The 144179-nt window shown below is 42.1% G+C and overlaps 1 protein-coding gene across 1 annotated transcript; it reads right to left on the reverse strand.

The window, feature by feature from the left end:
* Positions 1-124038: 124038 nt before the first annotated feature.
* Positions 124039-125811, reverse strand: LOC142427558 (lysine-specific demethylase 4D-like). The gene has a single exon (XM_075532777.1). It carries the CDS (start codon positions 125809-125811, stop codon positions 124039-124041), a length of 1773 nt encoding a protein of 590 aa, XP_075388892.1.
* Between the last annotated feature and the right edge of the window lie 18368 nt (positions 125812-144179).

Genomic DNA, 144179 nt, shown 5'->3' on the forward strand with positions numbered 1-144179 from the left:
AATGTTATGCACATTGATATTAACAATCTCACATTTCAGAGGAAATATTTTCTCCCAGAGATACCTTGAAATTCTTGAAATTTATCTCAATTTGCCAAACTTAGGGAAGTTCTGCTGGCACTAGTAGATAGAATCCAGGGATTCCTTTTTTAAAATCACAATAAATATATAACCCCAAATATCAATTATGCTAAGATTGAAAAACTGTACTATATAGCCTTAAAACTTACCATGTAAATACAAATATTCATCTGCAGAGTAAATGACAGTTTATGAGAATTACACTTATGACCATCTTCACCAAATCAAATTAGAACGCTTAACCCTTTATAAATATGTGGTTATGTTATCAATAAATTCACAGTTGCAGTTATCCACACATTCATACATATTTTTGCCTAGCCAAGAAGAGCTATAGTTTATGTAAGAATTAGTAAAATAAATTCTGCATTCATGTGTTTATTCCAAGTAAAACATGTTTAAACATGCCTCTGCTATCAGGGGATGACTGTGGCCATATTTTCTCAGTAACACACTCAACTTGGTTTCATTAGGGTGATTTAAAATACATGTTTGTGTGGAAGTCGTGAAAGAAAGAAAGAAAGAAAGAAAGAAAGAAAGAAAGAAAGAAAGAAACTAGGTCGACAGAAAGTCTGTCTTCTGCACACATGATAGTTAAAAAATGGATCAAGTGTTATAAGAAATATAGTGGAAACTTCACAGATGAGCCAAAGAGGGGAAAAAGTCAACTGCTACAAATGATGAAACTGGCAGACATGAAGTGCTTGTGGAAGAAGACCGTCGAGTTACCATTGAGGAGGTAACTTATGAAGTGAGAATATCACATGGTTCTGTATTTTAAATTTTAAGTGATAATTTTGGTTTCTTGATTGGTGCCAGAAACCAGTACACATACATCAATGAGCTCAAAATATTGATATTACACAATTGTTTTAAAAGAAAACTGAAATTAATGAAGCCAGCTTTTGGTAATGAAACTTAATTATTGATAAATCTTGGATGCATCACTATGATCCAAAGAGAAAGACACAATGAAAACAGTTACTTCTGAGGGAATCATCTAGGTCGATATTCAAGGGATAAAGTTCAATTCAGAATATGACAGCGATTTTATGGATTCTAACAGGTAGGTCTGGAGTGAAATTCTCATAAGACATAGAAAACCTAAGAATATTACTATGAATAAGTTTAAAGAAAATGAAACATGACATTAGTGAGAAAACATCCTAGGATGTTGCACAAAAGATCTTTTCTATCTATCATGACAATACACCAGCTCATTCTTCAAGAGTTGGAAAGGTTGTCCATAGAGGATTTTACACCAAGGACAAACCTTACACCATGGACACTGAAGAGCTGACTTTCCCCTGCATATTTCTGGGTGTCCCCAAAAGTAAGAGAACTTCCTTGAGGCTTGTGGAACTTTCATTCTGATGTGCTGTCAATCAAGGGGGATAGAATTCTTTGGGGGAAAGTTTAGAAGAATAGCTTTACATTTTAATTTTTTTGTTTAGTAAAAATGTTTAAAATTGTAGAGAAACATTTTGTATATATATATATATATATATATATATATATATATATATATATATATATATATATATATATATCCTATATCTCAGAGACGGAGCAATATGGCGACTGAGTAGCACACATGGGAGGGACTCCACAAAGACCAGTGGAAAATAACTGCAAGAGGGATATCCTATACTTCCAGAATGAAGGATTATCAGCATAAAGTAGACACAAATTTAGTAAAAGATCAGTAACCTTTGCTGATAGACTCCACGTTGATATCGACTCTCAACACTAGCCGGCTGTGTGAAGACCCCCAAATCTCTAGACCTAATTTTCCCAGTCAAGGAGCTAGCTTGGATGATGAAGGTGCTGAGATTCAGGGACATAAGTCTACAAGACCAGCATGAGGCTGATATATGCACAAAAAGACTTGGCTTGCAGAACAAGGCAGGAGAGCTCTAGTAGGATGCCCTGGAAGCCTTAGCTCCCGAATAACAGAGATAGTACAACCTATCTGTGGTAGTCAAAAAATCTGGTGTCAACTTGACACTGTTAAGGGTGAAGGGGTAGAGTTTAACCTGTCACCCAGGCTGCAGCTTGATGACCTCATTTAGAGGTCCAATTGAGATTAATATCTCACTGGAGGCCAGACACATACTCTCTGCTTCGTCTTCCTACTGACAAGACACATAGAGCTAGGCTGATGGAGCCAGAGACCTGAAACTGGAGGAGCCACATGGAGACCCATGCCAGCACTGAGAGGCTTCCACCACCACTGGATCCAGAAGACTTTTCACCCATTGGCTTGCGATCTTCCTGTATTCAACATCATTGCATGGCTTCGTGCGTCTAAAGAAGAATTTATGTACTAGTATTCACATGTGGGGTAATACCAGACTTATGGAATGATCTAGACTGGAATAGGATGTTTTCATAATGTAAAATTGCTCATTAGCATCAAGTTCTCTCATACACACATATGAGTATTTCAGGATTGTTTCTCTAGTCAACCCAGACTAACACACTACCCAAGAAGTGTGGCAATCACTCTACAGTACAGCCTGCAGTGATCACAAATAGTGATTAGAGTAACTCTCCACAGAAACTGGGGGAGGTGAGTTCCAGGTTAGAGATATGCAGGCAATTAGTTAGGGAATGGACCACATCAAAGCAGAATGTGCCTCCCATAGGACTCTTATCTTCAGTAGGAAGTGTGCAGGCCAGATTCAGAACTGTCCAAAATCTCTTTGTGTCTTTATTTATCTATTTTCAGTCTCTCTTTTTCAGTTAGATGATATGATTCAGGAATGGTCATGCTTCCCAATGCAAATCTGTTCACATTCTCAATATGCCATATTCATGGATAAGGATACTGAATATAAAGGAAATGTCAATACTACCTAATGAGATATTTAAATAAAATTCAATTCCAATCCAAATACCAACTTAATCATTTAAAGAAATGAAAACGGCAACAACGACAACAAAAACCTATGACTGACTTCATACGGAGAGTCCCAGGATAAGCAAGAGACCCCAAAAGAATAAGAACAAGGTAGGGGCCTCACAGAAACCAACCTTACAATTATTACAGCCACAGCCATCAAAACAATCTGGCATTCATACAATGACAGGCATTTTGACCAATGGAACAGAATAGAAAACAAATAAATAATCCATCCACAAGCAGGCAACTGATCTTCAATAAAGGTCCAAGGGGAATTTATAAGGGACAGCAACATTCTTTTCAACAATGGTGCCGGCACAATTGAATCACAACCCTCAGAAGATGAAAGAGACCTGAAACTACAGCTCATGTACAAAACCGAACACAAGATGATCAAGGACCTAACGTCAATCCCAGAGCTATAGGGTCCATCTATAAGGAAGCAGGGACACATGTAAGTGCCCCATTGCAGGGCACTCGTACACTGTCAAACAGAGCAAAAGAAGTACACACAAAGAAACAATATAGATGAGAGTGACCTTCTAAAAATCAGACATTTTTGCATCAAAAGAATAAAAGGGGAAAACAAGCAACAAATAAAACAACAACAACAAAATTCTTGTAATTTTAGGCTGCAGTGTTGTATGTCTATTTCGTGTACAACTATAGACAACTGAAGCAAATATGATTGAATTTTCCTTGGAGCCAAATTTTTCATCATTTCCACCTTTCAGAATTTTGAGAGATTCAGTGCACCTTGATTAAGTGACCGACCAAGCCTAACTCCAGGAGATGGGGGACTGCAAAGGAAACCCATCTGCGTCTAGAGTTGGATGTGTTGCTCCTTCAGAGTAAAGGGAGCACTCAGGAGCTCATTGAGAACATGTGTACCAACCCTGTTAGGAAAATGATGTGCAGATGGGTAATGTCATGTGGGTGACATTTAAGGAGACCCCTATGAACCACTGCTATGAAATTATCTGAGATGATTGTGGCAGTCAAACTCAGACATGGAAGTGAGCTGAACTCATGTGCAGCTACATCACGGTCTCAAGCTTAAATCAGTCAGACAAGCACCAAGGGTAGACGGTGAGATGGGGGCTTGGTAAAATGAACAGGATCAGGTGATGCTCTGCGAGTGCACATATGAAAAGGGAACTGACTCAATTATCTCCAAATGAAAAATGCTAGTGTCCTGTGCTTATACCCCTGGATTGTACTGATATCTATGTGTCTTCGTTTCAAAGCAATTGCTTATTCCCTTCAGCAAATTCTGGCCCAAGGAAGTCCAGGTAACCAAAACCTTGTGCTTGGATTTCCCCATTGTAATATGTATATATATATTATATAATATATATATATATATATATATATATATATATATATATATATATATATATATATATATATATATTCAGTAAATGAATGGTGTCAAAGCTTAGTCTGGGGAAAATATTTTAAACTGTGTTATTGAGGCTAACAAAAGAAACTCCATTTTTGTGAGCTGCTAAGTGACTTACCTATTCCTCCCTCCCATCTCAAAACGTAGACTGCTAGTTGACCTGTCCTTTCTCCCTCCCCTTATGGGAAAGTATCTGCTTGTGATTAATTTTAGCATGTACTCCCATGTTCCCAGGTTCTGGACACAATTAGTTTTGACTATTCTTCAATATATCATTTGTTCTGATTCAATATTGCTTCCTTTGATGTTGTAATCTGAACGGTGTAGTTAATCTTATGGTTATGGTAACCAGGTTGTTATAGTCAATTTTGGCATTGTTTCTTTTATGATAAGGAATGTACCTGGTAATGCATGCTTGGTTTTTTTAGTTGCAGAATGTTATAATCAATGCTGTGCCCTGTAATGCTCCCTAAGCCTAAAGAATAGTAGCATTAATTTTTCTTTCTTTTTCTGTCCATGCTTGAGTACATCTTAGACAAAGGATAAATAAGCTTTTTGCCTTTAAAAGATTGACTGAAATGTGGACTTGGGACTGCAAACAACAAATCACTTTTAGATTCTAGCCATCCAGTTATAACCAAATAAAGACTCTTCTAAATTATCAAGACATTATACTGACTGTCATTTATTTGAAAATGATACATTATGAAGAAAGTATTTGAAGAAAGTAGCATGGCTAGAGATAGTGGCGCAGCTTCTAGAGTCAATAATATGAACAGTTTTACAAAAGTAGACTCTCCTTGAGTTTAGGGAATAAATGTAAGGTGAGACCCATGAGCAGTTGCAATGGGGCTGTGTCCAGAGCACAAATGGAGAGGTTGTCGCTGGTTGGAGATGCTCCCATTTCAATTGAACCAGAGCCCCCTGGGTAAGGGACATTTAAGAGTGTCTGCGCACATTCTCTAAATGTTGAGGATCAACTGCATGGATGGACCTAATGTTAATGGAGAGTGCCTGTTGGGTCTCAAGAAAGTGTCTTTTGGTTCAAGATCTAAAACACTGTTCTTGGTTCTTCTTACTCTGATTATTTTCTCAAATGATGGTTTTCCACCTACTGCTCTTCTGAATTTTTATACTTGAAACCAGGATTCGACTGATTTGACATCATTTTCGATATTCCAGAAAACAAAGGTGCGTGTGTGCGTGTCTATTGAGAATCTTGCATTTTTTAGCGGCTACAGAGTGAAAACATTATCTTGTCTTAAGCCCAACTTTTATAGGCCACGTGTTCTTCCCTGAGACCCTTTGGCACTCGAATCTCTTTACTTACACTGAGAGTGACCTCGATCATTAGGCTCTGGGATGTGGTGTGTCTATTGCTTGTAAGAGAAGTGGAGTTGGTGATGACCATGACCCAAGGTTGGGAAAATCCTGGCGGAATAAGCTTAGTAGCAGGACAATGCCAACTGGAAACATTCTGTCAGAGGCTTCAGGTCAGATGTGCATAAATAAAATGCAAAGCTAGGAGTGAGACATATCTTTCTACCCAGTGTCTGGTTTAACCTCTCCTGATCTTCAGAATTTGGACTGACCAGACCCCACCACCACGTGATTGATTCCTTCAAGCTTTCATGAATTTCTGGTGGATGTTGCAGTGATTCTCAGAAACCAGATACATGAGGGGATCTCCTCAAGGGAGGAGTGGGTGGGAATTGGAACTGAATGGCTTCATACAAGAGTTGGACCTTTGAGACATTATCAAGCCCAACTCCTTGGGACTGATTTGGTGTTAATGCTTCTAATAGATATTACTCTCACACATGTAAAACTTCTCAGTAATATGAGGATGTTAATTAGGAGGTGTCAGGGTGGACAGGAAAAAAATGGGTCTTGGAGAGTGTGATCTGAAGATGCCTTGGTGTCCAATGGATGTTTTCAACAAACCCTGTCCTGCCCACTCTCTGGGACACAGGACTTATAGAAGTCCAAGGTAGGGCAAGGGCAATGAGAGGCTGGAAGAAGAGAACACTGGACTCAGAAATTCTGGACATTCTTTGTCCTTTACCACACACCTCTTCAGAAAAACCTTCTTTCATTATAGACTAAGATGCATATGAGCTAAAGGAAGCAGTTACCCTAGAATGGGCTCAGAAGGAAGAGGGGAGTCTGGTCTCTAACACTTTCTGCTTATAAGGACAGGGCTCCCTCACATACAAATTATTCTTCAGGCACCAAGGTAAAATTTACCATTGGGCTAAGAAGGCTATCAGTCCTCTTCAGACAGGGCTATAGGTCTCTTGGGAAAGCAAAGCTGTGGTCTAAAGATGCTATTGCTGTGTGTTCTCCTGTGCCTGGTGACAGTTCCCCAAGGTGGGGGTCTCAGATATCTGACTTGAGTCTATGGGGATGGTTGTGACTTCAAGTCACTGACTGGGACCATCTGTTTTTGTTTGCAGGGATCCTGTCCCAGGTGCAGCTTCGAGTCAGGCCCAGGATTGGTGAAGTCCTCCCAGGAGCTTTCCCTCACCTGCACTATCTCTGGTATCTCCATCACCAGTGTTTACACCTGGAGCTGGTTCCGCCAGCCCTTGGGGAAGGGACTGCAGTGGATGGGAGATATAAGGTATGATGGTAATACATATTATAATCCGTTCTTCCAAACTGGACTCTCCATCAGCAGAGACACACCGAAGAATCAGTTCTCCCTGCAGCTGAGCTGCGTGACTGCTGAGGACACGGCCGTGTTTACTGTGCAATGAACACAGCGAGGGGAAGTCAATGTGAGCCCAGACACAAACATCCCCTGCAGGGAAGACACTGGGCAGCAGGGGCCACGCAGGACCCACAGAGCACAGACACCCAGGCCTACACAGGCACAGATGGATGACAGGGAGAATTTCCTGTTGGAATCGGGGTTCCCTCACTTAGCTCTCAGCATCCCCAAGGATGGTGTTTTTTACTCTCTACATTTTCTCCTCACTGAAAGCTTGAGAAGGAACTAGCCTTCTCAATTCACAGTACAAATAGTCAACAGATTAACATGGTCATTCTCATTATATCTCTTAATCAAAGTTTGTTGAAGGGTCAGGTCTCTGGAGATGTCTCTCTGCATTGCTCCCTGTGGGCTGTGGGTAGTGACTGACAAAAGATCTCTAGGTCTGAGAAAATAATTGTGGTGACTTCTGGGGCCAAACTTGTGTCATGTCTTCAGGGATGCTTGCTACCCATTGTCTCCCTTGATGCAGAAACAAAGCATATGGAGACCCTCAACACTGGGAACAGGTGCACTGGAGTGACCTATCTTCTTGGCGGAGTCCTATGTGAGATTCCTCTTTGGAGTCATAAAGAGTCCACATTCTTTGGAAGGACAGTTTTGATTTTAAAAATAGCAAATGTAGAATTGGGGTCATGATAATTGGGAGGGGAGGAAGCATTCAGGAAATACAGGAAGGTTTTGAGTTTCATGGTTGCTACACTGAACCCTGAGTGACTCATCTCCACCGCACAACCCCTCAGGAAGGGATGTCCAACTGTCTACAGATGGGCATTGGGTCCCCCATCACGCACTCCCCCTCATTCATGATGATGTGATTCCCACCACCACCACCCCCGGCCTTTGTTGTTTGAGACCTGGTCTCCTCTGTCCTTCAGGATCACCTATGTTGGTGTGCTGCTTCCGTGTGAGCTTTGTTGCTTGTGGGTTAGATGGCCGCTTGTTTGCTTTCAAGCCTTTAAGTCCCCAGACACTATATCTCTCAGTAGCCGGACACCATCAGCCTTCTTCACCACACTTGCTTATGCACACTTCGTCTTCAGCGATTATGTGAGGAAGGTGATCACACAATGATTGATTTTGTTCCTTGGTGTCTACTACATGGTCCATTCAGCACCTTGTATTTACTTAGGCCATGTGTTTTGTTGCTTCTGAGCTAGATGGCTGCTTGTTTGCCTTCAAGCCTTTAAGACCCCAGACGCTATATCTTTCGATAGCCGGGCACCATCAGCTTGCTTTACCACGTTTGCTTACACACAGGTCTGTCTTCAGTGATCATGTCGGGAAGGTGGGTGCGATAGTTTATTGTGCCAGCCTGGCCGATAAACACAAGTAGGATTAACAGAAGGGCAGAGGGATAAATGGCTCGGTGAGCTTCGCCTTGCTTGTTCTGTGCCTCAATTCAAAGTGGTACACTACCTGTGGGATGCCTAGCCTGTGGACTTTGTCGCTGTAAGTTAAGGTCTCTTTAAGCCCACATGATTGGAATGTTCATCTCTGGAGCTGGGGACCGACAGTTGATGACAGTTGAGGACCTGCCTTCCTGTTTGTTGCCTGGAGATATATATCCCAGCTCTCTCTACAGAAGGGGACTGGCAACTGGCAGCTCTCAAGCCTTAAAGGACTGCTAGTGTCTCACTGCTTTATAATTTAACTGTTAATTTCTTGTATTATCTATCTGTATATAATTTAACGGTTCATTTCTTGTATTATATATCTATCTTTATAAGTATATTTATATATAATTACTAGCAACCTGGTTTGTCTCTCTAGAGAACCCTGTCCAACACAGTGGGTATCATGCAATGACCGTTTAGCAGGTCGAGGTGCTATTGTATTGGGGGAGTATGCATGAGGAGGCCCAATGTCCATCTGCTACCCTACTATTGAACCTATAAATATATGCACATAGGCCTATTGGCCCCATAATCATAAATATATGTACATATGTACATGTCTGTATTTAGGCTTCTCTGTATGCACTTTGCCTCCTACTCCTTTCCTCTATTTCCTTTCTCCTTCCTCCCGTCCCACTACCATGTTCAGCCTTCATTCTGGTTTCAGTAATTCCTCTCAGTTACCTTGCCCTTGGCACTCCCTACCAGTCCTCCCCTCCCCTCCCTCCTCTGGTTTTGAACCACTCGCTGTTCCCTTGTCCCTGTGTTGTGCGACACCCCAATTCTACCTTGTGGACCTGGTTATACCAGAGGATGTACAGCGGTGCAGTAGGGATGTGGAAACACAGGGAATCTAGGACGGACGAACCCCTCAACACCCACGGAAGGAGTGGCGACACCAGGAGGGAAGGGGGTGTAGAAAGGGAGAAACGATCTTGCAGATCTATGTGTAACCTCTTCTCTGGGAGATGGGCAATGGGGAGGTGGGTGAGGGGAGATGCCGGGCAGTATAAGATAAGATATAATAATTATTTATAAACTGTTAAGGGACCAGGGGAAAGGGGGGAGCGGGGAGGGAAGGGGAAGGGGAAAAAAAGGAAAACCGAGCTGATTCCAGGAACCCAAGTGGAAGGTGAATTTTGAGAATGACGAGTGCAACGAATGTATAAGGGTGCTTTGCTCAATTGATGTATGTACGCATTGTGATAAGAGTTGTATGAGCCCCAATAAAAAGATTTATTAATAAAAAATAGCAAATGTGTCACGAGAGGAGGAAATTTCAGACTAATATCTAAGAATGCTCTTTAAAATTGAGAATAGTGAGCCTTCTCACATATTTTGAACATGTTATTGGGGAACCAGTCCCGAGAGAAGAACATCCTGTTTAGTAAAGTGTCAGCAAAACAGGAAAATGCTCAGTTAGATGCGCAGACAGAGTGGCTGCAAACATGGTCTCAAAGTTAGGAGCATGTGAGGATAATTCAAGACTTGGCAGTTTATGTGTTTGTTCTCTTGTACACACAGTTATTGTGAGTAAAACTGACTCAAAAACACCGAACAACATCCCTGATGAAGTGCGGTACAGAACATTTAGATTAATTCTGGTTAGCCAAGTAATTACCTAAAATAACAATATATTACAGCTTTTTATATTCAGAAAGTGATAAATTATTTAATATTTAAAATTCAATACATATACCATTCCTTATTAAATTTAACTATATGGCTATCATAATCAGGAAAATAAAATTTAATAAATAAGTAATAAACATGATATACAAATATACTCTCCCTGATACAACATTGGATTTCACATTGGAATGCCAAGTACAAGATCAGCAGTTCAAAATCACCAGCCAATCCAAGAGAGAGTGATAAGGCTCTGAAAAGATGTGCCAGGATTATAAATTGTATCATTAAAATCCAAAAGGGGGGATAGTATCAGGGCGTAAATTGTGTGATTATGGTGTGCAGAAAGCTGTGGGTGACACTGAAAACTCAATACACACTTACAGGAAAAACTCAAAACATACTTACAGGATTTACACCGGTTATAAGCCTCCGGAAATTTCCCTTGAACCTTAATTGAGGAATGGAAATAACCTGGTGCTCAGATTGAGAGCATTGGAGAAAGGACTAAAGTAAATTAAAATGGCAAATCTGACTTGAATGATTAAAACTTTATCATTTGATCTCCCTTTTGATACCCTTTGTGCTTGATTTGGTTTTTAATATTTTCTGTGGGTTTTTTTTCCAGGTACAGGTTTATTGCTATGGTGTTTTGTCATTGTTGGTAATTTTTTTGACTCCTGGTTAGGTCTTTTTCTATATTTTGAAATTTTTAAACCCCAGGATGGGTGAATCTACAGAGACAATAATTAGAATTAGGGTTCTGGGGGCTATGGCAGGGGATGTGGCAGGTAAAGGGAAGTTAACATAAAGGATTTCAAGAAGGAAGACAATGTTTTGAAACGGATTGTGGTAGTGACTGTACAACACTGCTTAATAGGACTGAATTATAGAATAGTATGATGTCTGAAATAGATCATCATAAAGTGTTTTTAAGTCAATATTAAAGAATCTTAGTTGATAAACAAATGTTTCAGAACACTTTTATTTTGAACATATTTAAAAATTACTTTTATATAGCACAGTTGCACATTCAAAAGGGAGTCTAAAATTGATTATCTAATACATATGTGTCAATTTCTCAATGAAGGAAAAAGATTTCTGGCGGCTGAAACAACACTAAGGAGCAATCTCTTCGGTCCTAGAGGGTCACTGTGAGTGTGGGTTCACTTGGTGCCAGTGGGTTATGGAAATTGTGTCTCCAATTTGTATCTTATTTTGATTGCATTTCTCCAGTAGTTTGTTTTCTGTGTGTTCTGTATTTTGTTTAACAGTATTTAATATTATTATCAGGAATTGTTCTATTTTTCCATTATCTTGGTCTCCACATAATTTTCTTCATGGTATTCTTATTTTAATTATGCCCTTTCATCTGTGACATCACTTATGATATCATTTATAATATTTTTATTAAGATGTTAATGGTTTATATTGTTTATTTTGTAGTTTATTTACTCAATCCTGTCATGGAGAATTTTACAATCGCCCCACATCAATTTTAGAGCATCGTCCCCTGCCCCGCCATAGGTAAATTGCCTCTAAGATGATTTATGCAATCACAATCTGTCCTAGTGCTCCCACCCCCTCCCATCTTCATTAGTTACTCCCCAAATCCTGTTTCCCTCCCGATCTCCCCCTACCTATTCCTATAGACCCTTATAGACATTATTATCAACATGCATCCGCTCTACCTGTACTTCACTGCTGGATGACCCAACAAAAACAAACAAAAATGCGCTAAGGTGGTAAGGGTAAAAACATAATAGTATAAAGACAAACATACAAACAATGTGCAAGAAGGAAAAGACCACCAAAAATATTCAAAAAGCCAGGGAAGAGGTTTCTGTCATAGAACCAGTAAGAAATGCTTGCGCCCAGAACAAATTGAAGTCTCGTCTGGTGGTCCCCTGGCCAAGTGTTGAATTCAACCTTGCATAATCAGGATGACCATGGTCTCTGACAGTAAGGTTGACGGAGACTCTTGCCTGTGACTAGAGCCATCTGCCAGTGGCTCCGTCTGACCAGATGCTCTGCAGATGGGTTTGGGGCTCTCACCATCCCCATAGGCCTCCACAAATTGGGTGTTCACAATGTGTGCTCTGATGCTTTTCTCCTCACTGTACTGCTGTTTTGTAATTGCCATCTTTGGGTCACACGAGCTGCTGTGCTTTCTCAGTGTGGAGTTAGCAGACTCCTTGCTTAGATGGCTGCTTGTTTGAATACAAGCTTTTAAGACCGCAGACACTGTTCTGATTGATAGTCAGGCACCTTCTGGTTTCTTCACCACTTTGCTGTAGCACCCTTATATCAAGTGATCATTTCATTAAGCTGAGGATCAAGCAGGGCCATGATGTAAGAACTGATTGTTCTTAAATTGGGGATAGGATTTAGTGCAAGCTCCAAACCCATTCCTTGATCTATTCCTTTATTTCCTTTTATTTGATAAAATTAAAATGATTTAACTTGGGAACCACTGTATAGGTCTCATTGTCCCATAGTTCAATTCTGTCAAAACTAATTGTGGAATTGCTTGCATACTTATAACATGTTTTCCAAATGATAGGGTTCCTTCCTAGACTTCTGGAAATCATCTCCCTTTTGTCTCCTCCACCCTTCAAGCACCCTAAACCCTTGTTATACTTTCTTTCCCTGTGGGCTCAACATCCCTAGGTTTCATTTTCTGAAAAATAATAAAACAAATTACACTGCTTCAAGACGGTGAGCCCCAATGGCGGCACACCTCTGAGAGACAGGCTAATGTAGATGAGTATAAGCAGACTACAATAGGACAGCCACACAGGGTTGCCAGGATAATACAGGTCTTAACACAGCACACTCGCTGTACCAAGACTTGTTTGTTTGACAACCAATAGTACACAGCTCTTGGTACAGGTCTTTTCTTCAACCCGACACCATGTGTTTTCCTGCTTAAATCCTCAGGTTACAGTGAGTCTGGGGTAGAATCAAATTCCCCCAGTGGAGTTCCCATTTGGGGATCTCACAGATGCAGCTCTGCAGCATGACTTGTACTCTGAGAGTCAGGATTCAGTTTCCCACTGTTCTGTGACATCTGGCCTAGCTTCCCAGGTAACCCCAGAGTCCTAGGTCAGCTCTGCTCTCCCAGTGCAAGACATGAAATACCCTCCCTACCTGTTGATCCCAAGAGCACCTGCAGTCCCTCCTTCCCCCAGTTGGCTGTCAGCTCTCCTTTCCCACACCCCAACAGACATGCACTTATGTTCACCCAAAATTGACTGTTCCATCCCCACTCTCCAGAGCTGCCCACCCCTACCATCACTAAGCCTCAACCCTTTGAGAGGGCCACCACACTCTCCAGGGGACCTCACCCCAGATCCATATTGCTACCACTCAGCATCCTACCCCCTTTCCTGCCACCAATGGATCCCAGCTATAAGGTCAGGAAGTGCCCTCTGGCCAAATGACCTCCACTGTACTTACCTTGAACAGGATTTGTGGTTCATGGCACCGGTCCAGCTCTTTCCCAGGTGATCTAGTTCCCAGCCAGAAGACCTGATGGCCAGTAAACTTGAGCTTGTGCCCATTCTGCTACCTTTTCCAAGTGCAGTGGACTTAGGTAGCATTTGTCCTTTTGTGCTTGACTAACTTCACTCAGCATGTCTTCCAGATTCCACCACGACTTGAGGTGTTTCATTGCTGCTTTTTAGGGATTCTATTTATTTGTGTGTATGTATCAGTGTGTTTTAAAAAATGTATCTACTCTTCTCTTGATGGGAATTTATTTGTTTCCAGCTTCGTGCTATTGTGAACTGTGCTGCAATGATCATGGGGGAACACATGTCTGTTCGTCATCTCTTTCTTATTTCTTTGGGGTATATGCCCAGTGATGGTATTGGTGGGTCATATGGTAGTTCAATTTCCATCTGTTTTATGTATCGCCATATCTCCTTCCACAGTGGCTGTACATATTTACATGCCTACTAGCAGTGTACAAGAGTCCCTATCCCACCAGGCCCTCTCCACCCTTTATTGTTCTCAGTTATGTTTTGTTTTGAAATTGGGATACAGTACTGGGCTTTAGTTGGTATCACATTGTTGTTTTGATTTCCAGTTCCTGGATGACTAAAGACCTGGAACATTTCCACATGTGTTTATTAGCCATTTAACTGTCATCTTGTGTGAATTGTCTGTTCAGGTCTTTTGCCCATCTTATCAAAAGTTTGTTTTTTCCTTGCTATAAGCTTGTAACATTCTGTGGATCTTAGTAATTAGTCTTTTATCTGATGTGTCATTAGATGGAAAATATCATTTTCCAGTCTGTGGGCTCTCTTTTTACTCTTTTATTAAATAAACTTTTGATTTACACAAGTGTCTTCTTTTTCATAGGTCCCATTGATCTATTTTACCTTCTATGGAGTATGTTTCTTTTGTTAATTCTGCCAGCCCATGTATTCCCTGAACTAGGCCTCCTAGCAATGTCCCAATTTTCTCACTAATGATCCTGCTAGCTCAGGATTTTACATATAGGTCTTTAATCCACCTCGAGTTTATTTTCGTGCATGGAATAAGATATCCAGGTGGATATCCAAATTCTTCTGCAGGTGGATATCCAGATTTTCCAGCACCATTTATTGAGGAGGGCACCTGCTTCCTATTTAATGTCTTTTGGGTTATTGTAAAAATCAATTGTATGTGGATATTTTTATTGTTGATTTTCTGTCCTGATTCATTGGCCTGAGAATATTGGTCTTTAAAAAAAAGTTTATATGCTGTTGGATTCCATTGGCCAGGACTTTGTTGAGGATTTTAGCATCTATATTCATGAGAGATACCGGTCTGCATTTACAGAGGTTATTGTGGTTTGGGGCAAGGGAGGAGTATAATCAATCTACTAGAGTCCCTTATGGACTCTGTGAATTATTCTTAGAAGAGTGCACTTTTATTGTGCTTATAACAGTGGTTTCCTATACAGCTCAGAATTATCCGCTGTTTATGCGTGGTCCTGGGGTGTAAGTTTTCTAGTACAGTGGATGGCCCAAGGAAGAGGAGTGTACATTCAGAAGTGGATCAGGCTAGAGTCTGGGCACCAGTTCTGAAAAGTACCAGGCCTGTGCAGGAAAACTGCCGGGAAACCTGGAAATGCCAGGTCCCATTTCTACTAGCAGGGTGAGGAGCTTTGTGATTCCTTTCTCAAATCAAAATAGAAACACCTCCACCAACACCTAGCCCCGCTCCTGGAAGATTCCAAGCACTCCTGTTTCCCGAGTGCTGAGACTCTCCATGTGGCCTGGTCAAATCATCTGCAGGAGGGAGCTGGGCATAGCTAGGGATTATCACCAGTGGGAGCTCTCCTCCCTCTGCGGACCTTGTGGTTCAGCATCAAGCCTCCAGTTGTCTCTGCAGGCTTCTGTGGGATGCTCCTGAAGTATCAACTGCTCGGTCGGGAGTTGCCACAGCACCTGTAAGGGAAGCAAAGCACAGGAAGGTGCTGTGAACTGGGACGGCATGATTGAAAGCACAGCTGTGCTCTCTGTGGGTAAACCAATTTAAAGGACACCCGGTATTATATCCCGGTCTCCCAACCCAGCTACCACCCACAAATTTGGCGATCCCACAGCAGTAAGTTGTTCACAGGGGCGATCAAACACTTGGTTTTCCTTTTAAGCATATTTTTTCACTTGCTGTGCTTTAATTTAAAGGTAGATTTATAAAAATAGCCTTATTCTTCCTCCCAACAGTATTCCCCTCTATTGTAGTGTAAGGTCAACTTAACAGCATAATTCTGTTAAACCATTGTCTGTGGTCGCCAACAAAAGCAGTTTACCCACAGACATTGCATGCAACAGAACTTTGCACACACAGAGATGGAGCCGGCTCATCATCAGGAGTGGGTCCCACTCCCCACAGCCAGCGGTCTCACTCTGCGGCCAGTGCAGGGATGGTGGTTTGTAAGCATCCCTCGCTTGTGCTGCTAAAAGAACAGTGTTCCCTCCTCACCGGCAAAGATGACAAAATAGGGCTGTGCTATGAGGCAGAATCTACTGGAAGGCAGGGAGTTCATTTTCTCGGTGTCTTGTGTATTTCTTGTAATATGTTTAACAATCAGTTTGGGGATGTTAGCATGTGATAAGCCAAAGGTAGAAAGGGCAGGCTGTAGGACCTAAAGAGTATTTTTGAACACAGAAGCCCTGGAAAGGCAGTTATCCAGCAAGGTCACCACACCCCAGTAGCCAGACTGTCATAATTGATCCGAAACACATCTGGCTCAGTCCTGGACTCCAGGGAAGGACAGAAGACTAAATTCGGACTGCCTTCTTCCTCAACTCCCAATTCCTATTCGGGTTCATCTCAGATGTATTTTGCAACTGGGGGTAATACTCTTGAGTTTTGTTATGTGTTTTTCTGTTTAACAGTACAAACCCAGAATTGATAAATGTATAGAGGCAGCAAGACAAACAAGGGTTTCTTGGAGGTACAGTGGGGCAGTGGGTGGGGTAAACGGGAGCCGATATTAAAGAGTTCAAGAAAGAAGAGGATGTTTTCATACTGATTGTGGTAGCAATAATAAAATACTGCTTGATGTGATTGAACTGTGGAATGATATGGTATCTGTGTTACTCTGGGTAGACTAGAGAAACAAATTCATAGACACTTGTGTCATTGAGAAATAGCTTTATATACAAGAGCAATCAAATATTGAGAAAACATCCCAGACCAGTCCAGATCAAGTCCTTAAGTCCAATCTTAGACCATATGCCCGATAGCTATTTTTAAAGTCTTCTTCAGACTCACAAAACATATGCAATGATGCCAAACGTAAGAAGAGCACAGGCCAGTGGGTGGGAAGTCTTCCGGATCCGGTTGCATTGTAAGCATCTCAGCGCTGGCATGGGTCCAGCATGGCGTGGTTTCTCCAGCTCAGGGCACTAGCATAGTTGCATGTGTCTTGTCAGCTGCAATGTCTCCCAGGGAGTGAACAGAGAGAGACAGAGACAGAGAGACTCCTACATCCAAGGAGGAATAAAGGAGTTCCCAGAATCCTCAGGAGAAGGCCATGCCAACAGAGGCCACACTGGCTATGATCTGAGTGACTGGCTAGACTCTACCCTTTCACTCTTAATCCTGTCAAATTGACAAATGATTATATGACTACCACAGCTAACTATAAACTGGTTTGGGCAAAAATGAACAATAAAATAAAATGATAAAAATAGACTATTTCATTATGAATTTTTTTGGTAAATTCAGTTACTGGCTTATATCATAATCCCTTTTCCTGTTCAATATTTTAAACAGTATTTGATATGTTGTACTGGCAAGGATTTCCATCAGTTTCCAGCTATGTGTGCAAAATTTTCTGTCATACATTGGAACATATTTTTCTCATGAAACATGCAACAAAATACTATTTGTAACATTCTTCTCAGGTGTAGTTCAGTGGCATTAGATTATTGTTTTCAACAATTACCAACATCTGCAAAATTTCCCATCAAACGTAACAGAAAACCACCCCCAAAATAATTCTGGCTAGAAACTTTCCTCTTAATATCGAATAATTAATTAAAAGTTCCTGTTTCAATTATTTTGAATAGAAGCCTGATTTAAATACTTACCCATTCCTCTGTAAGGAATGCAGCGTAAACCCTGTCGAATAACTTTGTCTTTGAGCCAGATTTTTTATACCAGTACTTTATTGTGGCACATATCTCAATATCAAAATCTTTATAGCTATGTCTGTATATCATATTTCCTTTCACTGTATCCAACTCAGTGTTTGCAACTTGTAGCACTCTCTACCTCTAAAGCTTTTCACACTGAGGGACCAGAGATAAAAAATAACCTCAGGGAGAAAGTTGACTTGCAGGGGTGCTAAGAACCCACAGGAGCCTGGATAAAGACTGCAGTTAGAACTGCTGTGCTGACTTCTGTGGTAGCTCCACTGCCATGTTTGGAAATCTGCAGAGACAACTCCAGGTCACACTCCTGACCAACAGTCTGAATGCTTATGACCAGAGAAAATGTTACTGTGTGGCCCACAGAAGTTGGAAGGCAGTGTAAGCCCAGGAAACACCTCTCCTGTATGTGCTGGGTTGCTGTCAGCAGGGGGCTCAGAATACCCATCACCCACATAGGGTACTAAGCCATGGGAAGAAAAATGACCTTCTTATGATTTCTGTGGGTTCCTGTAACCCCACAAATAACCTTGTTGTTAGGAAACCTTTTTATTCCAATATTAAAAACATAATATGACAAAGTATCTTTTACCCCTTCCCAAATATTCTGAAATGTTATGGGGACAAAGAGTTTTAGGGATGACATATACTTGATTCCCTACATGGTCAGAGGTATGAAACGATTCAGGTAGGCCTAGTCTTGATTCCATTGCATGGTAAGGATAGAGATCGTATTTAATTTCACCAGATCATCTGTGTACTTCTGATGGTAATGGATGTAAAGCTACATTAAACTTAACATCTGCACAGCTGTCCGCATGATTGGTAGAGTGAAGACCTCAGAGAGAGGGCTGTGTTCTCCCAAGGACTCCACCAGCATTGCTTTTCTAGTGTGAGTCCCAGAGGCAGGGGCCCCCTTCAGCCCTTTCCACCTTTACATACCATGCACCTCCCACACGCAAATGCCTGACACGAACCCAAAGGAAACCACAGCACGCATGGACTTAAAATTTATATTCCTTCTCACCCGGAGAGCATTTTCTGGGTGTCACGAATCTTATCCACATGAACATGAAGCATGTGTGGGTTTTCCTCTTCCTGGCAACTCCGGGAGGTGAGTGGTTCAGGGAGTCAGACATGAAGTCTGGGAGTGCAGCATTCGAGCACATGACTCACTGTGTTTCTCTCTATCCCCAGCTGTACAGGCCCAGGTGCAGCTACAAGAGTCAGGCCCTGGACTAGCAAGGCCCTCACAGACCCTATCTCTCACTTGTGCTGTCTCTAGATTCTCTTTAACCAGGTATCATGTGACCTGGGTCCACCAGGTTCCAGGAAAGGGTCTGGAGTGGATTGGGATAATATGGGAGAATGGGGGCACAAAGTATAATCCAGATCTCCAGTACTGAGTCACCATCACCAGGGACACCACCCAGAACCATGTTTATTTAAAACTGAGCTCTGTGAATCCTGAGGGCACAGCCATGTATTACTGTGCAAGATACCCAGTGATGGGAAGTCAGTGTGAGCACAAACACAGTTTCAGCAGAGACAAGGGAATGAAGGCAGTGAGGCTTTCCTCTCAAAAGCTGTGGTTTCCCCACCTTGTCAGCACTTCTTCAGGGACCACCGTGCATGGACTCTAGGGAACCTTCATGCATCTGACCATGCCTTCTTTTCATTGGAATGGGGTTTGTCTATCGTTCACCAGGCAGATTTCAGAGCACTATGTATTGCTCAGACCTCAGTTTACAATTTAGATACAATCTACTGCCATTTGTTGTCAAACTTAGAAATATTTAATACAGTTAAAAAATGATCATGTTGTCTCAAATTTTGTCTACATCCTCAGATATATCTTGATTTTTTTCATTCTAATGAATACTCACTAGTGCACATTGTGCGATAATTTCCTCTTAGAACACCCTAGAAAATATTGTCTATGCCAATACTGTTGTTAGGAAACAAATAATTATTAACAAATTCTCAAAAAATGAATTCAAAAGAAAAAGAAGTACAAAGTGAGGTAAGGGTCTTGCTTCATTTTTCTGCAGGTAGATATCCATTTTTTTTGGTACCATTTATTAAAGATGGCATCTGCTTCCCATTTAATATTTTTTGGGACCTTATCAAAGATCAGTTGCTTGTATGCTGATGTTTTTACTTCTGGGTTTTTGGCTCTTTTCCATTGTTCTGAATATCTGTCATTATGCCAGTACCTCTCTGTTTTGACTACAGTGGCTGTAAAGTACGTGTAAAGTTAAGGTAGAGCAAGCCCTCCGAATAGCCTGATTTAAATACTTCCCCTTTCCTCTGTAAAGAATGCAGCCTAAACCCTGTGGAACATCTTTACTGTCTTTGAGCCAGATTTTTTTTACCAGTATTTTACTGTGGCATATATCTTAATATCAAAATCTATATAAATGCCTATATCTGTAGATTATACTTCCTTGAGCTTGTGCCCTTTCTGAAACTTTTTCCAAGTGCAGTGGACTTAGTGGTTAAAATCCTAATGTAGTTGACTGACACACTGAGGGAAACCAAGGAGGGTATTTGCAAAGTCACTATATAGCCAGAGCTTTCCTTCTGCGTGAGATCACTGGTATGTGATGTCACATGACTACCTGTGGAGAGTTTCCCATCTTGACTGAATTGAAGGCTTTTAAATTTTGTAGATTTATGTCAAGAAAACTTAGAAACACAGGTAAAAGTTTGTTACCCACACTCATTACAGCTACATGATAACTATCCTACAAGAAAGCATTAATGAGACATGGGCTCTTCATTTAAAAAAAAACTTTTTTATGATTTCAAACTTTAGAGTAAATTATATTCCATTGAATTCATACATTGATTGCAATTCTCAAGACATACCAGCATTCTTCCCACTTCAGCCCTCCTTGTGTTTTTATATTAGTCCTCCTTCTTTCCTATTCCTTCTTGCTTTCAAAAGTTCTGATCCATAAGCAAAAGGAAGGAGTGCATACCTCTCAGATGTAATTTTTCCCCTCTGAGCCTGTATATTGTTGGGCTGAAACCTGAGTCAGAGGAGTGAGTACAGTTCCAAGAGTGAAGAGTCACTAGAGGCCATAATCTGGGGATTCCAAGTCTACATCAGACCAGTAAGCCTGATCTATTTTATGATTTTGGTTTGTTCCACTTTCTTCTCCCACTCGAATCAGGACCCTCTTTTGTGATCCCTTTAGAGTAATTAGCAGTAGAAGCTGGGCACCATCTAGTTCTTCTTGTCTCAGGGTTGTGGTGGTTGATGGTCCATTCATCCTCAGGATGAATTGTCCCACACACCTTCTATTTTCTTTATTTTTAATTTATTGTACTTCTGTGCTGTCACCTGGGGGAGGGGGAGGTAACAAAGAGAATGCAAGTGTGGCAGGCACAACTGGCAAGTAGGTGGGCACTCTACTGGTTGGAACATCTGTGATCCAGAAACAGGTTCAGCTCTCTTTCAGGCACTGAAAGCTGGAAGAGCATACACTCTGCGGAAGTCTGGAAGGTCATTTGCCCCCAAAATGGTGGGCCATGTCAGTAGAGGGACAGCAACACAGAACATGGGTACCCATATGGTAAGTCCCAACTGTCCTTTCCCACACTTGGCCCAGGCCAAACTCCAGCACCTCTTCATTTGTTTTGAAAGCGTTGTTAAACTAACTCCAATGAAAGGTTTCTTGTTGAAAATTTCTCATGTTTAACAAGATCTGACATCCAATATAAGATGTTCCACATTTAATTCATGCAAAGGGCTTCTTTCCTGTGTGAAATCTCTGATGTGCTGTAAAGCATTGCGTCTGGCTGAAAGCTTTACCACACTCACCACATACATAGGGTTTTTCTCCTGTGAATTTGTAGATGAATTTGAGATTTCCTTTAAGAATGAAGCTTTTGCCACATTCACTACATATATGGGGTTTCCCTCCAGTATGAGTTCGCTGATGAACAGTGAGAGAAGTCTTCTGGATAAAGCCTTTGCCACACTCACCACATACATAGGGGTTTTCTTCTGTGAATTTGTAGATGAGTTTTGAGATTTCCCTTACAAATGAAGCTTTTGCCACATTCACTACATTTATGTGGCTTCTCTCCAGTATGAGTTCGCTGATGAACAGTGAGAGAAGTCTTCTGGATAAAGGCTTTTCCACAGTCACCACATACATGGGGTTTCTCTCCAGTATGAGTTCGCTGATGAACAGTGAGAGCAGTCTTCGTGATAAAGGCTTTTCCACATTCATCACACACATGGGGTTTCTCTCCAGTATGAGTTCGCTGATGAACAGTGAGATCGTTCTTCATTAAAAAGGCTTTGCCACATTCACCACATACATGGGGTTTCTCTCCAGTATGAGTTCGCTGATGAACAGTGAGAGCATGCTTCCTGATAAAGGCTTTTCCACATTCACCACATACATGGGGTTTCTCCCCAGTATGAGTTCGCTGATGAACAGTGAGAGAAGACTTCTGGATAAAGCCTTTGCCACATTCACCACATACATGGGGTTTCTCTCCAGTATGAGTTCGCTGATGAACAGTGAGACCATCCTTCCTGAGAAAGGTTTTTCCACATTGACCACATACAAAGGATTTCTCTCCAGTATGAGTTCGCTGATGAACAGTAAGTTTACTCTTCCGGATAAAAGCTTTTCCACATTCAACACATACATGGGGTTTCTCTCCAGTATGAGTTTGCTGATGAACAATGAGAGCAGTCTTCGTGATAAAGGCTTTCCCACATTCACCACATACATAGGGTTTCTCTCCAGTATGAGTTCGCTGATGAACAGTGAGAGAAGTCTTCTGGATAAAGCCTTTTCCACATTCACCACATACATGGAGTTTCTCTCCAGTATGAGTTCGCTGATGACCAGTGAGAACATCCTTCCTGAGAAAGGCTTTTCCACATTCACCACATACATGGGATTTCTCACCAGTGTGAGTTCGCTGATGAACGGCAAGCTTATTCTTCCTGATAAAAGCTTTTCCACATTCACCACATATGTGGGGTTTTTCTCCAGTATGAGTTCGCTGGTGATCAGTAAGAGCAGTCTTCCTGATAGAGACTTTTCCACATTCACCACATATGTGGGGTTTCTCTCCAGTATGAGTTTGCTGATGAGCATTGAGATCACTCTTCCTGGTGAAGCCTTTCCCACATTCACTGCATATATAAGACATTCCTGCCACATGAGATTCCTGATGTTCCTTGAGGTATGACTCACTTTTGAAAGTTTTCCCACATTGCAAACATTTATATAGCTTTTGTCTTTCATGACTTTTTTGATAATGTTCATTGAGTTTGAACAGTTTCTTGAATTTTTGCCCACACTGACTGCATTCATAGGTCTTACCTAGTATATCAATAATCTGGTGCTCATAGAGCACAGAGTCCTCGATGAAGGTTGTTCCACATTTATTACCTGTGTGTGGTTTATCAATTTCATCAGACTCCTGATGTTGAATGCATTGTGACTTCATGAGCCTGGGTGGTTCACACTCAGGGAATTTCATCTCAGTAGAAAATCGCTCTTGTTCAATGTGGAGAAAAGTTTTCTCATCTTTACTGAGCACAACTGACTTCTGTATTTTGTTGCTTCTGTTCTGATTTAATTCTAGAATGATTAAATCTGATTTTACAATTTTTTCATCTAATCCAAACATCTCATAAGTTTTCTTTGGAGGAAAATTATTTTTATGCTGAGGATATGTATTAAATATAGAGCATTGTTCTATTCTGTCCATGCGTCTTTCACATTGCAAGTGCTCAAGCAAATGATCATCATCTTTCTGGATTTCTATAAAAGAACAGAACATTAACTCTTTTCAACATCTTGGTTTACAATGGACCCCTTAAAATACGCATTGATACAAAGTAGATCTTTAGTGACAATCCTCTTTTATGAATATAAATAAAACACTATCCTTAATGTTTATTGCCCATTGAATGAAATACAATCATGTAAACAATTCAAATGATAAAAAATAGTTTTTATAGAAATCAAGTTGGATATGAAAGTGATGAATAGACACAGATTTGATATTTGCTTAAAGAAGTACATGAAAACATAAAACAAACATAACAGAAGGAAGACATTGAGACCAATAGACCACAGGAGTGATAAGACTTGCTAATTCCAGTGATTAGAGGTTAGATGTATTCATTTCATCCATCTTTACTGAAAGACAACTAAGTACTAGACAAAGTTGGAAATGTAAAACATGCCAAATGTTCTACTTGGGAGAAAACCATTTTTTACAGGTATATATGAAAGGGACTAGGGTACAGAAACACATTCTTTATGTTAATGGAGCCTGTATTCTAGCTCACAGCTCTCATCTTACAGTGTTGTCCTTGGTGGCGTGTAGGTGGCTATGATGCCAGAAGCACTGCCACCCAGTGTTTAAAATACAAACAGGATCACCCATGGTGTACAGGTCTTAGTGGAATCTCCAGAAACAAGGACTGGGAGGAAGACCTGGTGATCAACTTCTGGAACATGAACTCCTCAGGTTTAATGGCAATGAAGTAACACTGAGGAAGTACTAAATCCTTAAAGTACAGTCAACAGTAATGATGTGGATGGAGGAAGAGCTTTGGGGACCTTCAATGCTTGACATGGCATGATTAAAAATGAGAAAAAATAGCTGCTAACATCCTCTAATCATTGGAAAATGGCACACATGCAATATTATCATGAAAAATTTGCAAGTTGTCAAAACAAAACGGAACGGTAAAAAATTGATAGTGTATGCATTATTCAACTGTAATAGACTGATACTGGCTATTTTTAATTAGGTAATCAAGTGGTTTATAAGGCTGAGATTGACAAATTCAAGAAGATTGGCATCATATTCATTATCCAAAAGCACACTTCAGTGTCTTCCCTGATGTATAATCTTGTCAGTGGTAGGCTAATATTCATATGCCTGCAAGCAAGACCAGTTAGTACAAGTGTTATTTAGTTTTGTGCGCCAATTAAAGCAAATATAGAAGCATTCACTAAGTTGGAGAAGAGTCCCAATCACATTCTCTTAATTAAAAATCATGGCCACAATATCCTCTCATTATAGTGCTACCTTAATGATACCTCATACAAGCACAGGGCTAATTACTATCTGCCAGCAGCTTTAACTACAAAAGCAGACATGTTGTTATTGTTCTCCCCGCTCAGGAGACAGTTACTCCACTCCACCTACCCTCAGCACTGGTCTTAAGTTGGTCATCCAATTATTTCAGGGAACCCCAAGGTAAAGATCCTGCCTACCTTGTTAGGTAGGTAGGTGTCTGCCTGTGCATGTGGGGGGGGTGGTGGTGTAGCAGGGGGAGCTGCATGCCATGAGATTATATAAATTGGAGAAAGAATGCAAAGCCTTTTTATTTTTGCTCTTCAATTACACAACTCTCCTTTAGGAACCATCCAGAGGGCATTTAAGAGACAAAGTGATAGTTGATTCCTTTAGTGACAGCAACAAAGAGAACCTAATTGCTTTTAAAGCTAGGCATCTTTCAGCTGAGTAGCAAGAAGTCAGGCGCCTGAAGCAGCTGTACACTAACATCTTCCTGGAGGGCAGTTGTGGGGAAAACTCTATCTGGAGATTGCGCATTAGCAATTCTACCTTTGGAGCTTGTGGAGGTTTTCTTCCAACACTAGTACTGGTCTTCCAAGCCCTGTGGTCAGAAGTATAGAGATAAGGCTGCTCACACTTTCATCTAGGTTCTGTTTTCCACAATAAAGAAATTGATGGGAGAGGGGATAAAGGAGAGCTGATATCAAGGAATTCAAGAAGAAAATGTTTTCAAACTGTGGTAGCAATTGTACAGTACTGCTCCATGTAATTGAACTATGGGATGTAATGATATCTGTAAGAGCACCCCCAAAAATATATTTTTAAAATATGTATTGAAAATTTCACATGAATTTTTCAGCCTGACATTGATCAATCATACAATGATGTACACTGATGAATGTAAAATTTGGGGAAAGTATCAGTAGTTGGAAAATGTGACCTTAGTAATAGAAATGACATGCAAGTTTACTGATAAAATTTTGGTACTAATGATGAATTCATAGCAAATTCCTTATTAAACACCAGAAATGGAAACTACATATATGGATCTTTCGGAATGGAACAAATGGAAATCATATCAACCACATCTATAGAAAGAAATGGTGGAGAAGCTCATTAGTCAAAACACGCCTAGGGGTTAACTGTGGAACAGATCATAAATCGCTAAAATCCAAGTAGAAGCTAGCCAAAGTAGCTAGAGCACAAGCTTAGAGACTATGTAAAGAATAAACTTGAGGAATAAAAAATTGACTGAGGACTAATGACAGAGACCAGATGGGATGTGGGATGACATGAAAGCCAACTTACACATGGAAATCAAAAGGCTACTCAAAATACAGAAAAGAAAAGAGAGCAATATTGAATATACTATGCATTGTTTGAGTAACAGCAATAAAATCTATTGGAATATACTGCAAAAATATTCTTTAGAAGCAGCAACGGACATCGTTCGTGTATTGGAACCTGTTAAGAAATAGTGGGTCTAAGGAAGGCACACTGTAAACTAAGGAATACACAGCAGACATGTGCGTAATGAAGAAAGCAAGAATATAAGATGCTAAAAATGCCCTTTCCACCTAGAAAATGATTGGAGGAACAGAAAACTTCAAATAAAAATCTTCCAGGTAAAAAAATATTGAAGGTACAGTGCTAAAGTATGTTCTAAGCTGATAACAATTTTCTTGCTAGGAAGATGATTTTAGATACCTAAAAATAACAGAAGTCATAAATGTGTTTCACCAAAAGGAGTAAAATATGGAGAAACATGTCTGTTAAAGAATTCCAACAGAGAAAGCAATTTGGCCATCTCTCTAAGAAAACAGAATAACTTATGTCACCTGCATGAAGAAAACTTTAAAGGAACAGGACAACAAACAAGAAAATGGACACCAAAACCTTTAGAGAAACTCCGAGGGGGGAAGCTAAGGAAGCCCAAAGGAGACCTGCTTATGGTGGGGGCTCAAGATCCAAGATGGTGCTGCACAATACAAATGGCAATCCACTCTTACTCAGTAGGGGATGAATGTGCTGAATTCAGAGGACAGTTATAAATTAAGAGTTCTCTGTTTGGAGAGAGGCTTGCAAGATAGATTTTCATAGTAAAGTGGAAACATAAAAGAAGGGAATATTTCAGAATGTTAAAGAAAATTATGGCAGCAAACATATAATAGTGTAAAACAAGAAAATAGAAATCTAATCTCATAAGAGCTACAGGTGCACTTCCCTCAACATCTAAGACAAGTGAACTCTCACATTCAAAGTAGCACACACTTTTATGCAATTTTGGACACGTATCATAGATATGAGGCCTTCTCCTTGTTGAATCAACTACCCCAGCCAACTCCCCTTAAGGTATTTTGACCATGCATCTGAAAAAATTCCACTATAGCTTGCTTCTACTACCAAACACAGTTCTCTTGTTCCAACTGAGAGAAAGCTTCTGGGGTGACAACTAGATAACCTGTTTATGAGAAATTACAGACTCTTAGACACCAACATTAACGTAACGTTTGTAAAGCCTGTAGAATTTTGTATTTCTAGGAAAATAATGTTCAAAGGAACAAAGTAAATAGTGTTCTCTCAAGGGTAAAAGACCTAACCCACTAACCTAGGATGAGACAATGCAATGAGAATCGACCTCTTTGAGAATACCACAAACACCGCAAAGTTTTTAACACATAAGACAGGAAAAGCCAGTGACGAGGTCAATGACTTGAGAATTCTCCTCACCAATGGAAACCAGGTTGCGATAGTTCTCCAACATCACATCCTGATATAGGGTCTTCTGAGCAGGGTTCAGGAGCTGCCATTCCTCCCGGGTGAACTTTACAGCCACATCGTTGAATGTCAGTGGTTCCTGTAGTAAGAGGAGTCTACTAAATGAAGTATTTTCCATTTGAAAATTTAAAAAAACTCTTACAGTAAAGAAAACAAAACAGTAATAAAAACTACAGTGGTAGTTCATTCCATAATGTGCCATTAACCAAGGACAGGGTAGAAAATATCTGACCTTATTTCTTCATTCGCGACCATCGGCCCAGAAAACTAGCCCTATTTTCAGAAAGAGCTCCAGTGTTCTGAGAAATAAATGTTTTCAAATACGCATTCTCCAGGTCAAATAATGTGACCCCCACAATAGCTAGCTCTCCATTAAGGAGCAGACTTAAAGGAGCTCCCATAGTAGATGAATCATTTCTGTGCCTGGCTACTTCACTGTGCTTGAAAGTTATCTGGAGGTCAGAGCAATCAGGTTCTAGAGCCAGCCCAACATAAATGTAGCAAATGCCTGGGGAGGGCACAGGGCCGGTTTGAAGTCAACTAACACTAGGTCAAGATGGTAACTCAGCATCTTGCTTGTTTATAATTTTACCCGCTTATGATATGACCCATTAACTATGTACATGCTACCTGCATGACATGAACGCCTTATGGAAAGATGTGTAAGCTCCATTATATATCCCCATTGGAAAATATATTCACTCTCTCAGTCCTGACATGGGAAGAGAGCCCCTGTGTCCGGCTGTCTGCTCTCTGTCTTTTAATATTTGCCACAATTGCAATGTCACTCCTGAGGATCACTTTTGGAGTGTTGGGGACCCTAGTGCCCGAAAATAATGCACCCACTCATAAAATTAGAATTTTGAGGTCCAGTAACATTATCTGAATGTTCTAGAAATAGCTCAGCTTTACACTCACACAAAGTAGATAAACACCTATTTGTTATAAAATGGAATTAGGGTTTCTACCGGCATCACCATTATAAGAGGCTCGGTACCTACAGTGACAATAAGTATTAGGAACAGTGCAGATGGGGGAGGTCAAACATACCTCAACTCTCCAACATTTCTTGTCAACTCTAAAACAAGTCAGTCCTTCCACACCACTCTAACTTCTGGGTTTGATAATCTGTTGCTGTGGTCACACAACACTCAATAGATCAAACTGGTCTATTAATGAACAAGGTACAACTCGGGATCAGGAACAAGAAGCTATAACTCAGAACCAAGATCAGAATGTTCACAGACATTATCTCCCTTCCTGAGTGCAGAACAACTTTCTAAGCTCTTAATGGCCACCTTAGGACAAGGTCCTCTTGACAACCTTAAGACAAATTCTCCTCAGCCACCTTTGGACAGAATTACCTTTACGTTAATTGCTAGGTCCTCTTGAACCTGCCATCTTTCACCACATGCTCTCCAAGGGGCCCTCGTAGTTCTGTTGGGTGGACCTCTGGAGCCCTCCTAACCTTGCCTAGGCAGGGAAGGTGCTAGGTTGACCCAAGAAGCCATCATATCAAGAGGGAGAGAGAGAACTGCCTGCAGGCATGGTTTGAGAAGAGACAGTAAGAAATTAGCCTGTCATCTGAACTGTTGATTTGGTTTTGTTAGCCCCTGCAGCCACACAGTCCAGAATGAACCCACGGATTAGGGATTTGCAGCTTCCAGAAATTCATGAGCCATTTCTTTGAATGACAACTCTGAGCCACCTGTGTGAACTTACTTGAGAGCTTGCTCCACTCCATGAGCCAACAGCGTGCTGTCTGACCTTCCCAATTGGGTTCCTCAGCCCCTGCAACCTATTATGTGACCAGATTCAACAACTTCACCTTGTGGACTACTGTCCTGGTGATCTGGTTCATCAGCCTTTGCAAACACATCAATGAGGAGAACCCTTCAGACCAGCGGTTCTCAATCTATGGGTCTCAACCCCTTTGGGGGTCGAATGACACTTTCACAGGGCTTGCCTAAGATCATCAGAAAAGACATATTTCCAATGGTCTTAGGAACCAAGATACCGCTCCTCTATCTGTATCCAGGAAGTCCACCCACATGCAGATACGCCCATATTCTAGTACCGGGCGTGAAGACTATTACCCATGCTATACATGCTTCAAAACAAAATTTCATTTTTTTGTCATTAGAAAGAAATATTTCACAATATATAATTACATATTGTTTTCTGATTACTCACTATGTTTTAATTATGGTCAATTTGTAACAATGAAAACACATCCTGCTTACATTATGATTCCTAACAGTAGCAAAATTACTACAAATTAGGAACGAGAATAATTTTATGATTGGGGGTCACAACGTTAGGAACTGTATTAAAAGGTGCGGCATTAGAAAGGTTGAGAACCACTGCTCCAGAGTGATACCTGACCTATGGACTTGGGACTCACCAGCTTCCACATCTTGAAGAGTTATTGACTTGATGGCTGTTTACTTTTGTGAGATACAGCAGGGCAGATCATGGACATCCTGAAGCTCTACCTCATAGTGAAGGTCTACTGCTGGTCCTGCAAAATGAACTGTAAGATTCTTGCATCAAGAGCTGTCCAATGAAGATGACGACCAGGGCAAAGGGGACACAGTGACAGGTCCACACAGAGCTTTCCAGCCAAGATCGCAGAACAGGCCGGCAAGATCAAGAGGACAGTATCACTAAGGAGCTGATATAGATGAATTGAAAAAGATGGAACCAAGAAATGAGCTTATATTCAGAAGGCACAATGTCTGAGAGGGACAGAGAGAACAAGCCTGCTCTGAAGAAGAGCAAATCTGCCTACATGTTTCCTTAATATGAATCCCAATGTGTACCCTATTGATTCTGTTAGCAAGTTATATTTTGTTACTTAATAAAACTTGTACCTGTGATTCTGGACTATAATTTCTATGTGGCCACTGAAAAAAAATGAATGATCTGAGAAGGAGAGAACTGTAAAAATAACTGCTGTCAGAACTGGAAAACCATTGGAGGGTAGATTTATGTTTAAGTTCTGCCTCATATGAATCAGGGCTAATGCTGATGGTTGGTTCTCTCTCCTACATCTATAATTAGAGGAAGTGAGAAGCCATCAACCATTTTTAAATTAGTATTGCTACAAGGCCCATTTCAGATGCATTAATGAGAATGCTGCAGTTTGGGAGATTATTCAACACCACCTTCAGAAAGAAACATTACGGAAACTTACTCAGACAAAAAACCCATGGAATAATGGACTCTCCTAAAGAAGTGATCTTATTTCTCCTTAAAAACTGAGCATAGTGTTAAATTTGAATGATTCTCATGGGTTGGCCATAGAATAATGAATTATTAGTTGAAAGCTAATATCATCCAAAGAATCCTTAGTGATGTATTATGTTCAATGTCAGTAGTTTAGTGTTATTCCTGTGATCAACATATTCTTAATCTTCTCCATCTCAATGTTGAAGTCAGAGTCAAAGTTTATCTCTAACTTCTGCTATTTCAAATTTCCACTTTCCAAGGAACCAAATCAGTATTATACAGGCTTCTGCACTTCCAGTAGGAAATACAAAAAAGAAGAAAATGCAGCAGAATTACCTGAGCCTTGGTCATTTTCTTTGGTCCTTATAACACGGCCAGCAACTGGGATGCTCTATGCTTGTCTTAACTCTATCAGCTCCAATGATGCTCACAAATTTCAGTCTCTCATGAGGACATCCCAGAAATAATAATACCCAAACCAGGCACTTCTTCCTTCTTCCTCTAAGCTGCTGGTTGGTGAAAATCTGCAAGCTGCTACAATGCGAGAAATTTAGTTCCAGATGCTGTAAGGGTTCCTGTCCATCTTCTTAACACAGTCCCCAATACTGTTAACGGTCTCCTTATTGAGTGACAGAAAGCATGTTAATACCATGAGCAATAAAAGTGAAAACTCAATTTTCAGATCTGAGTAAAAGATGACTTTACAATAAATAGGGATTGGATAATCAAATATACATGTCAAAAAGAAGAAACAATAAATCTGGACCACTACCTCAAAGCACACAGAGTATTAATTCCTTACTGTGTGACTCTCAAGGAGAATGACAAATCAATGAACCTTTATGATGATTATGTTAATTAAAGCATCTGGAAAATTTGAAATGAGCTATATAATGAACTATTATAAACTGAAGATTATTTTGCTGGAGGAACTGTAAATTGTACAATCACTTTAGAAACACTTTAAAAATCACCATCAAGTAGAGTTACACATATAAGCACCCGATAGGACAAAGGAGAACGGTTCTACAGTGTTTCCAAGACTACAGAGCCACGACAGGCAGCTAATGGGTTAGCAGTCCAACACTTACCACTTGTCAAAACCACAGCTCCATATTAAACACATATATCACCTATTAGTTTGAAATTTAAATATGTATATATGAAGTAAGAAGTATACATCCCCCATAGTGAGTGCACTTTTGAACTCCAAGACAAATAACATTTTTAATGTAGCATTATTTACAATAACCCAATGCACTTAGTTTGCCTGTACGCCTTTCTAGCGATGGCCGCATAACTCCTTCCAAATGTTTAGGTGGGTGTGTCGTTCGACAATGTGAATGAGGAAAAGGAGATCTGGTGGCATAGTGGTTACTGTTGGGCTTCTAACAGCAAGGTCAGCAGTTGGAAACCACCAATTTCTCCTAGAAAGAAAGATGGGGCTTTCCCCTTTCTCGAGTGACATGGCTTTCTAGTCCACTAAAGAGTGACACTCTTGGAAACCCACATGGGGCAGTTGTACCCTGTCATATAGGTTTGCTATGAGTCAGTGTTAACTTGATGGCAGTGAGTTTGGTTTTTTGGTTTAAGAGAATTGTGAAAATTGCCAAACAATAGATTGGTACCCTTGAGACTTGGAGTTATGCAAATAAGCTGCCTGACAACCTAACCTGGAGCTGAGTCACACTGGACATCCTGTTAGGTTTAACTGAGACATTTCTGAGACACAAATTGGGATCTCACTACCATCCAAAAAAAAAAGAGAGAGAGAGAGCCAGGAGTAGGGGCCTTTGGATCCCAGATTCTTGCATTGAAACTCTTCAATGTAGAAGACAGAGAGCTGTGCCACAAGAGAAGAAGTGATGGGGAGAAGCAGCAACACAGACATGGTGGCAGCAGAACCAAGAGACTGAGACAGAGCAGTGCAATTCCCAGGCCACAGAACAAGAGAGCTGAGTGCCTCTGGGCAGGAGGTTAATACATGAAGTGGTATACATCTGAGTATTTATCTGGGGAACCAGATCTGCCAACCTACACAGAGTTCCATGAGGCTAAGGGACAGAGTGGGCACTTATCTGCAGAACTAAAAGACCTTTGAAACACTTGCCCATTCAGGACAGAAGCCAAAGGGCTGCAGGGCCTGACTTTAGCTGCAGGTATGGCTGTCAAGATGCTGTCCCAAAGTAGAACTGTATCTTGAGTCATTTAGGATCCAAATTGTGTGTTAGGGTACAAAAGTTACCCCTATGCCAAATATAACTTAAGGAGAACATTTATTGAACTTTAAGAGAAAACAAAAGACAAACACACACCGTATGGATAAGTGAGACCATTAGCACGAGGTCAAAATAACAACTGAGTATTCACAGCCTGGGCCCTGGGTAACAGGGCAGAGAAGAAAAGGCATGTCCCAGATCATGACTGGTGGCAGATCAATACATCACAGGTACAGGTGGGACTTCAGCAGCAGGAAAGGGACCATAATTAGGACGTGCACCTTATTCAATAGAAGAGCTTACAAGACTGGTCCAGGACCTTCATACACAAGCAATCAAGGCAAGACTCATGACAATGTCCCTTGTTCCGTCCTCAGTAAGGTGACCTCCATCAAGCATACACCTAGGCAGGCCCATGGAGAGGGCTGGCTGCAAAAGAGTGCAGGCAATCTACTTTCTCATGCATTCTCCCGGAGGGGGAGATGCTCTGTATCATTGGTTAATGATCAGAGAGAATTTAATGGCGGCTTAATCAAAGTGGGGACGCAGCAAATGGACACTGAGGTATCACTGTAACCCAAACCTAAAACCCCACTCACTGCCATCGAGTGGATTCCGATTACAGCGCCCCTTTAGGAGAAGTTGGAACTGCCCCAGGTGGGTTCCCGAAAGTGTAACTCTTTACAAGGGTAGAAACCCTGCTTTTCTGTCCAGGTGTGACTTGTAATTCCGAACTGCTGACCTTGCAGTTAGCAGCCCACTCTGTAACCACTTAGGCCACCACTTTTTGCAAATTGGAGGGCTCAGAACTTAAGAAGCTCTAATACAATTATAAACGGTTGTCCATCCAGTGAATTCTGTCATTCAGGGAGAGGCGCAAAGCCCTCTGGCCCTGACGGGCAGGGCACCCCGGGTGATTGTGTGTGGGCGCTCTCCCCGTCGGACCCCAGAAAGCATGGCTCCCGCCTGCTGCCCTCCGCCCCCCCCCCCCCCCGCCAGCTCCTCTGCCCCGCCTCGCCCTCAGGAGCCCGGGTCCTGACGCCGCACGTCCGCGCGTCGCTCGCCCTGTTTCAGAGGCAGACACGCACTTGTTCTCCTCACTTACCGTCGTTCCGACAACTTACACTACTTCCCAAAGGCTCCACCGCGCCGCCGGTGCGCAGGATCCTCCTCAAACTCCCGCCGCAGCTCCCGGCGCGACGGGGACGCTGTGCGTGACTATGGCGGCCGCCAAAGGCCAAAATACACGCCAGATGCTGGCGACACGCACTTCCGGCCCCGCCCTTCACAGAGTTGGTGGAGGGCGCCATGCTTAGATACTTGCTGTACAAGAGGAAAGAGTGAGTGAGTGAGTGAGTGAGTGAGTGAGTGAGTGAGTGAGTGAGTGAGTGAGTGAGTGTGTGTGTCCCACTTGTTCTAATTTCATACACCTTATTTGCAGGGCCTTACCCATTCTTTGGTTGGGAAGGACAAAGCAGTGGACAGAAAGGCCATATAAAAGCAATCCATCACTCCACTCTGGTTCATGAGGTTAGTCACTCACTTTCAAATACATATATATTTTTTCTGCTGTGAAATATCAACTAGTTTTGGAATTTTATTGTTTGGGATCATTTAAATGATGTTTTCACTGACTTTCATATATTTTTTCAATATATATATGTACATATATATACACACTATACTTTACATTTCTCATTATACAGTCATAGCTATAAAACAGGAAGTCTTGGTCATTATCTCTGATGTTCAATTTGGTAGGGTGGTAACACATGTCTAGCTAACACATGAAATGTGATCAATATAAATAAAAAACTGGATTGTAAATTTTAAGGTTTGTTTTTTGAATCGTCACAAAGTAGTGCCATCAAGTTATTGCTAATTTATTTATGAATTAAAAACTCATAAAAATGTAAGGAATGTTTAATAACCTGTGGGGAGATATGCGTTTATGGTGTAGTTTAATTATTTGAGTAATTCACAGTGGAATAGATTTGCAATCAGCATAAAGGTGAGTACTATAAGCTGGAGGTCAGATATACCACTACCGTTCTCCAACTCCTTCACCATTTCTAAACCCATCAGTTCTCTGTGCTTCACTCCCTGCTCAGCTGGGTTTGACAAATCCATACACTAGCTGCACAGACTCACACCACACTCACAGGTATGTAGTTAATTGGAGGTTGGAAACAGGTTATACATTGGGATGAAAATTAATTTGAAATCAGGGGCTCGAGTGGGAAAAGAATACTTTGAAAATGATGATGGTGGCATATGTGTAAATGTGCTTGACACATGTGAGGAACATATGGATTGTGATAAGAGATGTAAGAGCCCCCCAAAAAGGTATTTTTTAAAGAAAAATAATCATTTGAAAGTAACAAGATACAAATTGTATGTAGTTGGCTAACCAGGGGAGCTTTCAAAGCAGATAAACCTTGGAACAAAAATATTCCCTGTTGATACAATTCTTGATCAGAGCATTGGACAGTTCTCTACCAGTGGGGTCTCTGCTGCTCACTGGTCTAACTCCAGGTCAGTACAGAAGTTCTGCATTCGGTCTCTGCACTAGCAACCTCTCTACTGCTATGTGACCTAGCTCACAGGCAGTGGATAGCAGGTTTCTCAGCCCTTTCCTGATATCTACATTGGGTAGCTCAGGTGCCAGAATCCCTGCCATCAGATTCTCTGCTACTAACTGACCTGGAAGATCTTCTAGTCAGACCTCTCCACTGTACTGCCACTTGACTCACTACCTTCCTGCAATCACGGGATCACATCTTAAACAATTAAGTTTACAGACACGGTATCACATTTGTGACCATTCTACTTACACATGGCTCTGCATTATGGTCAACGTACTTCCCAGCCAGTATGCTTTCTGTCATCCAAATGACTCAACCACAACCATCACCCATTTGTTGTTGTTACCTGCCATCCAGTTGGTTACAACCCCATAGGGAACTGTACACAACAGAACAAAACACAGCACGGTCCTGCGCTTTCTTTACAAGTGTTCCCATGCTTCAGCCCATTGTTGTAGACACTGTCAGTCCAGTTCCTTGAAGGCCTTCTTCTTTCCATGCCCCTTCACTTCACTCCAAGTTAGTTTGTCCTTTGAGCAATCCCAGGTTCTTTCAACTGTCTTCTTCAGGACCACAGTTCAAATGGATAGATTTTTTTGGTCTTACTTTTTCAACGCCAAACTTTTAAAACTCACATGCAAATCATTTTTCAGGCACTAAGTTAAAATTTCACTTTTGGGCACTGAAGGTTGTCAGTTCTCAGCAGAACTCTAGGTCTCTTGGCAAAGCAGAGCTGTGGTCTAAAGATGTTATTGCTCTGTGTGCTCCTGTGCCAAGTGACAGTTCCCTAAGGTGGGAGATTCAGATATCTGACCTGGGTCTACAGGGATGGTTGTAACTGCAAGTGATTGACAGAGACCAATTATCTTTATTTACAGGAGTGCAGCCTCAGCAGTCGAGAACAGGACTGGTGAAGCCCTCCCAGAAGCAGTCCCTCACCTGCACTGTCTCAGTTTTCTCCATCACCAGAATTTCCTGCTGGAACTGGATCTGCCAGACCTCAAAAAAGGGACTGCAGTGGATGTGAGTGATATGCTATGGTGTAGTACAAGTTATAACCCATCCTTCCAAAGCCAGAGACACACAAGGAATCAGTTCTTCCTGCAGTTGAACTCCATAAACACTCAGGACACGGCCATGGGTTACTGTGCAAGGAGCACAGTGAGGGGATGTCAGTGTGAGCTCAGACACAAACCTCCCCTGCAGGGGAGACATGGGCAGCAGGGGGCACACAGGACCCACTGAGCACAGACGTGTTAGAATGAGCACTTCCTCTTTTAGCTCTCAGCATCCCCCGGATAGTTTTTCTCTAAATTTCTCCTCACTGCAGGCTTAATAGGAGAAACTAGCATTCTCTGTTTGTAGTCCAAATATTAAAAGTGACCCCGACCCTTCACTGGCATCCCATATGATCAATTTTCCTTCTTGGCATACAGATTATCATGGTTATTATCATTTATCTGTTCGTCAAAACTTGTTGAAGGGTCAGGTGTCTGACTGCTTTGCTCCCTCTGCAATGTGAGTAGTGACTGGCTGATTTTCTATGTCTGAGATAATTACTGTGGGGACACCTGGGGCTGAACTTGTGACATGTCATTAGTGATGCTTGCTACTCATTGTCTCGGTTTATGCAGACACAAGTGTTCCAGGCAGAGAGAGATCTCTAACATAGGAAACAGGGGAACTGGAATGACCCGTCTGGTTGGAGGTGTCATTTTTGAGATTACTCTTTGGAGCATAATGAAGCAAACATTCAATGGAAGGAAACTTTAATTTTAAAAATAGCAAATTTGCCACAAGAGGAAGAAATTGCAGACTAACATCTCAGAATGCTCTTTAGAATTGAGAATAGTGGGACTTCTCACATATTTTGAACCTGCGATCAGAGAATCCAGTTCCTAGAGAAGGACATCCTGCTTGACAGAGTGTCAGCAAAATAGGGGAAAATGCTTAATTAGATATACAGAGAGTGGCTACAAAATTGTTCTCTAGGAATAAGTGGGGACAGTCCAAGATGTGGCAGTTTATGTTTTTTTTCTGATGTACATAGAACCATGATGATCAAAGCTGACACCAAAGCACCCAACAACATCTCTGATGAAGTGTGGTGCAGAATGTTTAGATTAATGCTGTTTAGTCAAGTAATTACCTAAATTAAGAATATATTATAGTTTTTTACATTCACAAAGTGTTAAATTATTTAATGTTTAACATTCAGTACACATACCACTCCTTATTCAGTTTACCTGTATGGCTATTAATCAGGAAAACAATGTGCAATACATACATAATAAATGTGATATACAAATGAATACAATTGGGGACTCCACTATCATCCACAGTTTCCTGCAAAACAGAATCTCACCATTTAGACAAATGCAGTCCCTCCTCCTCTTACTTTCCAGGCATCTTTGGGAAATGATTCACTAGACCTTACTCTCAGGTATCTCTGGGTGAGTGTGAATCACCTGTTATATGGTGAGCAGAATAGAGTGTAATCCTTCACAGAGGGACTCCACATAGACCAATGGAGTAAATCTGTCCGCCAACACCTGAATCTCAAATCATCACAACTGACTCCTAATTCTATTGCTGGATTCTTGTTCTTGAGCCAGGAACACTGATTAATCTCAGGACTTGGCTTCTGATCTTAAGTACCGACTCTGCCTCTAGCACACTACAACCCTAAGCTAAGCACTGAACTTAACACACTGAAAAACTCATGCTGCTAATTACGTGTGTGGATCTGTTTCCTCTCGCAGATTTTACCTAAATGTAAGGGACTGCGAGAGGTAGACACGCAAAATTAGGAAACACCAACACATCCTCTGTTTTCAGTTAACTTTTACAAATGGTTCATGAAATTTGGCAAAATGAAGGGATATATAAATGTTTAAATATGACATAAAGCATTATGACCAAGGTCTATCACAGGACTCTTGTGGTCCTCAGCTCTACCGTGTCCTACACTCAAGGAGCCTTCTCTGCTGTTAAACAAATGCAGGGATGTGTTGCCAAATAACCAAGGTGACCAAGAGCTCAATTGTACTTACTCACTAAGTTGTAGGTCACAATTTCACCTGGTTTCTCCCTCAAAGATGTAGTGAAACCGTGTTTAATGAAACAAATAAATAACTGGTTATTCTACCTTTGATCCCCTCCATTCCCTCTTTCCCAGGGACCCTTATGTCACTAGAGATCAAGGTGGTATCAAATTAAAAGTTCCTTTATTGGAACCATGATCTCCATTTTTCATAACATTGGACTTTTTCCTCAGACTTAAGGGCTGTGAGGAAGATGTAGTACACCCTTCTGACCCTAAATTATTTGGTTCTGTGACTACTTGAGTTTCCAGTAAACCAACCACTTAACCTTACAAGACATACTTCAAGTAGGAGCTGTAGCTTCACCCCTTAAGTGTAAAGATGTTCATCCCAGGGACATCCTGTGGGTCCAGTGCCAGGAGCTCCCTCTCAGCGCACACTGGGCTCTCCACTCATGGAGAAGTAAGTCCTCAAAGAATCACTTGTGATAACAATAGGCCAACCCAGTGCTGACTTAATCGGTTAAATCCTGACCAGGCCCCCTGGGTACACGGATATCTAAATATACCCTGGAATGAAAGTGAGACCCGGATGTGGACAAATCAGCAACCAAGAAGCCATTAGTGGAGGTTTCAGAGTCAGCGTGTTAGCACAGGCTGAATATCTTTGAGCTCAACTCTGGGGCTTCTGGAGGCAAGAGGCTATGTTCCTCCCTGAGCCTGTGTTACATACCTACTAGCTGAGGGTACCTGGCCTGGAATAGGTCCCCATGCCCAGGTTCCAGGTACTTTTACCTTCCAGGAAGCACAAAACAAACATCCAAGCAAGGATGATCCACTGTCTTTCCACACACAGCCTGATCTGAAATCCAAATCTGCCCCAATTTCAGCACCTTGAATTATCTGCGTCCAGGTTCACCTGGATCCTGAGCAGGAGCTGGAAATAAAGGAGGGAATGTGAGAGGCGGATTAAAGGGTAATCACCTGTAATTACTTCAGCATCATTATTAAATTGACGTAATTTATACTCTAGGAGTCTTCCTCATTGGAATATCCATCCTTTGGTGAGTCCAGAAAATCAGGGGTTCTGAACCTTCCTAAGGCCATGATCCTTTAATACGGTGCCTCATGTTGTGGTGATGCCCAAACATAAAATTATTTTAATTACTACTTCATAGGTATCATTTTGCTACTGTTATGCATGAGGAGAACCATGTGAAAGGGTCGTTTGACCCCTAAAGGGGTCGCGGCCCACAGGTTGAGAACCGCTGGTCCAGATGAAAACAGAATAAACCCGGGGTGGATTGGGTGAAGTTGCTGTGGGAGGTGTTTTTAGGAAACACATGGCAGTTCTGGGAACACCTTGCACACACAGACACACATGCACACAGGTGAACACATGAAAATATTAGCAAACAAGACACTGGGTAGGGCAAGATATGACAAAATAATAATTTATAAATTATCGAGGGCTCACGAGGGAGGGGGAGCAGGGAGAGAGGGGAAAAAAAAGGACTTGATGCAAAGGGCTTAAGTGGAGAGCAAATGCTTTGAAAATGACAAGCAAGCACAACGGTTTGTTTGAAGATCTCCAAGCAACTTTGGCTACAGACCTAGGAAGAGACAAGGATCTTTTCCTGGAATTATATGGTATGTGAAATGTATTTCAATAAATATTTTAAAGTTAAAAAAAGATATGAAAATTATAATTTATCAAGGTTCATGAGGGAAGAAGAGTGGGAGAGGGAGGGGAAAATGAGGAGCTGATATCAAGGGCTCAAGTAGAAAGAATACACTTTGAAAATGATGATGGCAGCATATGTACAAATGTGCTTGACAATGGGTGAATGTACAGATTATGATAAGAGCCATAAGAGCCCCTAATAAAAGTATTTAATAAAAAATAAAACATTAGTATCGTAAAGCATAATACCTAGATTTGGAGAGCAAAATCAACTCCTCAAACATGGGAGACTTCCTCTAGTTTTGGAAGATGCCCTGGAACCATCCCGATGTGTTATGCAAATTCACAAACAGCATTGACTTCTCTGGAGGATGCAGAGAGCTTCAGCATCTATAGAACTTCTAAGGCTAACTCCGTACCTTCAAATGCTTGGAGTGCAGAGGCCTTGTGAAAGTACAACATACCTGCAGGGAAGGAGCGAGGCTCAGGAGCCACTGTCATATCCAGCTGAAGGGAACAATTAAAGGCAGGTTCTGAGGGGGCTGGGTGGGTTTTCCTTTTTGGTATGTGGCATTCCCTTTTCCAAAATGTAATTTAAAACAGAATTTGACAAGGGATGCTTATGTCAATTTAAATATCGAATTCTACAGGGAATATTTAACTGGTTTAATAAAAGAATGAGGACCACACTAAAAGCGGTGAAGATGGGGCCCGCATTTTTAGGGAGTGTCTCTAACTGTGGTTGACATTTACATTAAGCCATTTCTTTCTCATCACAACCCTATAGGACAGAGTAGGACTGCTCTTGGAGGATTCTGATTCTGTAAACCTTCATGGGAGTGGAGAGCATTCTCTTTCACCTGCAGAGCCATTGTTGATTTAGAATGACTGACCTAGCATTTAGCAGTCCACTGCATAATATACCCCACATGCAGGGCTCTCCAAGATATCTAGAACATCCTTATCTAATCTTGGAGTAACTGTCTTAGAAGTCATTCAACACCACTTATGGCTATATAAGTAAAAGGTATGCAAATAGACCCCTCTCCTGCGGATGAAAACCATCCCAGTCCCAACTCTGAAGCTCTTGGAGAGGTGCTCCAGCTCTGGAATTCCCAAGTGCCCCCATTCAGGACTGAACACATCTAGTCACCATGGAATCTGCATTGAGCTCAATTTTCATTTTTAGAATTTCAAATGGTACTTTGATGGAGAGCAAGTGTGTATGAGGGGGCGTGAGTGAGAGCCAGTGAATATATTATGATTTTCATGATCAGGATGTTTGTGTGTTTGCAGGTGTCCATTGTGAGGTGTACCTATGTAATCTGAGGGAGACGAGGCAGCCTGAGGCTTCTCTGAGACTCTACCCTGCAGTCTCTGCATTCCCTTTCTGTATGTATAATATTTACTGGGTCTGCCAAGCTCCAGCGAAGGGACGGAAGTGGGTTTCATACATTAATACTGTTGGTAGGACATGCCACACAGACTCTCTGAAGGGCCAATTCACCATCTCCAGAGACAATGGTAAGAACATACTATATCTTCAAATGGACAACCTGAAATTCAAGGACACAGCTGGGTATTTCTGTGCACAAGACGCACAGTGTTGTAGTTACATAATCTGGTATAAATGTGGGACTTGAGAGGATAAAGACTGAAGGGGTGGAGTCTAGTCTGTCAATCGGAGCATGGCCAATGAGGCTTCTGTGTGGGCATGGTCTTCTGTGAATTCTGGGGAATCCAATATTCCTTTCTTGGAGGTAGAAGACACTCTCTATACTCCCTAGGAGACTCCCTTCTGACAAGGCTGACTCCCTGTGAGACATCCCTGAGAAGAAGCCACATGGACCTACCCCGATGCAGCCCTGGGTGCTGGAGAATCCATGTAGAGACCCCTGCCAGCACTTAGAAGTTTACAGTGCTACTGGATCCAAAGACTTTCTACCCACTGGCCTGTGATCATCTTGCATTTGGGATCATGGCATGTATTTCATGAGTCTGAAGAGGACTATATAGATTGGATAACTGGACTAATACTGGAGTTACAGTCTTGGACCTGACTGGGGTGAGATGCTCTCTTAATGTACAATTGCCCTTTATATAAAAATCTCTCTTATACACAATATGCGTATGTCTATGGATTTGTTTCTCTAGTTTACCCAGACCAACACACACAGTGAGGGGAAATCAGAGTTAACCCAGACATGAACGTACCCTAGTAGAAGAGGTTAGGTTGCAGGGTCCCTCAGGACCCACAGAGCACAGGACCCAGACCCAAGAGCAGGTGCAGGTGGAGCTGACCACTGGCTTCCTGTTGTGTCTGGGGATTCTTCTCCTTCTCAGCACCCCTCAGGGAATCGGTGCATCTCCTCACTTCTTTCTGAAACACTCACCCAATCTCCCTGTGATGGTAGGATGATTTTGAACTTAGCTTCTGTTCTGTTCCCCCCTCTAATTCCCCCCAAATGTCCCGTATTAATTGGAAATTCCTACATCTAGGATGAATTCTCTTCACATCATCTGCTTCCTCAAACACTTTACACGATGCTTTCAATACCCTTCCTGTGTTCCCTCCTACCTCGGGATAACAGGCCTTGCTGTGCACAGGATCTCACTTTATTATATTTATATATATTTAAGACAAAATAATATAAGAACTTAACAACAGTAGCCAAATCCTAGATCAAGTCACCTGTCTCCATTCATCCAGATATTTTCTTCTCTGAGTTCATTCGTTTTATTAATTCACAGCTCCTGTCTGCCCTTTTCCCCACAGACTAATTTGAAAGTCAGTTTTTTCTACAAATGCAGTCTGTTGTTTGTTTAATTTAGTAGTTTTGAATATTGATACAAGCGTGCGAAAAGAGAGACAAAACACCTTTTATGCTTAGGGTCAATGTGCCTCCACATAACTCACCTTCCTTCCTTCCCTATGTCCCCTTGTCCATGGGCTGTACAAGTCCTATTCTGTACAGGGCACCCACAGCTTCCCTATGAGTTCTGTGGGTGGCTATGCCTCCACGTATTATTGAGATCAGAGTATCCTTCTCTAGAGATGTGCACAGGGATGGATTTTCCCTCAACTGGCACTGTGGCTGCTGTAGTTATGATTGCATATTTCTGAGTCAGACACACACAGAGGGAAAGGCTGTGGAACCAAGACACAAACACCCATGCAGGGAGAGGGTGGGGCTCAGGGATCACTCAAAGCCCACAGATAACAGGGGTCTTTGCGGGTAAAATGCAGAGGAGCCTAAGCAGGATTAAATTCTCAACCTATTTACTCTACCTGCACAGAAAACGTCTCTGCCACAGACCTACACATTCTTGTAGCTCAGTGTCTGTATGTTCTTGTATGTACTTTATATGTTTGTTTATGTGTGTGCTAATATACATGAACTACTATGTGATATACTATGTGATAGAATTTGTAGTCTGTTCTGCATTTATTTTATTATTATAATTCTAGTATATTTTAGTGTGTCTTTGTGTTTTTTTAAGTAAATGCATGTGTATTTATTAATCTGAGGATATTGTATGAAGAATTGTTAGTTCTACTATATGTGCTCATTTGTTCATAGTATGCATATGTATGTTAATATGGCTATTAGAATACAAATGTCATTATGTGAGTTTCCTGTTAGCGTGTGTTCACATTTCGCCTGTATGTGAGTATGTGATTGATAATATATATGCATTAATATGTGTGTATTTGCTGCAGATATTTTATCCACTCAAACAGGAAGATTCTGGAAAAGACAGATAGGTGCAGGGGCTACAACTTAAGGCTAAAATATAAGAACAATTGTGAGATTGCCTCAGGAATGGGTGGTGTTTCATTTTGTTGTATTTAGGATCACTATAAGTCATAATTGACTCATCAGCTAACAATATTTTATCCTATGTTTTCTCTGGGGACCTTAATAAAGAAATATCCTTAGTGTTTTCCAATTTATTTTACAATTCACAATGTAAATTCTCAGGTGTTCCCTTTGAGAACACCACAGACACTGCAAAGATTTTAACACATAAGACAGGAAGAGCCAATGACGAGGCCAATGACTTCAGAATTCTCCTCACCAATGGAAACCCGGTTGTGATAGTTCTCCAACATCACATTCTGATATAGAGCCTTCTGAGCAGGGTTCAGGAGCTGCCATTCCTCCCAGGTGAACTTTACAGTCACATCATTGAATGTCAGTGATTCCTGTAGTAAGAGGAGTCAATTTAATGGCGTATTTTACACTTGAAGATTTAAAAAATATATTTTATAGTAAAGAAAACAAAACAGTAATAAAAACTATTGTGATAGTGCATTCCATGTGTGGTAAACTTAACTAGGTGGTGACTCCAATTGCAGCTGCTGTCCCAGATGTGATTACATTGCTTGAGCAAATTAATACTTCTCCTGGTACATGGTATGCAGCTATTGATCTGGCTAATGCCTTCTTCTCAATACCAGTCTCAAAGGACCACCAGAAGCAGCTTGCGTTCACCTGGCAGGGGCAACAATATACTTTCACAACTCTCCCCCACAGGTACATCAACTCTTCTGCCCTGTGCCATAATTTAGTCTGAAGGGACCTTGACCATCTGTCTATTCCACAAAATGTCACACTGGTCCATTACATTGATGACATTATGGTGATTGGACCCACTAAGCAGGATGGATCAAAGACTCTAGATTCATTGGTACAATATATGCGTACAAGGGGTTGGGAAATTAACCCAACAAAGATTCACATCAGTAAAATTTCTAGGGGTCCAGTGGTGTGGGGCATGTCAAGATATTCCTACTAAAGTGAAGGATAAGCTATTACATTTAGCTCCCCCAACGACTAAAAAGGAGGCACAATGCCTAGTGGGCCTCTTTGGACTTTGGAGGCAACATATTCCTCACTTGGGTGTTCTACTTTGACCTATTTATCAAGTGACATGAAAAGCCTCCATGTTTGAGTGGGGCCCAGAACAAGAGAAGGCTCTTCAACAAGTTCAGGCTGCTGTGCAAGCTGCTTTGCCACTGGGACCATATGATTTAGCTGATCCAATGGTGCTAGAGGTGTCAGTTGTAGATAAAGATGCAGTGTGGAGTCTTTGGCAGACCCCTATGGTGAATTACAGCGTAGACCATTGGGATTTTGGAGTAAAGTCTTGCCATCCTCTGCAAACAACTACTCCCCCCCCCCTTTGAAAAAGAGCTGTTGGCCTGTTACTGAGCCTTGGTGGAGACTGAACGCCTCACCATGGGCCACCAAGTCACCATGAGGCCTGAATTACCTATCATGAACAGGGTATTGTCTGACCCACATAATCATAAAGTTGGACGTGCGCAGCAACACTCCCTTGTCAAATGGAAGTGGTATATATGAGATTGGGCCAAAGCAGGACAGGAAGGAACAAGTTGCATGAAGAAGTGCCCCAAATGCCCACAGTCTCTACTCCTGTCACATTGCCTCCTTTCTCTCAGTCTGCACCTATGGCCTCCTGGGGAGTTCCTTACCATACTTTAAGTGAAGACCAAAAATGTCATGCTTGGTTTACAGATGGCTCTGCACGATATGCAGGTGCCACTCATAAGTGGACAGCAGCAGTACTACAGCCCCTTTCTGGGATCTCCCTAAAGGACAGTGGTGAAGGGAAATCTTCCCAATGGGCAGAACTTTGAACAGTGCACCTGGCCGTTCAGTTTGCATATAAGGAAAAATGGCAAGATGTGAGACTGTATACAGATTCATGGGCTGTGGCTAATGGCTTGGCTGGATGGTCAGGGAATTGGAAGGACCATGATTGGAAAATTGGTGACAAGGAGGTGTGGGAAAGAGGTATGTGGATAGACCTCTCTGAATGGGCCAAGAAAGTAAAGTTAATTGTATCTCACGTGAACGCTCACCAAAGGATTACCTCTGAAGAGTAGGACTTCAATAATCAAGTGGATAAGATGACATGCGCTGTAGAGATTGGTCCTCCTCTTTCCTCTACTACTCCTGTTATCGCCCAATGGGCACATGAACAAAGTGGACATGGTGGCAGAGATGGAGGTTATGCATGGGCACAGCACCATGGACTTCCACTCACCAAGGCTGACTTGGCCACTGCCACTGCTGAGTGTCCCATTTGCCAGCAACAGAAACCAACATTAAGTCCAAGATATGGGACAATTCCTGGGGGAGATCAACCAGCAACTTGGTGGCAGGTTGATTACATAGAACCACTTCCATCATGGAGGGGACAGCATTTTGTTCTTACTGGAATAGACACCTACTCTGGATATGGATTTGCCTTCCCTGCACGTGATGCTTCTGCCAAAACTACTATTCGTGGACTTACACAATGCCTCATCCACCGGCATGGCATCCCACATAGCATTGCTTCAGGTCAAGGAACTCACTTTACAGCAAATACATTGCGGCAATGGGCCCACTCACACGGAATCCACGGGTCGTATCATGTTTCTCATCATCCTGAAGCTACCGGCTTGATAGAATGATGGAATGGGCTCCTAAAGACACAATTACGGTGCCAACTAGTTGGCAACAACTTGCGGGGCTGGAGCAATGTTCTCCAGGAAGCTGTACATGCTCTAAACCAATGGCCAATCTATGGTGCTGTGCCTCCAAGAGCCAGAATTCATGGGTCCAGGAACCAAGGGTTGGAAACTGGAGTGGCACCACTCACTATTACTCCTAGTGATCCTCTTGCAGCATTTTTGCTTCCTGTCCCGGCAACTCTGTGTTCCTCAGGCCTGGAGGTCCTGGTCCTGAAGAAAGGAACTCTCCCACCTGGAAACACAGCATGGATTCCACTGAACTGGCAGCTGAGAATGCCCCCTGGGCACTTTCGACTTCTCATGCTTTTGGATCAACAGGGCAGGAAGAGTGTCACCGTACTTAGTGGTGTGATTGATCCTGACTACCAAGGAGAAATTGGACTGGTACTACATAATGGAGGTAAAGAAGAATATGTCTGGAATCCAGGAGATCCCATAGGCCGACTCTGAGTGTTACCATGCTCTGTTATTAAAGTAAATGGTAAGTTACAGCAAACCAATCCTAACAGGACTTATAATGACCCAGACTCCTCAGGAATGAAGGTCTGGGTCACCCAACCAGGCCAAAATCCACAGCCAGCTGAGGTGCTTGCTGAGGGCAATGGTAATGCAGAATGGGTAGCAGTAAAAGGTACTTCTACCTATCAATTACGACCACATGATCAATTGCAAAAGCGAGGCTTGTAATTGTCAATGTATTTTCTTTGTATGTGATTATTGCATATATTTCCTTTGTTCAAGTATGATATATCAGATATAATTTGACTCAGTGTGTTTTATTTACATGTATGATAGATGATTGATGATAAGTATAAGTGTGATTTCATTAATATCTGGAAATTATATACGTATGAATGGGTAAAGAGTTGTATACAGGTGCCAGGTTGGCAAGGGGTGGATTGCGATAGTTTATCGTGCCAGCCTGGCTGATAAACACAAGTAGGATTAATTGAAGGTCAGAGGGATAAGTGGCTCTGTGAGCCTCACCTTGCTTGTTCTGTGCCTCAGTTTAAAGGGTACACTACCTGTGGGATGCCTAGCCTGTGGGCTGTGTTGCTGTAAGTTGAGGTCCCTTTAAGCCCACACGATTGGAATGTTCGTCTCTGGAGCTGGGGACCGACAGTTGATGACAGTTGGGGACCTGCCCTGCTGTTTGCTGCCTGGGTATATATAGCCCAGCTCTCTCTACAGAAAGGGACTGGCAACTGGCGGCTCTCAATCCTTAAGGGACTGCTAGTGTCTTACTGCTTTATAATTTAACTGTTAATTTCTTGTATTATCTATCTGTATATAACTTAATGGTTCATTTCTTGTATTACATATCTATCTTTATAAATATATTTATATATAATTACTAGCAATCTGGTTTGTCTCTCTAGAGAACCCTGTCTAACACATGCTCTCCAAGGGGCCCCTCCTAGTTCTGTTGGGTGGATTCCTGGATCCCTTCTAACCTTGCCTAGGCAGGGAAGGTGCTAGGTTGGCCCAAGAAGCCATCATAAGAAGAGGGAGAGAGAGAATGCCTGCAGGCATGGTTTGAGAAGGGACAGTGAGACATTGGCCTGTCATCTGACCTGTTGATTTGGTTTTGTTAGCCTCTGCAGCCACATGGTTCAGGATGACCCAATGGATTAGGGATTTTCCAGCTTCCAGAAATTTATGAGCCATTTCCTTGAACAACTGCAAGCCACTGTGTGACCTGCCTTGAGAGATACTTCCACTCTATGAGTCAACAGCTTGCTCTCTGACCTTCCCATTTGGATTCCTCAGCTCCTGCAACTTATTATCTGACCATATTAAGCAATTTCACTTTGTGAGTCAGTGGACTGTTGTCTGATCTGATGATCTGGTTCATCAGCCTTTGCAAACACATTAATGAGGTGAACCCTTCAGACTGACCCCTGACCTCTATACGGATTTGGGACTCACCAGCTTCCACATCTTGAGGAGGTATTTATTTACTTGATAGCTATTTAGTTTTATGAGATGCTGCAGAGCAAATCATGGAACATCTTGAACCTCTACCTCCTAGGTACTTGTCTACTACTGGTCCTGCAAAATGAACTTTAACATTTATGATTCAAGAACTAAACCAATGGAGATAATGACCAGGGCAGAAGGGACAGAGTGACAGAGCTAGTGGTTATAAGTCCAGAAAAGACTTTTCAGCCAAGATAGTGGGACAGGAAAGCAAGATAAAGAGGAGGATATCCCCCAAGGAGATGAGAGGAGGCTATGCAGATGGAACTATGAATAAGCCTAACTTCAGGGGGCAAAATGTTTGAGAGGGACTGAGAGAAGAGGCCTTCCCTGAAGAAGATCAAATTAGCCTACGCGGATTTTAAACATGAATCCCAATGTACAGCCTATTGATTCTGATACAAAATTATATGCTGGTACTTAATAAAACTTATACCTGTGACTCTGGACTGTAAGTTGTACATGACCACGGCAAAGAAATTAATGAGCTGAATAGGAGAGGCCTGTGGGAATAATAACTGGTGCCATGACTGAAAAGTATTGGAGAGTACAGGTATGCTTAAGCTCTACCTCATATGAATCAGACCTGATGTTGACGGTTGAATCTGTTTCCTGCATCTATAGTTAGAGGAGGTGAGAAGCTGTCAACCATTTTTAAACCACTATTGGCTGAGGTTAAAAATTTGCGTTTTAAATTTTATATGCACTAATGAAAATGCTGCTGTTTGGGAGATTATGTAACACATCACCTTCAGAAAGAAGCATTAAAGAAATTTAATCAAACAAAAATCCCATGGAATACTGAACTCTTCTTATGAAATGATCTTATTTCCCCGTAAAAACTAGGCATAACATATAATTTGAATGATTGTCATGGGTTGGCCACAAAATAATGAATTAAGAATTGGATGATAATGTCATCCAAAGAATCCTCAAGGACGCAATGTAAAAAGTTTAGTTTTAATCCTATGATCAGTATATTACGAATCTTCTCCAGCCCAATGTGGAAATTAGTGTCAAAGTGTATCTCTAACTTCTACTATTTCAAATTTCCACATTTCCAATGCACTGCATCAGTATTATGCAGGCTTATACAATTCCAGTAGGAAATACAGAAGAGGATAAAACACATCAGAATCACCTGAGCATTGGTCATTTTTTTGGTCCTTAGGACATTGCCAACAACTGGGGTACTCTATGTTTGTCTTATCTGGATCAGCTCTAATGATGTTCACAAATTTCAATCTCTTATGAGGATATCCCAGAAATAATAATACCCAAACCAGGCACTTCTTCTTTCTTCCTGTATGCCGCTGCTGGTGATGCACAATCTGTAGGCTGATGGGAGAATACATTGTGAGTAACACACAACCTGTAGGTCTAGATGCGGTTACAGTTCTGTTCCTCTTCTTACACAAAGTCCCCAATACTGTTAATGGTGCCCTTATTGAGTGATGGAAAACATGCTTTTAACACGAGCAATAAAATCTAAAACTCTTAATTTTCAGACACGTGAGTAAAAGATGGCTTTCAAATAAATAGATTAGACACTCAAATATACATTGCACAACGTCAAATAAGCTATCAAAAAGAAGAAACAAAAAAGCCAGATCCCTACCTCACCGCATACAGAACTATCAATTCCATACGGTGTGATTCTCAAGAATAATGATAAATCAGTGAACCTTGAAGATGGTTATGTTAATTAAGACAGCTGGAAACATTATAAATGGGCTATATGAAAAGCTATTGTAAACTGAAGATTACTTTCTAGATGGAACTATAAATCATAAAATCACTTCAGAAACACTGTAAAACTCACTATCAAGTATAGTTAGATGCGTAAGCTGCTGATAGGACACAGGAGAACTTCCCTACAGAGTTTCGAAGACTGTAAAGCCATGACAACCAGTTAATTGGTTTGTACCTCTGACCTGGAGATTAGCAGTCCAACTCTAAACACATGTCAAAACCAGGGCTCCATATAAACACATATATCATCTATCAGACTGAAATTTATATGGAGATTTTGGAAAGAAGTAAGAAGTATACATCACCCATAGTGAGTGCACTTTTGAATCCAAAGATAAATAATGTTTTAAATGTAGTATTATTTGTTGTAACCTAATGCAGTTTGATAGTTGACCTAGGCAGGCCCATGGTGAGGAATTGGCTGGAAAGGAGTGCAGGCAATCTATTTCTAAGGCATTCTCCCTGAGGGGAAAAAGATCTCCATCTTTGGTTAATTATCAGAAAGGATTCAATGGAGACCTAATCAAAGTGGGGTTGCAGCAAACAGACACTGAGTTATCACTGTAATCAGCAACCCAAACCTAAAACCCAACTCACTGCCATCGAGTGGATTCCAATTACAGCAACCTTTTAGGAGAAGGTGGAACTGCCTGCCCCTTGTGGGTTTCTGAGACTGTAACTCTTTATAAGAGTAGATACCCTGTCTTTCTCCCCAGGTGTTACTTGTAATTCTGAACTGCTTACCTTGTAGGTAGCAGCCCTATCTGTATCCACTAAGCAGCCACCAGGCCTTTTGCAAATTGATTACTTATCCAGTGAATTCTATCATTCAGGGAGATGCGAAAAGATCTAGGACCCTGATGGGCAGGACAGCCTGGGCCCTTGTACACTGGCACTCTCCTGGGGTCAGATCCCAGGAAGCATGGATCCCTCTCCAGCTCTGCCCCCCTAGAGCCCCAGGGTTGCTAACCTTGTTTGGAGTCAGGTGAATGGACTTGGTTCACAACCCAGTCAGAAGTTGAAATCTTTTCTTGTGATGCTTCAATGTACAAGACAATAGTAACAGATTTCTAACTCCCTAGACTGGACTGTATTTCTCTGTGGCAAATCTTTTTTGAAAAGCAGACAATGTTGAGAAAGGCATGACAGGTTCTTGGCCTGTACTTCTCGTGCTAAATAGTGACCACCCCCAACCCCTAGGATCAAAATCATGTTCTAAACTGAGGGAGTCTGGATTAAAAACAAAACCCACTCTACATTTACAGAGCAATTTTACTAATTTCTCAAATATCATGATCAACTTTAGATCCACATTTATATATTCAATATTTATTTTCAGCATAAAGTGGAAGTTTTAAAGGCCTCAAAACTCGCAAACTCTATAAAAGGTAAACATATTTTCACCAGGATTCTAACTGGAAAAAAAGGTTTATTTTACGAAGAACGTTCTTTTTCAGCCTGCATTGCACCTCAGACCATAACCCTTGACTTATTTGGCTACTGTGATCATGTTGAATAATGCTCATAAATGCCATTCAGACAATGCTGAGCTTTTCATCAAGTTTAACCTGCTCCAATCCCCTTGCCTCCTGGGTACTCTTCAGAATATCTATTGTATGTGAAGAAATGCCTATGGTTGGGTAGCCCATTTATGCACAGTAGATTGTGGTAACTAGAGAAACTTGCTGTAGAGGTGGACAATGAGACAGAGGGACACCAATTGGACAAGACAGAGATATCCTAACCAAGAAAACCAGCCAGGGGAATCCTTATCTGCTCCTCTCTTAAGTTCTTGGGTTTATGGTTGTCCAATTTTAAAGCCTTTGTGAAAACTGAAGCCTACACTAAAGGAATGGCAAGGGATAGGTAGATTGGTGATGCCATGAGCCAAAGTGATGGCAGAAGCTTAAAAATACAAGATGTATCCAGGAAAGAGATGACTTATCAACATGTTTGTGCCTAGATTCTGGACTCCAATCATTCTAGGTAATGCTGACAGATAGCAAACAACACAAACTGTAGGAGAGGGGTTATTGGTTTTGGTTTAAGGATAGCCAATCCATAGTCTTGGTCTACTAGGGAGAAGGGGAAAAACTAGTGCCAAGGCTTGATCATGTAAAACATGCTCCACCAGGAACATAGTTTGGCAAGAAAACAAAATGAATGTGCTGGGAAGAGGCTATGCTGTGATTAAATAGGGAGGCAGTAGCCTGAGTGGCTAGTTGGACATTATTGGCACTGCCCTTTTGCAACCCCCGGGGTGTCTCTGAAGGGAGAGATGTGTGAGGTTGCAGTTATAGGATAAAGGGTGTAGACTAGTGTTCCTCTGAAACTAATCAGCAAGTCAGGCCACTAGAGAAAAACACAATTTGTTTAATGCCCAGTCATCAAGCATACCTTAAATATAAGGCTCACCATACCACCAAGTCTTAAGAACAGGTTTCAACTCAGGGGTGTTATTTTGGTCGGTTACAGAGAACAGTTGACTTCCAGACCCCTCCGTGAGCAACAATCTTAATCTAAGCTTGACTAAGTTCTAACTCCTTCCAGAAAACTGTTAGTCTATGCAAAACATACAAACAACAGAATGGTGATAGTCATTCTGTCACCAGTCAAGAGATCAATAGATACATTGTATTGGATGAATAAACCTTATTTGGCTTTATAGAGTGTTGAAGAGCAGGGATCTTACTTTAAGGAGTAGGTTCACCTCACCCAAACCACTGTATTGTCAAAGGCCTCATATATGGAAGTTGATCACTGAATAAGGAAGACTGAAGAAGAATAGGTTTGACTGAATTGTAGTGATGGCCAAGAATACTGAAATAACATTGTTCTCCAAAAGCACAAACAAGTCTGTCTTCGAATAAATGAGCTCAGAATGCTAGTTAGAGGTAAAGAGAGTGAGAGCCCATATTACATACTTTGGACAGTGTTGTCAGAAGGGAGCAGTCCCTGGAGAAGGAGAGTATGTCCGGTAAAGTAGAGGGGCAGTGAAAAATAGGAACCCCTCAACTAAATGGGTTGACACAGTGACGGCAACAATGGGTTCATCCTAAATTGAGAGTCTGTTAAAGGAGAACGCAGTGTTTCCTTCTGTTGTGTACTGGGTCCCTGCTATGTGGAATCAACTCAATGACACCTAACATTGACAACCTCAGAGACCACTAATCAATACACAAGACAGGCACAAAATACTAGTGTGATAGTTATATTTACAAAAGTTATTTCCATGATAACAGATGCCACACCTTTCATGTGAAGTTTGCCGCAACATAAACTCTCTTATTAAAAAGAAAGAATGGGTTTCCTTCGCTATAAAAAAATAGAACAAGGTGATGATAAAATCATTGAGGAATTCCTGTCCCTTATTGATTTACACCATTCTCCTGGAGGTGGGCTGAAAGAAATTCTCTAAGATCCACCCAGCATGTCTTATGGCAGAGTATTTCCCATCTTGGGCCCAAGTGTGAGGGTAGCACACAGTCTCTCAGGTGTGAGTGACTATTTGTCCATCAAGAGTACTGTAAATCATTTATACCTCTACGCACGTGGTTCTCAACACGTTGGTCACAACCCCTTTGGGGGTTGAACGACCCTTTCACAGGGGACGCCTAAGACCATCGGAAAACACATATTTCTGATGGTCGTAGGAACAGAGACCTTATCCATCTCCAGGCAGGTCTGCCAACATGCAGGTACACCCACATGAATCCCTGACGTGAAGACTGTTACCCATGCTACAACAGGCTTCAAGACAAATTTTCATTTATTTATAATTAGAAATATTTCACAATATATAATTACATGTTGTTTTTGTGATTAATCACTAGGCTTTATTTATGCTCAATTTTCAACAATAGAAATACATTCTGCATATGAGATATTTACATTAGGATTCATAACAGTAGAAAAATTATTGTCATGAAGTAGCAACAAAAATAATTTTATGGTTGGGGGGGTCACCACAACATAAGGAACTGTATTAAAGGGTCACAGCATTAGGAATTTTGAGAAACACTGTTCTACACTGAGGGGTCAGCTGCAAGACGTGAGGATTCCTCCAGAACAAGTGATCTATGAGTTGAGTGGGTTTCAAGATTCTCAGAGGGTCCAGAATCAACTGAATCACAATTAAATTCCATGAGAAACTTCAAGGCTAAATCTAAAATAGATTAAAGACCAGAGGATTCACACAGTATGGATAAACTCTTTTTTTCCTTAAGTTCAAGTTATTGGGTGAAAACATAACAATAGTTGTAAGAGTACACTTACTAACATTTTCTATGAGACCAGGAATAAACTGTTAACAAGGTCAGATAATGATACTTCAAGAAAACTGTAGACCAATATTTGTAATGGATCCACATGAAGAAGTGCTTGAAAATATTGGGAACTGAGTCAGAAAACACACTGAAATAATTATATACCATGATTAATTGGAATCTTCCCCAGAGTTTATTTAACATAAGAAAATAAGCTCTGTAATATAGCAATTAATGCAAAAAAGGATTAACTATCTAAATAGACACATTAAAAGTACTAAAAAAAAATCAGAGGTTTTCATGTTAAAAAAAAACACCTCTGCAAATCTAACAAGAAAAAATATAGTTCAATATGTGAATATGATAAGACACATTCTTATTTTAAAAAAATGAAAATGTCATACTTAGAGGAAAGAGAAAAACATCACCTCATCTCAGAAAAGGACAAACATAAATGTGCACTTTCACTACTGATATTAAAAATTGACTGTATGTTCTAACTAGAGCAATCAAAATGCGATTTATTAAGGAAGAAAAGAGGCTTCCAAAATGAAATTGCCTCTAATCATAAATTAATGTTCATATCCATAAAATATTCAAAATATGCCATAAATAGCTAATAAATATAAAAACGTTGTAGGCTACATTTCAACACACCAAAATAACTTTTGAAACTTAACCCAATAACTATTAATTTTTAATCAACAACTCCCAAACCATTAACCCTTATACCTTAAGACGCTAAGCATCCTTACAGCACACCGATAATATCCTAAAACACCGAACCCCTAACCACCTGAAAAGCTCTTTACATCCACAATGTCTATTTGCATCCTGAGCATTCCCTGATACCCACAGCCAAGTGGGAAAAAAATTGGATTTCCTTAAGAAATGCTAACACCATACACCAGGGGTCCTCAAACTAGGCCCGCGGGCCACATATGGCCTGCCGAGGATATTTAACAGGCCCGCCAGTTGTTTTTGCTGCCGCTGCCTGTCCTGCTTAGCAGCTGACCCGTCCAGTGTGCATATGAATTTGTTCATAGTTAAAAAAAAAACAACAAACCTATAGTCTGGACCTCCAACGGCCTGAGGGACAGTGAACGGTCCCCCTGCATAAAAAGTTTGAAGACCCCTGCCATACACGCTCAAACTAACCTAATTCAATTATCCCAATTGCTTGAATCAGGAACACAATTTTGAATATATTCTATAACTTTAATGTTAACTTTATGACACAATGTCTCAATATCAGAAACCACCTTCCAAAACTATACTGTTTAAACCCTAACTCAATATCTTTATACCATAACACATAAGCCCCTAAGCAACTCCAAACATAAGCTGTAGACACAACACATTCTAAACATAAAGCCCTTTAATCCGTCCACCAACATCTGACTCTCCACTCATGACACTTAAATTCTAGTTCTATCCTTTGACTGTTGTTCTTGAACCGGGCACATTAATCCCATGACCTAGATTCCAATCATAAGTACAGACTCTGACTCTAGCACTCTACAACCCTACACTGAACCCAAATCTAACCCATCAAGAAACCCACATTGCTAATTATGTATGTGGAACTGTCTGCTCTCTCAGACTTTACCTAAATGTAAGGAACTAAGGTAGGTAGACAGGCAAAACCAGGAATCACAGCAAATTTTCAGTAAACTTTTAAGGCATTTGCATCTGATTCATGGAAGGTGGCAAAATAAAGTGGTTCATACATGTTTGTATATGAATATTCTATATACATGAAATGAAAAGCTCATTAGCAATAAGTACACATGGGAATCCCCACACTGGAAAAATAAATGGATCATGAAGAAACACTAGTAAAAAAGTAAAACAAAAGGGGCAATAGTTAGAAGAAATGCAAATGAGGACTTTCAGGTTTATGACCAATATGTGAAGAGCCCAACGTCACCATTCCAATCCCCAAGAAAAAAAGGTGACCAGATTGAACTCAGAATACTGAGGTCACAGGGCATGGTTTTGTTCTGTTGTGCATTAAAAAAAAAAAAAAAACTCTCATTGAGTCAATTCTGACTTATAAAGTCTCTACAGGGCAGAGTACAAAAGAACCTGTGTGTTTCTGAAACTGCAACTCTTTAAGGGACTAGAAAACGTCACCAGTTAATGGTTTTGAATTGCTGAATGTGTGGTTAGCAATCCATCACAAAACCCGCTACATCCCCATGGGTTCATTGTGTTCTTATAAACTGGAGAAAACTAGATGGCAGCTAACCACAAGGAAGGTATTCTTTTCAATGTCTCTAATTAATTGATCTAGTTAGGACCCAGACCAAACATCGGTCCTCAAAAGAGGGGGTAGGTACACATAGGTAGGTACGCTCTCAGTTGATCGCTACTGTGAAATCATTCTATGTCCCTGCCTATGGGACCATTTTGTTTAGTGGTGGCTTTCACCCTATGCCCTCAATAGTCTAATTAATTGAATTCATTGAAAACTGTGATTTGAAGGATGTGATGGGATTAACTAAGAGACAGACCAAAAGAATTTGTTCCAGGAGAAAATACCTTCGGAAGTTATCCATTAAAAATCTTACGGAGTATAGATTTACTCTGAAACCACAATGGTCACCATACAGAATCAAATGGTGGGCCAAATGATCGCTAATTATTGAATTATTATCTAATTTAAATACAAGGAGCTCATAGGTAGCGAATCTTTCATGCCATCAATGCACAAGTGGGTTTCAAAAAGATCATGGAAAAATGGAATAAATATAGTGAAATTTATCCATGATCCTTTTGAATCCTCTGCATGTCTGTCCCTAATAAATAATGCTAAAGAGTGTAGTATTATTGTTAAACAGAATAATGTAATAAATCTTTTATAATTCCTCAATTATACATCTTAAAAATCTTTAAGAAACCTGTTCATTTTCCATAAAAACTCAGAAAGAATACTAAGAAATTTACATAGAGTATCTTTCTTGAAGATCTATTAAAATTGGTATTAATTCTATTCTCTAGCTATGGTAAAGAGACCAGTTAGGTTACAGTATATCTGTACAATTCACAAAGAAACTTGTGAGAGCTGAAAATTAACAAAATGGCTTAATTTTTCTGAGTCCTGCAAATTTTGCATATTCCAAAAGGTGGTTTCTCATGTTATAGTTAAAAATCCAACCTCATTATATAGTTTTGAGTTTTCCTTCTTTGAAAGAATGCCAGGTCCCATAGGTTCTGGCATGTGTGCACGTGCACGAATGTGTGCCTGGCTTAGTTTTTGATGTCCTTGAACATTATAATGGTTACCATGGATAGGTGTTCATGGAGAGATTCAAAGTTTCTGTCTACTCAGAGTCTCCGGGAAGAAAGCCTGGCTGATGCATTTTGAGAAACCAGCCACTGAAACCCCTCTGCAACATCCCGGAGCTCTGACACACATGGAGTCTGAAGGAGTTGGTGTGGGTTTGATGGCATCTATTTGGCCGGGTTAATTTCTAGGGGTGTGGGAGAATCCTGGCTTCATTTGCTACCCTCAAGGCTGTCAGTTAAACTCCACCAGCAGATCTTTAAAGGAAAAACGAGGCTGGTGGTTCCTGTACAGATTTTGAATATCAGAAACCTACATAGGAACACTATAAGTGAGAATTGACGTTGTGGCAGTGAGTTTACTTTTTGGGGTTAAGGACAATGAAGGTTTGTAGGTGGCACAAACAGCTTGAGCTAGACTGTTCCACTGAGGGTTGATGGGTTAAATTCATCCAGCATTGCTGTGGAAGAGAGGACTGGAGATCTGTTTCCCCAAATGATACTCCAGAAACGCTATGGTATTGTTCTACTACATAACACATGAGGTTGCTCTGAGATGGAATTAACATGACATGACACCTAACCAAAGGTAAAACAAACATGATGAAAGCATATTCATATCTATGGACACACATTGGTTTTATGTTGAAAACATGACTAAATCAGAAACACAAAAACAATTTTCATTAAGAATCACCATGCCCATAGTGAAAAACATGTAAGCCTACTGAGAATTTGGCATATCTAAATTACTTAGTGAACTAGTCCTACTGCTACAGTAAATGTATGGCAGCACCACGAAATGTAAGCAGTTGTATCCCATGATGTGGCAATCTGGTCACATATTAATTGTAGCCCAGAAACCACAAGGAAGAATTTAAGGTCCTATGGCATCACAGAGTGCACCTGAGAACTATAAAGCAGTGAAGAAAGCAAGCCTTTTATCAAGAATACTTGGATAAAAGGTTAGAAAAATTAAGTATGCCCATGCAGTGGGAGATAGAAAATGGTAACTTTATTTTAAATAAGATGATATCTTACTCTATATAAGAATTATATATCTGAATGTTACCTTGTATTAGGAATAATTGTGACCCACTTTTTAAAAATGAGGAGCTAACCTTAGTAGGACACAGTTCTTACACAGTCAAATCAAACAAATTGAAGAAGAAACAGCTAACAAATGAAATCATCAAAAGGATTACATGAATTTGCATAATTAGAATTGGGTTCTATGAAACATTGTATCCACTAGGATAACTGATAAATGAGCACTTTAAATACTGTCACGGTGAAACTAACTCAAAACAACCAAAAAACTGCTTACCTTGAAGTCATGTGTCACTGAAAGATAATATTAATGCACAAAACCAAAATTCACTGCCATCGAGTCAATTCTGACTGATAGTGACGTTATAGGGCAGGATAGAACTGCTTCCTAGATTTTCAAAACTGAACCTCTTTAGTTGGAGAAACGTTATTCTTTCTCCAGCTTGATACACGAAGGAACCTGAAAACAAATAAAATATTTGCTGGATTCTGCAAATCAAAAGGATGATAAAGGAAACCAAAATTCCCTATTAATAAAATGAGTGGACATTAAATCTGGGCCAGCAATGCTCTATGAGTCACGAGGGAAGATAAGGGGGTGGTGGCATGGGTAGAAGAGCGCAGTGATAAAGAGATGAGCCATTAACACAACCAATGTCTGAGCTGAGGTGCTCTTCACACTCCAAGTGGAAAGGTACAGCATCAGCAGAGATAAAACCCAGGAGCTGTAGTAGAGATTTAAGTCAGCACCCCAAGTTAGTAAAGGGCTGTGGAAGGCAGTGCATGCCTAAAGTCCATTTGAAGGGTATCCCCAGGGATTAAATCCTCCACCAAACTATTGCTGATAATTAATAAGTGTTCTCCTTAAATTCTATTTGAGATTGGAGTACCTTTTGCAGTCCGAAACAGAGCACAAGCTAGTTTCCGATGGGCAGACATGACTAAGGAAGCACATGCAGTCAAGATCTGTTTTGGAGTAAAAAGGAGACCCCATTTTAAACATAGTTCAAAAAGAATATTAGTTAAACCATAAGAGAGAAAGACAAAGTAAAGACACAAATCATCTATCTGGATGAGGGAAGCCACCAACAGGAGGTGGAAATGGCTTCCCAGGTTCACATTTGAAATGTGAATTAAAGGGTGTGTAGGGGTGGGGCAGGGCATATGAAACTGCCACGAAAGCATGATTGGTGGTCAATGAATACATCACAATGACAGACTCTTCTATCCTTAGATAGCAGGCTTACAAGATGGGTCCAGGGCCTCCTGACCAATGCAGTAAGGGCAAGGCTGATAGGACATGGCTCCTGTCTAGGAGACCCCTATACCGTTTGGTGACCTCCATCAAGGACACACATGCAGGCAAACATCCAAGAGACACTGCCCCTCCCTGGGCTGCCTGGAGAGGTGAAGGTAATCCACTCTCCCAAGCCCTCTGCCTGAGGGCCAGATTACCTACAGCCTTGCTTCCTGGGCAGAACGAACTCAATGGAGGTTTACTCTATGCGAGGACTTAAAGTGTGCGGGGTTTGGGGCTGTGACTGCTATGGCACCCTTTTGCAAAGCAAGGTGCTGGGAAGTTAAACTCTAATACAGACCGCAGTCATCATGGGGTGGCCTGATGACTGCAAGGCTGGCCGCTCCTTTCGGTAAAGGCCACTTGCTCTCATGCCTGACACCTGACATGGAGGGAACGACACCAGACAAGAACCTACCCCCAATCGGGCCTTTCTGGCTTGAGGGGTGAGGGTGCATGAGGGGTTCTGGGCAGGATAAAGGAGACAGAGTATTCCCATGCGTGAATGCTCAGAGAACTGTACCCAGCTCAGAAAGGATTTAAATGGAAACGCCCCAGGGGATCATGGCATCCTGGAACAGGGGCGGACAGGGTGCGGGAATTGTAATGTCCTCAGGAACCAAGACACAGCTGGGGATGTCACCCTGCAGGGGTCTCCACTCATGGAATCCACATGGAAACATAGAGACTCACCTACACTTGTGGGAAGCTCACTCTGAACCTTCTCAGTCAGAGGAAGTAGGTTCAATAGGAAATTGCATCACCTAGGTAGGGGTTGGGATGGAGTCTGTCCTAAGGGGTGTGACTTGGAGGAGATAGGGAGGGAGGGGCCGAGACGTGAGCTTCAGTTCCTGGAGTGGCAACTGATTCATTCTTAGTTGCATAGTCTGGAAGCCCTGCTGAAACCTGTTCATTTTGGGTGACCCTGCCTGCATTTGAAACACAACAACACACAAGCCATGACTGAAAGGTAAGCTGACAGAAAGTGGTGGGTGGAGAGCAGGCATCTCAACTGGGAATATCCCTAGGAGACACTCTCATTGTATGGATTACAGAGACATACCTGACAGCACCTGATGCCATCTGCTCCACTTGACCGTGCCTCTCCTGGCACCATATGACTTTCTCATGAACTCCTCCAATCACGCAAGTCAAAGAGGCCTAAGCCTAGTAGACTCAAGAGCCACAACAGAAAGACCCTATACAAAACTTGATCCTCAGACACTGATTTCAGGCTCTGCTCCCTATGCTAGACCACCCAGACTCCAGCCTCCTTTTCCCAGGTGCATGCTCAGGTTAGCATCTAGATTAGAGATTCCTGAAAATGCCACAGTTGTCTTCTGCTCCTCCTTGTCCCCTCCCCCTCGGTCTCCATCTCCTCATTGCTAAAGACATATACCCCCCCCATCTGTGGGTTCTGTATTACTCTTTTGATGAAACCTTTCTGTGTGCGTAAGTGTCTTACTTCCAGCAAGTTCCAGTCATCTCATTGTCCTTCACCAACAGTGTTTCCTTTAATACATTTGTTGTGTTGAGGTCTCTCCCTTCCGTTTCCATATTATTGAGTGTTTTTATCAGGAATGGGTGTTGGATATTGTCATATATCTTTTCTGAATCTATTAACATGATCAGAGGGCTCTTATTCTTTTTCCTGTTTATGTAGTCGGTTACATTAATATTTTTCTAATGTTGAAACATCCCAGCATCCCTGGTAATAATCCTACTCATTAAAGGTGAAATATGAACTCAAGGTGCTCTCTAACTCAATCCATCCCATTTCCACAAATCTGTACATAAACTGTTAGGGTTTATGATGTAATCATTCTCCTCAAATAATTAGAGTCATGTAATCATCAAATTTGTTACTGTGTTGTTAAAACACCAATATAATATATCCCATTGTAGAGTGTGTTTTTAAATGCTTTTACCTTACATTCTCTGCAGTTGTAAAATTGTGTATTAAAATAAAAAAATAAAGTTCTCATGCAGATCTACAGTTGTTCAATATTGTCCATAACTCATGATTAATCTTGCAGTTATATATTTTAAAACCATGATTATATGGTTTCAACAACTGTTCTGAATTATTATTACATTCATGCTTATTTTTAAAAGAAATACTCAACATTTTATTACTTATTGTACTTAGAGCCAGTGTATAATGGAAATTGTTATAGTTTGGTGTCATTAAGTGAGTTCTAAATCATAGTGACCCTGTGTACCACAGGAAGAAACACTGGTCTGTCCTATGCCATCTTCTTAATTGTTCGTATATTTGAGCCCGTTGTTCCAGCCTTTGTCAATCTAAAAAGTTTTCTTCTTGTTTGCTGCCCCTCTACTTTACCAAGCACCAGTTTCAATGTGATGTTACTATTGTATTTACCTCCAGTTTTCAAATACACAAACACACTAAGGTTTTACGTATATGAATAAGAACATATACTTAAAATAACAATAAAGTCAGACCTGTCATATGAATTCTAGACTCATAGAACCATAGAGAGCAGAGTAAAAGCTCCTTAGGCTTTTGTTTTTTTCCATTTTATAGAACATACTGTTTCATCTTTACCATAGCAGGTAGTGTTCTTATAAACAAGAGTCCAAAACTAGACCGATGATGTAGTGTTTTTTTTTCTCAGTCTCAGACATGCATAAGCACCACATGGAAGTTAAAGTGTACTTCAATATCTTAAGAGATGAAAAAAATATTCAGTTTGTACAACAGAAAAGGGGGTAAAGGGAGACTTTGGACAGGGAAAGATATGACAAAATAATAATTTATAAATTATTGAAGGCTCATGAGGCAAGGGGGAGCGTAGAGGCAGGGGAAAAAAAAGAAGACCTGATGCAAAGGGCTTAAGTGGAGAGCAAATGCTTTGAAAATGATGAGGGCAAAGAATGTACAGATGTGCTTTACACAATTGATGTATGGATTGTGATAAGAGTTGTTGAGTCCCTAATAATATTTTTAAAAAGAAAAAAAGAAAATATTCAGTTTGTTTTGTGTAACATTAAAATGTGTTGCGGTGGTAGAAGTATATTGCTTATTCTTTTATGTGGCCCTGAGCACACCTTTTACCATGTGGATATTCAGTGTCCCATAGGGAAGTTGGTGCCTTTAGCTCAGTCAGTGATGTCTGTGAGGTATGTGACTTTGATCATACATCTGATAATAATCTATCCGTTTGTCAGGATAAGAATCTGAGTGTTTGCGGTTTTTTGCCCACTAAGACCTCCATATTTTATTATTTCCAATTCACCGCAATCCCTTCCTGTATGGTCAGTGTAATGAAGAACAAACTTTCAAATAATGTTGGTGGGAATGATGACATATTAATCTCTGCCATATCAAGTAAGATTCTTATTTTCCTGAATGTCTATGCAGCTTAATGAAGCCTTAACTCCTGCCTGCTTTTTCACTTATGTGTTACCGGATCACACCCATGACTACTCTCCTCCCATTCCTGGTCACGCTGAGACGGGCCGGAAGTGGCGGTGTCCTAACCGGAAGTGAGGTTCCTACCGTGGGTCCTACTTGCTGTGCCTGGGGCGTGGAGCCAGAGAAGCGCCTGCAGCCTAAGCACTGTGTAGTGGGCACGCCCAGGTGAGGGGTCGCGCGGTGACCAGTTTGGGGTGACCCTGGTGCACACAGCAGCCTGGCTGGGTGCAAGCGCCCTGCTTCCCCCTCCCCCGCTCCGTCAGCGCCCCTCGCGTGGTGAGATGTGGGAGGGTGTCCCAGGGGCTACTTCCATCCCCCAGTTTTGGGATTGGTTGGGGTTCCTGGGGAGAATTCCTGTTGGAGAAAGGAGGATCCCAGACTGGGGCTTTAGGCGTCGGGGTTCCCGATTCATTGCGGGAACTTTGCGTGTCTCCCCCCTCCATTGTTTCCTTTCACACAGCGGTGGCTCCTCCCTGAAACTCCTAGAACGTCTTCCGCTCACAGGTGAGCCCCGGGTCTGTGGCTTCTCTCACCACGAAGTGACTGCTGTTCAGGAAGCGAGTGGCTGCAGCTGGAGCACAAAACGTTATGGCTTCCTCCGGAGGTTTGCCCAGTCTGGTCCCCTGGGCGGTTCCGTCTCCGGGAACGGGGAAGGGGAGGGGGAGGGGAGCACCAGGTAGTCCGGAAACGCCCTGGCTCATTCTTGACAGCCGGGAGGGCGGCAGTGGGGAGCGTGCTCAGTCATGAGGGTGTTGAAGTGATAATCCAGCGCACCCACCGCGCATTGAGGTATGATTGGCATTCCCAGGTTGCTGGGGTTAAGTCCAGGACTGGGACCTCAAGGGAGGTGACCCAGGTTGGTGGCTACCAGTCAACGGTATGGCAGGTGGTAAGTAAAAGGAGAAAGAGACAGGCCCAGCTGTACAAAGATGGGTCCAGTGAGCAGGAACTCAGCCAAAAAGAGGGCCAGTCTTTCTTTGGGAATGCATATAAGTCTCCAAAGAAGGGCAAGACCCCTCAAGTACGGAAGATCCCCCATTCCCACATACACTCTTCAAAAATTTTGCCTGTTATTTCTTTAATTTTTACAAAACCCTGTTTGTTTTTAACAGTAGAAAGAAGCTGGAGGAAAGCTTCTTAGTGGAGGACAGACAGCTGGAGGGGAGGTTTCTTTAACAGGGACAGGAGAAACTTGCCATCAGTAATTAATTGCTTTTCATGCAGAGAAAGTAGCCAGTAGAAGACATCCAGGCAATTGAACTGGATCCATTATTTCTGCAAATGTGCTAGTGTGGGGGAGTGTGGGAGCTGCTCCTGGTTATTGCCCAAAGGGATATTTCTGTTGCCTCTGAAGAAGTAGCTTGGCCAATGTTTAGATTTATGCCGACTCCATTTTAACTGTGTATTCCCACCTGGAGTCATTTTATCCCTGTTCTAATGAAAATTCCCTGAGTGTGTTGCTTGGTTTGTAGGGTACTTTTGGTTTGGTTTTAGTTTTCAATAAGCACTTTTAGGAAAATTTCTAGCTTTACCGAAGCCATGAGCCAGATCCGGGAGTTGAAGGAGGCTATAGAGTTGCTCAAGGAGACCATCCAGGTGGGGTGTGCCTCTGCCAGTGAGGGACTGAGGGGCTGGCCTGGTGCTCCACACTACTCCTTGAACACATACATGCTGGCATGACAAGAGGCAGCGCTCCCATGAAAACTCACTGGCAGCGATTCTGACCCAGTGACCCTATGGACAGGGTAGAACTTCCCGTGGGGGTTTCCCAGACTGTAACTCTTCACAGGAGTAGGAAGCCTCATCTTTTTCCAGCCAGTGGTTTCCAGCTGATGGCTTTGTGGTTAGAAGTCCAGCATGTAACCCATCAGACACCGGGACACCTGGTCTCTACTGTAGTCTTAATTCTCCACCCAATCTAGCTGTTCTAGGAAAACTCATCCCCATGCCACATGGGACTTCCTACAGTCCCCTGGCCAGGGGGATGTTCTGTTCAAGTCCCTGCCTGAGTTTGGAGGGTGATTCATTTGCAGAGAACAGCTCTTGTTCATTCTGTGAAGGTTCACACTGTACTTTCTAGATCCCAGCTCCTGTGTAGAGACAAAAGCCCTCCAGCATGTCTGTGTAGGCTGATAGGCACCTACCTTCAGAATTGAGATCAAATTCTAGTGCTTCTATTCATTAGCTGATTTCCTTGGGAAAGTCTTTGAGCCTCTAGTGGTTCGTCTCTGAAGTGGGCCAGATATTTGTGGGTTAAGCGACTCAGTGCAGGTCTGGCATGCCGTCAGTGGCTGCTGATGTGATCTGTGCCTCAGAGAGACATGCACACACATCCTAATGATGCTGGACCAATTGGAAAGGAGGCCACGGGACACTTACAGCTGAGGATGAAAGTCCAGGAACATTGCTGGGGCCTGTCCTCCCTTTCAAATGCCTCAGGGGCACAGGCATTTGAAAGGACACGAAGAAAGAGCTGGACACAGGCCAGCCAGGTCCTGGTGCTAACCGGCCTTCCAGAACTCATCCTAGTTCTTGATCAGCACAGGGAACCTTTGGCGGGAGTTGAGCAGAGCAGTGACATGGCCATGGCAGCATGAGGTATATCACTGGGGCTTCAGTGTGGAGCCTGGTGCAGGGACTTGGAGAAAGGGTGCAGGTGTGGCTGCAGGAAGAGTGGGTCAGAGGTTGGGATATTTCAGAAAGGAGGTGTGGCTGTGACATAGGGATTGTGGTGGGGGCTGACGGGAAATATCGGAGCTATTGTGCGTTGGGGCAGATGATAGAGGGGGGTGGCTGGCAGGATTTGGTAGCATACAGGGTCAAGAAATAAAGCTGATCCTCAGCTTTGTGATGTAGGCAAAGTTTGGGGGCCTCCTGGATGAGGATCAGGAGGCAGGATGTGGCCATCTTATGCAGGCATTTGCATTCCTTACCTGAGTCAGGACCCCAGGAATAACTTGCTACGTTGACTGGCAGTTACTGAACTGGCTGGGTCTTTTCCCTCTGTTTTGCAGCAAGGTCCAACCTGATAAGCTCTCCCGAGATGTCCAAGCAGCCAGACTACAACCCGGGGAACATTGAGAACAAAGCAGAACCCACTGTAGACCTGCTTCTCAATTACCTGCAAGGTGAGGCTGGTTGCAAGGGGGTGTGGGGTGTCGGGGCTGGGGAGTGGGCGAGGGTTCTGCTGGCTCCTGAACAACTACAGGTGTTGACAGCTGTGCCTTGAGTGAGGATGGGACCTGGGGGACACCACTCACCCCAGTGGACCATGTCATTCCAGCTTTCAAGAAGGCCCTGGACCTGGTCATGCAGGTGCAAAAGCAGACCAACAAAGGAACCAGAAGCAAGAAAAAGCCCCAGTGATGACTCTAACAAATCTGCAAAGAATGGAAGTTTCCCACAAAATTTTTGAAGCCCCCTTGTACCTATCTCACAACTTTTGCCTCTTCAGTATTTACAGGTTTAAGCCTTATTGACAGCTATTATAAAAATCTGTTTGCAAGCTAACATTCCATGATCCTTGTAGTTTTTCCATCACCTCTACCCTCCACCCCCCACTTTCTGCTTACTGACCCTGTTCACTACCAGTAAACTTTGCTATCTCACTCGGGGGAAGTTCTGTTCCAGCCCCTGCCTGAGTGTGGAGGGGGATTCCTGTCCAGAGACCTGCTCTTGTTCATTCCGTGAAGATTCACACTGTACTTTCTAGATCCCAGCTCCTGTGTAGAGGCAAAAGCCCTCCAGCATGTCTGTGTAGGCTGATAGGCCCTACCGTCCGAATTGAGATCAAATTCTAGTGCTTCTATTCATTAGCTGATTTCCTTGGGAAAGTCTTTGAGCCTCATTGAGCCCCTAGTGATTCGTCTCTAAAGTGGGCCAGATGTTTGTGGATTAAGTGACTCAGTGCAGGTTTGGCAGGCAGTCAGTGGCTGCTGATGTGATCCGTGCTGCAGAGACATGCACACACATCCTAATGATGCTAGACTGAGTGGAAGTGAGGACATGGGACACTTACAGCTGAGGGTGAAGGTCAAGGAAAATTGTGGGGGCCTGTCCTCCCTTTCAAATGCCTCAGGGACACAGGCATTTGAAAGGACAAGAAGAAGGAGCTGGGCACAGGTCAGCCAGGTCCTGTTGCTAACCGGCCTCCCAGAACTCATATCCGGCTTCCTGATGAGGGCAGGGAATCTTGGGAGGGAGTTGAGTGGAGCAGTGACATGGACAGGGCAATATTAGGTATATCACTGGGGCTTCAGTGTGGAGCCTGGTGCAGGTACTTGGAGAAAGGATATAGGTGTGGATGCAGGGAGAGCAGTGGGGATGTTGTGGGGATAGTTCAAGAATGTGGCTGTGCATAGGGATTGTAGTGGAGGCTGATGGGTGATATCAGAGACATTTTGGGTTGGGGCAGATGGGGGTGGAGGTGGCTGGCAGGACTTGGTAGCATATAAGGTGAAAAAATGATGAAATTTTAATACTGTGTCTTCCTGAGGTACCCTTTGAAATTATCTGTTCAACTCTATAACTCCATCATTTCTTCCATTTGCAATGAGCAATTTCAATGTCTCTTCTGATATCCACTTTGATTTTTTTCTTGCTTTTCTGTCTTTAATGACCTTTTGCTTCCTTCACATATGATGTTCTTTATATCGCCCCTCCCCTCCCCCAGGTCATTAGTGTTCATTTCATTAAGTCTCTTCTTTAAACGTTACCTAAATTCAGATTGGATAGCCTCAAAATATTATTTTAGCTCTTGTAGACTTGTTTTAATATTTTTCAGTTTCAATTTACAGAAATTTCAGAGTAAATCTATAGTAGAGTTATGTAGTTTATGTTTAGCATACTTTTATCTTTAGAGTAGTGACAAACTTCTTGACTAATTTTTAATTTGTGGAGTTTTAGTTGCTGACATAACATTTATATAGTCTGAATATTAGATTATTAGCTATCTCATGAATAGTTACAGATGTAGGTTGCCTTTTTCAACTTCTTGATTGTGTCCAATTATAAGGGACTTTAATTTTGATGAAGTTCAACTTATGTTGAACTTGGGCTGCTTATGTTTAAGATGTCATAATTGCTTAAAATGCAAGATATCTTAAGAACCCATTCCCTTATCCAGGGTCACAGACATTTATGTATATGTTTTCTATTAAGGGTTTTAGGATTTGGCTCTTACATTTAGGTCTTAAGATCTATTTTGAGTTAGTGTTTGCATATGGTGCAAGGTGGGAGTCAAAACCCATTCTTTTTTCCTGTAATCTAGTTGTTTCGACAGCATTTGCTGAAATCACAGGAACTTCTCTGTGCACTCTTTTTGAATCATTTAGCTATGTATGTATGAGGTTGAATTTTTAGACTCTCAATTATATTACATCAGTACGTCTGCCTTTATGTCAGTACTACACAGTATAATTACTATAACTTTTGAGTAAGTTTTCATATCAGGCAATGAGCATTCTCCACCTAGATTTTATTGTTTCTCAAGATTATTTTGGCTATACTAAAACTGTCACATGTCCATAGAAATTTTAGAATCAGCTTGTCATTTTCTGGAAAAGCAAACCTTGAGAGGAATGAGGTTGAATCTGTAGATGAGTTGTAGAATATTGCCTCTGGATAACAATCAGTCTACCAAGCCATGAAAACGTCAGCTTTGTACATGGCTCATTATTTGCTCAGGTGTCAGTTGAAATGTTTAGCCTTCTCACATCTTATGCAAAGTTCACTCCTCTGCTCCACTATAGTACATTATTTATAAACTTGACATTTATTAGTCTAAATAGTTTGTCTTGCTCAGTAGAGTTTATGCTTCAAGTAAGTCTTTTATTATAAAGATTCTCTGGGGCCAAACACAATGCCTACTAAAAAGAATTGTTCTTAATTTTTGTTGGCCCCAGTCTGTGCTGAGAGTGGGTGGATGGAGTGTTGTGGAGCAGAAATACCGCAAGAAATGTGCTTGAGGGAAGGGGGTTTTCGGCACCCCCATAGAAGCATGCAATTAATGGATGATGGTTCCGGAGGGGTCCGGTCCCCCAGAGCATCTCTCTGCTGGGAGAGCAACTTTCTGGAGAGGTCTCAGATACACCAGAAAATTTTTCTGGCAGGTCCCGGACTCAGAGAATCGTTCTCTTTTGGTCCGGACACCAATTAGCACCATTCTGGCAGGGTCATGGATCCCTCAGAGCATCATTCCAGCAAGGTCCCAGAACCCCAAAACATCATTCCACCGATGCTTCCAGTGCTTCATCAATTTGTTGAAACTTTTTAAATTGAATTCAGTCAATGCTTGGCAACTGGTTTTGGCGAATTCCGTCAGTGCAGCTTGAATATCTTCCATTAGTACTATTGGTGCTTGTTTATATCCTTCCCCTTGAAATGGTGGAATGCCAACTAGTTCTTCTTGGGAGAGTAATGTGTATTCTTTCCATCTTCACTTGATGCTTCCTGGATCGTTCAATATTTTCCCCATAGAATATTTCAATATAGCTCCTTAAAGCTTGGATTTGTTTTCTTCAGTTAATTTAAGATGTAGTGCATATGTTCTTTCATTTTGGTTTTCTCACTCTAGGTATCTGCACATTTCATTGTAATACTTCTCCAGATCCTTTCTGAAAGTTTCTGTTCAGCTCTTCGGCTTCATTTCATATGAAGTGCCTTAGCTTCTCCATGATTGAAAGTACTTTTCAGAGTCTCTTCTGACATCCAGTTTGATCCTTTCTTTCCTGTCTCTTCAGTGATCTTTTGCTTTCTTCATGTTCTCGGTGATATCCCACGACTCATCAGGTGTCCTGTCCTTGGTGTTTAGTGAGTCAAATCTGCTCCTGACACCTTAATATTCAGGTGAGATAAACTCAAGGTTGTATTTGGCTCCCGGGGGCTTGTTTTAATTTTCTTCAGCTTGAATCTTAACTTAGAGCAGTTGATGGCATGTTACACAGTTGACTCCCGGACTGAGTTTAGCTGCTGACATTTAGCTTCTCCATCTTCGCTTCCCACTGTTGTAGTCAGTTTGATTCCTGTGTATGCCCACTCCAGGTATTTGCTATGAAGAAGTTGTTAGTCTTGTAAAATTCTATCGTGATCTCCAGATTTATTTTTATCACCAAGACCATATTTTCCAATTATTGTTTCTTCCTCTTTGTTTCCAACTTTTGAATTCCAATCACCAATAATTATCCATGAATTCAGATTGTGTTTGATCAATTTCAGACTGAAGATGATGATAAAATTCATCAGTTTCTTCATTAGCTGTAGTGGTTGATGCATCGATTTACATAACCGTATTGACTGGATTTTCTTTTATGCAGAGAGAAGTACAATAGCATTGTACTTCAAGTAGATCTTGAAATGTTCTTTAGGAAGATGAATGTGATTCCTCTTGAATGTGTCATTCCCAGCATAGCAAACTGTTTGACTGTCTGATTCAAAATGGCAGATATCAGTCCGTTTCAGCTCACTAATACCTAGCACATTGATCTTCATGAGTTCCATGTAATATTTTATGAGTTCTGGTTTTTCTGTATTAGTACTTCATAATTCTGAGTTTCAGTGATTAGATCATTGTCGCTGTTTCTTCTCATATTGAGACATCCTCTATCAGCAAATGAAGGTCTCAACGGACTTATTCCATCCACGTCATTATGATCAACTGTGCTTTGAGCTGGCAGCTCTTCCCTGACCATATTTTGAGTGCCTTCTATCCTGAGAAAGAGCCCTGGTGGTGTAGTAGTTATTCATTGGTCTATGAACTACTAATTAGCATTTCAAAACCATCACTGTTTTTTGGGAGAAAGACAGGGCTTTCTACTCCCTTAAAGAGTTACAGTCTGGGAAACACAGGGACATTTCTGTCCTTTCCTGTAGGGTCACTAAGTGTTGACATCGACTCACTGGCAATGAGTGGAGTTCTGAACTGAGGTCTTATTTCTGGCACTATATATGACAGAGTTCTGTTGCTATTCGTGAGGTGGCAGTGACTAATTCTCCACAAGTGGACAGCCTAGTTCTTTTTCATATGAACTGCTTTCAGGAATCACCTAGCTCGCACGTCAGAAGTCTAATTGATTTGGACTGTGGTATGGTCCACTGGGTTTTTTTTTAAAGCTCCGTTATAAGTGATTATGCTCGTTAACCAGGCTTGAGAACCACTCCAAAATGAGTCAGTTCTCCCAACCCCAATATTCACCAAAAGCAAAGAGAACATATCACATGCACCCAAATATTCAAACAGGAGATGGCATTACCTCCCTTAGAAGCCCACTGTGGTGGCTAAATGGTCTCATTTCCAGACTCCCCCCGAACCACCTACATGCAAAAAAGTATTTTATAAGCCCCTTCTTTGCCAAAATGACCTTTGTTGGGTCATTTCTCTATATTTGAATCGAGACCAAGATCATTCACCTTCTTATTTGTTAGACGTCCAGGAAACACAGGACTTCTGTTACAATTCCTGGAGATAGCTCTCACAGAGGCAAGAATGAAACATTGTGCCTGTGTTCCCATGTTTTAAAGACTGTGTATCAGGACACGATGACACACTTAGAACTGCGATTTCAGAATACAGTACATTATTCCATTAAAAATAAACAACCACAATCATATTGTGTCAGTCTTGGTACATTGGAGAAACAAGTCCACAGAAACATGTATAAGAGAGTTTTATTTAAAAGGTTAATGCACATCAAGAAAACATCCCAACCCAGTGCTGCCCAGGCCAACAAGTCCAATATTAGCCCATACATCCGACACCAATCCATAAAGTCCTCCATCTCACAAAACACACGCAATATTGCTGACTGAGGAGGAAAGCAGAATCAGTGAGCTAGTAAGCATCTCAGCACTGGCAGGGGTCTCCACATGGCTTCTCCAGCACCCAGGGCTGCAACAGGGTAGGCCTATGTGGCTTCTCCTCAGGGATGTCTTTCAGGAATGAGCCTTGCCAGTTGAAGAAGGGAACTGGCTAAGGCAACTGCATCGTGGTCCAACCATCAGAAAGCAAGAAACCTGAGAATTAGATTGGTGAGGCTCACGGAGCCATTTATCCCTCCATGCTTCAATTAAGCCCACATGTGTCAGCCAGGTTGGCACAATAAACTTTATCATACCAACTAGAAATTTTTCACCAGTAATTTTTATGTGTCGTAAAACATTGTGGACACCAGCAAGGGATTCTTTTTTATAACTTAACTATCAATAAAATAAGTAAAAACCTGTATGCTTTTCCCAAGACAGGATTTCACAAGAAGAATGAAGCATATGTGGGAACTGGCCACGTGTTAGGAAAGCTTGAAAGGGACAGAGTCCTTTAATCATAACAGTAAGGACGCTTAGGTGAACTTGCCCGGACTTCCACAGTCAATAAGTACCAAGCCTGAGATTTCATCCTCATTGTGAGTCCAGATGAACCAATCTTGCCACTAATACCTGCAGGCGTGGGAGTTAAAACCACACCATCATCAACAAGTCAATTCTAACTATTGGGACCCTCTAAGACAGACTTAGAAGTGACCCCTGGTGTTTCTGGAGCCTGCAAGTCAGTGTTCCCCAAAGTGAGTAAAAGCGCTCCCCTGAGGTGGAGGTTGGGATCACTGGAATGATGCAGGGAGGTTGCAACAGCAGATACCTACACTTTATCCCAGGTTATGGGCGATACTACAGAAGTTTTCTATTACCAGAGAAGTGCTGAGTGAGTATTATTTTTCTGTAAAGGGCTAGTTAACCAAATAAGTTTGGGAACCTATGAAATTCTTTTTGTCAAAAGATAGTCTCATTGTTCTCCCACAGAGCAGCTGGTGGCATTGAACTGGTGACCTTGTGTTTATCAGCCCAATACATAATACACTACACCATCCGGGTTCCTTAAGTAGCAGCTAGTTAGCCCAAAGTCAAACAACCAATTGCCGTCCAGGGGATTCCAAATCTCAGAGACCCACGTGTGACAGAGGAAAGATACTCTTGGGGTTTTCAGTGGTCATATTTTTGAAGTACGATGCCAGGACTTTCTTCAGGGTGTTGTTGCTTGTGAATTTAAACTGTCAATCTCTTGTTCAGTCACGGGCATGGACTGTTCCATCCAAGGACTCCCGTTAGGAGAAAAATAAGAACACAACTCAAACAAACTCTCTGCCCTGCACTCAAGGCTGACTCAAAGCAACCCTTTAGGACAGGCTAGACCTTCCCCTGTGGGTTTCTGGGACTGTCTCTATTCACTGGATTAGAAAGCCTCGTCTTTCTCCTGAGGAGCAGCTGATGATTTTGAACTGCTGACCTGTAGTTAGCAGCACAACACATAGCCACTCTGCCACCAAGGCTATTCAGGATGATTATGAGGTAGGCGAGACCCTGGCAATTTTCAGGGAATATAAGAGATCATTGTGACGAGCTTTGATTCTGAGATGGAGAGGGAAGGCTTTGACATAAAATGGTTTTCTCTTTCGAATGAATGTTCTAGTTATAACATGGGAAGTAGGTCATGGGAAGCCAGAGTATGTGTGGAGGACGCCCTGATGGCACTACATTAAGTAGTTCTCAGCCGCTAACTGAAAGCAGTGCTGTGGAAGAAAGACCTGGCCATTCATTCCTGCAGAGACGATAGCCTGGGAAACCCTGTGGGGCAGCTTTGCCCTCCCACACGGCTCTACCGTGAGTTGGAATCTGACTGATGCACTACAACAAGACTATGCATGGAGGAGAGGTAATAGCTTGAGCTTTTACTTTGTGTTTTAACTGTTTTATTGACATAATTCACACATACTCCTTTATTCTACTCATATATTTAGCTTCTTATTTCCCCCAAACCTCCCTGTCATGGTGTGAATAACCAGTATTCCAAATGTATGATGAAGTTTTGAACACAAGGATGTGTCTCATTGTACCCCCGCACAGCTAAAGACATAGAGTTGCCATAATTCTACGTCTCCATTTATTTATGTTTTCTCTGTTTCTTCTACTTATGTCTGTCTGGTGCAGACCTACTACTGCACTGTTCTCAGAGTCCTGGTGATCAGAGTTCTGTGGTAAAAATATTTTTGACCAAGGAAAAACCTGATCCCATTAAATACACCTGTCCCCCTGGGATGTTATTCCCCAAGCCTCACTGGCCTTCCTGAGGGCAGGCAAGCTAGGACACAGCCAGGAAGGTGGTTTCCTGGCTTGTTTACCATAAGCATGGAGGCAGCCACTGGAAAAGCAGAGCGAGGCTCACAGTGTGTGATGTGAGTGGCTAATAGGTCAGTCACAGAGAAAATCATTAAGAGGGATATTTCCACACTCAACGCCCCAAACATGTTACTCCTGTGTAACCCTGTAAATTCCACACCTTGCCTAATGAACCAAGCCAAAGGATATGAGACATGTTTAAATTTACATATACAGCATGCATTGCCCACAATTAAACTGTAGTTTATTTCCTGCGTTCTGTTTGTTTAGTGGTTTACATATATGTTTCTAACTACAGGGTTGAAAGTCCACATCAACCAGTCATTTCTTTGGATAAAGATGAGGCTTCCTGCTCTTTTAAGGATTTACTGGTTGGGAGCCTGGGGGAGTATGTCTGAAACAAACACACAAAAGCACTCCACAATCTGCCTTATCTATTTAAATTAGGTTATGCAGTCAAGGTGATTTGGACAGCCTGTCCCCAACTAAAACAGTAACAAAACAGAGAACAAATATTTATTTAATAGTAGAATTCAGAATGACATCTTCCATCAAAATCTCTCTCCCTGAGCAACACGGCCGGGGTGTTTATAGACAGTGCTTAAGGATGATGATGCTCTAGCAAGCCAACTTGAAATGGAGTTTTTGTATTCAGGTTTTTCTCCTTGTTCGTAATGGTCTATCCACATCCCAGCTAAAAAAGTTAGCAACTTCTGTCCTTCAAATAGAAGCGGGCTTAAGTTTTTATTTCAAAGGAGGAGTAGCACTGCTGCGTCAACACATCGTGTACTCTTTAACAAATTTTCAAATTTGAAATGAGAAAAGGGAAGTGCATGAAGCCCCAGTGAGGTCCTGTGATGTGTTGCAGCATCAGGAGTACACGCTGCAGACGGCAAATTTAGAAACCTGTACTTTGTATTCTTGCATTAACTTATAATAAACTGGTATTAAATTGAGTTTAACTTAGGGATTGAATTTTGAGGCCTACGTATGTGAAAGACTGAGGTTTACACAAATTGTTGTTAGTTGCTTGTGATAGATAAGGTTTATTGTGCTAACCTGGCTGATAAATACATGGGATTAATTTAAGGGTAGAGAGATAAATGGCTTGGTGAGCCTCGCCTTTCTTATTCTCTGGTCTCTTGTTCTCTGATGGTCTGACCAGTGTGCAGCTGCCTTAGCTAGTTCTTTGCCTCAGCTAGCAAAGCTCACTTCCTGGGAGACATCCCTGAGGAGAAGCCACATGGACCTGCCAAGATGCAGACCTGGGTCTAGAGAACAGCGTGGAGACTCCTGCCAGCGCTGAGATGCTTAAACACTCACTGATTTGACTTTCCTCCTGCATTTGGCATTATTGCATGTGTTTTGTGAGTTTGAGGAGGACTTTGTAGATCTGTGTTGGATATATGGGCTAATGTCAGATTTAGGGGCTTGGACTGGCCTGGGTTGGGATGGTTTCTTAATGTACACGTAACTCTTACATAAAACTCTCTCTTATATACATATGAATTTCTGTGGATTTGTTTCTCTAATCTACCCAGACCAACACAGTGCTCTCCTGTCAGGTCTGAATCCCTGACCTTATGCTCACAGATTGAAACACTGCCAAGTCCTGCATCATCCTGAACATTGTGGCTCAGTCTGAGCCTATTGTAGCCAATGTGTCCATTTATCTTCTTGAGAATTTTACTGTTTGAGTTGCTGTACATTTCCATCCATGTTGTCCTTTCCCAGGGACTCTCTCTCCTGATAACATGTCCAAGATACATGAGACAAAGTCTGTGCCATCCTTGAACCCAAAGAGCATCTGGTTGTACTTTTGTCAAGGCAGATTGGTTTGTTCTTCTGGCCATCCATAGTACTAGCAGCACCCTTTCCTAGTACCTTCATTCAAATGAGCATAATGAGACCACCAAATTCAGTTTGAATCTCACATACTGTCAGCCGCAATTGCTTATTTCTGACCACTTACCTGCAATGTCAAAAAAGGTAATGTAAAGGAACTCTGAAGAGTGTTGGCAAGCCTCTTCTGGATAGGAGAGGAGAGACTTACTCACTTTAGCACTTTCTCAGGAGCTTACGTATCCTGGATTTCCTTTGACAAGTATTGGAGTATTAGGCTAATATTTTGTGAATCACACCTGGAAAACAGAGGGCTGTTATCCGATCTTGTAAGGTTTTAAAATGTCATTGCTGTCCCTATCCTAATCACGGTCCTTCTCTTCCTCCTGAAGTCAGAACTGAGGCTGTGTTTACTCAATCTTTCACCAGCCATGATTTTGTGAGTCTCGCCCCCTCCCCCCACCTTATTTTTCCCCGGTGAAGAGGACAAAAGAGCTCTCTTCAAACAAGGATGGGCGTCTACAAAAGATGCAGGCCAGATTCCAAATTTTTTTAGTTGTATATGATTACTGTTTATTTTGAACTGACTTTTAAAATCAGCAAAGCTCAGGAAATCTTCAGGCATCCTTCTTCCTTCTTCCCAGTGACTCTCACAACAGCTGTGAGGGAGAGCATTCATTCTCACCCCCAATATCTAAAAACAAACAAATAAGACACTTTTAAATTACTCAGTCTTTACAAAGTGACTTCGATATCGCCTTGTCTATTTGAGACAAAAGTAATAAAGATCAAATAAGTGGAATTTTCTTGTATGTTCCAGGATCTTTTTGAATTCATATCTGAAAATGTCCTTCACTGCAGTACTCTGCATCCTTACAATTATTATTGTCCATTCCAGAACTGCTTGGTTCATCAATAAACCCTTTGATTATTAACTCAAATTTCAGTTTGGTCTTTGGAAGGAGGAGCAGAAAAAGGAAATACTATGTACATTTCTTGAGAAATGATGTCTACCAATCACTTCCAAATTCCTTAAAAATAGAGAGCGAGAAAAAACAAACAATTCTTAACAGTAGACTCACTGTCTCTGGGAAACGTTATCTTTATGCCTTCAATAACTAATATTTTGTAGCAAGATTCTATTTGTTGTAAGTATAATAAATAGATAGAGTCTGACAACAGAATAAGAACAACCAAGTGGTGTTAACAAACACAGGGACAAGGGAACAACATGGGACCCAAAATGATAGTGAGGGGGGAGTGGCAGGCCTGGTGGGGAATGAACAAGGGTAGGGTTGTGTAGAGAAGAGGTATAGCTGTACCCCAGGTGGGGCGGAGCATGGTAGGACAGGAGGAAAGTCAAGGGAGATGGAGGAAAGAGCTAGGAGTCAAGGAGCATTTATGGAGGTCTAGACAAAGACATGTACATGCAAATATATGCATGAGGATGGGGAAGTAGATCTATGTGTCTATATTTATAGGTTTAGTATTAAAGTGGCGGAAGGACCGTGGGCCTCTACTCAAGCACTCCCTCAATGCATGAATACTTTCTTTTATTAAATTGGCACTCTACGATACTCACCCTCCTGACACAACTGCTGAAGCCAAAACGGGTGAACAAGTAAATGTGGTGAAGAAAGCTGATGGTGCCTGGCTATCAAAAGAGAGAGTGTCTGGGGTCTTAAAGGCTTCAAGATAAAAAAGCGGCCATCTAGCTCAGAAGCAACAAAGCCCACATGGAAGAACACCCCAGCCTGTGTGACCACTTGGTCCCGAAGGGATCAGTTATCAGGAATCAAAGAACAAAAAAATAATATCATTGGCTGCACACCTCCACGATATGATAGTCGAAGACATGGGTGCATAGCAAATGTGGCGAAGAAAGCTGATGGTGGCCGGCTGTCGAAAGAGATAGTGTCTGGGGTCTTAAAGGCTTGAAGGTGAACAAGCGTCCATCTAGCTCAGAAGTCATAAAGCCTACATAGAAGAAGCACACCAGCCTGTGCGATCACGAGGTGCCAAAGGGACCAGGTATAAGGCATCATGCAGAAAAAAAATTTATATATGTATATATATATGATTTTACATACATACATATATATATCATAGTGAGTGAAGGAGGAAGTGCAGAGTAGAGACCCAAAGCCCATTTGTTGGCCACTGGAGATCCCCTCATAGAGGGGTTTAGGAGAGGAGATGGGTCTGTCAGGGTGCGATGTAGTACCGATGAAGAGCACAGCTTTCCCCCAGATCCTGTATGATTCCTCCCCCCAACTACTATGATCCGAATTCTACCTTGCAGGACTGGATAGGGCAGAGGTTGTATACTGGTGCATATAGGAGCTGGAACCACAGGGAATCCAGGGTGGATGATACCTTCAGGACCAGGGGTGTGAGGGGCGATACTGGGAGAGTAGAGGGTGAGTGGGTTGGAAAGGGTGAACTGATTACAAGGATCCACATGTGACCTCCTCTCTGGGAGATGGACGGCAGAAAAGGTGGGGAACGGGGACTCCGGATAGGGCAAGATATGACAAAATAACAATCTATAAATTATCAAGGGCTTATGAGGAGGGGGGACCGGGGAGGGAGGGGAAAAAAAGGAGGACCTGATGCAAAGAGCTTAAGTGGAGAGCAAATGCTTTGAAAATGATTAAGGCAAAGAATGTACGGATGTCCTTTATACAATTGATGTATGTATATGTATGGATTGTGATAAGAGTTGTATGAGCCCCTAATAAAATATTTTTTTAAAAAAAGAACAACCGTGAACATTGTGCATTCTGTTTGAGCCCATTCCCCAACCTGCTTAACTTTGGGTCTCAATGCAGATCCAACAGCTTGTCCAACTTCCCCTTGGATATAGGATATTGCCACAGGATGTCGGAATACCTCATTTAATGCCTATACTTATTCTGCATTTTCCTTCCTGAGAAGACCCTTCCTCTGTTGAGCCCTTTCCTCAGAAAAATATCCCATTACACCACATGACTATCAGTTTTGACTAACCTGGACAGGCTATCATGTCCACAAAAGACATCCCCAACCTTCCAGTCACAGATCACGTAGAACAGCATTACTTTGTTCAAAGAACCAAAAGTCACCATAGATAAGTCACCAGACCAAATAAGACAACATTTGGAGCCAAGAAGTATAATGAGCCTTATCTTGCTAAGAATTGCAACCCCACACTAATTTGTAATCATGACCATCCCTATGAAATGTGTTAAACATTCTTCATCCTATACTTTGGTATACCAATTTATTGGACTAGTTGTCTACAAGTGTTAACATGGTCCACTATTTTGTTCAGGAGCTTCCCTTGGGGAATCTCCCGGCTCAGTCCTTGTTTGCTCCAAGGAGATCGGTCCCCATTTACTGTCATGCAGCTCCTGTCTTTGTTTCTCTGCAAGAGTCGTGTTGGTAACATGTCACACATTTCTTTTTGCTGAGTGTTTTTCAACATAAAATTATACTCTGTTTTCCAGAGTCACTATGAGTCAGAAGCAGCTCAATGGCAGTGAGTTTCACTTTGGTTTTATCCCAAAGAAGATGACGGGGTCATAATTTATTTTCAGCTTCTGAGAAAACTATGAAGATCTCTATTTTATTCCGCAGGCTTCTAGTATGCAGAGCACCTCACCCATTTCCAGGTGAAATTTCAAATTAGTGAAAATGTTAAATCATGGCCAGGGTTCTATAGGATCCACAGACCTTGTCCGTAAGTCATGAAATTCCTGTGGAGAGTCTTCTGGCTAGTGGGAACTTCTCACTAGTCTTGTCAAGATTCCAAAAATAGTTTGACATAATTAGGGTTCCATTACTTGTCATCAGTGATTATTTTTCCTGTTCCCAGTTGCCCAAGGTTTGGGTCCAGGATTGATGAACCCTTCATAGATCCTCTCCCTAAGCTTCACTGTCTCTGAGGACTCCATATTGCCAGAGCTAGAACTGCCAAGATGCTATTGCTTGGTATGCTCCTGTGCCTGGTGACAGTTCCCCAATGTGGAGATTCAAATATCTGACCTGGGTCTATGGGAATGGTTGTGACTACAAGTGACTGACACAGAGATCAGTGTCTTTATTTGCACTTGTCCTATTCCAGGTGTAATTTCAGGAGTCGGGTCCAGGATTGGTGAAACCTTCCCAGAAGCTGTCTCTCACCTGCACTGTCTCTCTGTTTTCTCCATCACAAGCAGTAGTTATCTCTGGAGCTGAATCCACCAGAGCTCGAGGAAGGCGTTGCAGTGGACAGGACACATATGGCCTGATGGTGGTACAGATTATAACCCATCCTTCAAAGCCGATTCGCCATCACCAGAGACACATAGAAGAATCAGTGCTCCCTGCTGCTTAGCTCCATGACTGCTGAGGACATGGCCATGTATTACTGTGCAAGGATCACAGTGAGGGGAAGTCAGTGTGAGCCCAGACACAAACCTCCCCTGCAGGGAAGACAATGGGCAGCAGAGGATGCGCAGGACCCGCAGAGCACACACTCCCAGCCCTGGGCAGGCACAGATGGATGACAGGGAGTATTTCCTGTCAGCCATGTGTCCTCCACCAGCTCTCAACATCCCCAGGGCCATTTTTTCTTTTTTAATTTTTCACCCTTCCCTCTAATCAGTGGTTTTCAACCATCCTAATTCTGTGACACTTTAATACAGTTACTCATGTTGTGATGGCCACCCCACCATAAAATTACCGTATATACTCGAATATAAGCCGACCTGAGTTTAAGCCAAGGCACCTAATTATTACCTGGAAAACCAGAAAAACTGATTGACTCGAGTATAAACCTAGGGTGGAAAATGCAGAAGCCATCGGCGAGTTTCAATAATCAAAACAAATGAAAATAAAATTACTAAAAATGGAGACATCAGTGGAGTAATGTATTTAAATATTTATTTTATGTAAAAAACATAAATAAAAGGGCAACAAGTCACTTAACATTAGTAAACCAACACAGTAAGTGGAAAATAGGTTCAGCAAAATTAATAAGGTATGAACAATGATATACCTTAAGAGTACTATTATCTGAGCTCAATCAGCAACCAAGCTAAAATGTAAAGAGTTAAAATCCTTCAAAACTGGATTCCTCATCATCATCCATATCCCAATGCAGAGCGTCAGCTGGTGTGAGGTCATCATAGACGCTGTACTCACTGAGATTGCCATCATTGCCATCACTGCTGTCATTTTCATACAAAGTGCAGTCTTCACTACCTTCCATAGCATTGCTAATACTACATTTCTGGAAGGCACGTTGCACCATGTCTTCTGGAATGTCTTCCCATGCATCTCGAACCCACTTTTCTATTAATGCTATGTCAGGATTCATGAAATTTCCTCCTTTTGTTATTCAGGCTTGACCAGATGACATCCATTCATGCCTCTGACCTGTGTATAACCCAAACCCCAGACTCTGAGACTCAGAAGAATCCCTTCTCAGTTCCATCGATGAGCAAGGCATTGCAGAGAGAACTGTAGAATCTGCAACAACATTTTTTGGAACTTGAGGTTCCAGTTCTACAGACCCATCTTCTGCCTGGTCTGTCTCTTTGTCGGGTGAGTTGGGTGGCACTTCAGACTCCAGAAGGTACTGGACTTTCCTCTACTGCCTCCTCCATCTGCATTTCAGAATTGAGTTATTACATCGTGGGGCAGGGTCCAGGGAACTACATCAATATCAGTGATGCAACAGGAAAGCCACCTGCTCTTTGATGTGGCACCACACGACCTCACCTGCTCAGAACACCCCTTTGGGCTAAGAACTGTCTCCCTGGTCCTAATTCTCTTGATCACACCAGGGACTGGACTCAGAGGTCAAATCTGCCTCCTCTTCATCTGCAGAAGACCCTGTAGTGAGTCAGGAATGCTGTCGAAACCCTGCCAAGGCCAAAGCAAATCCTGACACCTCCCCAGATTCCACTACCACAAAATCTCTTGACCTGTCCACACCACCCTGAGAAATGTTCGTCAGAAATTTTCTTCTTGCTTGGACCCACAATCAATGCTCATGGAATCAGCAGTTGAAAGACCAAAAGATATATTACATTAGACAAATCTTCTGTACAAGATCTCTTCAGAGTATTGAAGTGCAAGGATCTCACTTTAAGGACTTAGGTGTACTTGATTACCCGCACTCCCTCAGAAATAGAAAACATAACTAACTCAGCATTATATTGAAATTCAAGTACACTTGATCGTTCTTCATATATCCCCAGTGAGTGTTATTCATGGTGAACCAAAGACATACCTTCCACAAAGACGTGATAGGTTTATAGGGAGTTCTTAGGATACTTGAAGCAAAGGAACCCACCTAGCCTCAGGTGCAGTGGATAGGATAATTACTGATTGCTTTTTGAAACTCATGATTAGCCTGTCAGATAGCAAGGGTTGACCTAGAGCAGTGATCCAATTCAATCGCTCCCCCAGGACTCTATAACTGAATCTTGACTTTTCTCAACCTATCTACCAATAACCTTGCACTACAGTTTTATTGAATAGGAAATCATGCTTCCTCAATGCAAATACTATTGTTATTGTCACTTTCATTGATTTGGTTGCAATCTTAGTGTCTCCATGTACGATAGAATGAAATCCTGTCCTGTCCTGTGTCATCCTCACAGTCCTTGCTATACTCGATCTCATTGCTGCAATCACGGTGACAAGCCATCTAACAGTTGGAATCTGTACGCTACACAGCAGCTCGTGTTTTTCTGTGTGCATTCGTCTATTGGTGTTAGAGCCTCCCTGTGGGTTTCTCAAAATAGCCTGTTATGAATGGGTGTCTACTATTTGTCCTCACTGCCTGTTTACTATTTCCCTGTCCCTAGTTGTTCTGCTCCATTCCAGCTGCAGGAAGCCCTCTGAGGAGTGGTGAAACCTCCCAGATCCTCTCCCTAACCTGTGCCGACTTCTCCACACACACCATAATCACTTAGTATTACAGGAGCTGGACCAGCCGATACCTTTGGAAGGAGTCAGAGTGACTGTTAACAATAGGCTTGGGTTGTCGGGAAAAAAACTGCACTGGAGTTCTGAAGAACTGACCTTCAATCTCCAGAAGTGAGCCCACAAACTCCTTCTATCTATAGTTCCTTTCTGTGACCACTGAAGACAAGACACTTTTACTGTATGGGACAGTGGAAGTCAGTGGGCCCAGACACAAACTACTATACAGGAATAGGGCAGGGCTGTACCAGAAAGGTGGGTGCACAGGGCACAGGACATGTGACTCCCCCATGGCAGAATTAAGAGAGGAGGCATCAGTTTGTAGTGGCTGGGTTCTAAAAGATAAAATGGGCATGCTTTATGAATGATTTTATGTAAAAAAAACCATCAATGTCAAAGCAAGGAGGAAATATCTTGGAAGACAGTGATAAGGATAATAATGTTCACCAACAAGAAACAGATACCAGAGCTATCTGTCATCGTGTTCACATGAGGAGTAACCATCTGTGCATCCACCCTGAGGAGGAAGGATACATTCTGAATTCTCATGCCACAGAGGTTCTCTTTTATGTATGATAGTGTTTATCAATTTAAAATGTCATTAAGTATTGCTAGCTTTTAACTACAGCAGCAGCAGTGCTTCTGTACCATGTGTATAAGCAGCCTTTATAAAAGCCTCCATTCTCCTGTGAGGGTGCTTCGGTTTCTTGGGTCACAAGGAGAACTCCAACACAGGTAGTCCACTCCTCTGCTTCTGAGTGGAGGGCCACATGCAAATGCAGCTCTCTCCGTGTGCCAGTGAAACCTGTATAGCTTCTTTCCTGGGAGCTCTGGGCAGGAAGCCCCACTACAAAGGACCTCTGCTCTTTCCATTTTCAGCTAACTCAGAGAACACATCATGAATTTTGGACGGGGTTGGGTTTACATTTAGGCCATTCTACATGGTAATAATTGACGACAATACTGTGTGGTTGTATGTAGAATTGTGGGGTGGGGAGAGGGAAGTGGTCTTATCACAGTGTCTCTGTGTTTACAGGTATCAAGTGTGAGGTGCCGCGGGTGGAATCTGGAGACGGCCTGAAAAAGCCGGGAGGGGGGGGGGGTTCTCTGAGACTCTCCTGTGCAACTTCTGGATTCACCTTCAGTGACTATTATATTAATTTGATCCGGCGGTTTCCAGGATAGAGACTGGAGTGGGTTGGTTTTATTAGAAATGCAGCAAAAGGTCAATCAACAGAGTATGCTTCATCCATGAAAGGCAGATTCACCATTTCAAGGGATAATGCCAAAAGCATCACCTATTTGCAAGTAAATGTACTGAAATCTGAGGACACAGACGTGTATTACTGTGCAACACACACACTGAAGTCTATTTATTGTAAACCAAGACACAAACCTCACTTACAGTGAGGGATGGAGCAACAGGGGGTGCTCATGCCCTACTAAACCATCCCCAGGAGCAGACACGTGTGTGGTGAGGTGTTTCCTGCCAGAGGCTGTGGTTTTCCTCCCACTTGAGCCGGAGAATTATTAAGCTGTACATTCAAGACTGTAAGCAGTGTAGCTTGTGACACTTCATTCTTGTTTCTTTGTGAAACAGGTTTTGATGTAGGGTAGAAAGGGGGAACTGATTACAAGAATCTGCATATAGCCTCCTCCCTGGGAGAGGGACAGCAGAGAAGAGGGCGGGGGGAGGTGTCAGACAGTGTAATATATGACAAAATAATAATAATAATAATATATGAATGATGAAGGGTTCATGAGGTAGGGGGGAGTAGGGAGGGAGTGGGGAAATGAACAGCAGATATTAAGGGTTCAAGCAGAAGGCACATGTTTTGAGAATGATGATGGCAACAAATGTACATATGTTCTTGACACAATAGATGGATGTATGGATTGAGATAAGAATTGTAAGAGCCCAAAATAAAATGATTTGAAAAATAAAAGAAAAAAAGAATTTTAAATAAATAAAATGAAAAAGCAATAAAAATCGAACAACCATACTTCAAGACCCAAACCCTGGATTTTGAGAAGGATGTCTATCTTTGAAGAACCATCCCTTGTGGATTATTCTTATGAAATAATCAAATCTCCATAAACTGGATATCTGGATAAGAATTTAATCTCCGATTTATTGTTATCCCCAAGCCCTCACAGGCTGCTGTTTTTAATGAATCTGAATTCCTTCTATGTTCCAGGCAGTGCCATGAAGCCTGGGACCAGTCGTCTGTGTCCTGTGCCTAAGTAAAGGGTCTTTTCCCCACTGTCTTCTCAATCAATATCCATAACCTGGAGCACAGCTATGAAACCCTGATTTCTTCAGTAGGAGATTCTATGGCAAATGCTAGATACTGTGAGGGGTCTCCTGTCATGATTTGAATAACTAATATCCCATTTGTAGAATCCTTGAAAAGGAAGTGCTATCTATTAAATGATGTGCCTCACTGAACCCCAGCACAGCTAAAGACACACAGACTCCAGAATTTATTTTCAACATCTCCATCTATCCACCCATCCTCTGTTTTTTTGTACTTATGTCTGTCTGGACCAGAGCTACAACTTCTCTGTTCCTATAGCACAAGTTTTCAGAGTTTTTGAGGTAAAAGTATTCTTAATAAGTTATCTGCTCAAGGAAACTCCTGATTTCACTGAATACACCTCTCCCGCAAGGACGTTATGTGGACGTGGACCTCCTGAGGGCAGGCAAGCGAGGATGCAGTCAGGAATGTGGTTTCCTGGCTTGTTCACTATCAGCTTGGAGGCAGTCACTGTAAAAGCAGGGCGAGAATCTCAATGTGTGGGGTGAGTGGCCAATGAGCCAATCACAGAGAAAATTATTTAAAGGATCACTTCCAGACTCACTTCATATAAATGTAGATAACTTCCCAAACACATTAGCCCTGTGTACACCTGTAAATTCCACAGCGTGTCCAAGGAACAAAGGCAGAGGACATAAGGGATGTGTAAATTTACACATATAGCACGCCCTGCTCATTATTAAACTGTAGTTTACTTCCTAAGTCCTGGCTGTTGAGTGATTTCCATGTATGTTTCTAACCACCAGGTTGGCAGTCCACATCAACTGATTGCTTCTTTGGAAAAAGTTGAGGCTTTCTGCTCTTTTAAGAATTTACTGTCTTGGTAACCCACAGGACTATTAAAAATAAAAATAAAAGCACAGAAAACTCTTATTTATTTAAATTTATTTATACAATCCAGGTGATTTGGGAACCCTGACCCCAGATAAACCATTAACAAAACAAAGATGGGAGGGAGAACACAAATATTTACTGAATATTAGTAGCCAAAGGGGACATAATTAATCTTGTCCATCAAAATCTGTCTCCCTGGGCAATATGTCAACAGGTGCTTTATACACAGTGTTGGAAGGTGTTGGAGGGTCTTTTGTTTCCAGGGTTTTCTCTTTGTAGGGGCATGTCCACATCGCAGATAAAATTGTTAGTACTCTGTACTCAACTAGAAGTGCACTTTATATTTTAATACATTTTTATATCAAAGAAGAAGCACAGTAATTTGTCAACACACTATGTACTCTAACAGAATTGTGAATTTGAAGCAACAAAAAGGAAAGTTCATGAAGCTCCAGTGGGTCCTGTGGTGTGTTGCAGCATCAGGAGTACACACCGTGGACAGCAAATTAAGCAACATGTAACTTATGTTGCATTAATTTGTAATAAAATGGTGAATCTCTAATAAAATGCAAAATCTGTCAGAAAATGTAAAACTGTGAAATCTGTTCCACGTCCATAATCTGATACATTTACTTATGGGTGTGCTTGCCTACAACTTTAAACCACACCCACCATCGTTTCCTCTGGAGCGCACCTTGGGGAATCTTCTGGCTCAGTCCTTGCTTGATGTAAGTAAAGTGGACCCCTTTCACTGTCATGCAGCCCTGTCTTTGTTTCTCAGATAGAGTGGTGTTGGTAACATGCCACACATTTCCTTTTGCCGAGTGTGTTTTTCAACCTAAAACTCTACCTGGTCTTACAGAGTCACTATGAGTTGAAAGAAACTCAGTGGCAGTGAGTGTGGTGTTGGTGTTATCACAAAGTAGAAGATGGGGTCAGACTATCCCATGTCACCTTCTGAGAAGTCTGGAAATGTCTCTACTTTATTTCTGGGGCTTCTAATATGCAGAGCATTTTATACATATCCATGTAAAATCTCAAACCGGGTGAAAAACATTATGTCGTGAACAGGGTTCTCTAGGATCCACAGGCCTTGTCCATAAGTCATGTGTTTCCTGTGAATATTCTTCTGACTAGCAGTTTCTTCTCTCTGGTAGGGTTGAGATTCCAAAAAAGTGGCTTGTCATAATGAGGTGTCCCTTGTCACTAGTGATTATTTTCCCTGTTCCTAGTTGTCCATGATTGGGCCCAGGAGTGATGAATCCCTCACAGGTCCTCTCCCTAAGCTTAGTTAGGTATGATGAGCCCATTTTGCCAGAGCTGGATCTTCCAAGGCCTGCAGAAGAGTTTGGAGTAGGTGTTACCAATATTTTTAATAGAAAAAACAACCACTCATATCTAAGGAGCTGATTCTCAACTCCAGAACAATGTCTACCAAACAGTTCTCCCTGCAGCTGAGCTCAATGACCCTGAGGGGACAGCTGTCCATTACTGTGTGAGAGGAACAGTGAGAGGACTCAGTTCTGTCGCAAACACAATGTCCCTGCCATAATGACATAGTTCTATAGGGATAATGGTGCAGTGGAAAGCACAGAGGCACGACTTTTGAGACCAGTGCAATGTGGAAGGCATGGGAACAAGGACCACCCTGTTAGCATCTAGGATTTCTGTTTCCTCCAAGAATTCTTTCTTCCTTAATATTTGTTACAAAACCCCATAGATAGTTCAATATTCTTATGGAAATAGATCTGGTGATATCTAAAACAGATGGAAATCGAGTTACCATACAACCCAGCAATCCCCATACTGGGCATATAGCCAGAAGAGGCAAGAAACAAACCAAGGCCAGACATCTGTGCTCCAATGCGCATTACAGCACAGTTCACAATTGCAAGGAGTTGGAAACAACCCAAATTTCCACCAAATGACGAGTGGATTAAAAATCTGTGGTACACAATTCTACCTTGCAAACCTTGTTAGACCAGAGGATGCACAGCAGTACAGATGGGATCAGGAAACACAGGGAATATAGGACAGATGGACCCCTCAGGATCAACAATGAGAGTGGTGATATCGGGAGGGAAGGGGGCAGGGGATAGAAAGGGGGAATCAATCAAGGGGATCTACATATAACCTCCTCTCTGTGGGATGGGCAAAAGAAAAGTGAGTGAAGGGAGATGCCATGCAGTGTAAGATAAGATAAAATAATAATTTATAAATTATTAAGGGTTTATGAGGGTGGGGGGTGCAGGGGATGGAAAAAAGGAAAATGAGGAGCTGATTCCAGGAACCCAAGCGGAAGGCGAATTTTGAGAATGATGAGGGCAATGAATATATGTGTGTTTTACACAATTGATGTATGTAGGATTGTGATAAGAGTTGTATGAGCCCCAATAAAATGATATTTTAATTTACATATACAGCATGCACTGCCCATAATTGAATTATCATTTATTTCCTGAAAAAAAAGCTGTGGTACATACATACAATGGAGTAGTATGCATCACTGAAAAGCAGTGATGAATGTATGAAGCATATTGCTGCATGGGAAGAACTGGAGGAAATCATGCTAAGCGAAGTAAGCCAAGCACAAAAGGACAAGTACAACATGAGTCCGCTGAGGTAAGTTTAAAAAAAATGCAAAAGGGACATAGGGAAAAAGCTACTGTATACAAACATTCCTTGAATAAGGACCAGGTAGTATGGCAGGGGCCAGAGCAAATCTTGGGATACATATGGTAGCCAATTAAAAGGATGTTGGGAAATAGAAAAAAAAAAGGGTAGCGGGAACACAGGGCACTGACCCACCCAAGGGGAGGGTATTGTGTATATCTCCACAGGGAAAGAGGGACCAGACTTCAACCCAGTGTTCCAAGATGTGTATGCAACTTGCTGGCATGGAGTTGGGAACCAGTGGAGAGGTCTAAGGGGCGAGCCCCAATCCCAACTACATGGACACCTTCTCCTCCCCTCATAATAGTTTATTTCAGAGGACAGCACTGAATCTGAAGCTCCAGGAGAGGGACATGTCTGATCAGAGCACAAGGGAGCAAATGGGTAAGAGGAAGAGAGAGTGGAGCACATCCTGGCCCACCAAGCCTTGGGGACAATATTCACGCCCAGAGCAACCAATCAAGAGAAGACCACATGGCCAGCCCCACTATGAGACGTGACATCCCTCACTGACCCATAGCGCTACAGGAGACAACACTGGAGACACAGTGTGGGAATTCTACCCGATCTGATCCCACCACACTGAGGCAAAACACTAAGGGTGTGCAACAGAACAGCAAGGAAACAGAGCAAAGAAGTCCCCAGGGAATACCAAAAATAGACTTTGGGGCTAGAGTTTGGCACCCCAACAGACTCCACTGGAAAACCCTCCTAAAGGCCAACAAACAGTCCTTGACCTAACTGCAAGATTTTCTTTCTTGTTGTATTTTTTTTTTTTTTGGTCATTGGGTTGTTGCTGTTGTTGCTTTGTTTTCTTTGGTTGCTTGGTTTTGCTCTGTCTTGTTTTTGTGCATGTTATTATCACCACAGGTCTGTCTAAATAAGATAGGCTGGATGAACAATATGGAGGAGAAAACAATGGGACCTACAATTCCAGGGGGACATGAGAGAGGAGGAGGTGGGGTGGGGGGAGGTAGTGATGTTAACAAGCTCAGGGACAAGGGAACAACAAGTGATCGAAATCGGTGGTGAGGAGGGTGTAGGAGGCCTGGTAGGGCATGATCACGGGTAATGGAACCAAGAGGAATTACTGAAACCCAAAAGAAGACTGATCATGATAGTAGGCCAAGAGGAAAGTCAAAGGAAATAGAGAAAAGAGCTACGAGGCAAAGGGCATTTATAGAGGTCTAAATAAAGGCATGTACATATGTAAACATATTTATATATGAGGATGGGGAAATAGACCTATGTGCATATATTTATAGCTTTAGTATTAAGGTAGCAGATGGACATTGGGCCTCCACTCAAGAACTCTGTCAATGCAAGAATACTTTGTTCTATTAAACTGGCATTCTATGATGTTCACCTTCCCAATGTGATAGCTGAAGACAAAGCGGGTGCATACACAAATGTGGTGAAGAAAGCTGATGGTGCCCGGCTATCAAAAGATATAGTGTCTGGGCTATTAAAGGCTTGAAGGTAAACAGGCAACCATCTAGCACTGAATCAACAAAGCCCACATGGAAGAAGCACTCGAGCCTGTTTGATCACGAGGTGTCAAAGGGATCAGGTATCATCAGAACAAAAAAATCAGATCATTGTGAATGAGGGGAAGAGTGTGGGCTGGAGACCAAAAGCCCATTTGTAGGTCACTGGATATCCGCTTACAGAAGGGCCTCGGGGAGGAGATGAGCCAGTCAGGGTGCAATGTAGCAAGGATGAAACATACCACTTTCCTCTAGTTCCTAAATGCTTCCTCCCCACCCACTATCATGATCCCAATTGTACCGTAAAAATCTGTCTAGACCAGAGGATGTATACTGGTACAGTCAGAAGCTGGAAAAACAAGGAATTAGGGTGGATAATCCCTTCAGGACCAGTGGTGAGAGTGGCAGTACTGGAAGGGTAGAGGGACGGTGGGTTGGAAAGGGGGAACCGATTTCAAGGATCTACATGTGACCTCCTCCATGGGGGACAGACAACAGAAAAGTGGGCAAAGGGAGACGTTGGACAGGGCAAGATATGACAAAACAATAACTTATCAATTATTAAGCATTCTTGAGGGAGGGGGGAGCGGGGAGGGAGAGGAGAAAATGAGGAGTTGATGCCAGAGGCTTAAGTGGAGAGCAAATGTTTTGAGAATGATGAGGGCAATGAATGTCCAAATGTGCTTTACACAATTGGTGTATGAATGGATTGTGATAAGGCTTCTATGAGCCTCTAATAAAATGATGTTTAAAAAGAAAACAAATGAAAAATACCTGGATTTAGTTTTTACCTTGAAAAAAATATTGCAATATTCATTGCTTTATAGAGTTTCTACATGTAAATGTATTGGAGTGAATGACAATGAAAGCACAAAATAACACACTATGTGGGCTTCAACAGAAGTGGGCTATTTGTAGCAACATATACCAGGATAATGCAGAAATACAACTCTGTGTTAATCTAGGTACTTTAGAGAAACAAATTCGCGGAAACTGATGTATAAGAGAGAGTTTTATATAAAGGTTAAGTGTGCACCAAGGAAACATCCCAACCCAATGCTGCCCAAGCCCATAAGTCCAACATTAACCCACATGTCCAACACCAATCTACAAAATCCTCCTCCATCTCAGAAAACAGACGCAATGATGCCGATTGCAGAAGGAAAGCTGAATCAGTGAATGTGTAAACATCTCAGCAGTGCAGGGGTCTCCACACGGGTGCTCCAGCACCGAGGGCTGCATCGGGGTAGGTTCTTGTGGCTTCTCCTTGGGATGTCTTGCAGGAAGTTAGCCTTGAAAGCTGAAGCAGGGAACTGCTAAGGCAGCTGCACCCTGGTGCGACTATCATACAGCAAGAGACCCGAGAACTAGAAAGGCGAGGCTCACCGAGCCATTTATCCCTCCACCCTTCAATTAATCCCTCATGTATTTATCAGCCAGGTTGGTACAATAAACTAACTCAAAGTCTAAAATTAATTACCTCAGTTTCTATCTAACAGAACTAGGAAATGATGAGCATGCCATCTCATAGGCTAGTAGGGGAAAGTAATAAATAAGGGAACTCAAATAAATTAAATACCAGGAAATATAAGCAACCCAATTATATGGAAACAGACTGTTGGAAGGACACAAACACAGAGGAAGCACAAATTGATAAGTGGAATATACTGAAGATAAAACACCTGTGTACAACAAAATGCTTCACCAAGAGAGTAGTAAGAGAGCCCATAGACTGGGAAAACATCTTTAACTAGGACATATCAGGCAAAAGCCTTATACCTAAAATACAATACTCAGTCCACAAAAAGAAAAAAACAACAAATAGCTCTATGCTGAGGAGGGAAAAGGACCTGAAGAGAAGTTTCACAGGGGTGGAAATCCTAGTGGCCAATAAACATATGAGGAAAATGTCCCAGATCATTAGCTATAAGGGAAAACAAATGAAAACAAGTGTGAGATATTACATAACAAATTCAAAGATGGTCCAATTAAAAAAATCAGACGTCAACAAGTGTTGCAGTGGTTGTGCTGAGATAAGAAGTCTCATCCACTGCTGGTGGACTTGTAGGTATGTGCAGTCATTATGGTAATCGATTTGGCAATACCTAAAACAAACAGAAATCATGCTACCATGTGACCCAGCAATCTCCCTACTTGGCATATACCCAGAAGAGGTAAGAGATAGACCATGGCCAGACATCTGCGCTCCAATGTTCATTGCAGCACAGTTCAAGAAGACCTTGGAGGAACCTAAATTTCCATCAACACATGATGGTATTATAAAACCGTGGTACATACATACAATGGAGTACTACACATCCTTTAAAAACCATTGATGAATGTGCATGAAGCATATCATCGCATGGGAATAGTTGGAGGAAATTCAGCTAAGCAAAGTGAACCAAGCAGAAATGGACAAGTACAACATGAGCCCACTGAGGTAAGCTTAACAAGCACAAGGGGCATAGGGGGCAAGTCACTAAAGGCATAAACTCCCGGATGAGGCCCGGGTACTCTGGCAGGGGTCAGACCCACCCAGGGATGAAGGTGCCAGCTGACTAAAAAGGAGGGGGAAAAAAGAAGAAGCAGAAGACATGGATATTGGGGGAACAGGGCACTAACCTACCTGGTGGGGAGGGTACTGTTTGTCTCCACAGGAACGGGAGAGAGGGACCAGACCTCAACCTGGTACACCACGCCTTGAGGACAACATAGCGGTATGAAGCAGCAAACTAACAGAGAAGTCTGTGGGGTCCGCCCCAAACCCATCTTCCATGACACCCTCCTCAGAAGAGTGCACGACAGAGGACATAACTGAAGATACATCTCTGGGAGAGTGGCAGGTCTGCCCAGACCACCCAGAAACAAACTAAGAGGGAGAATGAGCGAGGGAGCAAGAGAGAAATGCATCCTGGTCCAGCAAGACGTGAGGATGACACTCCTGCCCACAGCAGTCAAGGCACAGAGAAAACCGTGGTGCCGGCCCCACCACGTGAGACATGATAGCCCTTCATTGACCCACAGCGCTGCAGGGACCACACTGGAGATGCAATTTGACAATTGTGCCAGGTCTGACCAGCCAATACCTGGTCAAACATAAAGGAGCACAATAGAGCAGCAAGGGGAGCAAAGCAACAAAGTCCCCAAGGAATCCAGAAAATAGACTAAAGATTTGGAGGGCATCAGACTCCATAGGAAAACATTCATTCAGATCAGAAGGCAGACTTGTTTGCTACTTTTGGCTGCCCTCTTCCCCCCACCCAGACTTCTTTTCTTTTCATGTCTCTCTCTGTATGGTAAGCAAGATAAACAATCTGGAGGAGAAAACAATGGGACTGACAGTTCCTGGGGGACAGGGGAAATGTAGAGGAAAGGGAGAGGGAGAGTCAAACCCGAAACAAGGGAACAGCAAGAGATCTAAAAAACCGATGGTGAGGAGTGTGAAAATGCCTGGTGGGAGTTAATCAGGTGCAATATAACTGAGAGGAATTACTGAGAGCCAAATAAAGGTTGAATATGAGACTGGGAAAAGAGTAAAGTATAAGGAAATAGAGGAGAGAACTAGGAGGACAAAGACAATTATATAGGTTAAATATAGGCATGTATATATGTAAACATATTAACCTATAACGATTTCTATGCAACATATATTTATATGTTAAGTATTACGGTAGCAGACAGACATTGGGCCTTTACTCAAGTCCTTCCTCAAGAACACTTTGTTCTTATAACCTGGCATTCTGCAATGCTCACCTTCCTGAATCAATCGCTGAAGACAAAATGGGTGCATAAGCTAAAGTGGTGAACAAAGCTAATGGTATCTGGCTATTATAAATATAACACCTGGGGTCATAAAGGTCTGAAGTTAAACAAGCGGCTATTTAGCAGGGAAGCAACAAAGCCCACATGGAGGAAGCATACCAGCATGTGTGGTTATGAAGTGGTGATAGCATCAAATATCAGACACCAAAAGATCCAAAACAATCATATAGATGCAAGCAAGGGGGGTCGGAGCGAAGACCCAAAGCCCATCTGTAGACGATTAGACATCCCCTCACAGAAAAGTTACAAGGAAGGGATGAGTCAGCCAGCGGGCAGTATAGCACCAATGAAGTACACAACATTCCGCTAGTTCTTTAATGTTTCTCCTCTCCACTATCATGACCCTAGTTCTACCTTACTAACTGGCTTAGACAGGAGCATGTACACTGGTACAGATAAGAGCTCTCGACACACAGAATACAGGACAGATAAACCCCTCGGGAACAATAATTGTAATAGTGATACCATAAGGGTAGAGGGTAGAGGGTTGGTAGGGGGAGAAGGGAGAGAAAGGGAGAACCTATCACAATGATTGATGTATATATAACACACACACACAAACAGCAGAAACCTGTGTGAGGGGAGACAGCGGACATTGTAAGATATGGAAATAATAATTTATAATTTATCAAGGGTCATGAGGATGGGAGGTTGGAAGAGGGAGGGTAAAGAGAGGAGCTCATACCAAAGGCTTCAGTAAAAGAAAATGTTTTGAAAAGGATGATGGCAACACATATACAAATGTGCTTGATACAATTGATGTGTGGATTGTTATAAGAACTGTAAGAGTCTCCAATAAAATGATTAATATATATATTTAAAAAGAACTTAAAGATACACACCTGAAATTGAAACAGGTGAAGAGTAGGTTAGAAATATTTAAAATATTTTAAACAAGTATAAGTTTATCTTTAAAAAGAGTAAAGAAAACGGACGGTTTTGGAAGATTAAGTCAGGTGGTAAATATCCAGATTTCGTGATCATGACAAAAGAAGGAGGACCAGAATCCCCCAAAACAGAAACCAGGTAGGAAGCACAATTCCACATGTTTTCTGGGCAAGTTTTATGATCAACTTCATGCACACTGTTTAAAAATACCACTGAAATGTGGAAATTCCTTGGAGAACAACCATGAAATCTAATAATGTACCCACATAAGAAACAGATAAGATAGCCGTCTACTATCACCATGTGTATTTACATCTTCAGGGAAACGAGAGAGGATGCACTGTGAACTCTCATACCACAAAGTTTGTTGTGTATATAATATAAAGTTTATAAATTAAAAACTACTTTAAAATATTGATAATATGTAACAATTAAAGCAATACTTGATAATAACTTGTTTAAGAGCTATGTTTTCCTTTGCAAATGCTTGTGTTTCTCTGATTCTGAGGGAGAACTCTTGCCCATATTCTCTACTTAACTGCTTCTAAATATCAGGGAACATGCAAATGCAGCTCTCTGCCACTGATAAACCAGTCACAGCCCCTGATGTGGGAGATATCAGAGGATAATCCTGTCCCTGGGGTCTCTGCTGTTTCCACTTGTGCCCAGGAGCTGGTCCAGAGGACACATCGTGAACTTTGCACCAACGTTGGCTTTCATTTTGTCCATTTTACATGGGAATCATTGTAGATCCTTCTGTGTCTAGGTAATTGTGAGTGCATGTGTTTGTATTTGTGTCATCTAATCACAGTGCCTCTGTGTTTTCAGGTGTCCAGGGTGAGGTGCAGCTGGTGGAGTCTGGGGCAACTTAAGAAAGCCTGGGGGGTCTCTGAAACTCTCCTGTGCAGTCTCTGGATTCACTGTCAGTAGCTACTGGATGAACTGGGTTCGCCAGGCTCCGGGGAAGGGACTTCAGTGGGTCTCAGCTATTAATCCTGGTGGTGATGCATACTACACAGGCTCAGTAAAGGGCAGATTCACCCTATCTAGAGACAACTAGAAACATGATAAGACTTGAAATCGTGTATTACTGTGCAAGAGACACAGTGAGGAAAAGTCAGTGAGAGCCCAGACACAAACCTCCCCTGCAGAGAGGAGACTGGTCTCCAGGGGGCGCTCAGGATCCACAGAGCATAGGACACAGACCCAGGAGCAGGTGCAGCTGAAGCTTCAAGCCTGGTTTCCTGTGATGATCTGAGGTTGCTTCTAAATCTCAGTTTCCCTAAGGAATCTCTCCCTAATTAAAAAAAAAAAACACAATTCTGAGCCGACTCTTGATATCTGTGAATTCAAAAATTATATGGTAACAGAAGAATATAGTCTGTATTACAGCAACAAACAGACTGTGCCTTAAGGACAAGAGGTAATTCTGGTAATTCTTCCAGGGGTCCCTGCATCAGAGTTCCCATGATGCTCACATAAATACTTTCCAATCAGACTCAGGGGAAATGGGGGTAAATATGACTATGAAGTGTTTGACTCTTGGCTCAAGGTTTGAGAGTGTATTCTTCTACCACATGTTGTTAGGCTTCCTGACAATGGTTTAGTCACAGTATAGCCAGTCAACGTATTTTTTATTGAATTGTTTCTTCAAATGACAGAGATTTTGTTTTTGTTGTTGTCTGTTGTTTTTGCTTTTCTTAACCATAGTGGCCTATGATTGTATCTGTCTATGTTCCAGAAACTGTTGCCCAAGATTGTCAAGGCAGACACAAACTTATCTGTGTGAATTCAGGGTTCAGGGAGATCTCTAGGGCCAAACAGGATAATTCCGTTATTCATGTCAGATGTTGAAGCTTCACATTCATAATCCCACAGAATGTTATCCCACTGATTTCACCCAGGGGTCCACATTTGTCCTGTTTACCAGATTATTTGTTCGGAAAACAAAGCCACTACTTCTGGTGGCTTTGCTACTAATTTATCGTATGATATTGATAACATTTCCAGTATCTAGGGACACACAACCGTAGGTGAACAATTTCAGATATTTCGGTATAATTTTGGGTGTGAATGACATAATTATCGACTACTTTCTAGATAAGAAATATCTTTGTGTCAAAGGTAATTTGCTTTAGTGTGACATGTACTCTTTCCACACTAGAATGACTCTTGAGTAGACACAGCAGTGTAGTGGTTGAAGAAAAATTCTTCCTTTATATTGACTCACAGAAGCCATTCCTATTTACAACAAACATTGAATTGGAGTCACTTTTGGCTGAATTAAGTGAGATTGCTAGATGTAGCTGATCTTCAAAATTTTGAATATTTTATATTACCATAATCTAATGCAGAAGAGAAAATGCATATCTGACATTTTAAATGTCCTTGGATTTGTTGTATCTTATAAATGTGTAAATCCATGAGAGTACATGATCACTGCCTTTATTTCTGAAGTCATCCTCCATCCTAATCCATGTCTACCTCCTCAACCATCTTCCTCGTCACTTTCTGTGGCCTAGGAAAACTGGACCTTGGGCTTGATGAATGGAGAAGTCATGGTCAGGATTGTGTTCTCAGAGGAAATAGTCAACATTCTCATCCCAAATGATCCCCTTTTTAACTTTATTACAACAGTACGACTCACATCCAATCTCCACATAGTCCATCAGATAGTGTCTCATGATGTATTTGTTTAAATTTAGGTCTTACTCACTCTGGATAATACACCTGGGAATCATGGGCTTCGTTCCTAGAGCATGTCAGTTTCTTCCTCTTCTTGGGGGTAGTTCTCAGAGGTGAGCAGCTCAGGGATGAAACATGAAATTTTGGTAATGCTTTATCTGAGCACCTGCCTTACTGTCTCCACGTGCAGCTTGAAGGGGTTGGTCAAGGACTTGTAGAACTCACAGACATCGTGCCTCACCGGTTCTGTCTCTAGATTCTCTTAAACCAGTGGTGGGTCTGTATACTATGGATTGGTGAGAGCACAGCCTACACTCCTACTCTGATGTCCTGAGTACACATCCCCCATGACCCCTTTCATTAAACTCTGAGCTCCATTGCTGTGCAGGCCATTGCTATGCATCACTGTGAAAGGAGGCATGGAGAAGGCAGTGTGACTCCAGAACTCCAGGTAAAGACAGGATTCTGAGCTGCACTCTGCTCCATTATCTTCTCTTCAGTGTATTTTTTGTTTTCCTTACACCTATGTGACACGGAGACGGGTGCCATAAAGTTAAATATGAAAGTCAAACTAAATAGTGTGATATGATAAAAAAAATATAAAGGAAACTGTCAATAAATGTATTCTAAATCATATCATAAACAAGGTCACAAAGATGACATAATGAAAACAAAAACATAAAGTGGGTATTTATTTGTGGGAGACAATTATAATAGAAAAATAAAGAACACATCTAGAAAATTTACATAGTTAATTGTGTTGTGTTGTGCAATATGGACTCATGCAGTTATGTAAGGTACATAAACATACATTGTACATATAAAGAATTCTCAATGCATTTATGAATAAATGTACTAAATAAATATACATTTTGAGTTTTTGTGGTTGGTAGAGCATGTTGACTTGATCATTTTATAAGTAGCTCGCATGCTGAAAAAGTGTGAGTGCCCCTGATCTACACATTAAGGGAATGTTCTGCTATAAAACACGTATTGTCTGAAGTCTGTGTGCTCCTGGGGGATCCTAATCACTTTAACACCAGAAACTTTTGGCTATTTATTAAATGTTTCAGGCTAACCTTTATACAACTTAAATAATCATCCAAGACATCTTCTCCAGCGAAGGTAAGGAATTGCTCTTTTTCCTTCCTAATAACAACCCTCTCTCTTAAAATACAATGTTTATTGTTTTAAATGTTACTAAGTTTACAATTGTGGTTAAGAAAAGTTTACAGAATGACCATGCTTGTTATGGTGATTTGTGAGAATAAGAATGTGAATGCCTTCCACTCCCCCTCCTCTGCATTTTTGTTTTCAACTTGAAATGAGAAACAACCTAAATGACCCCAAACAGATGAATAGAATAAATAAATTGTGGCATACACGTGTTCATGCTCTAAGATATTTACCATTAAAATAAATTCATGCTGGATAGCTATAAAGTTATGGGTCTATTCCCACATAAAGTATATAAATTTAGTGACATAAGCTAAGCAATAAGAAAATGATTTATATATTAATAACTATGGTATTTGGAATAATATGAACATGACTATGTTCTGTGTATCACTATCACATAACAAATCGTTCCCAAATATTATTCTCATCAAATCCTTCTAGGACATTCATTTATGTGTATGCTCTACATGTCTAAAAACACTGGAGAAACCAGAGAGCTTGTCGTGACATAGATAGACCTAGAGAACTTTATGCTGAGTGAAAGTATTCAATCTCAAGAGGGCATATATTCTATGACACCAGTATTAGCTAAAATGCAAAGACAGAGCTTGACACCTGTTCTGAAATTATGAAATCATTTAATATGATATCCTAGGTACTGTTTATCACTTCCTCACTTGTACATCTTAAGAGAAATAACAATACTTTAGTGAAGATTCCACCCCAGATGTGGACAATTTGTCACTTAGCAGGAAATGCAAAAGACAAAATGGCTCTTGTCATTCAGTAACATCTCAGGGTGACCCCAATTTAATAATATCCTGCAAGAGTATCATTAAAGGAACTGAACTATTCCCTCGACCTTAAAGCTGAAACAACTTGGTGTGGGAAGCACAAAAGACTGTTATGCCAAAGCTTTGGGCTTCAGAGCATGGTCCAAGGATTTCAAATGGTAATGCCAAAATCAGAGGAGGGAATGATATTAGAGGTTCAGTTCCGTGGATATCAGTGTTTAAGTTTTCTCTTTGCTGCTCCTGGTTTTAGACTTTCCAGACCTCATCCCAATCCCAAAATAATTCACCTGATGTTTCAGCACTCTCAGGTGTATTCTAGGGATTATTATGTTTTACTACTTTTTGTTTGGGGGATAGGACTTTGCTAAAGGGAGAAGTGATTAATTTAATCTGACCGTACATCCTTCTTAAATGGGCATTTTGAGCCTATTTCTGGGGTGTGGCCTTAAAAGGACCCTTGGTCTCCCTGAGGGGCAAGCATGAACCCAGGTGAAATGCCTCACCCTCTTCTGGGATATAGCTTTTCTCTCTCTCTCTTGTTACAATTTTAACCCTCATCTGTTTCCCCCTTAACTGCAGTAGTTAACCATGTGTGCCCATAACTTCCCATTCGGGTGTCATTCACTTGTACACTTAGGCATTTACATGTTGTGGATGAGAGTGGTTATATTCTAGTAGAAATCTTTATGGTTTCCTCTGTTCTTCTTGGTCTCAATGGAGTTCCAACGGTTGAGTAAACTTGTATGATAAGAAATCAAGTATAGGAAGATGGCGACGGAGTGACACACACCAGAGGGACTCCGCAGAATCCAGCCCAGGAGAGTTGCTCAGAGTGAAATTCAACGCCACTGGATCGCAGGAGGTGCATCATAAAGATAAGTAGGCACAGATCCACGGGGTTTTGAGGGGCTGGGGGCTTTTGGCTTACCTCAGTGGAAGCCGGCTGGTGCTCGACCCTAGTCCAGTTGCCGGATCTGCCCAAGCCGGGACCATTTGGAGCCTGTAGCAGGGCTTGGTCTCAGCAAAGCCACAGCTTTTCCCTATCTGCCTCAGGGCAGGAACAGGACTCTTGCCGCTCCACAGGCAGGGATCGGGGTTCATCTACATTGTTGCTTCTGTTTGCGTCTCTGCTTTATATTCCCACACAGCCTTGGAGGGCTGCGCAGGGGCTTTTTCAAGGCACAGCCGCAGCCGCAGCCGCGCCGCGTGGTCTGAGCAGGGAATAAACCCAAACCCCCACAGCTTCATAGGCAGGGATCAAGCTTCAGCTACACGGCGGCGTCTGTTAACATCTCTGCTCTCTGTCCCCCCTCTCTGCTCTCTGGGGGCGGCTCAGCAGTTTTCTTGCGACCCTTCTTGGGGCTCAGCTGCGAACTACCGCTGGGGCTTGGGGCAGGGAGTAAGCCCTTGTAGATCCACAGGCAGGGAGTGGGACTCAGCTACATAGTTTCTTTTGCTTCCCTCGCTTCCCTGTACCCCTGCACAGTCTATTTTTCTCACCCCCCTTGTTCCTGCCCTGCTCTCTCACACTCCATTGCGGACTTACGGGGCACTCCCATTGCCCTAGGGCATTTGCGCCTGGGTCACACCCAGCTAGGTGAGCTCCACCCTGCATAGATAGCCCAAGGCTAGGGTAAGGCCTGCTTGCTCTCCAGGGGATACTCCTCAGACTTCTAACCAGGGAGTTCCTGCCTGTGTACCTGGGGACATAAGGCAGCTCAGCCAACACTTATCAATATTCAAACCAATAGCGGGAACTTCAGCCCAGCCTCTGCAACACTGGTGCAGGCAGTTGATCAGCCATCTGGGGCACTCCCCTAATAGGGAAGCCACAGGAAGATAAAGTGGTAGGTTAATCCCATAGCAAAATCAGCTGTAGGCAGATCGAAGAAGAATTCCTATAAGTCTTCCAGAGAGAGACTAGAAAATGGCACCTGGTCCCTCAAAAACAACTCAACGCAAACAGCCATCACCCCCAATGACCTCAACGAAAAAACAAGAGAAACAAAAGGCAAAGGAAGAAGATGTCCTGAACATAACAACATACATAGAAGAAGCAGACATTGAGATGCCATACAAAGAAGCTCTCAGAATGGTGCTTGGAGCGATGCAGAATATGAGGGAAACACTACAGAAAAAGGATGAAATGATAGAGGATATAAAAGACACATACCAAAGGAAAATACAGGAGCTTGAGGAGCAGGTAACGAAACACAATAGCAGAATCATGTTCCTTGAGAATCGATTGGAGGAATCAGAGAACCGCATCAGTGGCGTGGAGGACAGCCAAGCAGACTTTAATAAACGTGAACAAAAATCTAATAAGAGCATCAGAGAAGCCGAGGAAAACCTAAGAGCTATGTCTGATGCTATGAAGCGGAACAACATTAGAATTATTGGCCTACCAGAGGAAGACACAACAAAGAAGTCTTCTGCAACAATAGCGAGAGAATTCTTGGAGGAAAACTTCCCCAGCCTAATGAATGAAAACCAAGCAACCATCCAGGAGGCTGAAAGAACACCAGCACGACGGGACCCCAAGAAGAAATCACCAAGGCACATAATAGTTAAACTTTCAAACTTTGAGGAAAAGGAGAAAATCATGAGAGCAGCTAGGGAAAAGCAAGCAATCACATATAAAGGTTCCCAGATAAGGATATGCTCAGACCTATCAGCAGAAACTATGAAAAAAAGGAGAGAGTGGAGTAACATATTCCAAAAATTGAAAGAAAACAACGCAAATCCAAGAATACTCTACCCAGCCAAATTATCGATCAAGATCGATGGAGAAGTAAAAGTCTTCCCAGACAAGGAAAAACTCAAAAAATACGTTACAACAAACCCAGCATTACAAAAGATCCTCGCCGACTCAGTATGGGCAGAAGAACAACACTCACCAAGCACAAATAAGACACCAGCACATAGAACAACTTCACCCAGAGCACAACAAAGAGAAAACAGACCCCAAGATAGCAATGACTTAAGGATGGAAAGAAGTCAAGAATGATACACACACAAAACACACACTAATGAGAAAGGAAAGTAGGAAAACTCCCAACACAAAAAGTATAAAATGGCATCACAGAGTCCGCACATGGAGATAATAACCCTGAATATCAATGGCCTGAACTCAGGCATTAAAAGACTGAGACTTGCAGAATGGCTTAGAAAACACAACCCATCAATTTGCTGCCTACAGGAGACACACCTCAAGGCTACAGACAAAAATAGGCTGAGAATCAAAGGCTGGAGAAGGACCTACCAAGCAAACAGCAACACAAAAAAAGCAGGGGTTGCAATCCTTATCTCGGATAAAATTGACCTCAAAGTGCAAACCATAAAAAGAGATAAGGAGGGACACTATATAATGCTCAAGGGAATGATAGACAATGAACCACTAAGCATTGTAAACATATATTCCCCGAATGAGAGACCAGCTCAATACGTGAACCAAACACTCCAAAAGATTAAGAAAGAAATCACAGACTCGACAATTATAGTGGGTGACTTCAACACACCACTCACTGAGAAAGATAGATCACAGGGAAAGAAACTCAACAAGGAGACTAGAGAGCTAAACTCCACAATTAGACAATTTGACCTAATAGATATTTACAGAGCTTTTCATCCAAATACAAAAAATTTCACATTCTTTTCAAGTCCTCATGGCACATATTCGAAGATAGACCACATACTGGGGCATAAGGCAAATCTACATAAATTTAAGCACATTGAAATAATACAGACCTCTCTCTCTGACCACTGTGCCATAAGACTGGAAATCAACAAAAGGAAGACAAAGAAAATAAGAGCAAATAATTGGAGGATGAATAACTCTCTACTGCAAAAGGAGTGCATACTGGTGCAGATTACCAACAAAAAAAATCCCCTGGACCAGATGGCTACACTGGAGAATTCTACAAAGCATTCAGGGAAGAACTAATACCAATCCTACACAAACTTTTCCAGAACATAGAAAAAGATGGCAAACTCCCAAACTCCTTCTATGAAGCTAGTATAACTCTGATACCCAAACCAGGCAAGGATACCACAAGAATCGAGAACTACAGACCAATATCCCTAATGAACATCGATGCAAAAAATCCTTAACAAAATACTAGCCAACAGAATACAAAAGTATATAAAACAAATAATTCACCATGACCAAGTGGGATTCATACCAGGGATGCAGGGATGGTTCAACATACAAAAGACCATTAGTATTATTCGTCACATTGACATGAAAAAGTATAAGAATCACATGATAATATCAATAGACGCAGAAAAAGCATTCGACAACATCCAACACCAATTCCTGTTTAAGACACTAGCGAAGATAGGAATGGAAGGAAAGTTCCTCAAGACAATACAAGCTATATATGAAAAACCAACAGCCAAAGTGGTAGTCAATGGAGAAAAGACTAACACAATCCCACTGAAAAAGGGAACCAGACAAGGATGCCCCTTGTCTCCACTCCTATTTAATATCGTGCTGGAGGTTTTAGCTAACAGCATAAGGCAAAGAAGTGACATCAAAGGTATTCGTCTGGGGAAGGAAGAGGTGAAACTATCATTATTTGCAGATGATATGATTTTATATATGGAAAATCCCAAAAGTTCCACAAGGGGAGTACTGGAAGCAATAGAGGAGTTTGGCAGAGTGGCAGGATACAAGATCAACAAACAGAAGTCCATCGGACTGTTATACACATCAGATAAGACCACAGAAGAAGAGATCAAAAAGGTGGTACCCTTCACAATAGCCAAACACAAACTGAAATATCTAGGGATACACTTGACTGAAAAAACAAAAGATCTATATAGGGAAAACTATAGAACACTATTACAAGAAACCAAGAGCGACCTCAACAAATGGAAGAATATTCCGTGCTCTTGGATTGGGAGACTTAATATAGTTAAGATGTCAGTTCTGCCAAAGGCACTATATAAGTTTAATGCTATCCCGATACAATTACCATCATCTTTCTTCAAAGAAATGGAAAAACTGATTACCAACTTCATATGGAGAGGGAAGAAGCCCAGAATTAGCAGAGAACTCCTCAAGAAGAAGGACACCGTGGGAGGGCTTGCTTTACCTGACTTTGGCACATACTATACAGCCACAGTTCTCAAAACTGCATGGTATTGGTACAATGACAGATACTCAGACCAATGGAAAAGAACTGAAAACCCAGAAATAAAAGCATCAGCATACACACAGCTGATCTTTGACAAGGGCCCCAAAAAGATCAAATGGGAAGCAGATGCCCTCTTTAACAAGTGGTGCTGGAAAAAATGGATATCAACATGCAGAAAAATGAAGCAAGACCCTTATCTCACTCCATGCACAAGAATAAACTCAAGGTGGATCACAGACCTTGAAGTTAAACCCCAAACTATTAGGGCCATCAATGAGGGAATTGGGACCAACTTGAGAACTTTGGCGCAGGGAATACACAGGCTATCAGAAATAGGGAAGGACACAAACACAGAGGAGGCACAAATCGACAAATGGGATATACTGAAGATAAAACACTTGTGTACATCTAAAGAATTCACCAAGAGAGTAATAAGAGAGTCCACAGACTGGGAAAACATCTTTAGCAATGACACATCAGACAAAGGCCTTATTACTAAAATCTACAGTACTCTGCTAGCTTCCAAAAAGAAAAAAACCAATAGCCCACTTGAAAGGTGGGCAAAGGACTTAAACAGAAGTTTCACAGGGGCAGAAATGCGAATGGCCAACAAACATATGAGAAAATGTTCCCGATCTTTAGCCATAAGAGAAATGCAAATTAAAACAACAATGAGGTACCACCTGACACCCTCAAAGGTAGCCCAATTCAAAAAATCAGAAAGCAACAAGTGTTGGAGGGGCTGTGGGGAGACAGGAACTCTCATCCATTGCTGGTGGGACTGTAAGTACGTACAGCCACTATGGAAATCAAACTGGCGATACCTAAAACAGATGGAAATAGAGTTACCATATGACCCAGCAATCCCCCTACTGGGCATATACCCAGAAGAGGCAAGAAACAAACCAAGACCAGACATCTGTGCTCCAATGTTCATTGCGGCACAGTTCACAATTGCAAGGAGTTGGAAGCAACCCAAATTTCCATCAACTGACGATTGGATTAAAAAACTGTGGTATATACATACAATGGAATACTACGCATCACTAAAGAGCAGTGATGAACGTATGAGGCACATAGCGGCATGGGAAGAACTGGAGGAAATCATGCTAAGCGAGGTAAGTCAGGCACAAAAGGACAAGTACAACATGAGTCCGCTGAGGTAAGAATTAAAAAAAAAATTTTTTTTAAAAAGCAAAAGTGGCACAGGGAAAAAAGCTACTATATACAAACATTTTAGGGGTGAAGACGGGGTAGTATGAAAGAGACCAGACCAAAACCAGGGATGTACATGGTAGACAATGGTGGAGGAGGTGGGGAAAGGAAAACAAAAGGATAAATACAAGGAAGAAAAGGGTAGTGGGGTCATAGGGCATTAATCCACCCAAGGGGAGGGTATTGTTTATATCTCCACAGGGAAAGTGGGACCAGACTTCAACCCAGTGTCGCAAGGTGTGAACGCAATATCCCGGTGTGGAGGAGGGAACCGGTGGAGAGGTCTGGGAGGCTGGCCCCAGCACCATAAATTAAGTGGATTCCTGCCCCTCCCCCGAAAAAAATTTTTTCCAAAGGACGACATTGACTCTGCAGCTCTGGGAGATGGACATATTTGATCAGAGCACACAGGAGCAGATGAAGGGGCAGGAGGAGAGAGTGGAGCACAGCCTGGCCCACCAGGCCGTGATGATGATGTTCCTGAGTAGAGCAGCCAGTCCACAGAGCGAACAACATGGCTGGCCCCACTATGAGACATGATGCCCCTCAGTGACTAAGGGCGATACAGGGGACAGCACCGGAGACACAGTGTGGGAATTGCACCTGACCTGATCCCACCACACCGAGGCAAATCACTGGGGGAGTGCAGCGGAACAGCAAGGGAATGGAGTGGCAAGGTCCCCAGGCAATGCTGAAAGTGGACTTTGGGGCCAGGGCGTGGTGCCCCAACAGACTGGACTGGAAAACGCTCCTAAGGGCCAGCAAACGATCCCTGAACTAACTACAAGCTTTTCTCTTGTGAACTGTTTTATTCTGTTCTTTGTCAGTGGTTTGTTTTTGTTGTTTTGTTGTCTGGTTGTATACTGTTGCTTTGTTTTCCTCTGTCTAGTTTTCGTGCATGTTAGTGACTCCACAGGTCTGTCTGAATAGGACAGGCTGGATGAACTATCTGGAGGAAAAACAACGGGACCGACAGTTTTGGGGGGACTTGGGGTGGGGGAGTGGGGGGGTAAGGAAGTGGTGTTAACAAACCCAGGGACAAGGGAAAAACATGGGACCCCAAATGGTAGAGAAGTGGGAGTGGTAGGCCTGCTGGGAAATGATCAAGGGTAAGGTTGCTTAGAGAAGAGGTATACTCTAGCCCAGGTGGCGATGAAGCATGGTAGTAGGGCAGGAGGAAAGTCACGGGAGATGGAGGAAAGAGCTAGGAGTCAAAGGGCATTCATGGAGGTCTAGACAAAGACATGTACATGCAAATATATATAGGAGGATGGGGAAATAGATCTATGTGTCTATATTTATAGGTCAAGTATTAAGGTGGCGGAAGGACCTTGGGCCTCTACTCAAACACTCCCTCAATTCTTTTATTAAATTGGAACTCTATGATGCTCACTCTCCCGACACAACGTCTGGAGCCAAAGTGTGTGAACAAGTAAATGTGGTGAAGAAAGCTGATGGTGCCCGGCTATCAAAAGAGATAGTGACTGGGGTCTTAAAGGCTTGAAGATAAACAAGCGGCCATCTAGCTCAGAAGCAACAAAATCCACATGGAAGAACACACCAGCCTGATTGAGCGAGTGGTCCCAAAGGGATCAGTTACCAGGCATCAAAGAACAAAAAATCATATCATTGACTGCACACCTCCATGATAGGATCGCTGAAGACAAATGGGTGCATAAGCAAATGTGGTGAAGAAAGCTGATGGTGCCCGGCTATCAAAAGAGATAGTGTCTGGGGTCTTAAAGGCTTGAAGGTGAACAAGCGGCCATCTAGCTCAGAAGCAAATAAGCCCACATGGAAGAAGCACACCGGCCAGTGCGATCACGAGGTGCCCAAGGGACCAGGTATAAGGCATCATGCAAAAAAAAAAAAAGATATAAGTGTGTGTATGTATGTGTATATATGTGTATATGTATATATGTATGTATATATATGTATATATATCATATTAAATGAAGGGGGAAGTGCAGAGTGGAGACCCAAGGCCCAAGTGTCGACCAATGGAGATCCCCTCATAGAGGGGTTTAGGAGAGGAGATGGGTTAATTAGGGTGTGAGGTAGTATCGATGAAGAACACAGCTTTCCCCCGGATCCTGGATGCTTCCTCCCCCCAACTACCATGATCCGAATTCTACCTTGCAGGGCTGGATAGGACAGAGGCTGTACACTGGTGCATATGAGGGTTGGAGGTACAGGGACTCCAGGGTGGATGATACCTTCAGGACCAAGGGTGTGAGGGACGATGCTGGGAGAGTGGAGGGTGAGTGGGTTGGAAAGGGGGAACTGATTACAAGGATCCACATATGACCTCTTCCCTGGGAGAGGGACAGCAGAGAAGGGGGGAAGGGAGACTCCGGATAGGGCAAGATATGACAAAACAACGATGTATAAATTACCAAGGGCATATGAGGGAGGGGGGAAGGGGGAGAGAGGAGGGGAAAAAAAAGAGGACCTGATGCAAGGGGCTTAAGTGGAGAGCAATGCCTTGAGAATGATTGGGGCAGGGAATGTATGGATGTGCTTTATACAATTGATGTATGTATATGTATGGATTGTGGTAAGAGTTGTATGAGTCCCTAATAAAATGTAAAAGAAGAAAAGAGAAAAAAATGATTAGGGCAAAGACTGTACAGATGTGCTTTGTACAATTGATGTATGTATATATATGAACTGTGAAAAGAATTGTATGAGCCCAAATAAATTGTTAAAATTAAAAAAAAAAAGAGAAAAAAAAAAGAAATCAAGTATATTTTTCAGATATCATAATTTCCACATACTTCTCCTAAGACACTCATATATACCCCTCATATAGCTTTAAAATAGATGGACACACGAGAGGGACATTACTCTTCTGTTGATAAAACCAGCCTAGCCGAAGCCTTCCACTTGAGGATAGAAGACACAGCCATGGCATGCCCTGGTCTGCCCATTCACTGAGCAGGTATAAACAATGGCTAGATAAACAATGGATATGTGTGAGAGTTTCCTGGACAGGAAATCTTTGCATTTGCAAATGTCCACGGAAAAGTGCAGCCAGTAGAGTTTGGGGGAAACTTGAGTCAGTCTAGAACATTTCTCAGGCTCTCTTGTCCAGTCTCTCCATTCACCATGAAAGCAGCTCCAGGGGAGGGCCTGCAGTGGGTCTCAGGTACTGGTAATAAGGTTGCTGTGTGAAGAAGAAAAGGCGTTTTGGAGAGTGTGGGGTAGTGGAGATACCCTGGTGTCCACCTGATGCGTTCACTAAACTCTATCCCGTCCACCCTCTGGGGCATAGGGCATATAGGCGCCCAAGGCAGGGCAGGGGCTGAGGGGCTGAAGAGAGAGAACACTGAGCTCAGAAATCACTGGCTTTCCTTTGAACTTTCCCCACACACATCTTAGGCCAAGTGCCATCCTCATCAGACACTAATATGCATATAAGTTCAAAGAGTGACCCTACAATGTGATCAAAGTTAGAGGGGAGTCTGGTCGCTATCATTCTCTGTTAATAAAGACAGGATTCCCTCACATGCAGATTATTCTTTAGATACTAAGGTAAAAATCACCCTTGGGCCGGAAAGCTACCAGTTCTCTTCAGACAGGACTATAGGTCCCTTCGGAAAGAAAGGTGGGTGATTGCGATATCTGACCTAGGTCTACGGGGACGGCTGTGACTTCAAGTGACTGACAGGGACCATCTGTTTTTATTTGTAGACATCCTGTCTCAGGTGCAGCTTCAGGAGTCAGGTCCAGGACTGGTGAAACCCTCCCAGAAGCTGTCTCTCACCTGCACTGTCTCTGGTTTCTCCATCACCAGCAGTGGTTACTACTGGAGCTGGATCCGCCAGACCTCAGGGAAAGGGCTGCAGTGGATGGGATACATAGATTATGATGGTAATACATGTTATAACCCATCCTTCCAAAGCTGACTCTCCATCACCAGAGACACATTGAAGAATCAGTTCTTCCTGCAGCTGAGTTCTGTGACTGCTGAGGAGGACACGGCCCTGTATTACTGTGCAAGGAGCCCAGTAAGGGAAAGTTAGTGTGAGCCCATACACAAACCTCCCCTCCAGGGGATACATTGGGCCCCAAGGAGCGTGCAGGACCCCCAGAGCACAGACACCCAGCCCTAGACAGGCACAGAAGGATGACAGGGAGCATTTCCTGTTGGAATCACGGCTCCCTCTCTTAGCTCTCAGCATCTCCAGAAACAGGTTTTTTTTCTTTCTTTTTTTCTTTCTCAATATTGTCTCTTTACTGCAAGCTTGAGAAGAAGAACTGGCCTTCTCTGCAGTACAAACATCAAAGTGACTCTGACCTTTCAGCATCATCCTATATGACCCATTTTCATTCGTGGGAAAGAGTTTATCATTCTCATATCATCTGTTACTCAAAATATGTTAACAATGAAATACAAGTATGTGCAGATTCATGAGTGAAATGCATGGTTTTAAATGTCCCGAGGTCATTGATCTATTACAGCTCAGCGTCTGGTCTCTCAGGAGGTGTCTCTCTTCATTACTCCCTGTGCATTATGGGTAGTAATTGACCGATGTTCTCTAGGTCTGATAACATAATGTGGAGATTTCTGGGGTTAACTTTGTGACGTGTCCTCAGTGATGCTTGCTACTCATCATCTCCCTTGATGCAGAAACAAGGGTTCCAGGCATAGAGAGAGCCCGAACTCTGGAAGCACATGAACTAGAATGACTGATCTGGTTGGAGGACTCATTTCTGAGATCATTGATTAGGTCACAGTGAAGGACACACTCATTGGAAGGAGAACTCTGATTCTAAAATAAGCAAGTGGGCCATAAGGGGAGGACACAGCAGGCTTGTATCTCTGAATATTCTCTGGAATAGAGAACAGTAAATCTCTTCACATATTTTGAACAGGTTATCAGGGGGCCAGTTTCTGGAGAAGTACATCCTTTTTGGTAAGTGTTAGCAAGAAAAAGGAATATGCTCAATTAGATGCGCAGATAGAGTGGTGGCCTACATGGTCTCAAACAGAGGAGCAAGCGCAAGGATGGTTCAGGACTGAACCGTTTCTCTTTCTTTTCTTTTGTCTATAGTGTCATTATGAGTAAGAACTGAATCAAAGGCAACTAACAACATGTCTGGAATCAAAGGCTATTAACAACATATCTGGTGGAATGAGGTGCAGAAATTGAAATTAATTTTGTTTATCCAAATGCAATTACCTAAAATAATAATATAGTACAACGTTTTCTAAGTTAAGAAAGTGTTAAAATTATTTAGCAATTTTAATTCAATAAATATATCAGCCCAAATTGAGGTACAATTATATGGCTATCAAAAACCAGGAAAATAAAGTGTAAGAAATAAATAATAAAGACTATGTACAAATAAACACTATATGCAAATTCACTATCCCTGGTGGCATGATGGATTTTACATTGGGCTTCTAAATGGAAGCTCAGGAGTTTGAAACCACCATTCACTCCAAGGGAGAAAGATGAGGCTGTTTGCTCCCCCCAAATTTTCAGCGTCTGAAACCCGAAGGAGCCGTTCTCCTCTGTCCTATGAGATGCAATTCCCTTGGTACCATTGGGTAATGGTAACTGAGTTTCTCAATGTGTATCTTAATTTGCTTCCTTATCTTCATTACTTTGTTTTACTCTGTATTTTGTTTAATCATATTTAATATTATTGTCAGTATTTGTGCTATTTTCCCCTCATTATTCTGGTCCCTATATAATTTCCTACATCGTGTTTTAATTATGTAACCTTTTTCTGTGCAAGATTTATGATACAATTTATAGTATATTTGTTAACACACTAATACTAATATATCAATTATTTTTTAACTTGGGTTTCTCCCTACATTTGTAGTCCATGACATAGCAATCCCGGGTGCCACATGTTCAAGACCGTGCATGCTATTTGAAGAATGAGCAGTTATCACCCACCAGCTTGTCCCTGGGCAAACACAAAATCTAACAATCTGGGTCCACAAAGGTCACAGTCTAGGGAACCCTATCGGGGCAGTTCCAGTATGTATTATTACCTGAATATAAGTCACTCACAATTATGTCTAGATGTTTCCAGAAGAGTCGGGCCTTGTAGCAAGGACGATTCTCAGTCACTCTCAAGTACGATGCAGTCTGGATTCTCCGTAAAATAAATCACCCTCGTGTCTCCTTCCTGGTGTTCTGGATTCTGAACTCTAGTCCTAGTCAACCTTTTTGGATAACAATAAGTTTGCTCTCTCTGATACTATTTATGTATCATAAATAATTGTCATTTTGTCTTTAAAACTTGACAGATTTTACTGGGCCATTTGGCTTCAGGCATTACTTTCATAATGCGCTTGAAATTCATGAATTACTATTTATATTTGTTCACTACTGCATTTGGCTTAGTCTTCATACTCTGTTTGCAGATTTCAATGTGCTCTGCAGAGCATTTTGTCCCACGGTCTCCTCTTCTATGAAGAACGATTCTGTTTCATACAGCACTCCATTCCCAGCACCATGTGTCCATACTGCTGTCGGAAAATGTACAGAAATTTTTACAGAATATTGATTGTTTTTGAGACTGAAAAGAATAGTCTATTTTTCAATATAAAATAAAATTTGGAAACCTTCAATAAGGCTAATGTGCAGTATAGCACTGACAAAACAAACAACCTTCCTCTGGTTTTCATTAATTCTTCCTCCACATCCCACCTTCCCCCACTTTCATGACCCCAATTTTATCTTAAAAATCTGGCTAGACCAGAACTTGTATACTGGTACAGATAAGAACTCACAACATAGGGAATCAGAGCAGAGAAATCCTTCAGGACCGAAAAAGGGAGCAGTGATACTAGGAGGGTAAGGGTAGGGGGTGGGGATTAATGGGGATGCAAAGGTCGATGCATGGCCCCTCTCCCAGGGTGACGGACAGCAGAAAACTGGGTGAATTGAGAGAGCGTTCAGTGTAAGACATGAATAAAACAATAATTTCTAAATTCTTAAGGGTTCAAGGGGGTAGGAGGGAATGAGGAGCTGATGCCAGGGGCTCCAGTAGAAAGAAAATGTTTTGGAAAAAATAATCACAACAGATGTACAGATGTGTCTGACACAATGGATATATGTATGTATGGATGGTGATAAGAACTGTAAGAGCGCCCAAAATTTTTTAAAAAAATAAGGCTTATGTGTTAATTGAGGTGTCACAATTTCATAGACTAAATAATAACCACTGAAAATAATGTTCAAGTGAGAATGACATATTCTGATCAATGAAAATTTGATCTATTCCCTCAAGGTGGAAACATTTATCACCCTATTCTCAGAGCTAAGTGTGGTGAGGATCTTGACAAATCTGGCAGGAGTGAGACAGTAGGAATGTTTGTTGCATCTCGTTTGTTTTTCCTCCTCAGAGGAGAACACAGTTGACTTTGTAAATTGTAACCCGCGGTCATTATGCTGGGCACCTGGATGGTGATGAAGTGAGTGTATGGAGTGCTCTGTGTGATCTTCTGATTGAGCCTGAAAGTTGCTTAGGACCTGGTGGTGGGGCTCTGACCTTCAGGCCTGTGCTGTGGTTTATATTTCCCCCATTCGTGTTTGGTTTCTTTAGTGCAGTCTCCCCTTTCTTTACCTTTGAAATGTTTATACCTGCTGAGTATGGCCCCCCACCCTTAGGTGTCATGGGTAGGAAATGAGGTGTGTGGCAGATAGTGGAAACATTTCACCACCAACTATGAAATGTCAATGAAATGGACCTTCCTCTGGTGAGAAAACTTTTGAATTGAGAATGGCCCTCCTCTCCAGTGGCAGAAACCCGAGGGCTTGTTTTGAATGCTCCCTTGAGAACCCAGAGGGGTTTAAACTCAAAGCCCATAGAATGTGGAGCTCCAGTAATGAGTGATCCCAGTAGTTTCCCCCTGTCACGGGAATCAATACTCAGCCTCTAGAAATCTACCACATTTTAATTGATGTATTTGGTCAAATACAGGGGTTCAGAGGCTTCTGATCCAGATAAGATCGCTGCTGTGCCTCTCTTAATGTACCCATTTTTAGATTTTGAATGGCATTTCGATATGCTAATTCACCTCAGCTCTCTGTTTGGGTGCGTGCAGTGAATCCCAGGATCAGTGCACCCATGGCTCACATTGCAGAATAAGGAGCGCGTCAGAGGAGGAGGAGACAGGTCAAGAGAGACAGAGCAGGGGTCCTAAGTGGAACTGGAGTGGTAGGAGTCCTGAGTGGGCCCTGGGTGGGTATGTTAGAGAGAGTCGAGGTAATCTCCATGTGAATGGATATTATAGGGGTGCCTCTTAGCCCAGCATCACGAAACTGTGATCTACAGTATATCAACACTTATACTTTGTTCTTGTAGCTGAAAACTGGTAAACCATTGTCCTGGCCTTTAAATGAAGAACATCCAAAGGTTAGTTGGTTCTCACAAGCCTTAATCATGAGCTTTAATCACTTGAGTTGTTTTAGGACCATTTACAATAGGACGTATTTTCTTTGAAAATGTGTACTATACAATTGAAGTTTTTCTGAGTTTGTAGTGATATATCCTGATTTATGGGCTCTCTTTCTTTTTTTTTTTACAGCACTGTTATTATATTTTGAAATTACAACTTACAACTTCTGTTAATCTTATTAATGCATCTTTAATATATCTTCCAAACGAATTTAATTTATTTGGGGAATAATATCAAATAATGTGGTGATAAATAAAATATTTCCTATATTTTAAAGATTGTATTGCTTGGCTTTGTATGGTTTTTGAAGAGTTTACATATTTTTAAAATATTTAAATTTTTCTTACTTTTTGTTTTGTGGACTGGTTTTTATGTGAGGAGAGGAAATGAGCAAAACGTAAACCCATTAAAATGACGTTTTTGTTCAAATTATTTTAAATGAATAAGAAAATGTAAGGTTGTGGAAGATATAGCTGACTATTAATGAAAAACCATTCATTCCATAAAGCATAATAGTGAGGAGGATATAGTAAAGTGAGTAAGACCCCCCCCCCCACACACACACAGTGAGAAATCATTACATCTCATGACAGACACAGATAATTGACCCCCTTGAATGGTCAGTATTAGTTCTTCAGACTTTGTTTTGTCAGATCTCATCTATGAAGTCGTTTGTAAGTGGATACATCTGCATCAGTCATGACTAGCTGCTAGCCGGCTTGGTGAGATACACCCACCATTAAGCATCAGGCTCCAGACCACATTTCAGATGTGCAGCTCTGCTTTCCCCATGTGTGGCTCTTTAATGTTAACTAGGTTTCCTATTAGTTGTACCTGTTGCAGACCAGAAGTACATTAATGAATGTGAATTGTGTGCACATACAAGTGCCCTTTAGTGTTGAAAGCTGAAGCCATCTCCCCTGGCACAACATCAAGCAAGGACATTGCCATATAGGTTGCACCTAAACCACTGAGACCAAAGAGCACTCATCATGGGGTGACTGTGGTGCTTCATTTTCCTACTGGCTGTTGTAAATGGTATTATTTTCTTGATTCCCTTTTCAGAGCTTTCTATACTAGTACACAGGATTCAAACTCTTTTTCTACATTGACTTCTACACATGAGATTGCTGAACCTTTCAATTAGATGCAATATGTTTCTCATAGGTCCTTTGGGGCTTTTAATATTTCAAGTGATATCAGCAGCAATTATAGAGCTTAACTTCTTTGATGCCATTTTGGATGCCTTAATTTTATTTGTTGATTGATAGCTGCAGCTAACACTTTCAGCACACTATTAAATAAAATTGGTATCAGATGGTATCCTTTTCAGGTTCCCATCTGTAAAAGTAATGCTTTCATTAGCTCACAATTGAGCAAAATGCTTGTAATAGGCATCACATTTTGCTAGGTCAGTCCTTTCAAATTATTGAGACAAGCAGCCACATTAGATAAAACAGAATGAAACACATATGAGTCTTGCTTCATCCTCACATTTGCCCAGTTGAGTTCTTTGTTGCAGTTACTATGATGTTCTATCTTGTCGAAGTTCATCCTTTTGTTTGTTTGTTTGTTCTTAGTGACCTTATACTTTATCAAGCATGATGTCTTTTTCCAAGGATTGCTCTTTCTGATGTCCAACATGCTTAAGATGAAATACTCATATTTCCATTATAAGAAGCATTATAACTGTACATTTCCAAGATGTAATTGACCCTCTACCACACTATCAAATTATTCACCAGCACTATAATTCAAATACATAATTTCTCCTTTAAACTTTCTCATTCGTTGTCCAACATTCAGGGGCATATGAGATAGTTGAAAGTAAAATAACTTGGGCCTAGTACATATTAGTCATCAAAGAGACATTATTTTTAACCTTTGGAGAGATCATGTTCATAAGATTTGTCCAATGAAATGCATCATATGTCTATTTCTTCTATGACCACTGATTGTAGATCGTGAGCAGGTGAAATCCTTGACAGCTTCAATCTTATCTCCACTTTTTGTGGTATTTTCTATTGATCCCATGGTAAGGATTTGGGCTTTCTCTTCATTAAGATGTAGTTCACATTGATACTGAAGTTATTCAAAGGTGTGGGGAGAAGCCAAAAATGTAATTAAACCAGAAATTATTAAGAGCAGTACTTGGGGTCCACTACATAAGAGAACTATAGGATGTTTGTTAGGAAGGTCCAACCTAAATTCTCATAGAGTTCAGATTGTTACTGAAAGTATTGATCAGGATTATGAAGAAGAAATTAGGGCAGTAACAAAATCTGATATACCATGGTTAATAAATAATAATAGAGTTAAAGTGTATACCTATCAGGAAAAAGCATCTGAGAAGTCTGACCACCCTATGGATCAAGGGGTCTTTTGGAATGCTGTTGTGGGGAAACAACAGCACCCTCACATGGAATTAGAAATTGGAGGAAAATGTTTTTTTTTTTTTTTTTCCAATTCGGGATATGGGGTCTCTTCCTTAGGGCATTCCTGAGGGTCTAAGACCCACCTACTAACCCCACCTAAATCCAACATGGAATGAGCGAACTTAATCAAGACAGAATATTGCAAGATTGTAAAATCCTACGATGTAAAACTCCTGAAGGTCTATACATCTTAATTGAGCCTGTAATCTTACTGAGAAACTTAAAGGAAACACGTCTGTTTGGTAACTTAGTTCAAAAACAGCTGTGCAAATTTATTAAGATTTTATCAGTCTTTAAAATTATCCTGTGTTTAAGAAGTTCTCACTACAACTAGTGAGCGCTCTTGATTTGCTGAGAGCTAACAGCTGAAGTTTACATAACATGATGAGGGCAACAAATGTACAAATGTGCTTTACACAATTGACGTATGTGTGGATTGTGATAAGAGTTGTATGAGCTCCCAATAAAATGATTTTTTAAAGTTTCACTGGTTTGGAACCTGGCAAGTTCCCTGAGATTGGTTACAATGTCTTAGAGTCTCCATTGTTAACACAGATGGAAGAGATGAAAGGAAATTCTATGTCTAATAAATTTCATTTAGTCATTTTAACTAAAACAATTTTCTCCTTACTTAAAGCTTGTAACAAAATTAGGGCAGATAGACACATATTCACCTCTATAGAAATTAGCTGATCATAAGAAGTCCCAGCAAAATGGAAATCCCCTTTGGGATCCCAGTCCACTAATCACGTGTAGGAAGGACGATTCGTTTATATTTTTGCAGAAGAAAGCTGATGGACTCCCCTTAGAAAAGCAGTTCTCAACCTGTGGGTCGCGAACCCCTTGGAGGGGGGCGCGTTGAATGACCCTTTCACAGGGTCATTCGCACTGTTCATAACAGTAGTAAAAAGGACGCAAAAAACATTTGGAGAAAGATGAAGGACAAAGAAAATATGAAGAAAGCACCCAAGGTTTTTTTTTTTTTTTGGTTTTCAAATAATTTATTGATGGTATATAGAAACATAATGAATTTTTTTCTTTAACTTTTTTTGTAAGTTGGATAAAAGTTACCAAAGCAGACTGGTTTTATGCTGGAGAATTCATACATACTTTGATTTGTGACATTGATTGCATTCCACACAATGTAACTGCATCTTCCCTGTGTTTGCCTTTCCATTTGCCCTTGTTTCTTTTTAAACATTTTATTAGGGGCTCTTACAACTCTTATCACAATCCATACATATACATACATTAATTGTATTAAGCACATCTGTACATTTTTTGCCCTAATCATTTTCAAAGCATTTGCTCTCCACTTAAGCCCTTTGCATCAGGTCCTCTTTTTTTTTTTTGCCCTCCCTCCCCGCTCCACCCTCCCTGATGAGCCCTTGATAATTTATAGATTATTATTTTGTCATATCTTGTCCTATCTGGCATCTCCCTTCACCCCCTTCTCTGTTGTCCATCCCCCAGGGAGGACGTCACATGTAGATCCTTGTATTCCGTTCCCCCTTACCAACCCACTCACCCTCTACTCTCCCAGTATCACCCCTCACACCCATGGTCCTGAAGGTATCATCCACCCTGGATTCCCTGTACCTCCAGCTCCTATATGCACCAGTGTACAACCTCTGCTCTACCCAGTCTTGTAAGGTAGAATTCGGATCATGGTAGTTGGGGGGAGGAAGCATCCAGGATCTGGGGGAAAGCTGTATTCTTCATCGGTACTACATCACACACTGACCGACTCATCTTCTCCCCTAGACCCCTCTGTGAGGGGATCTCCAGTGGCTGACAAATGGGCTTTGGGTCTCCACTGTGCACTTCCCCCTTCATTCACTATGGTATTTTTTTTGGTGTTGCCTTATACCTGATCTCTTCAACACCTCGTGATTGCACAGGCTGGTGTGCTTCTTCCATGGGGGCTTTGTTGCTTCTGAGCTAGATGGCTGTGTGTGGCAATGATATGATTTTTTGTTCTTTGATGCCTGATAACTGATCCCTTCAGAACCTCGTGATCACACCGGCTGGTGTGTTCTTCCACCAGCCTTTGTTGTGGGCTTTGTTGCTTCTGAGCTAGATGGCCACTTGTTTATCTTCAAGCCTTTAACACCCCAGATGCTATATCTTTTGATTGCCGGGCACCATCAGCTTTCTTCACCACATTTGCTTGTTCACCCACTTTGTCTTCAGCGGTTGTGTTGGGAGGGTGAGCAGCATAGAACGCCAATTTGATAGAAGGAAATATTCATGCATTGAAGGAGGAAAACACCAAATCTTAACCACGATTCTGTTTCCACACTGTTAATTGCCCAAAAGGAGGGGCTATTTGTTTACCTTTTCAGAAGCAAAGGAGATAGATGGATTTCTCTTCAGCCAGCAAGGCCCAGAAGAAAGGCAGTTGATGATGTGACCTGAGACAGCCCAAGCAGTCCAAAGACCTCTGTCCTGTTACTAGTTACCCAAAGCATCAACGCCTCACAGACTCGTGAGAATAGCAATTGCTGCCTACTGAGACACTTCTACCATTGCTGATGCTGTCTAAGGGACAATCTGGGATGCTATTATCACTGAGCATTTTATACACTAGTGACTGGACTATTACAACAGACTAAAGGGTCAAGATTTTGGACATATCAATTAATGCTAAAGTGATTGGAATGTAACTGATTTCTGTGTAACCCTTGATATAGTTAAATTTCATTGTGACAACCTGGCCAATAAACACATGTAGCATTAATGAAAGGCTGAGAGATAAATGGCTCTGTGAACCTTGCCTTTATAGTTCTCTGGTCTGTTGCTTTGTGATGGTTGGACCAGAGTGCAATTGCCTTAGCCAGTTTCCTGCTTTGTGAGGGAAACCAGCCCCTAACACATCATCACGGGTCCAGTAGGCGCAACTGTACAGTGATAATAAGTAAAGATTATAGTAAAGTTATAGAGAGCATGAGAGATAGAACAGAGATTGAAATAATGGAGTCAGACACATTTCATGGTGGCATGCTCACATGCTCACCTCAGCCTCAGCTGGCGATCCATGTGGAGAGAACGCAATATTTATTGCTACCAAGGCTTTTATATTCTCTTGGGACATGTGAACCCCCTAATTACAGGTGAAGACATATGTCACAGGAAAGGGTTGTGCTATAGGTAATAGAGTAATGGGATGGGGGTGTTTTAGGGGTATCCACGCAATAGGAAGAGGAGGGACTAGGAATATACATGCGACAATGTGGGCAGATCCTAGATTCAGCATGGCAGACTAACTTTGGATGTTGCTGATCTGGTTTGATCTGTTCTCTGGATCACTATAGAAACCATTATGAGCAGGTTGTAAACCCGCCATGAAGGGACTAAACTGATGGCCACAAGCCTTTAGGGAGAAGTAGCCCACTGTCCTTAACAGCAGGGAGTGGGTTCTACTTGTGGTGGGACCAGACAGTAGTCTGGCAACTGACTGCCTTCAGGGAGGTACCTGGCCAATCATTTACCATTAGCTGCAAGCAGTGTCCTAAGTCTAACATATATTTGTGGGAGGCTTGGGAGACATCTTTCTGTTTCCCACAATTCCCCCTTTTGTTTTATAATAAAATTCAAAAGAGCCACATGGGCGACATGGTTATTTTCTATACATTGAAAGCTGTCTATGTGAAACTTCATGATCCAATTAAGATAGCCAAAAATTCAGGTTTATGGAAAACATTTTTAATTCAGGCATGGGGGATAAAATCCTCTTAGGCCCATCTGGTACTGGAGGAAGGTATGAGAGGGATTGGATGCTGCAGCGGGAAGAAATAGAGCCAATAGGAATGTCTGCTTCTATAGGTGTGTTTATACCTTGCTTAAATACCCTCAAGTTTGTCCTTAAATTTCATTGTTTGGTTGTGTGGTCGAGGATTAGTATGTAGGTGTTGGATCTATATTGAGTTCATTTTTGCGTATGATGTGAGGTATGGACCTTGTTCCATTCTTTTGCAGATGGAAATCCAGTTTTTCCAACACCATTTGTTGAAATGGGTACCTGCTCTCCACTTAATGGGTTTTAGTCCTTTGTGAAAGATTAGGTGTCAAAAAAAAATTAGGTGTCTATAGGTACTTGGTTGTATTTCTAGGTTCTCAATTCTAATCCTTTGGTATTCATATATACCATTGTACCAGGCTGCTTTAAGTATCATGGCTAATTATACATTTTTAAAGTTTTGTTTCATGTTTAAATAGTATTTTATTTATCCTGTGTCTCTTTCTTTTCTGTACTAACCTTACTAATTTCAGAGGATGATGTTTATTCCCCAGGGATACTGTAGCAGAAAACCACAAACATCTTGAAGGAAGCCTGACTAAAATAGTTTCCTGAGAGCGGTGTCAGCAATGCAGGTGGAGGGCACAATAAACAGTTTTGGGGTGTATTGGTCAATCTAAAATCTAGATCTTTCAAAGGATAAGTGTTTGTTCTAAATGCAATACAAACATATCTGAATTTCTTCTATGTCTCATAGTTCCATGCAGCTTTGACTATGGTAAATTATAAATACTTGGGCCTAAAACTGGTGTTTGTTTGAAACAAATTAAATAAAAACTAATCCATATCTGTTTCAGTTTTACTTTTTCTCCTTTTATAATCACTCAGAGTAATGGTTAGAGCTGATGAATAAGAAATTTGTGGAGTTTCTAAAGTGAGTTTTCTGTTACCTCTTTTGATTAAGCAATTGGGTGGGGGCAGGGGATGGGTTCCTGTAGAGAAAAAAAATTTTAAGAGTCTTTCAAGAAAGAGAGAAAATTTGCCACACTACCTTCCATGACAGGCTCTCTGATGCTTATTTTTTCTGGCTGCAGACCTGAAAACAGGCTTTTAAATACATGAGTTGAAGAGACAATACCAACAGGGGTATCAAGAGTTTCTGGGAAATGGAGTCCCAAGTCAATGCCAATGTGTGATTTCATGAAAAGGTGACTCCAGGAGTAATTTCAGCTCAATGATTAGATGGGAACTCTGGGCAGTAGCTCTCCCCATCATTTGACTTTTTGTTTTGCTGTGGTGGTGTTTTGTTGTACAATTTTCTTCCATTCCCTCATGGACTACTCTGGGTACAAGGACAGACTGTTTGGTGAATTCATTGGGACCTAGCTACTTCTTTCTCTCTGGCTATGTGATGAGTCACTTTGTTTTTCACATACCTCTCATAGTCAAACTTTCAGAATGCGTTTTAAGGTATTTTATTTCCTTTCAGATACACACTAAGAACAATGAAATTAATAATCACAAATAGGTATCCTTGATCCCCAAACAGCAACAGACATCATTCATTCAAAGGTGCAGTTTCTACGTAAGCAATTGCTTGGTTGGTGTGTTGAAGGGTGGCCACGTCAGAATTATTGGAGTGTGTTAAAGGCTTGAATTTCATTAGAAGGTACAGTTGTGACCACCGGTAGAAGACTGGGTCAGCGCTTCGGAAGTGCAGATGGATTGAACCTCAGAGTCTGAGCATCGTCCAATGTTGGCTCCAATTTTTGTGAGGACTAGGTTAGCAGTTTGAACCCACCTCCTGCATTATCAAAGAAAGACTTGGCAATGGGCCTCCTTAAATATTAGCCCCAAGTCCAACTTTGAAACAGTGGGTCTTGATCACTGAGATTGCCACGTGGAGAGACACGCTGGAAAGCAATGGGTTTAATGATTTCTGCGCAGGGAGTTCTTTTCAAGGACAACTCCCAAGCCTAGGAAGAATCAAGGGACACACATATATCCAGTTGGTCTGTGAGTCCTTAGAACACATTTTAGTGGAGTCCATAGTCTGAGCAAGTATTAGGCAACCTATCAACATGGCACTGAGAGGTCAAGGATCACCACAGATTACAATTACAATTACAATTAAATCACCACAGATTACAATTCCCATGTTGAAGATTGGCTGGGTGTGTCTTTGTTTCCTGAAGGTGAGAGATAGTCCAAGGGACAATCACATTTGACAAAAACTACAGTTTAGCTAAACTCACAACAAGAAGATCTTTGCTGGTGACAACCTTTCAGGATTTAGGAAGTGAAGTTCCATCGAGTCTGTCTCCAAGGATCTATGTAAGTAGATTTGCAGAACCTCATCTGAGGGCAGGACTATAGAAGTTTAAGGGGGTCCATAGCAATAGCACCAAGGGGGTCCAGAGGTGCCATACTGTGCACAGAGGCATAGCTGGAGAATGTTTTAGAAGTCAAAGACTCAGTAGGAGGACTCAGCACAAGCATGTCCGGGAGATTCACTGAGATGTTGTCCAGTGACTTCAGGCAGGGGCCAGGGTGCATCAGAGAATCAGGATTCAGTGGGGGTCCCAAGGGCTGAAGATCAGGGTCACAGCAGCACCCAGAAGCTTTAACAGCATGCTGGATCTCAAATCTCCGAGGGCCAGAGTCATCTGTTGATTGTTGATTCTCATGCAATGCCTGTGTGGGCAGGTGTACAAATGTGCTTGCTGTGTGGCTCTTGGCCCTGGACTTGACAGACTGCTGGTGGGCATCGGAGTCCCGAGGACGCCTAGTGCGAGTACCCTTTGGTGAAGCCTGGAGATACTGGGCAGATGGAACTGAGGTGGGAAGTAGGGAGACACTGGATCCTGTAGGACTGCAACCCATGCAGGTAGGGTCCTCAGGCTGTACAGTAGAGCTGTCTGCCCAGGAGTGGGTTGTGGGACGAGGACATACCAGTGCACAGCCCCCAAGCCCACTGTCTGCTGCCAGAGTCAGAGAGCGACGCCTGGCCCTGCGTGGCTTAAAGGACCGCAGACGCCCCTTGACCATTGCACGAGTCCTGGCTCCCTTCCAGGCCGTCCACTCCGGGCTGGTCAGTGCTGTGGGTTCCACGTGGTCCAAGGAGGTGCGGTCCCTGCCGTGTTTCCACAGCTCATAGCGCTTGGGTTGCAGAATGCGCACGAAGGCGTCCATGGGAAATGTGACCCTGGCTTCCCCACAGCTGCACTGAGAAGCAGCTTTACCGTAATTAACCCAGCGCAGGGTGGCAAAGTTGATGGATTCCGCACAGTTGAAACCGTGATTGAAGCCAGCGTGGTATCCATAGGGGAATGTGACCATGAACTCGCCTGCTCCCTGGGTGATCCGACCAACAGGAATGCCGTTCTCCCTGAGGACTCTGGGTGAGATGAGGGCCACCTTGTGCCGCAGGAAGTTCGCGCAGCCACTGGAACTGCCAGGGAAAAGCTCCCTGGCCAGTCTCTCCAGCCGGGCTCCATGCTCAGGGGGCACCGCATACCACGTTTTGGGCTCCCCGAAGTGCAGGTAGTTGATGCTGTACAGGTCCATGTCCTCCGTGTGCCAAGTGAAGGTGGTCTGCCACAGGCTAAAGTACAGGTAGGGGGTGTTGACGCCTTTGATGACAACTCCACACTCCTGCTCCAGCAGATCCTGGATCGTCCCCAGGTGTCTGAGGTTCCAATGCTCAGTGTTTTCACCAAATAAGGAGCCACATACTCCAGCCCCATAAATGGGAGAATTGTACATGCGGCTCTTCCAATAGGTCCGCTCCAAATCGTCAACATCCCGGTGTGTGGGAGTGCGGTATCTGTCAGTGTTGGCCAAGTGGCGATACTCCTCCATGGTCATGGATTTCTTCTTTTTATGGTATTGCAAAAAGACACCTGTTTGCCCAGTAGTTACCTGCTGCACAGGACTGGCTATGAGGATGTCATCCACATCGTCATAGTTCTCTCTGGCTGTCCACTGTTTGGGTGGGATTATCTTAGCCAGGCCTGCACGGTGGGCACCTTGGGATTCCATGTAAGCAATGTATTTGTTGAAATCCTTAAATTCTTCCATGGTAGGCCGGAAAGTCATGATTTTAAGGCTTGAGTTCTGGCTTCGATAGTCCTGGGAATTCATGGCTGCAAAATAAAGTCAGAAAACCCGATTCTTATGGATGTTCTGTGTATTTGGATGCTGTGCTTTTGTTTCTTTTTCTGTCTGAAAATCTCTTGCAGTGTATTGATGGCTCTGTGAGAGCAAATGCACTCTCCCCGGGCATGCTGATTGACCAAGGGAATTCTACTATGGTGGACAACTATTGTTTCCCCCAAAGAGACAGGATTTGTGCACATGGAGTGGGTTTTCCCAGATTGCTCCTGGCTCATTATGCTGCTTTGGAAGTTTATTCAGTTGGAAGGGTGTCTCTATCTGTTGATACTTAGCTTCTGTTGCAATCCTGGGAAATTTCTAATTCCACTAACAAGGAGTGTCTCAAGGGATTTTTAAAAAGTAAATCTAAAGACAGTAATTCAGTAACATTCAACAGAAGTCAGGGGTGTCAAACTCAATTAAAATGCTTGCCATGTGGTGCAACAGGCAAGATTAAAGTGGGCCACATCACATTTACAAATTTTGTTGAATTTTTATTTTGAAGTGAGGATTCAGAAATATGGATAGGATAATTAAAACCCTATATAATTGTTTTTATTTAAACATTTGTTTTATTTATAAAACTATAATTATGCTTTTAACCGGAAATTTGCCAGCGCTTTCGTTCTACTAGCTTTCCCTTGCCTCTTATGGTGTGACCGGAAAATATAACAAAGTAATAAAAAACACAAAATGTTGGACAGCTGACAAATGTGATGCACAATCGTAATGGCTTCCCTCTAAAAATGTTAACTAGCATTGCCGCTAGGTATGACTCATAACAGCATATCCTAGAGTCCTGTTTTTAACCTTTTCACTGTTAGGATCTGTTTTTATTATGCAATGAGAGTGGCAGACATCGCTTTAAAACGTTACCGGAAATGATCGTGTCTAGAAACGTCCACAGGCCTCCAGAAAAGACTTTGGGCCACCTGTATAGTGGTCTTCTGTAGTTAAAGGGTTAAAGAGGGAATTGTGTGTACAGTATTGCCTCCATCTCCCCTAAGCGCTATTTTCTTTATAACAATTTTTTCTATTTTCATTTTATTTCAGAGAATTTGGGGCCACAAAAAATTACCTGAGCAGTCGCAGGCAGCCGGAAGGCCACCAGTTTGACACCCCTGACATAAGTGAATGTTATGAGAAGTGCTAGTAAAAAATCAGGTGAATAAATATAGCCTGAAGATGCTAATATCAAAAATCACACTTCATGTAAAATATGAACCAAGACAACTAACCAAGCAAACTCACTGACATCAGTTTCACCCTGTAACACATGGAGGAGATGTGCTTGTGTTTTCCTCAGGCTGTAACTCTTGACAAGCGTTAAAAGCCTTGTCTTTCTCCATGGAGCGACTGGTCCTTGGAACTGCTGGGTTGACAGCCCAATGGGGCTCCAAGAGGGCTCCAATACAGGGCAGAAAAAGTGAACATTTCAGTGAACTTCATAGGAAAAATAAAATTTATGTAAAATGACTTCAACAGTCATCTTAAAACTGGATGAATTATCTTTAAAAATTAAGCAACAGAAATATAATTAATCAAGCACTTTCAGAGAAACATGCAATAGCTATCCTGATTAACACTAAAAGTGAACCTTGGAAAAACAAGTAGAGGTACAGAAAACTTTAGCTATGAAAGATATTTGTGTAACCCTATGTGTTATACAGAAACCTGAATGTAGTGAAAGTTCTCAAATATTGTGTTACCATTGGGATGATTGCCTCTTAAGTACATAGTATTTAGAAATAATGACCAGCAAATTTGAAACTCAGTATTGACCATAATGGGCAGTCCAATCTAGTTCTGGCTTTCTCATCCTACTCCCGCCCCCACCACCCCACCCATGCCCTGGCTATACACTCAAAAGTAACAAAAAAAATTGGGCAAAACAAAGCAATTTAGAAGTTGTTAAATATGTGTTATATAATAATTTTAGTCTAATTCCTAAGTTATATTATCTTTAGAGACATTTTAGGATTAAAACTAGATATACAATTATCTTTAAAAAAGTGAAAGCATAGCTTAAGGAGCCCTGAGTGAGATGGAGGTCAATGATCCACAGCTTTGTCTCTAACACAGAGCCTGGCAGTTCAAACTCAACTTACGTCAGATCATTGAAAAATACACCCACCTCATTTTACTAAGACAAGCAAGGTAACCCTATCACAGAATAAACACCCCGTAGAATATAGTAGCACTGCACCAGAGCATTAGCTTTAAGGCTGTAACCTTTATGGAGTCTGACTGTGCCATTTCTCTCTAGGCATCCCTTTCTTTCTCTCTTTTTTTAAAAAAACATTTTATTAGGGGCTCATACAACTCTTATCACAATCCATACATATACATACATCAATTGTATAAAGAGCACATCTGTACATTCTTTGCCCTAATCATTTTCAAATAGGCACCCCTTTCTCCTGTTTCTCCAAGAAACAGTTGATGAGCTTGAACCAATGACTAGTATTTTGCATCTAAGAGCTTAAAATCATTGCCTCTCCTGATTCCATGTGCATGAGAAGCATCAAATTGAAACAGAAAACCAAACATGTCTATGTCACAAATAATCTGCATCATTAGATGCATTTATCCTCAGTAGATGAACATTAGAGAGAGTCAAATTAAAATCAAATTATGACTCGCAATCAGAGACAAAGTGTATTTCATGGAACTCAAACAGAAAGCTTTTCTTAAAGAAAACAAACAAAAAATCTGAATTCTGATACGAATTTATATTGTTTCAATATTTTATGATTTGAAGGAAAAAATATCAAGGAACTGGCATTGACCTCTACTAGATTAACATTTCAGTCCTTGGAAAATTGCAGGCTTGTTGAATAAAAGGTTCAGAGAAAATATAGGAAGATGTTCGTTGAGATGAAATGACATGGTAACTGCAGCAATCAGCTCCAGCATAACAATTGTAAGGATGGCCATGTTTTGGGCAGAATTGATTCCATCTTGACATAGGCTAACTATGAGTAAGACTTGAGGGTAAGTATGAATCAGGAACAATTCCATAGCCCAGAACACCAATAACAGCCTAAAACATCCAGTCAAAGACATGTATTTTAGGATCCATAAATAAAATGTAATTTATGAATTATGCATCTAAAAGAAATATTCTCACCACAGGAATGAAAATCTCCCAGGACAATTTTCATTGGATTAGACCCACCCAGATTCCAATGTGAAAATCCTATCAGTCTTTTATTAGGCCTGTGTTATCTCCACCCACCTTGTCATTGATCCACTCTTATGCCACACCTAGTAATCATCTGAGAAACATCAGCAAAAACAAACTAAATGCAATGTCTTTTTCCTAAAGCCTTAGGGAATTTCACTAGAAAATGGAACAAAACAGATTTAATTGCAAACCCAAAAATCTTAAAAGGAAGAATTTAATTAGAAAAAAATTCTTTAAACTCTCCAAAATACGTATGTCATTTTTTGTTGAATAAATGTGAAAATCATAGTTCACTTCTTTAAATTTGAAACCCCTAATAATGCAAACAGTTAGAATGTTTAGAAGCTAACTTAGAAGATGATTTGGTTTGGTTTCTCCTCAAAAGTACTTTCAGAGAGGCCTGGTGACATATTTTGAAAAAACAAAAACAAAACTTTGAAGACACTATGAGGCACGGTTCTCCTTTGACAAACATGTGACACCGTAAGTTAAAAACAACTGGATATCAAATTATCTAAAAACTCTTGACACTGCGAATATGAAGACAACTATCACAAGCTTTAAAAGATGTCTTCTGAAATTGTCACTGGAACAACCAGGGGCAGTGAGATGAAGGACCAGCCCGCCACCATGACTTTCACTGTCTCCCTCTCTCCAGACAACAGCTGCCGTGAACAAGGGTGGGAAAATTCTATGGACAGCCACTCCAGAGAGGGAATGAGTGAAATGTTGCAACATAACTCTGGATGGCAAGCTCCAAGATGCTTAGTGGGTCCCTGTGCTCATTCTGACCAATCTGCTCCTAAAGGAATCCTGACCTGTGAAGGTTAAACTGCATCTGCTCAGACCTCAGGGAGAACCAAGTGGGTGAGCCCAGCCCTCTGCAATCTAGGCTCCAGCACCCTTAGTCACTGAAAGACATTGAGTCAATGCTGACTCATAGAGACCCTATAGGACAGGGTAGAACTTCTCTTGTGAGTTTCTGAGTCTGTACCTTTTACCAGAGTATAAAGCCCAGTTTTACTCCCACCCCTCCAACCTGTCAGAAATAGTTAGGAAAAAGTTCTAGTCACACTACTTACCTTTTCAGTGCAGAGCCTTCTCTTGATTCAAGTAGGTTGAGGGCCTGATGAATCCCAGATGGGCAGGTTAGATGGTAGGCTGATTCCTCACAGGCTGTGCAAACAATGAATCCAAGCTATGTAGGAAATATGGCAAGATGCTGTCTCACGTCTGGAGATCCACATCTGGTGAGTTTCTGGACCTGGCCAAAAGCTGCACAGCTTTCAGAGAGAATCCACTTATATTTATACTGGGGGAACCACACCCACCAGGATACTACCTCCCACTCCTGACTGCTGACAGAAAATCTCTTCATGGAAGTGATGGCATTATGTCAAACATTGTTATGTAGGCTGACATCATGGCCGAGCCAAGTCGACACAGAAACTCAGTCCTTACACATGACCCACTGTGCCTTTAACCCAAGTGATTTCAATAACATAAAAACTGTGAAAGGGAAGGAGGGAGGAGCAATACCCTTCCAGAAATAGCTTTATGAAACTGAATCTCATGTACACCCTATGGCTTTGACATTTTGACCATTTATCAAGCTGGCTCCTGCACTTAGTTCCAATTCACTGTCATTATGTCGAGTGCTACTCAGAGCCGCTTTCTAGAAATTAGGAGAAGTGCCCCTTTGGGTTTCTTTCTTTCTTTTTAACATTTTAGGAGGGACTCATACAACACTTATCACAATCCACACATACATCAATTGTGCAAAGCGCATCTGCACATTCTTTGCCCTCATCATCTTCAAAGCATCTGCTCTCCACTTAAGCCTTTTTATATCAGATCTTCTTTTTTCCCCCTCCCTCCCCACTCCTCCCTCGTTCATGAGCCCTGGATAATTTATAAATTATTATTTTGTCATATCTTGCCCTGTCCGGCATCTCCCTTCACCCCCTTTTCTGTTGTCCGTCCCCCAGGGAGGAGGCCACACGTAGATCCTGGTAATCGGTTCCCTCTTTCCAAACCACTCACCCTCTACCCTCCCAGTATCGCCCTTCACACCCCTGGTCCTGAAGGGATCATCCTCCCTGCATTCCCTGTGCCTCCAGGTCCTATCTACACTTGTGTACATCCTCTGCTCTATCCAGTCTTGCAAGGCAGGGTTCGGAAGATCATGATAGTTGAGGGGAGAAGGAAGCATTCAGGAACTGGAGGAATGCTGTATTCTTCATCAGTGCTACATGGCACCCTGACTGACTCATCTCCTCCCCTAGACCCCTCTGCAAGGGCATATCCAGTGGCCGACAAATGGGATTTGGGTCTCTACTCTGTACTTCCCCCTTCATTCACAATGGTAAGATTTTCTTTCTTCTTCTGATGCCATATACCTGATCCCTTCGACACCTCATGATCGAACAGGCTGGCATGCTTCTTCCATGTGGGCTTTGTTGCTTCTTAGCTAGCCCCTTTCGGTTTCGCAAACACTGAGACTCACTGCCATCCAGGAGAGAGTAAAACAGCCCTACAGGAGAGAGTAAAACGGTCCTGTCCATTTCTGAGTCTGTAATTTTTGCAAGTGTAGAAAGCCCTGTCTTTTGCCCCCGGAACAATTGGCTGTTTGAAAGTGCAGACCTTGGGGATCACAGGCCAACTCTTAACCACTACACCACCTGAGATAACATTGGGTTTATGATACTGTAACTCATTTCAGGAATAGATGGCCTCGTATCTCTCCCCAGTGATGGGTTGGTAAATTCAAACCACTGATCTTATGGTTAGTAGTCAAGACCTAATCAACTATGTTTCCAGAGCTTCATTTCTCTATAGTACAGGAACAGTCATTCGTCCCACTGAATGTGTTTCAAGGATTGCCATCTAGAGAAAAGTCCAGCACCTTTTTGTAATTCTTAAATGTGTTTAAGGAAGCATCCTTAATTGTGGGTTTTTCCATCCAACACTCATTTTTTTACAGTTTAGGTGCATAGAATTCAAATTAAGGGCATCAGCCATAGGATAAAGCCGTCATCTCCGTTAACTCTGAGGCAAGGTCCTTGTCTGCTGACAACATCTGTGGGCCTGACCTGCCTTAGACAGCAATCTGTATGTTGGCTTCAGCGTTACTTTGGGTTTAAGAGGTTCACTGGGTAGGGTCTTCTGGTGCACAGAAGAACTCTGATACAGCTCTCCTTTCTTGCTGTAGTCATGTCCTGCCTTCTCAATTCTCTATAATGCTTTCAGAGAGGAAAGGTTGTGGAGTCACGCCTCAGGAAAATCCCCTTACCTTTCTTTATCTCAGAAAGATTATGAAGAAATAAAGGATTTACTGCCACACTCTGAATCCTTGTACCATGGAATGCTTTCTTACATGATTCCATTATACCTGATCCATTCTGCAGTGCCACATTTTATCATAAAAACCAAATAAACCAAATACAGTGCCATTGTGTCCATTGCCCCTCATAGCCGACCTATGGACAAATTAGAACTGCTCCCTAGTTTCCAAATGCTACCAATCACAGGCTCCCAAAATAATTGGTCCAATTGCATACCCTCTTCTCAGGAAAAAAGAAAATCACCCACCACCTAGCTGCCAATTGAAAACGTTTGTATTATAGCACATAATTCAGAATAAAATGAAAATAACTCTCATTTCCATTGAGTATGAGCAGATTAATAGCGACTATGTAGTAAAGGGCAGAATTTACCCTGTGGTTTCTCAGACTGTAGCTATAGGAGTAGAAAGCCACATCTTTCTCCCATAGAATAAAGTACAGTTATCTGCTTTCTACCACAGAACCATTCCATTTCCCTCAAGGAGCAGTATCAGGTACTTTGGTAAACACTGTAAAAAGTCTTTATGGGAGCAGAATTCTCATCTTTCTCAATTGGAGACCTGGTGCATATGAAGCCTCCAACTCTTGATTAATAGACCAAGACCGCCTACTACTTGACCAGAGATCCAAAGCTGACACTACTAAATAACTGCCACACTACTGAGAATTATGATCCCAAGAAGTCAAGTCAATACAGGCAATGAACCACTGCACACAACGAAAATATTAAGACATGTCCTGAAGGCCCTGAACAGATAATGAGGTGTGAAAGAGATAGTGAAGAGTACACGCAAATCTGTTTGCTCTGCTTATACTAAGTAGAGCAAGTAAACACATATATTTCAGAATCCAATAGAATACACTCAATTCTCCCCCCCAAAGACACCAGAATATGTTACATAAGCTCATTATATAAGAAAGTAATTCAACTTATGTAAGGCTTTCACAAACAGAAATTTATTCTCTCCAAGTTTGTGTGGATAGAAAGATAAATGTAGGTGACTGGTTATAAGGGATGGCTTTAACTACAGTTGGCCCTGAGGCAAGGTCCTTGTCTCTATTAAGATTTAGGGTCCTGGCATTCCACCTCCTGGTCCCTAGGAATGTGTCAAGTCCAGGGTGTTTGCAGAGAGTCTGAGACTTCTCAGATGAACCATCTGACCCAAATAGGGAGCAAAGCAGTTCAGATTGAGGAGATTCCAGCTGTAATCCACCACCTATTTTTGGATATAATCTGGCTGCACCATTTTGAGGATATCCACATCAATGGGAAGTCACAGCACAATAAATTCCAGCTTCCTACAACGCAGGAATTGTGTGCATCACTACAAACTGTGGGTATCCTTGAGAAGAATGGGCATTCCAGAACACTACATTGTGCTTATCTACAACCTTTACATGGATTAAGAAGCAGATGTGGGAACAGAACAACTCAATATTGCATGGTTTTAAATCAAGAAAAGTGTGCCAAAAGGACAAAGATATCCGTTTTGAAAGGACTGTGACCATCGTTCTTCTTAAAGGTGTGGATGGTGACACTTCCTCTTACATACTTTCAATCTATTTTAAGAAAAGACCTGTCCTTGGAGAAGGACCCTGGAAAGAGCAAGGCCCTTGACATGAGATATTGACACAGTGGCTCCTACATGGAACACTCACTCGTCTATGCCAGGAAATGTGCAGGACAGTTCATTGGCCAACTGACTGGAAGAGATCCATTCTTGTACCCGCTCCAAAGAAACGTGGCCAGACAGAATGCTCACCTTGTAAAACGATAACATTGATGTCAGATTGAAGTAAAATTTTGCTGTAAATCATGCAATGAATGCAGCAGGACATTGACAGAGAGCTGCTGGAGCTTTATGCTGCATTTAGAAGAGGATGTAGAACAAGGGCTCACCACTACTGAGGTGAGATGGATCTTGGCTGAAAGCAGAGGACCCCAGACTGTAAAGACATTTGACTGTGTTGATTTTAATTTACTTTGGGTAGCCTTGAGAAGAATGGGAATTCCAGAACACTTCATGGTGCTTCTATAGACCCTGTACATATATCAAGAAGCTCTTTTGGAAACAGAACAAGGGAATACTGCATGTTTTAAAATCAGGAATGTTATGTGACCTCTCCCTATAGTTATTTATCTATATTCTGAAAAAATAATCAGAGAAGCTAGATGGGGTTTTTTGCCCTCAACAATATTTTTTTATTAAAAATGTTATTGGGGGCTCTTAAATTCCTTATAACAATCCATACATCAATTTTAGCAAGAATATTTGTACATATGTTGCACCATTATTTTCTAAACATTTATCTTCTGCTGAGGCTTGTGAGGCAGACTAGCAAAAGAAACTCCATTTTTGTAAGCTGCTAAGAAATTTGCCTGTTCCTCCCTCCCTTCTCAGAAAATTGACCGAGTTGACCCACCCATTTTCCCTCTCTTTATGGGAAAGTTTCTGCTGGTGGTTCACTTTAGAATGCACTCCCATGTTCCCAGGTTCTGGACAAATCAATTAGTTTTGATTAATCTTCATTATATCCTTAGTTCTAATTCAATATTGTTCCCTTGGATGTTATAATCTGAATGGTGTAGTTTGTTTTATTATGGTAACTAGGATGTTATAATCAAGTTTAGTATTTTTTTAAATTAATAAATCTTTTTATTGGGGCTCATATAACTCTTATCACAATCCATACATACATCAATTGAGCAAAGCACCCTTATACATTCATTGCCTTCGTCATTCTCAAAATTCGCCTTCCACTTGGGTTCCTGGAATCAGCTCCGTTTCCTTTTTTTCCCCCTCTCTCTCCTTCTCCCTCTCCCTCCCCGCTCCCCCCTTCCCCCAGCTCCCTTTATATTTTATAAATAATTATTTTATCTTATCTTACACTGCCCGGCATCTCCCCTCACCCACCTTCCCATTGCCCATGTCCCAGAGAGGGAAGTTACACATAGATCTCCAAGATCGGTTCTCCCTTTGTACAACCGCTTCCCTCCCAGTGTTGCCACTACCACCGCTGGTGTTGAGGGGTTCATCCGTCCTAGATTCCCTCTATTTCCAGATCTCTACTGCACCGCTGTACATCATCTGGTATAACTAGGTCTGCAAGGTAGAATTGGGGTCATGGTAATTGGGAGGGGAGGAAGCATTCAAGAACTAGAGGAAGGTTTTGAGTTTCATTGTTGCTACACTGAACCCTGAGTAACTAATCTCCTCCCCACTACCCATCTGCAAGGGATGTTCAGCTGTCTACAGATGGGCATTGGGTCCCCATCACGCACTCCCCCTCATTCACGGTGACGTGATTCCCCCCATCCCCCGCCTTTGTTGTTTGAGACCTGGTCTCTTCTGCCCTTCACGATCACCCATGTTGGTGTGCTGCTTCCATGTGGGCTTTGTTGCTTCTGGGCTAGATAGCCGCTTGTTTGCTTTCAAGCCTTTAAGTCCCCAGACGCTATATCTCTCAGTAGCCGGGCACCATCAGCCTTCTTCACCACACTTACTTATGCACATCTTTGTATTCAGTGTTTATGTGAGGAAGGTGATCACATAATGATTGTTTTTGTTCCTTGGTGTCTGCTACCTGGTCCAATCAATACCTTGTATTCGCTTAGGCCATGTGCTTTTTCTCTGTGGGCTTTGTTGTTTCTGAGCTAGATGGCTGCTTGTTTGCCTTCAAGCCTTTAAACCCCCAGACTCTATATCTTTTTGATAGCCGGGCACCATCAGCTTTCTTCACCACGTTTGCTTACACACACGTCTGTTTTCAGTGATCATGTCGGGAAGGTGGGTATCATGCAATGACCATTTAGCTGGGCGAGGTGCTATTGTATTGAGGGAGTGTGCGTGAGGAGACCCAATGTCCATCTGCTACCCTACTACTGAACCTATAAATATATGCACATGTCTATTTCCCCCGTAATCATAAATATATTTACATATGTACATTTCTGTATTTAGGCTTCTCTGGATGCACTTTACCTCCTATTCCTTTCCTCTATTTCCTTAGCTTTCTGCCCGTCCCACTACCATGTTCAACCTTCATTCTGGTTTCAGTAATTCCTCTCAGTTACCTTGCCCTTGGTCACTCCTTACCAGTCCTCCCATCCCCTCCCTCCTCTGGTTTTGAACCATTCCCTTGTCCCTGTGTTGGCTAACACCTCCTCCCTTCCCCTACCTCCCACGCTCTCATGTCCTTCCAGGACCGTTGGTCCTGTTATATTCTACTCTCATTGTTTGTCCAGCCTTTCTTCTCTAGGTGCACCTGCTGATATAGTAATATGTGCATACAAATGCAGATGACTTTTACAGCGCCCAAGTTGCACATATGAACATGGCTTCGACAGCAGCAACACCAACACGCTGATAAGCAGAAAAGCCACTAATATACAAAATTTACAAGGTAAAACAAAAGGCAAAACAAAAAGATAGCGAAAAAAGAAAAAAAATGCTAGTAGTTCAAGGTCTGTTTGTTGGCCTTTAGGAGTGTTTTCCAGATAAAACTTGTGTGGTGCCACGTTCTGGCCCCAAAGTCCATCCTTTATACTCCCTCGGGATCTCTTTGTTCTGCTTCCCCCGCTGCTCCATTGCACGCCCCCAGTGTTTTCCTCAGTGTGGTGGGTTCAGCTCAGTCGCACATCCCCCACTGTGTCTCAAGTGCTGTCTCATGTAGGGCCATGTGTTGGTGCAGGATTTCGCATCTTGCAGTGTGGCCAGCTCTATGGTCCTCTCTGTACGATGGGCCCTTCGAGCTGGGCTATCAATCTGTGGGCTTGGTGGGCCCAGGTGTACTCCACTATATCCTTTCTCCTTCCTTTGTTTCAGCTTCATTCTGGATGTGTTGTGGTGCGTCAGTTCCTTTCCCACACCAGATCATCTATTTTCATTTTCTGTGGTACTCCCTTCGAATGTGGGGGTCGGGCCAATTCTGGATTGGGCCAGCGTATGGTCCAGCCTCTTTGTGTAGTCCTCCATATTTTACATTGCCCTCCTTGTTTGGTGTGTCATGGTGGGGTCCGCATGCATGTTCCAGTTCTGTGGGGACACAACCAATACTCTCCCCGGGTGGGTTAGTGCCCTGTTCCTCCCCATACCATCCACTCAGATTCTCCCCATCCTGGTTTTCCCTCCCCCTGCCCCACTCTTCCTTCTTTATGCTAGACTCTCATGTACCTCCCTAAGTGTGGCCTGCCCTCCCTCCAACTATCTATGCTTCCCCCCATTTATTGTGAGATGGATGTTTATTCTTCTATTTCTGTCATGCTGATTGCACTTACCTCAGGGGACTCATGTTGTACCTGTTCCTTTGAGTCTGGCCTTACCTCGCTTAACATAATTCCTTCCAGCTCTTCCCATGAAATAACGTGTTTCATGTGCTCATCCATGCTTTTCAGTGCTGCATAGTACTCCATTGTGTGTATGTGCCAAAGTTTACTAATCCACTTGTCTATTGATGGAAACTTAGGCTGTTTCCAAGTCTTTGCGATTGTGAATTGTGCCACAATTAGCATTGCAGCGCATATGACTGGTCATATTTTATTTGCTGCTTCCACCGTGTATACGCCCAGTAGAGGGATTGCTGGGTCATAAGGTAGATCAATTTCCATTTTCTTTAAGTATTGCCAGATTGCTTTCCACAGTGGCTGTACAAATCTACACGACCACCAGCAGTGGAGGAGGGTTCCTATTTCACCACAGCCCCTCTAACAGTTGTTGCTCTCTGATTTGCTGATCTGGGCTAGCCTCAGGGGTGTTAGGTGGTATCTCACGGTTGTTTTGATTTGCATTTCTTTTATGGCTAGGAACTTCGAGCACTTTCTCATATGCTTATTGGCCACATGAGTCTCCTCTAGTGAAAGTTATTTTCAGTTCTTTTGCCCACTTCCTTAGAGGGTTAACTGTTTTCCTCTTTTTTGCAGGTCATGATGGTGTTGTAGATTTTGGTAATGAGTCCTTTGTCTGAATGGTCATTACTAAAAATCTTCTCCCAGTCTGTGGGTTGTCTTGTCACCCTCTTGGTGAAGTCTTTCGAGGTGCACAGGTGCTTTATTCGAATTAGATCCCATTTGTCGATTTCCAGTTCACCTGTGTGTGTACCCTTCCCTGTTGCAGTAAGCCAAGAGCTCCCTGGGCCAGTTCTCTGAGATTAGTCCTGATTCCCTCCTTAATGGTCCTGATGGTTTGGGATTTAACTTCTAGGTCTGTGATCCACCTTGAGTGTATTCTTGTGCATGGGGTGAGGTAAACATCTTGTTTCATCTTTCTACATGTGGATATCCATTGTTTCCACACCACTTATTAAAGAGGGTATCTGCTTCCCACTTGATGTTTTTGGGACCCTTGTCGAAGATCAGTTGTCTATATGCTGCTGATTTTACTCCTGGGCTTTCTATTCTTTTCCACTGGTCTGAGTGTCTATCGTTGTGCCAGTACAACGCTGTTTTGACCACTGTAGCTGTGTAATAGGCATTAAAATCAGGTAGGGTGAGTCCTCCAATTGTGTCCTTCTTCTTGAGGAGTTCTCTGCTAATTCTGGGTTTCTTCCCTCTCCATATGAAGTTGGTGGTCAGTTTTTGTGATTCTTTGAAGAAGGTTGATGGTATTTGAATTGGTATAGCATTGAACTTGTAAAGTGCTTTAGGAAGAACTGTCATCTTTACTATGTTAAGCCTACCTATCCATGAGCAGGGGAGGGTCATCCATTTGTGGAGGTTGCTTTTGGTTTCCTGTAATAGGGTTATATAATTATGCTTATATAGTTCCTTAGTGTTTTTTGTTAAATATATTCCTAGGTATTTCAGTTTGTTCTTAGCTACTGTGAAGGGCACTTCCCTCTTAATTGCCTCTTCCATGGCCCTGTCCGATGTGTATAGAAAACCTACCGATTTCTGTTTATTGATCTTGTATCCTGCTATTCTTCCGTATTCCTCTATCGCTGTAAGTACTCCAGCTGTGGATCTTTTGGGGTCGTCAATGTATAGGATCATGTCCTCTGCACATAGCAATAGTTTCACCTCCTCCTCTCCCAATTGGATCCCTTTGATGTCCTTCCGCTGTCTTGTGTTGTTAGCCAGAACCTCCAAAATGACAATGAATAGAAGTGGGGACAGGAGCATCCTTGTCTTGTACCCTTTTTCATTGGGAATGTTCTTGTCTTTTCTCCATTGACTATGATCTTGGCCGTTGGTCTTTCATAAATAGCTTGTATGAGCTTGAGGAACTTACCTTCCAATCCTATCTTCCTGAGTGTCTTGATTAGGAATGGGTGTTGGATGTTTTCAAATGCCGTTTCTGCATCTATGGATATTATCATATGGTTTTTATCCTTTTTCTTCTTGATGTGGTGTATGATATTGATGGATTTTCGGATGTTAAACCATCCCTGCATCCCTACTGCTGTATTCTATTGGCCAGTATTTTGTTAAGGATTTTTGCATCTATGTTCATTAGAGATATTGGTCTATATTCGCTATACCTGTGGGGTCTTTGCCCTGTTTGGGTATCAAAGTAATGCTGGCTTCATAAAATGAGTTTGGGAGCTTGCCATTCTCTTCTATGTTATGGAATACTTTGTGGAGGATCGGTATGAGCTCTTCCCTGAACGCTTGGTAAAATTCTGCTGTGTAGCCATCTGACCCTGGGTCCGTTTTCCTTGGTAGGTTTTTTATGACCGTCTCTATTTCTTCCTTCGCTATGAGTTTGTTGAGGTTCTTGATCTCTGTCTGAGATAATCAAGGGAGAGATGGTTTTTTCTAAATATTTATCCATGTCTTCCAGGTTTCTGAATTCATTAGAATACAAACCTTCATAGTACTTTGTGATTATACTTTTTATCTCATTGGGGTCTGTTGTTATTGCCCCCATTTCATCCCTCATCCTGCCTATTGATGTTTGCTCCTTACTATCCTTGGTAAGCTTTGCCAGAGGGCTGTCAATTTTGTTGATTCTTTCATAGAACCAGTCTTCTAGTTGCGTTAATCTTTTGCATTGTTCTTTTGTCTTCCCACTGGTTTAACTCCGCCCTGATTTTTATTATTTATTTTCTCTTGCTATTGGAGGGGTTGTTCTGTTGACTCTGTTCTAGTTGTTGGAGGTTTTGTGTTAATGTATCTGTCATACGCCTTTCTTCTTTTTTCATATATGTATTTAATGATATCAAGTTACATCTAATAACTGCCTTTGCAGTGTCCCATAAGTTTTGATACGTTGTATGCTCATTCTTGTTAGTTTCTAGAAACTTCCTAATATCCTCTCTGATCTGGGCCTGTACCCACTCATGTCGCAGGAGATCCTTGTTTATTCTCTAATTGGTTGCCCTTGCTTTTCTGGATGCCCTCTTATTAATCACCAGCTTTATGGCGTGGTGGTCTGAGAAAGATGTCTGGATAATATCTATGTGTTTGAATTTACTCAGGCTGGACTTGTGTCCCAGCATGTGGTCTATTCTTGAAAAAGATCCATGTGGATTGGAGAAGAATGTGAAACCTTTTGCTTTTGGATGAAAAGCTCTATAGATGTCTATCAGGCCCTGTTGCCTAAGTACATTGTTTAGCGCTCTGGTCTCTTTGCTGAGCTTCTTTCCCAGTGACCTGTCTTTCTGTGTTAGTGGAGTGTTAAAGTCCCCCACTATTATTGTTGATTCCGTGATTTCTTCTGTCATCTTTTTAATTGTTTGACGAAATTTGCCGCACCATTATTAGGTGTGTCAATATTCAATATGCAACGTGCTACCTGGTTTACCGAGCCTTTGAGCATTATGTAGTGTCCCTCTTTGTCTTTTTTTATGGTTTGGATCTTGACGTCCATTTTGTCAGAGATTAAGATAGCCACTCCTGCCTTCTTGGAGTTACCATTCGATTGGTAAACTTTCTGCCAGCCCTTTATTCTTAGCATATTCTTGTCTGCTCGCTTAAGATGTGTCTCTTGCAGGCAGCAGATTGATGGGTTATGTTTTCTAAGCCAGTCCTCCAGCCTCTTTCTTTTAATATACGAATTGAGTCCATTGGTATTCAGAGTAATTATTACTATCTCTGGATTCATAGTTGCCATACTCTGTTTTATGTTTTGGGTCTTACCGTATCTCCCTTCATATCATTGTGCTGTGTTTGAGTGGAGCGTTTTTATCATGTCCTCTTTTCCATCTGAGACCCTGTTGTCCTGGTACTTGTTGCTGGCATGTTGTTGGCTTCTAGATGGAGATGGGCTATATGGTGGTCTCCTGATTGTTCTAGGTGGAACTTGATCCTCTGGCCATAGGGCTTCAACCAGTATGTTCCGCAGGGTCGGGTGACTTGCAGCATATATTTTGAGTTCTTCCTTGTCCTGGAAGACCCTTATCTTACCCTCTAAATTAATGGATAACTTGGCAGTGTACAGGATTCTGGGGGAGGCATTTTTATCTTTCAGCTTTTGGAAGTTGTTGCTCCATTCTCTCCTCCTCTTCATGGTATCTGCTGATAAGTCTGAGCATATTCTTATCTGTTCTCCTTTGTACGTGACTGTCTTCCTTTCTCTTGCTGCTCATAAAATTTTCTCTTTTTCCTCTACGGTGGATATTTTACTATTATATGTCTTGGCGTGTTCTTCTTGGGATTTAGCTTAGCCGGCGTCCTTTCTGCTTCCTGTATGAGTGGCTGTATCTCCCTTGTTAGGTTGGGAAAATTTTCTTCCAGAAATTCCTTTGCTATCTTGGCTGTCAACTTGTGTGTTGTGTTGTGTTCCAGTAAACTGATTATTCGAATATTATTCCTCTTCATAGCATCTGTCATTGATCTCAGGCTGTCTTCTGTTTCTTTAATTTTCCTATCTGATTGTTTTTCTCACTTGCTTCATTCTGTTTGAGTGTCCTCGAGTTCACTGATATGATCCTCTGCCTCCTCAAGCCTAAACGTAGCTTCTGTGACCTTTTGTGTGGCTTCTGATACCTCCTCTGTTAGTTTCTGCAGTTCCCTTTCATGGGTAGAATTCATCCCCTCTATTGTGCATTTCACCCCCTCTATCATTGCATCCTTATTCTGGGTAGCTTCTCTTAGCTCCTTTATTACTGCAAGCAGAGTTCTGAAGATTTCCTTTTGTGGCTGATCTATATCTGTTTCTTCTATTAGCAATGTTAGGTCTGTTACTGTTCTCGTTTCTCTGTTTTTTGGTTTTTTTGTTGGGAGTGATGTGGTCTGTGATTTTTCATACGCCCCATGCTTCTGGGAGACCGGGGTAACCTTATCTATGTTATTGTTAAGGATTCTTTCAGGCAATTGCCTATGACCTACTCTAAGGGTGGGTCAGGCTGTTGTGTAGGCCGAGTTCTCCGACGGCTTGGTGACCCGCAGTGGTGAGATGTTTCAGCAGCTGGAGTGGGGTCTGGAATCTCAGTGAGTGCCCTCACGCTGCTTTGACCTCGTTTGACAGGGTACCCTTAGCAGCTCCCTCTTTTTTGGGGGAGGGGCGATAGTAATAAAAAAGGATTTAAAAGGTTAACGATTTAAAAATAATTTTTAACAAAATATTGGGCAGAGGAAGAAAAAATTGGAGTGAGAGGAAGAAGAATAATCTATGAAAGAGGAGGGACAAGCTCTGATAATAATATAGGTGAAAGGAGAAGGAAAAAGAGAGAAAAGGAGAATCTATAGAAAAGGGACAGAAGAGAAGTACTAGCAATAATGAAAAAAGTAGGAAGGAAGGAGAGAGAGAATACAGCACAGAAAGTAAAAGAAAGGAAAGATAAAAAACAATGCTAGATGGAAGATATGTAGATGTGTATATGTAAAAATTTCCTCTTTTTCCCTCTAAGCGCTGGTGATGCCTAATAGAATGTGCAGGTGCTTGAGTTTGCATTGTCCCAAGACGTGGTGCTGATCTGGGCTCCGGAGCAGGGCTATGTGGTGGTGGTGGGGAGGTGGTGGGAGTGCTCGTCAGCTCAGCAAGCCCTCCCAGGTCCCTGCAGGCCTATAGAGTTGAGCCTGTGGTCAGAGGCTACACAGGTGGGAACCGCTCCCCACTGGCGGTCCTGCACTAGCTGGAAAGTGCTTGGGCAGCTAAGGGTACTGAGAGGAGGCACAGGGCACAGTGTTTGCCTCCTGTGGTGGCTGGGGAGGGCTCCAGCAGGCTTAGAAGCTGGCACTGGGGACCCCACTGGGCCCCTATGTGGTGTGAGCCAGCTGGAGCACACAGACAGCTCTGCAGTTAATGCAAAGCCGAGCCCCAGGTTCCCCAGCAGGCAGAATGTTTATTGTTTAATCTGCCCGGGCTGTGAGCTGTGTGGGCCGACTTCTCAGCTGAGCCACATGGACAGCGGTGGCTTGGCGCGAAACTGCAGAGAGAAATGGCGCCCTTCCTCCGCCCAGGCTCAGAGCTCAGAGCCGTGGCCGCTGGGATCCCTGCAGCTCACAGGGGGAGGGGGGGAGAGTGTGTGCTATGCCAGTCCACTGGAGTGCAGAGCTCTGTCACTCATGCTCTCTCGGCAGTGGCACCCACTCCAGCACCAGGCACTGGGAGGGGCCCTCGGCGGGCAGACTCAGTGGCCCGGGCCGCGGTACTCTGTGGAAATGCAGGGTCGTGGGTAGGTGTGGGTTGGGCTATGGCTCGTGCCAGCGGGAAGTGCTCAGCGCAGGATCCCGGCTGGGAGTGTAGCGGGGGCTAGGCTCCCGGGGGTGGGAGGCCGGGCACACGGAGGGCCAGTGGAGAGGTCCGCGGCAGCAGTGTGGGTGGATGATCCCCTGTGGGGGTCGCCAGACAACCCGCAGGTTTGTTACACGGAGCTTGGTTGAATGGAGGGAGGGACGCGGGCCCGAAGGAAGATGGCTGCCATGAAGGAGAGGAAAGCTTCTC

The sequence above is a fragment of the Tenrec ecaudatus genome, chromosome 15 (assembly GCF_050624435.1).
Source record: "Tenrec ecaudatus isolate mTenEca1 chromosome 15, mTenEca1.hap1, whole genome shotgun sequence".
NCBI lineage: Eukaryota > Metazoa > Chordata > Mammalia > Afrosoricida > Tenrecidae > Tenrec > Tenrec ecaudatus.

Bases quoted from the DNA above. Each gene is read 5' to 3' on its own strand.
- LOC142427558 (XM_075532777.1), bottom strand. From the start codon at position 125,811: ATGAATTCCCAGGACTATCGAAGCCAGAACTCAAGCCTTAAAATCATG.